This window comes from Diachasmimorpha longicaudata, chromosome 4 (assembly GCF_034640455.1).
Source record: "Diachasmimorpha longicaudata isolate KC_UGA_2023 chromosome 4, iyDiaLong2, whole genome shotgun sequence".
In the NCBI taxonomy this organism is placed as follows: Eukaryota; Metazoa; Arthropoda; class Insecta; order Hymenoptera; family Braconidae; genus Diachasmimorpha; species Diachasmimorpha longicaudata.
This window is the reverse complement of record NC_087228.1, coordinates 1,394,088-1,537,623: the sequence shown is the minus strand read 5'-3', so window position 1 is coordinate 1,537,623 and position 143,536 is coordinate 1,394,088.

Here is a 143,536-nt window from a genome sequence, read left to right as displayed (position 1 = left end):
TGGGCTCGTACCGTTTTTCGCCCATATCTTTGGAAATATCATAGCTAGGACAATTTGGTTGGCGCCATTGGAATCGTGAGACGATTTCCGATTTTTCTAGGGGTCCGGGAATTTTCTAAAATCGATTTTTTTAGTTTTTCGCGTTTTTCTCGGCTCCTCGGCCTCCTAGAGCAAAACGGGCCCGGATTTGGGATCACACCGTTTCTCGTCAGTCAGTCTGATTCTTCTGCCCATGCGCATCAGTCCGATGGCTCTGCGCATGCGCATCAGTCCGATTCTTCTGCTCCTGCGCATCAGTTCCACTCCTCTGCGCCTGCGCATCAGTCCGATTCTTCTGCGCATGCGGATCAGTTCGATTGCTCTCCGCCTGCACATCAGTCCAACTCCTATGGCTCCGAGAGCAAAACGGGCCCGAATTTGGGATCACACCGTTTGTCGCATCTATGTTTGGAAATATCATAGATAGGACAATTTGGCTAGCGCCATTGGATTCGTGAGTCGATTTCCGATTTCTCTACGGCTCCGGGAATTTTCTAAAGTCGATTTTTTTGGTTTTTCGCGTTTTTCTCGGCTCCTGGGCCACCCAGAGCTAAACGGGCCCGGATTTGGGCTCGTAGCGTTTTTCGCCCATATCTTTGGAAATATCATAGCTAGGACAATTTGGCTGGCGCCATGGGATTCGTGAGATGATTTCCGATTTTTCTAGGGGCCCGGGAATTTTCTAAATCCGATTTTTTTGGTTTTTCGCGTTTTTCTCGGCTCCTGGGCCTCCTAGAGCAAAACGGGCCCGGATTCGGACTCATACCGTTTTTCGCCCATTACTTTGGAAATATCATAGCTAGGACAATTTGGCTGGTGCCATTCTATTCGTGAGACGATTTCCGATTTTTCGAGGGGTCCGGGAATTTTCTAAAGTCGATTTTTTCCTTTTACGCGTTTTTCTCGGCTCCTGGGCCACCCAGAGCTAAACGGGCCCGGATTTGGGATCACACCGTTTTTCGTCAGTCAGTCCGATTCTTCTGCCCATGCGCATCAGTCCGATGCCTCTGCGCATGCGCATCAGTCCGATTCTTCTGCTGCTACGCATCAATATCACTGCTCTGCGCCTGCGCATCAGTCCGATTCCTCTGCGCATGCGCATCAGTCTGACTCCCCTACGCCAGCGCATCAGCCCGATGCCTCTGCGCGTGCGCGTCAGTAGGATCCTCCTGCTCCTGCGCATGAGTTCCACTCCTCTGCGCCTGCGCATCAGTCCGATGCTTCTACGCCTGCGCATCAGTACGATTCTTATGCGCATGCGCATCAGTCCGACGCTTCTGCACATGCGCATCAGTCCGACTCCCCTGCGCCTGCGCATCAGTCAGATTCTTCTGCGCATGCGCATCAGTCCGACTCCCCTGCGCCTGCGCATCAGTTCGACTCCCCTGTACCTGCGCATCAGTCCGATTCTTCTGCGCATGCGCATCAGTCCGATTCTTCTGCGCATGCGCATCAGTGCGATTTTCCTGCGACTGCGCATCAGTCCGATTCTTCTGGGCATGCGCGTCAGTCCGACCCTCCTGCTCCTGCACATCAGTCCGATTCCTCTGCGCATGCGCATCAGTCTGACTCCCCTCCGCCAGCGCATCAGTCCGATGCCTCTGCGCATGCGCATCAGTTCGATTGCTCTCCGCCTGCACATCAGTCCAACTCCTATGGCTCCGAGAGCAAAACGGGCCCGAATGTGGGATCACACCGTTTGTCGCCTCTATCTTTGGAAATATCATAGCTAGGACAATTTGGCTGGCGCCATTGGATTCGTGAGACGATTTCCGAGTTCCTAGGGGTCCGGGAATTGTCTAAAGTCGATTTTTTTAGTCTTTCGCGTTTTTCTCGGCTCCTGGGCCTCCTAGAGCTAAACAGGCCCGGATTTGGGCTCGTACCGTTTTTCGCCCATATCTTTGGAAATATCATCGCTAGGACAATTTGGTTGGCGCCATTGGAATCGTGAGACGATTTCCGATTTTTCTAGGGGTCCGGGAATTTTCTAAAATCGATTTTTTTAGTTTTTCGCGTTTTTCTCGGCTCCTCGGCCTCCTAGAGCAAAACGGGCCCGGATTTGGGATCACACCGTTTTTCGTCAGTCAGTCTGATTCTTCTGCCCATGCGCATCAGTCCGATGGCTCTGCGCATGCGCATCAGTCCGATTCTTCTGCTGCTGCGCATCAATACCACTCCTCTGCGCCTGCGCATCAGTCCGATTCCTCTGCGCATGCGCATCAGTCCGATGCCTCTGCGTGTGCGCGTCAGTAGGATCCTCCTGCTCCTGCGCATCAGTTCCACTCCTCTGCGCCTGCGCATCAGTCCGATTCTTCTGCGCATGCGCATCAGTTCGATTGCCCTCCGCATGCACATCAGTCCAACTCCTATGGCTCCGAGAGCAAAACGGGCCCGAATGTGGGATCACACCGTTTGTCGCCTCCATCTTTGGAAATAACATAGCTAGGACAATTTGGCTGGCGCCATTGGATTCGTGAGACGATTTCCGAGTTTCCTACGAGTCCGGGAATTGTCTAAAATCAATTTTTTTAGTTTTTCGCGTTTTTCTCGGCTCCTGGGCCTCCTAGAGCAAAACGGGCCCGGATTCGGAGTCATAGCGTTTTCCGTCGATATCTTTGGAAATATCATAGCTAGGACAATTTGGCTGGTGCCATTCTATACGTGAGACGATTTCCGATTTTTCTAGGGGTCCGGGAATTGTCTTAAGTCGATTTTTTTAGTTTTTCGCGTTTTTCTCGGCTCCTGGGCCTCCTAGAGCAAAACGGGCCCGGATTTGGGCTCATACCGTTTTTCGCCCATATCTTTGGAAATATCATAGCTAGGACAATTTAGCTAGCGCCATTGGATTCGTAAGACGATTTCCGATTTTTCTATGGGTCCGGGAATTTTCTAAAGTCGATTTTTTTGGTTTTTCGCGTTTTTCTCGGCTCCTGGGCCACTCAGAGCTAAACGGGCCCGGATTTGGGCTCGTAGCGTTTTTCGCCCATATATTTGGAAATATCATAGCTAGGACAATTTGGCTGGCGCCATGGGATTCGTGAGACGATTTCCGATTTTTCTAGGGGCCCGGGAATTTTCTAAAGTCGATTTTTTTGGTTTTTCGCGTTTTTCTCGGCTCCTGGGCTTCCTAGAGCAAAACGGGCCCGGATTCGGACTCATACCGTTTTTCGCCCATTACCTTGGAAATATCATAGCTAGGACAATTTGGCTGGTGCCATTCTATTCGTGAGACGATTTCCGATTTTTCTAGGGGTCCGGGAATTTTCTAAAGTCGATTTTTTCCTTTTACGCGTTTTTCTCGGCTCCTGGGCCACCCAGAGCTAAACGGGCCTGGATTTGGGATCACACCGTTTTTCGTCAGTCAGTCCGATTCTTCTGCCCATGCGCATCAGTCCGATGCCTCTGCGCATGCGCATCAGTCCGATTCTTCTGCTGCTACGCATCAATACCACTCCTCTGCGCCTGCGCATCAGTCCGATTCCTCTGCGCATGCGCATCAGTCTGACTCCCCTACGCCAGCGCATCAGTCCGATGCCTCTGCGCGTGCGCGTCAGTAGGATCCTCCTGCTCCTGCGCATGAGTTCCACTCCTCTGCGCCTGCGCATCAGTCCGATGCTTCTGCGCCTGCGCATCAGTCCGATTCTTATGCGCATGCGCATCAGTCCGACGCTTCTGCACATGCGCATCAGTCCGACTCCCCTGCGCCTGCGCATCAGGCAGATTCTTCTGCGCATGCGCATCAGTCCGACTCCCCTGCGCCTGCGCATCAGTTCGACTCCCCTGTACCTGCGCATCAGTCCGATTCTTCTGCGCATGCGCATCAGTCCGATTCTTCTGCGCATGCGCATCAGTGCGATTTTCCTGCGACTGCGCATCAGTCCGATTCTTCTGGGCATGCGCGTCAGTCCGACCCTCCTGCTCCTGCACATCAGTCCGATTCCTCTGCGCATGCGCATCAGTCTGACTCCCCTCCGCCAGCGCATCAGTCCGATGCCTCTGCGCATGCGCATCAGTTCGATTGCTCTCCGCCTGCACATCAGTCCAACTCCTATGGCTCCGAGAGCAAAACGGGCCCGAATGTGGGATCACACCGTTTGTCGCCTCTATCTTTGGAAATATCATAGCTAGGACAATTTGGCTGGCGCCATTGGATTCGTGAGACGATTTCCGAGTTCCTAGGGGTCCAGGAATTGTCTAAAGTCGATTTTTTAGTCTTTCGCGTTTTTCTCGGCTCCTGGGCCTCCTAGAGCTAAACGGGCCCGGATTTGGGCTCGTACCGTTTTTCGCCCATATCTTTGGAAATATCATAGCTAGGACAATTTGGCTGGCGCCATGGGATTCGTGAGACGATTTCCGAGTTTCCTACGGGTCCGGGAATTTTCTAAAATCGATTTTTTTAGTTTTTCGCGTTTTTCTCGGCTCCTCGGCCTCCTATAGCAAAACGGGCCCGGATTCGGACTCATAACGTTTTTCGCCCATATCTTTGGAAATATCATAGATAGGACAATTTGGCTAGCGCCATTGGATTCGTGAGTCGATTTCCGATTTCTCTACGGCTCCGGGAATTTTCTAAAGTCGATTTTTTTGGTTTTTCGCGTTTTTCTCGGCTCCTGGGCCACCCAGAGCTAAAGGGGCCCGGATTTGGGCTCGTAGCGTTTTTCGCCCATATCTTTGGAAATATCATAGCTAGGACAATTTGGCTGGCGCCATTGGATTCGTGAGACGATTTCCGATTTTTCTACGGCTCCGGGAATTTTCTAAAGTTGATTTTTTTTGTTTTTCGCGTTTTTCTCGGCTCCTGGGTCTCCTAGAGCAAAACGGGGCCGGATTTGGACTCATACCGTTTTTCGCCCATATCTTTGGAAATATCATAGCTAGGACAATTTGGCTGGTGCCATTCTATACGTGAGACGATTTCCGATTTTTCTAGGGGTCCGGGAATTGTCTTAAGTCGATTTTTTTAGTTTTTCGCGTTTTTCTCGGCTCCTGGGCCACCCAGAGCTAAACCGGCCCGGATTTGGGATCACACCGTTTTTCGTCAGTCAGTCCGATTCCTCTGCGCATGCGCATCAGTCTGACTCCCCTACGCCAGCGCATCAGTCCGATGCCTCTGCGCGTGCGCGTCAGTAGGATCCTCCTGCTCCTGCGCATGAGTTCCACTCCTCTGCGCCTGCGCATCAGTCCGATGCTTCTGCGCCTGCGCATCAGTCCGATTCTTATGCGCATGCGCATCAGTCCGACGCTTCTGCACATGCGCATCAGTCCGACTCCCCTGCGCCTGCGCATCAGGCAGATTCTTCTGCGCATACGCATCAGTGCGATTTTCCTGCGACTGCGCATCAGTCCGATTCTTCTGGGCATGCGCGTCAGTCCGACCCTCCTGCTCCTGCACATCAGTCCGATTCCTCTGCGCATGCGCATCAGTCTGACTCCCCTCCGCCAGCGCATCAGTCCGATGCCTCTGCGCATGCGCATCAGTTCGATTGCTCTCCGCCTGCACATCAGTCCAACTCCTATGGCTCCGAGAGCAAAACGGGCCCGAATGTGGGATCACACCGTTTGTCGCCTCTATCTTTGGAAATATCATAGCTAGGACAATTTGGCTGGCGCCATTGGATTCGTGAGACGATTTCCGAGTTCCTAGGGGTCCAGGAATTGTCTAAAGTCGATTTTTTAGTCTTTCGCGTTTTTCTCGGCTCCTGGGCCTCCTAGAGCTAAACGGGCCCGGATTTGGGCTCGTACCGTTTTTCGCCCATATCTTTGGAAATATCATAGCTAGGACAATTTGGTTGGCGCCATTGGAATCGTGAGACGATTTCCGATTTTTCTAGGGGTCCGGGAATTTTCTAAAATCGATTTTTTTAGTTTTTCGCGTTTTTCTCGGCTCCTCGGCCTCCTAGAGCAAAACGGGCCCGGATTTGGGATCACACCGTTTTTCGTCAGTCAGTCTGATTCTTCTGCCCATGCGCATCAGTCCGATGGCTCTGCGCATGCGCATCAGTCCGATTCTTCTGCTGCTGCGCATCAATACCACTCCTCTGCGCCTGCGCATCAGTCCGATTCCTCTGCGCATGCGCATCAGTCCGATGCCTCTGCGCGTGCGCGTCAGTAGGATCCTCCTGCTCCTGCGCATCAGTTCCACTCCTCTGCGCCTGCGCATCAGTCCGATTCTTCTGCGCATGCGCATCAGTTCGATTGCTCTCCGCCTGCACATCAGTCCAACTCCTATGGCTCCGAGAGCAAAACGGGCCCGAATGTGGGATCACACCGTTTGTCGCCTCTATCTTTGGAAATATCATTCCTAGGACAATTTGGCTGGCGCCATTGGATTCGTGAGACGATTTCCGAGTTTCCTACGAGTCCGGGAATTGTCTAAAATCAATTTTTTTAGTTTTTCGCATTTTTCTCGGCTCCTGGGCCTCCTAGAGCAAAACGGCCCGGATTCGGAGTCATAGCGTTTTCCGTCGATATCTTTGGAAATATCATAGCTAGGACAATTTGGCTGGTGCCATTCTATACGTGAGACGATTTCCGATTTTTCTAGGGGTCCGGGAATTGTCTTAAGTCGATTTTTTTAGTTTTTCGCGTTTTTCTCGGCTCCTGGGCCTCCTAGAGCAAAACGGGCCCGGATTTGGGCTCATACCGTTTTTCGCCCATATCTTTGGAAATATCATAGCTAGGACAATTTGGCTAGCGCCATTGGATTCGTAAGACGATTTCCGATTTTTCTATGGGTCCGGGAATTTTCTAAAGTCGATTTTTTTATTTTTTTGCGTTTTTCTCGGCTCCTGGGCCTCCTAGAGCAAAACAGGCCCGGATTTGGGATCACACCGTTTTTCGTCAGTCAGTCTGATTCTTCTGCCCATGCGCATCATTCCGATGGCTCTGCGCATGCGCATCAGTCCGATTCTTCTGCTGCTGCGCATCAATACCACTCCTCTGCGCCTGCGCATCAATACCACTCCTCTGCGCCTGCGCATCAGTCCGATTCCTCTGCGCATGCGCATCAGTCCGATGCCTCTGCGCGTGCGCGTCAGTAGGATCCTCCTGCTCCTGCGCATCAGTTCCACTCCTCTGCGCCTGCGCATCAGTCCGATTCTTCTGCGCATGCGGATCAGTTCGATTGCTCTCCGCCTGCACATCAGTCCAAATCCTATGGCTCCGAGAGCAAAACGGGCCCGAATTTGGGATCACACCGTTTGTCGCCTCTATGTTTGGAAATATCAAAGATAGGACAATTTGGCTAGCGCCATTGGATTCGTGAGTCGATTTCCGATTTCTCTACGGCTCCGGGAATTTTCTAAAGTCGATTTTTTTGGTTTTTCGCGTTTTTCTCGGCTCCTGGGCCACCCAGAGCTAAACGGGCCCGGATTTGGGCTCGTAGCGTTTTTCGCCCATATCTTGGGAAATATCATAGCTAGGACAATTTGGCTGGCGCCATGGGATTCGTGAGACGATTTCCGATTTTTCTAGGGGCCCGGGAATTTTCTAAAGTCGATTTTTTTGGTTTTTCGCGTTTTTCTCGGCTCCTGGGCTACCCAGAGCTAAACGGGCCCGGATTTGGGCTCGTACGGTTTTTCGCCCATATCTTTGGAAATATCATAGCTAGGACAATTTGGCTAGCGCCATTGGATTCGTAAGACGATTTCCGATTTTTCTATGGGTCCGGGAATTTTCTAAAGTCGATTTTTTTATTTTTTTGCGTTTTTCTCGGCTCCTGGGCCTCCTAGAGCAAAACAGGCCCGGATTTGGGATCACACCGTTTTTCGTCAGTCAGTCTGATTCTTCTGCCCATGCGCATCATTCCGATGGCTCTGCGCATGCGCATCAGTCCGATTCTTCTGCTGCTGCGCATCAATACCACTCCTCTGCGCCTGCGCATCAATACCACTCCTCTGCGCCTGCGCATCAGTCCGATTCCTCTGCGCATGCGCATCAGTCCGATGCCTCTGCGCGTGCGCGTCAGTAGGATCCTCCTGCTCCTGCGCATCAGTTCCACTCCTCTGCGCCTGCGCATCAGTCCGATTCTTCTGCGCATGCGGATCAGTTCGATTGCTCTCCGCCTGCACATCAGTCCAAATCCTATGGCTCCGAGAGCAAAACGGGCCCGAATTTGGGATCACACCGTTTGTCGCCTCTATGTTTGGAAATATCATAGATAGGACAATTTGGCTAGCGCCATTGGATTCGTGAGTCGATTTCCGATTTCTCTACGGCTCCGGGAATTTTCTAAAGTCGATTTTTTTGGTTTTTCGCGTTTTTCTCGGCTCCTGGGCCACCCAGAGCTAAACGGGCCCGGATTTGGGCTCGTAGCGTTTTTCGCCCATATCTTGGGAAATATCATAGCTAGGACAATTTGGCTGGCGCCATGGGATTCGTGAGACGATTTCCGATTTTTCTAGGGGCCCGGGAATTTTCTAAAGTCGATTTTTTTGGTTTTTCGCGTTTTTCTCGGCTCCTGGGCTACCCAGAGCTAAACGGGCCCGGATTTGGGCTCGTACCGTTTTTCGCCCATATCTTTGGAAATATCATAGCTAGGACAATTTGGCTGGCGCCATTGCATTCGTGAGACGATCTCCGAGTTTCCTACGGGTCCGGGAATTGTCTAAAATCAATTTTTTTAGTTTTTCGCGTTTTTCTCGGCTCCTGGGCCTCCTAGAGCCAAACGGGCCCGGATTCGGACTCATACCGTTTTCCGTCGATATCTTTGGAAATATCATAGCTAGGACAATTTGGCTGGTGCCATTCTATACGTGAGACGATTTCCGATTTTTCTAGGGGTCCGGGAATTGTCTTAAGTCGATTTTTTTAGTTTTTCGCGTTTTTCTCGGCTCCTGGGCCTCCTAGAGCAAAACGGGCCCGGATTTGGACTCATACCGTTATTCGCCCATATCTTTGGAAATATCATAGCTAGGACAATTTGGCTAGCGCCATTGGATTCGTAAGACGATTTCCGATTTTTCTATGGGTCCGGGAATTTTCTAAGGTCGATTTTTTTATTTTTTCGCGTTTTTCTCGGCTCCTGGGCCTCCTAGAGCAAAACGGGCCCGGATTTGGGCTCATACCGTGTTTCGCCCATATCTTGGGAAATATCATAGCTAGGACAATTTGGCTGGCGCTATTGGATTCGTGAGACGATTTCCGATTTCTCTAGGGGTCCGGGAATTTTCTAAAGTCGATTTTTTTAGTTTTTCGCGTTTTTCTCGGCTCCTGGGCCTCCTATAGCAAAACGGGCCCGGATTCGGACTCATACCGTTTTTCGCCCATATCTTTGGAAATATCATAGATAGGACAATTTGGCTAGCGCCATTGGATTCGTGAGTCGATTTCCGATTTCTCTACGGCTCCGGGAATTTTCTAAAGTCGATTTTTTTGGTTTTTCGCGTTTTTCTCGGCTCCTGGGCCACCCAGAGCTAAACGGGCCCGGATTTGGGCTCGTAGCGTTTTTCGCCCATATCTTTGGAAATATCATAGCTAGGACAATTTGGCTGGCGCCATTGGATTCATGAGACGATTTCCGATTTTTCTAGGGGTCCGCGAATTTTCTAAAATCGATTTTTTTAGTTTTTCGCGTTTTTCTCGGCTCCTCGGCCTCCTAGAGCAAAACGGGCCCGATTCGGACTCATACCGTTTTCCGTCGATATCTTTGGAAATATCATAGCTAGGACAATTTGGCTGGTGCCATTCTATACGTGAGACGATTTCCGATTTTTCTAGGGGTCCGGGAATTGTCTTAAGTCGATTTTTTTAGTTTTTCGCGTTTTTCTCGGCTCCTGGGCCTCCTAGAGCAAAACGGGCCCGGATTTGGACTCATACCGTTATTCGCCCATATCTTTGGAAATATCATAGCTAGGACAATTTGGCTAGCGCCATTGGATTCGTAAGACGATTTCCGATTTTTCTATGGGTCCGGGAATTTTCTAAGGTCGATTTTTTTATTTTTTCGCGTTTTTCTCGGCTCCTGGGCCTCCTAGAGCAAAACGGGCCCGGATTTGGGCTCATACCGTGTTTCGCCCATATCTTGGGAAATATCATAGCTAGGACAATTTGGCTGGCGCTATTGGATTCGTGAGACGATTTCCGATTTCTCTAGGGGTCCGGGAATTTTCTAAAGTCGATTTTTTTAGTTTTTCGCGTTTTTCTCGGCTCCTGGGCCTCCTAGAGCCAAACGGGCCCGGATTCGGACTCATACCGTTTTCCGTCGATATCTTTGGAAATATCATAGCTAGGACAATTTGGCTGGTGCCATTCTATACGTGAGACGATTTCCGATTTTTCTAGGGGTCCGGGAATTGTCTTAAGTCGATTTTTTTAGTTTTTCGCGTTTTTCTCGGCTCCTGGGCCTCCTAGAGCAAAACGGGCCCGGATTTGGACTCATACCGTTATTCGCCCATATCTTTGGAAATATCATAGCTAGGACAATTTGGCTAGCGCCATTGGATTCGTAAGACGATTTCCGATTTTTCTATGGGTCCGGGAATTTTCTAAGGTCGATTTTTTTATTTTTTCGCGTTTTTCTCGGCTCCTGGGCCTCCTAGAGCAAAACGGGCCCGGATTTGGGCTCATACCGTGTTTCGCCCATATCTTGGGAAATATCATAGCTAGGACAATTTGGCTGGCGCTATTGGATTCGTGAGACGATTTCCGATTTCTCTAGGGGTCCGGGAATTTTCTAAAGTCGATTTTTTTAGTTTTTCGCGTTTTTCTCGGCTCCTGGGCCTCCTATAGCAAAACGGGCCCGGATTCGGACTCATACCGTTTTTCGCCCATATCTTTGGAAATATCATAGATAGGACAATTTGGCTAGCGCCATTGGATTCGTGAGTCGATTTCCGATTTCTCTACGGCTCCGGGAATTTTCTAAAGTCGATTTTTTTGGTTTTTCGCGTTTTTCTCGGCTCCTGGGCCACCCAGAGCTAAACGGGCCCGGATTTGGGCTCGTAGCGTTTTTCGCCCATATCTTTGGAAATATCATAGCTAGGACAATTTGGCTGGCGCCATTGGATTCATGAGACGATTTCCGATTTTTCTAGGGGTCCGCGAATTTTCTAAAATCGATTTTTTTAGTTTTTCGCGTTTTTCTCGGCTCCTCGGCCTCCTAGAGCAAAACGGGCCCGATTCGGACTCATACCGTTTTCCGTCGATATCTTTGGAAATATCATAGCTAGGACAATTTGGCTGGTGCCATTCTATACGTGAGACGATTTCCGATTTTTCTAGGGGTCCGGGAATTGTCTTAAGTCGATTTTTTTAGTTTTTCGCGTTTTTCTCGGCTCCTGGGCCTCCTAGAGCAAAACGGGCCCGGATTTGGACTCATACCGTTATTCGCCCATATCTTTGGAAATATCATAGCTAGGACAATTTGGCTAGCGCCATTGGATTCGTAAGACGATTTCCGATTTTTCTATGGGTCCGGGAATTTTCTAAGGTCGATTTTTTTATTTTTTCGCGTTTTTCTCGGCTCCTGGGCCTCCTAGAGCAAAACGGGCCCGGATTTGGGCTCATACCGTGTTTCGCCCATATCTTGGGAAATATCATAGCTAGGACAATTTGGCTGGCGCTATTGGATTCGTGAGACGATTTCCGATTTCTCTAGGGGTCCGGGAATTTTCTAAAGTCGATTTTTTTAGTTTTTCGCGTTTTTCTCGGCTCCTGGGCCTCCTATAGCAAAACGGGCCCGGATTCGGACTCATACCGTTTTTCGCCCATATCTTTGGAAATATCATAGATAGGACAATTTGGCTAGCGCCATTGGATTCGTGAGTCGATTTCCGATTTCTCTACGGCTCCGGGAATTTTCTAAAGTCGATTTTTTTGGTTTTTCGCGTTTTTCTCGGCTCCTGGGCCACCCAGAGCTAAACGGGCCCGGATTTGGGCTCGTAGCGTTTTTCGCCCATATCTTTGGAAATATCATAGCTAGGACAATTTGGCTGGCGCCATTGGATTCATGAGACGATTTCCGATTTTTCTAGGGGTCCGCGAATTTTCTAAAATCGATTTTTTTAGTTTTTCGCGTTTTTCTCGGCTCCTCGGCCTCCTAGAGCAAAACGGGCCCGATTCGGACTCATACCGTTTTCCGTCGATATCTTTGGAAATATCATAGCTAGGACAATTTGGCTGGTGCCATTCTATACGTGAGACGATTTCCGATTTTTCTAGGGGTCCGGGAATTGTCTTAAGTCGATTTTTTTAGTTCTTCGCGTTTTTCTCGGCTCCTGGGCCTCCTAGAGCAAAACGGGCCCGGATATGGGCTCATACCGTTTTTCGCCCATATCTTTGGAAATATCATAGCTAGGACAATTTAGCTAGCGCCATTGGATTCGTAAGACGATTTCCGATTTTTCTATGGGTCCGGGAATTTTCTAAAGTCGATTTTTTTATTTTTTCGCGTTCTTCTCGGCTCCTGGGCCTCCTAGAGCAAAACGGGCCCGGATTTGGGCTCATACCGTTTTTCGCCCATATCTTGGGAAATATCATAGCTAGGACAATTTGGCTGGCGCCATTGGATTCGTGAGTCGATTTCCGATTTCTCTACGGCTCCGGGAATTTTCTAAAGTCGATTTTTTTGTTTTTTCGCGTTTTTCTCGGCGCCTGGGCCACCCAGAGCTAAAGGGGCCCGGATTTGGGCTCGTAGCGTTTTTCGCCCATATCTTTGGAAATATCATAGCTAGGACAATTTGGCTGGCGCCATTGGATTCGTGAGACGATTTCCGATTTTTCTAGGGGCCCGGGAATTTTCTAAAATCGATTTTTTTAGTTTTTCGCGTTTTTCTCGGCTCCTCGGCCTCCTATAGCAAAACGGGCCCGGATTCGGACTCATAACGTTTTTCGCCCATATCTTTGGAAATATCATAGATAGGACAATTTGGCTAGCGCCATTGGATTCGTGAGTCGATTTCCGATTTCTCTACGGCTCCGGGAATTTTCTAAAGTCGATTTTTTTGGTTTTTCGCGTTTTTCTCGGCTCCTGGGCCACCCAGAGCTAAAGGGGCCCGGATTTGGGCTCGTAGCGTTTTTCGCCCATATCTTTGGAAATATCATAGCTAGGACAATTTGGCTGGCGCCATTGGATTCGTGAGACGATTTCCGATTTTTCTACGGCTCCGGGAATTTTCTAAAGTTGATTTTTTTTGTTTTTCGCGTTTTTCTCGGCTCCTGGGTCTCCTAGAGCAAAACGGGGCCGGATTTGGACTCATACCGTTTTTCGCCCATATCTTTGGAAATATCATAGCTAGGACAATTTGGCTGGTGCCATTCTATACGTGAGACGATTTCCGATTTTTCTAGGGGTCCGGGAATTGTCTTAAGTCGATTTTTTTAGTTTTTCGCGTTTTTCTCGGCTCCTGGGCCACCCAGAGCTAAACCGGCCCGGATTTGGGATCACACCGTTTTTCGTCAGTCAGTCCGATTCTTCTGCCCATGCGCATCTGTCCGATGCCTCTGCGCATGCGCATCAGTCCGATTCTTCTGCTGCTACGCATCAATACCACTCCTCTGCGCCTGCGCATCAGTCCGATTCCTCTGCGCATGCGCATCAGTCTGACTCCCCTACGCCAGCGCATCAGTCCGATGCCTCTGCGGGTGCGCGTCAGTAGGATCCTCCTGCTCCTGCGCATGAGTTCCACTCCTCTGCGCCTGCGCATCAGTCCGATGCTTCTGCGCCTGCGCATCAGTCCGATTCTTCTGCGCATGCGCATCAGTCCGATTCTTCTGCGCATGCGCATCAGTGCGATTTTCCTGCGACTGCGCATCAGTCCGATTCTTCTGGGCATGCGCGTCAGTCCGACCCTCCTGCTCCTGCACATCAGTCCGATTCCTCTGCGCATGCGCATCAGTCTGACTCCCCTCCGCCAGCGCATCAGTCCGATGCCTCTGCGCATGCGCATCAGTTCGATTGCTCTCCGCCTGCACATCAGTCCAACTCCTATGGCTCCGATAGCAAAACGGGCCCGAATGTGGGATCACACCGTTTGTCGCCTCTATCTTTGGAAATATCATAGCTAGGACAATTTGGCTGGCGCCATTGGATTCGTGAGACGATTTCCGAGTTCCTAGGGGTCCGGGAATTGTCTAAAGTCGATTTTTTTAGTCTTTCGCGTTTTTCTCGGCTCCTGGGCCTCCTAGAGCTAAACGGGCCCGGATTTGGACTCGTACCGTTTTTCGCCCATATCTTTGGAAATATCATAGCTAGGACAATTTGGTTGGCGCCATTGGATTCGTGAGACGATTTCCGATTTTTCTAGGGGTCCGGGAATTTTCTAAAATCGATTTTTTTAGTTTTTCGCGTTTTTCTCGGCTCCTCGGCCTCCTAGAGCAAAACGGGCCCGGATTTGGGATCACACGGTTTCTCGTCAGTCAGTCTGATTCTTCTGCCCATGCGCATCAGTCCGATGGCTCTGCGCATGCGCATCAGTCCGATTCTTCTGCTCCTGCGCATCAGTTCCACTCCTCTGCGCCTGCGCATCAGTCCGATTCTTCTGCGCATGCGGATCAGTTCGATTGCTCTCCGCCTGCACATCAGTCCACCTCCTATGGCTCCGAGAGCAAAACGGGCCCGAATTTGGGATCACACGGTTTGTCGCCTCTATGTTTAGAAATATCATAGATAGGACAATTTGGCTAGCGCCATTGGATTCGTGAGTCGATTTCCGATTTCTCTACGGCTCCGGGAATTTTCTAAAGTCGATTTTTTCCTTTTACGCGTTTTTCTCGGCTCCTGGGCCACCCAGAGCTAAACGGGCCCGGATTTGGGATCACACCGTTTTTCGTCAGTCAGTCCGATTCTTCTGCCCATGCGCATCAGTCCGATGCCTCTGCGCATGCGCATCATTCCGATTCTTCTGCTGCTACGCATCAATATCACTGCTCTGCGCCTGCGCATCAGTCCGATTCCTCTGCGCATGCGCATCAGTCTGACTCCCCTACGCCAGCGCATCAGTCCGATGCCTCTGCGCGTGCGCGTCAGTAGGATCCTCCTGCTCCTGCGCATGAGTTCCACTCCTCTGCGCCTGCGCATCAGTCCGATGCTTCTACGCCTGCGCATCAGTCCGATTCTTATGCGCATGCGCATCAGTCCGACGCTTCTGCACATGCGCATCAGTCCGACTCCCCTGCGCCTGCGCATCAGTCAGATTCTTCTGCGCATGCGCATCAGTCCGACTCCCCTGCGCCTGCGCATCAGTTCGACTCCCCTGTACCTGCGCATCAGTCCGATTCTTCTGCGCATGCGCATCAGTCCGATTCTTCTGCGCATGCGCATCAGTGCGATTTTCCTGCGACTGCGCATCAGTCCGATTCTTCTGGGCATGCGCGTCAGTCCGACCCTCCTGCTCCTGCACATCAGTCCGATTCCTCTGCGCATGCGCATCAGTCTGACTCCCCTCCGCCAGCGCATCAGTCCGATGCCTCTGCGCATGCGCATCAGTTCGATTGCTCTCCGCCTGCACATCAGTCCAACTCCTATGGCTCCGAGAGCAAAACGGGCCCGAATGTGGGATCACACCGTTTGTCGCCTCTATCTTTGGAAATATCATAGCTAGGACAATTTGGCTGGCGCCATTGGATTCGTGAGACGATTTCCGAGTTCCTAGGGGTCCGGGAATTGTCTAAAGTCGATTTTTTTAGTCTTTTGCGTTTTTCTCGGCTCCTGGGCCTCCTAGAGCTAAACAGGCCCGGATTTGGGCTCGTACCGTTTTTCGCCCATATCTTTGGAAATATCATCGCTAGGACAATTTGGTTGGCGCCATTGGAATCGTGAGACGATTTCCGATTTTTCTAGGGGTCCGGGAATTTTCTAAAATCGATTTTTTTAGTTTTTCGCGTTTTTCTCGGCTCCTCGGCCTCCTAGAGCAAAACGGGCCCGGATTTGGGATCACACCGTTTTTCGTCAGTCAGTCTGATTCTTCTGCCCATGCGCATCAGTCCGATGGCTCTGCGCATGCGCATCAGTCCGATTCTTCTGCTGCTGCGCATCAATACCACTCCTCTGCGCCTGCGCATCAGTCCGATTCCTCTGCGCATGCGCATCAGTCCGATGCCTCTGCGTGTGCGCGTCAGTAGGATCCTCCTGCTCCTGCGCATCAGTTCCACTCCTCTGCGCCTGCGCATCAGTCCGATTCTTCTGCGCATGCGCATCAGTTCGATTGCCCTCCGCCTGCACATCAGTCCAACTCCTATGGCTCCGAGAGCAAAACGGGCCCGAATGTGGGATCACACCGTTTGTCGCCTCTATCTTTGGAAATAACATAGCTAGGACAATTTGGCTGGCGCCATTGGATTCGTGAGACGATTTCCGAGTTTCCTACGAGTCCGGGAATTGTCTAAAATCAATTTTTTTAGTTTTTCGCGTTTTTCTCGGCTCCTGGGCCTCCTAGAGCAAAACGGGCCCGGATTCGGAGTCATAGCGTTTTCCGTCGATATCTTTGGAAATATCATAGCTAGGACAATTTGGCTGGTGCCATTCTATACGTGAGACGATTTCCGATTTTTCTAGGGGTCCGGGAATTGTCTTAAGTCGATTTTTTTAGTTTTTCGCGTTTTTCTCGGCTCCTGGGCCTCCTAGAGCAAAACGGGCCCGGATTTGGGCTCATACCGTTTTTCGCCCATATCTTTGGAAATATCATAGCTAGGACAATTTAGCTAGCGCCATTGGATTCGTAAGACGATTTCCGATTTTTCTATGGGTCCGGGAATTTTCTAAAGTCGATTTTTTAATTTTTTCGCGTTTTTCTCGGCTCCTGGGCCTCCTAGAGCAAAACGGGCCCGGATTTGGGCTCGTAGCGTTTTTCGCCCATATCTTTGGAAATATCATAGCTAGGACAATTTGGCTGGCGCCATTGGATTCGTGAGACGATTTCCGATTTTTCTAGGGGCCCGGGAATTTTCTAAAGTCGATTTTTTTGGTTTTTCGCGTTTTTCTCGGCTCCTGGGCTACCCAGAGCTAAACGGGCCCGGATTTGGGCTCGTACCGTTTTTCGCCCATATCTTTGGAAATATCATAGCTAGGACAATTTGGCTGGCGCCATGGGATTCGTGAGACGATTTCCGAGTTTCCTACGGGTCCGGGAATTGTCTAAAATCAATTTTTTTAGTTTTTCGCGTTTTTCTCGGCTCCTGGGCCTCCTAGAGCAAAACGGGCCCGGATTCGGACTCATACCGTTTTCCGTCGATATCTTTGGAAATATCATAGCTAGGACAATTTGGCTGGTGCCATTCTATACGTGAGACGATTTCCGATTTTTCTAGGGGTCCGGGAATTGTCTTAAGTCGATTTTTTTAGTTTTTCGCGTTTTTCTCGGCTCCTGGGTCACCCAGAGCTAAACGGGCCCGGATTTGGGCTCGTAGCGTTTTTCGCCCATATCTTTGGAAATATCATAGATAGGACAATTTGGCTAGCGCCATTGGATTCGTGAGTCGATTTCCGATTTCTCTACGGCTCCGGGAATTTTCTAAAGTCGATTTTTTTGGTTTTTCGCGTTTTTCTCGGACTCCTGGGACACCCAGAGCTAAACGGGCCCGGATTTGGGCTCGTAGCGTTTTTCGCCCATATCTTTGGAAATATCATAGCTAGGACAATTTGGCTGGCGCCATTGGATTCGTGAGACGATTTCCGATTTTTCTAGGGGTCCGGGAATTTTCTAAAATCGATTTTTTTAGTTTTTCGCGTTTTTCTCGGCTCCTCGGCCTCCTAGAGCAAAACGGGCCCGGATTTGGGATCACACCGTTTTTCGTCAGTCAGTCTGATTCTTCTGCCCATGCGCATCAGTCCGATGGCTCTGCGCATGCGCATCAGTCCGATTCTTCTGCTGCTGCGCATCAATACCACTCCTCTGCGCCTGCGCATCAGTCCGATTCCTCTGCGCATGCGCATCAGTCCGATGCCTCTGCGTGTGCGCGTCAGTAGGATCCTCCTGCTCCTGCGCATCAGTTCCACTCCTCTGCGCCTGCGCATCAGTCCGATTCTTCTGCGCATGCGCATCAGTTCGATTGCCCTCCGCCTGCACATCAGTCCAACTCCTATGGCTCCGAGAGCAAAACGGGCCCGAATGTGGGATCACACCGTTTGTCGCCTCTATCTTTGGAAATAACATAGCTAGGACAATTTGGCTGGCGCCATTGGATTCGTGAGACGATTTCCGAGTTTCCTACGAGTCCGGGAATTGTCTAAAATCAATTTTTTTAGTTTTTCGCGTTTTTCTCGGCTCCTGGGCCTCCTAGAGCAAAACGGGCCCGGATTCGGGGTCATAGCGTTTTCCGTCGATATCTTTGGAAATATCATAGCTAGGACAATTTGGCTGGTGCCATTCTATACGTGAGACGATTTCCGATTTTTCTAGGGGTCCGGGAATTGTCTTAAGTCGATTTTTTTAGTTTTTCGCGTTTTTCTCGGCTCCTGGGCCTCCTAGAGCAAAACGGGCCCGGATTTGGGCTCATACCGTTTTTCGCCCATATCTTTGGAAATATCATAGCTAGGACAATTTAGCTAGCGCCATTGGATTCGTAAGACGATTTCCGATTTTTCTATGGGTCCGGGAATTTTCTAAAGTCGATTTTTTTATTTTTTCGCGTTTTTCTCGGCTCCTGGGCCTCCTAGAGCAAAACGGGCCCGGATTTGGGCTCGTAGCGTTTTTCGCCCATATCTTTGGAAATATCATAGCTAGGACAATTTGGCTGGCGCCATTGGATTCGTGAGACGATTTCCGATTTTTCTAGGGGCCCGGGAATTTTCTAAAGTCGATTTTTTTGGTTTTTCGCGTTTTTCTCGGCTCCTGGGCTACCCAGAGCTAAACGGGCCCGGATTTGGGCTCGTACCGTTTTTCGCCCATATCTTTGGAAATATCATAGCTAGGACAATTTGGCTGGCGCCATGGGATTCGTGAGACGATTTCCGAGTTTCCTACGGGTCCGGGAATTGTCTAAAATCAATTTTTTTAGTTTTTCGCGTTTTTCTCGGCTCCTGGGCCTCCTAGAGCAAAACGGGCCCGGATTCGGACTCATACCGTTTTCCGTCGATATCTTTGGAAATATCATAGCTAAGACAATTTGGCTGGTGCCATTCTATACGTGAGACGATTTCCGATTTTTCTAGGGGTCCGGGAATTGTCTTAAGTCGATTTTTTTAGTTTTTCGCGTTTTTCTCGGCTCCTGGGTCACCCAGAGCTAAACGGGCCCGGATTTGGGCTCGTAGCGTTTTTCGCCCATATCTTTGGAAATATCATAGATAGGACAATTTGGCTAGCGCCATTGGATTCGTGAGTCGATTTCCGATTTCTCTACGGCTCCGGGAATTTTCTAAAGTCGATTTTTTTGGTTTTTCGCGTTTTTCTCGGACTCCTGGGACACCCAGAGCTAAACGGGCCCGGATTTGGGCTCGTAGCGTTTTTCGCCCATATCTTTGGAAATATCATAGCTAGGACAATTTGGCTGGCGCCATTGGATTCGTGAGACGATTTCCGATTTTTCTAGGGGTCCGGGAATTTTCTAAAATCGATTTTTTTAGTTTTTCGCGTTTTTCTCGGCTCCTCGGCCTCCTAGAGCAAAACGGGCCCGGATTTGGGATCACACCGTTTTTCGTCAGTCAGTCTGATTCTTCTGCCCATGCGCATCAGTCCGATGGCTCTGCGCATGCGCATCAGTCCGATTCTTCTGCTGCTGCGCATCAATACCACTCCTCTGCGCCTGCGCATCAGTCCGATTCCTCTGCGCATGCGCATCAGTCCGATGCCTCTGCGTGTGCGCGTCAGTCCGATGCCTCTGCGCGTGCGCGTCAGTAGGATCCTCCTGCTCCTGCGCATCAGTTCCACTCCTCTGCGCCTGCGCATCAGTCCGATTCTTCTGCGCATGCGGATCAGTTCGATTGCTCTCCGCCTGCACATCAGTCCAAATCCTATGGCTCCGAGAGCAAAACGGTCCCGAATTTGGGATCACACCGTTTGTCGCCTCTATGTTTGGAAATATCATAGATAGGACAATTTGGCTAGCGCCATTGGATTCGTGAGTCGATTTCCGATTTCTCTACGGCTCCGGGAATTTTCTAAAGTCGATTTTTTTGGTTTTTCGCGTTTTTCTCGGCTCCTGGGCCACCCAGAGCTAAACGGGCCCGGATTTGGGCTCGTAGCGTTTTTCGCCCATATCTTGGGAAATATCATAGCTAGGACAATTTGGCTGGCGCCATGGGATTCGTGAGACGATTTCCGATTTTTCTAGGGGCCCGGGAATTTTCTAAAGTCGATTTTTTTGGTTTTTCGCGTTTTTCTCGGCTCCTGGGCTACCCAGAGCTAAACGGGCCCGGATTTGGGCTCGTACCGTTTTTCGCCCATATCTTTGGAAATATCATAGCTAGGACAATTTGGCTGGCGCCATTGCATTCGTGAGACGATCTCCGAGTTTCCTACGGGTCCGGGAATTGTCTAAAATCAATTTTTTTAGTTTTTCGCGTTTTTCTCGGCTCCTGGGCCTCCTAGAGCCAAACGGGCCCGGATTCGGACTCATACCGTTTTCCGTCGATATCTTTGGAAATATCATAGCTAGGACAATTTGGCTGGTGCCATTCTATACGTGAGACGATTTCCGATTTTTCTAGGGGTCCGGGAATTGTCTTAAGTCGATTTTTTTAGTTTTTCGCGTTTTTCTCGGCTCCTGGGCCTCCTAGAGCAAAACGGGCCCGGATTTGGACTCATACCGTTATTCGCCCATATCTTTGGAAATATCATAGCTAGGACAATTTGGCTAGCGCCATTGGATTCGTAAGACGATTTCCGATTTTTCTATGGGTCCGGGAATTTTCTAAGGTCGATTTTTTTATTTTTTCGCGTTTTTCTCGGCTCCTGGGCCTCCTAGAGCAAAACGGGCCCGGATTTGGGCTCATACCGTGTTTCGCCCATATCTTGGGAAATATCATAGCTAGGACAATTTGGCTGGCGCTATTGGATTCGTGAGACGATTTCCGATTTCTCTAGGGGTCCGGGAATTTTCTAAAGTCGATTTTTTTAGTTTTTCGCGTTTTTCTCGGCTCCTGGGCCTCCTATAGCAAAACGGGCCCGGATTCGGACTCATACCGTTTTTCGCCCATATCTTTGGAAATATCATAGATAGGACAATTTGGCTAGCGCCATTGGATTCGTGAGTCGATTTCCGATTTCTCTACGGCTCCGGGAATTTTCTAAAGTCGATTTTTTTGGTTTTTCGCGTTTTTCTCGGCTCCTGGGCCACCCAGAGCTAAACGGGCCCGGATTTGGGCTCGTAGCGTTTTTCGCCCATATCTTTGGAAATATCATAGCTAGGACAATTTGGCTGGCGCCATTGGATTCATGAGACGATTTCCGATTTTTCTAGGGGTCCGCGAATTTTCTAAAATCGATTTTTTTAGTTTTTCGCGTTTTTCTCGGCTCCTCGGCCTCCTAGAGCAAAACGGGCCCGATTCGGACTCATACCGTTTTCCGTCGATATCTTTGGAAATATCATAGCTAGGACAATTTGGCTGGTGCCATTCTATACGTGAGACGATTTCCGATTTTTCTAGGGGTCCGGGAATTGTCTTAAGTCGATTTTTTTAGTTCTTCGCGTTTTTCTCGGCTCCTGGGCCTCCTAGAGCAAAACGGGCCCGGATATGGGCTCATACCGTTTTTCGCCCATATCTTTGGAAATATCATAGCTAGGACAATTTAGCTAGCGCCATTGGATTCGTAAGACGATTTCCGATTTTTCTAGGGGCCCGGGAATTTTCTAAAATCGATTTTTTTAGTTTTTCGCGTTTTTCTCGGCTCCTCGGCCTCCTATAGCAAAACGGGCCCGGATTCGGACTCATAACGTTTTTCGCCCATATCTTTGGAAATATCATAGATAGGACAATTTGGCTAGCGCCATTGGATTCGTGAGTCGATTTCCGATTTCTCTACGGCTCCGGGAATTTTCTAAAGTCGATTTTTTTGGTTTTTCGCGTTTTTCTCGGCTCCTGGGCCACCCAGAGCTAAAGGGGCCCGGATTTGGGCTCGTAGCGTTTTTCGCCCATATCTTTGGAAATATCATAGCTAGGACAATTTGGCTGGCGCCATTGGATTCGTGAGACGATTTCCGATTTTTCTACGGCTCCGGGAATTTTCTAAAGTTGATTTTTTTTGTTTTTCGCGTTTTTCTCGGCTCCTGGGTCTCCTAGAGCAAAACGGGGCCGGATTTGGACTCATACCGTTTTTCGCCCATATCTTTGGAAATATCATAGCTAGGACAATTTGGCTGGTGCCATTCTATACGTGAGACGATTTCCGATTTTTCTAGGGGTCCGGGAATTGTCTTAAGTCGATTTTTTTAGTTTTTCGCGTTTTTCTCGGCTCCTGGGCCACCCAGAGCTAAACCGGCCCGGATTTGGGATCACACCGTTTTTCGTCAGTCAGTCCGATTCTTCTGCCCATGCGCATCAGTCCGATGCCTCTGCGCATGCGCATCAGTCCGATTCTTCTGCTGCTACGCATCAATACCACTCCTCTGCGCCTGCGCATCAGTCCGATTCCTCTGCGCATGCGCATCAGTCTGACTCCCCTACGCCAGCGCATCAGTCCGATGCCTCTGCGGGTGCGCGTCAGTAGGATCCTCCTGCTCCTGCGCATGAGTTCCACTCCTCTGCGCCTGCGCATCAGTCCGATGCTTCTGCGCCTGCGCATCAGTCCGATTCTTCTGCGCATGCGCATCAGTCCGATTCTTCTGCGCATGCGCATCAGTGCGATTTTCCTGCGACTGCGCATCAGTCCGATTCTTCTGGGCATGCGCGTCAGTCCGACCCTCCTGCTCCCGCACATCAGTCCGATTCCTCTGCGCATGCGCATCAGTCTGACTCCCCTCCGCCAGCGCAGCAGTCCGATGCCTCTGCGCATGCGCATCAGTTCGATTGCTCTCCGCCTGCACATCAGTCCAACTCCTATGGCTCCGATAGCAAAACGGGCCCGAATGTGGGATCACACCGTTTGTCGCCTCTATCTTTGGAAATATCATAGCTAGGACAATTTGGCTGGCGCCATTGGATTCGTGAGACGATTTCCGAGTTCCTAGGGGTCCGGGAATTGTCTAAAGTCGATTTTTTTAGTCTTTCGCGTTTTTCTCGGCTCCTGGGCCTCCTAGAGCTAAACGGGCCCGGATTTGGACTCGTACCGTTTTTCGCCCATATCTTTGGAAATATCATAGCTAGGACAATTTGGTTGGCGCCATTGGATTCGTGAGACGATTTCCGATTTTTCTAGGGGTCCGGGAATTTTCTAAAATCGATTTTTTTAGTTTTTCGCGTTTTTCTCGGCTCCTCGGCCTCCTAGAGCAAAACGGGCCCGGATTTGGGATCACACCGTTTCTCGTCAGTCAGTCTGATTCTTCTGCCCATGCGCATCAGTCCGATGGCTCTGCGCATGCGCATCAGTCCGATTCTTCTGCTCCTGCGCATCAGTTCCACTCCTCTGCGCCTGCGCATCAGTCCGATTCTTCTGCGCATGCGGATCAGTTCGATTGCTCTCCGCCTGCACATCAGTCCACCTCCTATGGCTCCGAGAGCAAAACGGGCCCGAATTTGGGATCACACGGTTTGTCGCCTCTATGTTTAGAAATATCATAGATAGGACAATTTGGCTAGCGCCATTGGATTCGTGAGTCGATTTCCGATTTCTCTACGGCTCCGGGAATTTTCTAAAGTCGATTTTTTCCTTTTACGCGTTTTTCTCGGCTCCTGGGCCACCCAGAGCTAAACGGGCCCGGATTTGGGATCACACCGTTTTTCGTCAGTCAGTCCGATTCTTCTGCCCATGCGCATCAGTCCGATGCCTCTGCGCATGCGCATCATTCCGATTCTTCTGCTGCTACGCATCAATATCACTGCTCTGCGCCTGCGCATCAGTCCGATTCCTCTGCGCATGCGCATCAGTCTGACTCCCCTACGCCAGCGCATCAGTCCGATGCCTCTGCGCGTGCGCGTCAGTAGGATCCTCCTGCTCCTGCGCATGAGTTCCACTCCTCTGCGCCTGCGCATCAGTCCGATGCTTCTACGCCTGCGCATCAGTCCGATTCTTATGCGCATGCGCATCAGTCCGACGCTTCTGCACATGCGCATCAGTCCGACTCCCCTGCGCCTGCGCATCAGTCAGATTCTTCTGCGCATGCGCATCAGTCCGACTCCCCTGCGCCTGCGCATCAGTTCGACTCCCCTGTACCTGCGCATCAGTCCGATTCTTCTGCGCATGCGCATCAGTCCGATTCTTCTGCGCATGCGCATCAGTGCGATTTTCCTGCGACTGCGCATCAGTCCGATTCTTCTGGGCATGCGCGTCAGTCCGACCCTCCTGCTCCTGCACATCAGTCCGATTCCTCTGCGCATGCGCATCAGTCTGACTCCCCTCCGCCAGCGCATCAGTCCGATGCCTCTGCGCATGCGCATCAGTCCGATTCTTATGCGCATGCGCATCAGTCCGACGCTTCTGCACATGCGCATCAGTCCGACTCCCCTGCGCCTGCGCATCAGTCAGATTCTTCTGCGCATGCGCATCAGTCCGACTCCCCTGCGCCTGCGCATCAGTTCGACTCCCCTGTACCTGCGCATCAGTCCGATTCTTCTGCGCATGCGCATCAGTCCGATTCTTCTGCGCATGCGCATCAGTGCGATTTTCCTGCGACTGCGCATCAGTCCGATTCTTCTGGGCATGCGCGTCAGTCCGACCCTCCTGCTCCTGCACATCAGTCCGATTCCTCTGCGCATGCGCATCAGTCTGACTCCCCTCCGCCAGCGCATCAGTCCGATGCCTCTGCGCATGCGCATCAGTTCGATTGCTCTCCGCCTGCACATCAGTCCAACTCCTATGGCTCCGAGAGCAAAACGGGCCCGAATGTGGGATCACACCGTTTGTCGCCTCTATCTTTGGAAATATCATAGCTAGGACAATTTGGCTGGCGCCATTGGATTCGTGAGACGATTTCCGAGTTCCTAGGGGTCCGGGAATTGTCTAAAGTCGATTTTTTTAGTCTTTCGCGTTTTTCTCGGCTCCTGGGCCTCCTAGAGCTAAACAGGCCCGGATTTGGGCTCGTACCGTTTTTCGCCCATATCTTTGGAAATATCATCGCTAGGACAATTTGGTTGGCGCCATTGGAATCGTGAGACGATTTCCGATTTTTCTAGGGGTCCGGGAATTTTCTAAAATCGATTTTTTTAGTTTTTCGCGTTTTTCTCGGCTCCTGGGCCTCCTAGAGCAAAACGGGCCCGGATTTGGGATCACACCGTTTTTCGTCAGTCAGTCTGATTCTTCTGCCCATGCGCATCAGTCCGATGGCTCTGCGCATGCGCATCAGTCCGATTCTTCTGCTGCTGCGCATCAATACCACTCCTCTGCGCCTGCGCATCAGTCCGATTCCTCTGCGCATGCGCATCAGTCCGATGCCTCTGCGTGTGCGCGTCAGTAGGATCCTCCTGCTCCTGCGCATCAGTTCCACTCCTCTGCGCCTGCGCATCAGTCCGATTCTTCTGCGCATGCGCATCAGTTCGATTGCCCTCCGCCTGCACATCAGTCCAACTCCTATGGCTCCGAGAGCAAAACGGGCCCGAATGTGGGATCACACCGTTTGTCGCCTCTATCTTTGGAAATAACATAGCTAGGACAATTTGGCTGGCGCCATTGGATTCGTGAGACGATTTCCGAGTTTCCTACGAGTCCGGGAATTGTCTAAAATCAATTTTTTTAGTTTTTCGCGTTTTTCTCGGCTCCTGGGCCTCCTAGAGCAAAACGGGCCCGGATTCGGAGTCATAGCGTTTTCCGTCGATATCTTTGGAAATATCATAGCTAGGACAATTTGGCTGGTGCCATTCTATACGTGAGACGATTTCCGATTTTTCTAGGGGTCCGGGAATTGTCTTAAGTCGATTTTTTTAGTTTTTCGCGTTTTTCTCGGCTCCTGGGCCTCCTAGAGCAAAACGGGCCCGGATTTGGGCTCATACCGTTTTTCGCCCATATCTTTGGAAATATCATAGCTAGGACAATTTAGCTAGCGCCATTGGATTCGTAAGACGATTTCCGATTTTTCTATGGGTCCGGGAATTTTCTAAAGTCGATTTTTTTATTTTTTCGCGTTTTTCTCGGCTCCTGGGCCTCCTAGAGCAAAACGGGCCCGGATTTGGGCTCGTAGCGTTTTTCGCCCATATCTTTGGAAATATCATAGCTAGGACAATTTGGCTGGCGCCATTGGATTCGTGAGACGATTTCCGATTTTTCTAGGGGCCCGGGAATTTTCTAAAGTCGATTTTTTTGGTTTTTCGCGTTTTTCTCGGCTCCTGGGCTACCCAGAGCTAAACGGGCCCGGATTTGGGCTCGTACCGTTTTTCGCCCATATCTTTGGAAATATCATAGCTAGGACAATTTGGCTGGCGCCATGGGATTCGTGAGACGATTTCCGAGTTTCCTACGGGTCCGGGAATTGTCTAAAATCAATTTTTTTAGTTTTTCGCGTTTTTCTCGGCTCCTGGGCCTCCTAGAGCAAAACGGGCCCGGATTCGGACTCATACCGTTTTCCGTCGATATCTTTGGAAATATCATAGCTAGGACAATTTGGCTGGTGCCATTCTATACGTGAGACGATTTCCGATTTTTCTAGGGGTCCGGGAATTGTCTTAAGTCGATTTTTTTAGTTTTTCGCGTTTTTCTCGGCTCCTGGGTCACCCAGAGCTAAACGGGCCCGGATTTGGGCTCGTAGCGTTTTTCGCCCATATCTTTGGAAATATCATAGATAGGACAATTTGGCTAGCGCCATTGGATTCGTGAGTCGATTTCCGATTTCTCTACGGCTCCGGGAATTTTCTAAAGTCGATTTTTTTGGTTTTTCGCGTTTTTCTCGGACTCCTGGGACACCCAGAGCTAAACGGGCCCGGATTTGGGCTCGTAGCGTTTTTCGCCCATATCTTTGGAAATATCATAGCTAGGACAATTTGGCTGGCGCCATTGGATTCGTGAGACGATTTCCGATTTTTCTAGGGGTCCGGGAATTTTCTAAAATCGATTTTTTTAGTTTTTCGCGTTTTTCTCGGCTCCTCGGCCTCCTAGAGCAAAACGGGCCCGGATTTGGGATCACACCGTTTTTCGTCAGTCAGTCTGATTCTTCTGCCCATGCGCATCAGTCCGATGGCTCTGCGCATGCGCATCAGTCCGATTCTTCTGCTGCTGCGCATCAATACCACTCCTCTGCGCCTGCGCATCAGTCCGATTCCTCTGCGCATGCGCATCAGTCCGATGCCTCTGCGTGTGCGCGTCAGTCCGATGCCTCTGCGCGTGCGCGTCAGTAGGATCCTCCTGCTCCTGCGCATCAGTTCCACTCCTCTGCGCCTGCGCATCAGTCCGATTCTTCTGCGCATGCGGATCAGTTCGATTGCTCTCCGCCTGCACATCAGTCCAAATCCTATGGCTCCGAGAGCAAAACGGGCCCGAATTTGGGATCACACCGTTTGTCGCCTCTATGTTTGGAAATATCATAGATAGGACAATTTGGCTAGCGCCATTGGATTCGTGAGTCGATTTCCGATTTCTCTACGGCTCCGGGAATTTTCTAAAGTCGATGTTTTTGGTTTTTCGCGTTTTTCTCGGCTCCTGGGCCACCCAGAGCTAAACGGGCCCGGATTTGGCAATGGGCATGGCTGGCGCCATGGGATTCGTGAGACGATTTCCGATTTTTCTAGGGGCCCGGGAATTTTCTAAAGTCGATTTTTTTGGTTTTTCGCGTTTTTCTCGGCTCCTGGGCTACCCAGAGCTAAACGGGCCCGGATTTGGGCTCGTACCGTTTTTCGCCCATATCTTTGGAAATATCATAGCTAGGACAATTTGGCTGGCGCCATTGCATTCGTGAGACGATCTCCGAGTTTCCTACGGGTCCGGGAATTGTCTAAAATCAATTTTTTTAGTTTTTCGCGTTTTTCTCGGCTCCTGGGCCTCCTAGAGCCAAACGGGCCCGGATTCGGACTCATACCGTTTTCCGTCGATATCTTTGGAAATATCATAGCTAGGACAATTTGGCTGGTGCCATTCTATACGTGAGACGATTTCCGATTTTTCTAGGGGTCCGGGAATTGTCTTAAGTCGATTTTTTTAGTTTTTCGCGTTTTTCTCGGCTCCTGGGCCTCCTAGAGCAAAACGGGCCCGGATTTGGACTCATACCGTTATTCGCCCATATCTTTGGAAATATCATAGCTAGGACAATTTGGCTAGCGCCATTGGATTCGTAAGACGATTTCCGATTTTTCTATGGGTCCGGGAATTTTCTAAGGTCGATTTTTTTATTTTTTCGCGTTTTTCTCGGCTCCTGGGCCTCCTAGAGCAAAACGGGCCCGGATTTGGGCTCATACCGTGTTTCGCCCATATCTTGGGAAATATCATAGCTAGGACAATTTGGCTGGCGCTATTGGATTCGTGAGACGATTTCCGATTTCTCTAGGGGTCCGGGAATTTTCTAAAGTCGATTTTTTTAGTTTTTCGCGTTTTTCTCGGCTCCTGGGCCTCCTATAGCAAAACGGGCCCGGATTCGGACTCATACCGTTTTTCGCCCATATCTTTGGAAATATCATAGATAGGACAATTTGGCTAGCGCCATTGGATTCGTGAGTCGATTTCCGATTTCTCTACGGCTCCGGGAATTTTCTAAAGTCGATTTTTTTGGTTTTTCGCGTTTTTCTCGGCTCCTGGGCCACCCAGAGCTAAACGGGCCCGGATTTGGGCTCGTAGCGTTTTTCGCCCATATCTTTGGAAATATCATAGCTAGGACAATTTGGCTGGCGCCATTGGATTCATGAGACGATTTCCGATTTTTCTAGGGGTCCGCGAATTTTCTAAAATCGATTTTTTTAGTTTTTCGCGTTTTTCTCGGCTCCTCGGCCTCCTAGAGCAAAACGGGCCCGATTCGGACTCATACCGTTTTCCGTCGATATCTTTGGAAATATCATAGCTAGGACAATTTGGCTGGTGCCATTCTATACGTGAGACGATTTCCGATTTTTCTAGGGGTCCGGGAATTGTCTTAAGTCGATTTTTTTAGTTCTTCGCGTTTTTCTCGGCTCCTGGGCCTCCTAGAGCAAAACGGGCCCGGATATGGGCACATACCGTTTTTCGCCCATATCTTTGGAAATATCATAGCTAGGACAATTTAGCTAGCGCCATTGGATTCGTAAGACGATTTCCGATTTTTCTATGGGTCCGGGAATTTTCTAAAGTCGATTTTTTTATTTTTTCGCGTTCTTCTCGGCTCCTGGGCCTCCTAGAGCAAAACGGGCCCGGATTTGGGCTCATACCGTTTTTCGCCCATATCTTTGGAAATATCATAGATAGGACAATTTGGCTAGCGCCATTGGATTCGTGAGTCGATTTCCGATTTCTCTACGGCTCCGGGAATTTTCTAAAGTCGATTTTTTTGGTTTTTCGCGTTTTTCTCGGACTCCTGGGACACCCAGAGCTAAACGGGCCCGGATTTGGGCTCGTAGCGTTTTTCGCCCATATCTTTGGAAATATCATAGCTAGGACAATTTGGCTGGCGCCATTGGATTCGTGAGACGATTTCCGATTTTTCTAGGGGTCCGGGAATTTTCTAAAATCGATTTTTTTAGTTTTTCGCGTTTTTCTCGGCTCCTCGGCCTCCTAGAGCAAAACGGGCCCGGATTTGGGATCACACCGTTTTTCGTCAGTCAGTCTGATTCTTCTGCCCATGCGCATCAGTCCGATGGCTCTGCGCATGCGCATCAGTCCGATTCTTCTGCTGCTGCGCATCAATACCACTCCTCTGCGCCTGCGCATCAATACCACTCCTCTGCGCCTGCGCATCAGTCCGATTCCTCTGCGCATGCGCATCAGTCCGATGCCTCTGCGTGTGCGCGTCAGTCCGATGCCTCTGCGCGTGCGCGTCAGTAGGATCCTCCTGCTCCTGCGCATCAGTTCCACTCCTCTGCGCCTGCGCATCAGTCCGATTCTTCTGCGCATGCGGATCAGTTCGATTGCTCTCCGCCTGCACATCAGTCCAAATCCTATGGCTCCGAGAGCAAAACGGGCCCGAATTTGGGATCACACCGTTTGTCGCCTCTATGTTTGGAAATATCATAGATAGGACAATTTGGCTAGCGCCATTGGATTCGTGAGTCGATTTCCGATTTCTCTACGGCTCCGGGAATTTTCTAAAGTCGATTTTTTTGGTTTTTCGCGTTTTTCTCGGCTCCTGGGCCACCCAGAGCTAAACGGGCCCGGATTTGGGCTCGTAGCGTTTTTCGCCCATATCTTGGGAAATATCATAGCTAGGACAATTTGGCTGGCGCCATGGGATTCGTGAGACGATTTCCGATTTTTCTAGGGGCCCGGGAATTTTCTAAAGTCGATTTTTTTGGTTTTTCGCGTTTTTCTCGGCTCCTGGGCTACCCAGAGCTAAACGGGCCCGGATTTGGGCTCGTACCGTTTTTCGCCCATATCTTTGGAAATATCATAGCTAGGACAATTTGGCTGGCGCCATTGCATTCGTGAGACGATCTCCGAGTTTCCTACGGGTCCGGGAATTGTCTAAAATCAATTTTTTTAGTTTTTCGCGTTTTTCTCGGCTCCTGGGCCTCCTAGAGCCAAACGGGCCCGGATTCGGACTCATACCGTTTTCCGTCGATATCTTTGGAAATATCATAGCTAGGACAATTTGGCTGGTGCCATTCTATACGTGAGACGATTTCCGATTTTTCTAGGGGTCCGGGAATTGTCTTAAGTCGATTTTTTTAGTTTTTCGCGTTTTTCTCGGCTCCTGGGCCTCCTAGAGCAAAACGGGCCCGGATTTGGACTCATACCGTTATTCGCCCATATCTTTGGAAATATCATAGCTAGGACAATTTGGCTAGCGCCATTGGATTCGTAAGACGATTTCCGATTTTTCTATGGGTCCGGGAATTTTCTAAGGTCGATTTTTTTATTTTTTCGCGTTTTTCTCGGCTCCTGGGCCTCCTAGAGCAAAACGGGCCCGGATTTGGGCTCATACCGTGTTTCGCCCATATCTTGGGAAATATCATAGCTAGGACAATTTGGCTGGCGCTATTGGATTCGTGAGACGATTTCCGATTTCTCTAGGGGTCCGGGAATTTTCTAAAGTCGATTTTTTTAGTTTTTCGCGTTTTTCTCGGCTCCTGGGCCTCCTATAGCAAAACGGGCCCGGATTCGGACTCATACCGTTTTTCGCCCATATCTTTGGAAATATCATAGATAGGACAATTTGGCTAGCGCCATTGGATTCGTGAGTCGATTTCCGATTTCTCTACGGCTCCGGGAATTTTCTAAAGTCGATTTTTTTGGTTTTTCGCGTTTTTCTCGGCTCCTGGGCCACCCAGAGCTAAACGGGCCCGGATTTGGGCTCGTAGCGTTTTTCGCCCATATCTTTGGAAATATCATAGATAGGACAATTTGGCTAGCGCCATTGGATTCGTGAGTCGATTTCCGATTTCTCTACGGCTCCGGGAATTTTCTAAAGTCGATTTTTTTGGTTTTTCGCGTTTTTCTCGGACTCCTGGGACACCCAGAGCTAAACGGGCCCGGATTTGGGCTCGTAGCGTTTTTCGCCCATATCTTTGGAAATATCATAGCTAGGACAATTTGGCTGGCGCCATTGGATTCGTGAGACGATTTCCGATTTTTCTAGGGGTCCGGGAATTTTCTAAAATCGATTTTTTTAGTTTTTCGCGTTTTTCTCGGCTCCTCGGCCTCCTAGAGCAAAACGGGCCCGGATTTGGGATCACACCGTTTTTCGTCAGTCAGTCTGATTCTTCTGCCCATGCGCATCAGTCCGATGGCTCTGCGCATGCGCATCAGTCCGATTCTTCTGCTGCTGCGCATCAATACCACTCCTCTGCGCCTGCGCATCAGTCCGATTCCTCTGCGCATGCGCATCAGTCCGATGCCTCTGCGTGTGCGCGTCAGTCCGATGCCTCTGCGCGTGCGCGTCAGTAGGATCCTCCTGCTCCTGCGCATCAGTTCCACTCCTCTGCGCCTGCGCATCAGTCCGATTCTTCTGCGCATGCGGATCAGTTCGATTGCTCTCCGCCTGCACATCAGTCCAAATCCTATGGCTCCGAGAGCAAAACGGGCCCGAATTTGGGATCACACCGTTTGTCGCCTCTATGTTTGGAAATATCATAGATAGGACAATTTGGCTAGCGCCATTGGATTCGTGAGTCGATTTCCGATTTCTCTACGGCTCCGGGAATTTTCTAAAGTCGATGTTTTTGGTTTTTCGCGTTTTTCTCGGCTCCTGGGCCACCCAGAGCTAAACGGGCCCGGATTTGGCAATGGGCATGGCTGGCGCCATGGGATTCGTGAGACGATTTCCGATTTTTCTAGGGGCCCGGGAATTTTCTAAAGTCGATTTTTTTGGTTTTTCGCGTTTTTCTCGGCTCCTGGGCTACCCAGAGCTAAACGGGCCCGGATTTGGGCTCGTACCGTTTTTCGCCCATATCTTTGGAAATATCATAGCTAGGACAATTTGGCTGGCGCCATTGCATTCGTGAGACGATCTCCGAGTTTCCTACGGGTCCGGGAATTGTCTAAAATCAATTTTTTTAGTTTTTCGCGTTTTTCTCGGCTCCTGGGCCTCCTAGAGCCAAACGGGCCCGGATTCGGACTCATACCGTTTTCCGTCGATATCTTTGGAAATATCATAGCTAGGACAATTTGGCTGGTGCCATTCTATACGTGAGACGATTTCCGATTTTTCTAGGGGTCCGGGAATTGTCTTAAGTCGATTTTTTTAGTTTTTCGCGTTTTTCTCGGCTCCTGGGCCTCCTAGAGCAAAACGGGCCCGGATTTGGACTCATACCGTTATTCGCCCATATCTTTGGAAATATCATAGCTAGGACAATTTGGCTAGCGCCATTGGATTCGTAAGACGATTTCCGATTTTTCTATGGGTCCGGGAATTTTCTAAGGTCGATTTTTTTATTTTTTCGCGTTTTTCTCGGCTCCTGGGCCTCCTAGAGCAAAACGGGCCCGGATTTGGGCTCATACCGTGTTTCGCCCATATCTTGGGAAATATCATAGCTAGGACAATTTGGCTGGCGCTATTGGATTCGTGAGACGATTTCCGATTTCTCTAGGGGTCCGGGAATTTTCTAAAGTCGATTTTTTTAGTTTTTCGCGTTTTTCTCGGCTCCTGGGCCTCCTATAGCAAAACGGGCCCGGATTCGGACTCATACCGTTTTTCGCCCATATCTTTGGAAATATCATAGATAGGACAATTTGGCTAGCGCCATTGGATTCGTGAGTCGATTTCCGATTTCTCTACGGCTCCGGGAATTTTCTAAAGTCGATTTTTTTGGTTTTTCGCGTTTTTCTCGGCTCCTGGGCCACCCAGAGCTAAACGGGCCCGGATTTGGGCTCGTAGCGTTTTTCGCCCATATCTTTGGAAATATCATAGCTAGGACAATTTGGCTGGCGCCATTGGATTCATGAGACGATTTCCGATTTTTCTAGGGGTCCGCGAATTTTCTAAAATCGATTTTTTTAGTTTTTCGCGTTTTTCTCGGCTCCTCGGCCTCCTAGAGCAAAACGGGCCCGATTCGGACTCATACCGTTTTCCGTCGATATCTTTGGAAATATCATAGCTAGGACAATTTGGCTGGTGCCATTCTATACGTGAGACGATTTCCGATTTTTCTAGGGGTCCGGGAATTGTCTTAAGTCGATTTTTTTAGTTCTTCGCGTTTTTCTCGGCTCCTGGGCCTCCTAGAGCAAAACGGGCCCGGATATGGGCACATACCGTTTTTCGCCCATATCTTTGGAAATATCATAGCTAGGACAATTTAGCTAGCGCCATTGGATTCGTAAGACGATTTCCGATTTTTCTATGGGTCCGGGAATTTTCTAAAGTCGATTTTTTTATTTTTTCGCGTTCTTCTCGGCTCCTGGGCCTCCTAGAGCAAAACGGGCCCGGATTTGGGCTCATACCGTTTTTCGCCCATATCTTTGGAAATATCATAGATAGGACAATTTGGCTAGCGCCATTGGATTCGTGAGTCGATTTCCGATTTCTCTACGGCTCCGGGAATTTTCTAAAGTCGATTTTTTTGGTTTTTCGCGTTTTTCTCGGACTCCTGGGACACCCAGAGCTAAACGGGCCCGGATTTGGGCTCGTAGCGTTTTTCGCCCATATCTTTGGAAATATCATAGCTAGGACAATTTGGCTGGCGCCATTGGATTCGTGAGACGATTTCCGATTTTTCTAGGGGTCCGGGAATTTTCTAAAATCGATTTTTTTAGTTTTTCGCGTTTTTCTCGGCTCCTCGGCCTCCTAGAGCAAAACGGGCCCGGATTTGGGATCACACCGTTTTTCGTCAGTCAGTCTGATTCTTCTGCCCATGCGCATCAGTCCGATGGCTCTGCGCATGCGCATCAGTCCGATTCTTCTGCTGCTGCGCATCAATACCACTCCTCTGCGCCTGCGCATCAGTCCGATTCCTCTGCGCATGCGCATCAGTCCGATGCCTCTGCGTGTGCGCGTCAGTCCGATGCCTCTGCGCGTGCGCGTCAGTAGGATCCTCCTGCTCCTGCGCATCAGTTCCACTCCTCTGCGCCTGCGCATCAGTCCGATTCTTCTGCGCATGCGGATCAGTTCGATTGCTCTCCGCCTGCACATCAGTCCAAATCCTATGGCTCCGAGAGCAAAACGGGCCCGAATTTGGGATCACACCGTTTGTCGCCTCTATGTTTGGAAATATCATAGATAGGACAATTTGGCTAGCGCCATTGGATTCGTGAGTCGATTTCCGATTTCTCTACGGCTCCGGGAATTTTCTAAAGTCGATTTTTTTGGTTTTTCGCGTTTTTCTCGGCTCCTGGGCCACCCAGAGCTAAACGGGCCCGGATTTGGGCTCGTAGCGTTTTTCGCCCATATCTTGGGAAATATCATAGCTAGGACAATTTGGCTGGCGCCATGGGATTCGTGAGACGATTTCCGATTTTTCTAGGGGCCCGGGAATTTTCTAAAGTCGATTTTTTTGGTTTTTCGCGTTTTTCTCGGCTCCTGGGCTACCCAGAGCTAAACGGGCCCGGATTTGGGCTCGTACCGTTTTTCGCCCATATCTTTGGAAATATCATAGCTAGGACAATTTGGCTGGCGCCATTGCATTCGTGAGACGATCTCCGAGTTTCCTACGGGTCCGGGAATTGTCTAAAATCAATTTTTTTAGTTTTTCGCGTTTTTCTCGGCTCCTGGGCCTCCTAGAGCCAAACGGGCCCGGATTCGGACTCATACCGTTTTCCGTCGATATCTTTGGAAATATCATAGCTAGGACAATTTGGCTGGTGCCATTCTATACGTGAGACGATTTCCGATTTTTCTAGGGGTCCGGGAATTGTCTTAAGTCGATTTTTTTAGTTTTTCGCGTTTTTCTCGGCTCCTGGGCCTCCTAGAGCAAAACGGGCCCGGATTTGGACTCATACCGTTATTCGCCCATATCTTTGGAAATATCATAGCTAGGACAATTTGGCTAGCGCCATTGGATTCGTAAGACGATTTCCGATTTTTCTATGGGTCCGGGAATTTTCTAAGGTCGATTTTTTTATTTTTTCGCGTTTTTCTCGGCTCCTGGGCCTCCTAGAGCAAAACGGGCCCGGATTTGGGCTCATACCGTGTTTCGCCCATATCTTGGGAAATATCATAGCTAGGACAATTTGGCTGGCGCTATTGGATTCGTGAGACGATTTCCGATTTCTCTAGGGGTCCGGGAATTTTCTAAAGTCGATTTTTTTAGTTTTTCGCGTTTTTCTCGGCTCCTGGGCCTCCTATAGCAAAACGGGCCCGGATTCGGACTCATACCGTTTTTCGCCCATATCTTTGGAAATATCATAGATAGGACAATTTGGCTAGCGCCATTGGATTCGTGAGTCGATTTCCGATTTCTCTACGGCTCCGGGAATTTTCTAAAGTCGATTTTTTTGGTTTTTCGCGTTTTTCTCGGCTCCTGGGCCACCCAGAGCTAAACGGGCCCGGATTTGGGCTCGTAGCGTTTTTCGCCCATATCTTTGGAAATATCATAGCTAGGACAATTTGGCTGGCGCCATTGGATTCATGAGACGATTTCCGATTTTTCTAGGGGTCCGCGAATTTTCTAAAATCGATTTTTTTAGTTTTTCGCGTTTTTCTCGGCTCCTCGGCCTCCTAGAGCAAAACGGGCCCGATTCGGACTCATACCGTTTTCCGTCGATATCTTTGGAAATATCATAGCTAGGACAATTTGGCTGGTGCCATTCTATACGTGAGACGATTTCCGATTTTTCTAGGGGTCCGGGAATTGTCTTAAGTCGATTTTTTTAGTTCTTCGCGTTTTTCTCGGCTCCTGGGCCTCCTAGAGCAAAACGGGCCCGGATATGGGCTCATACCGTTTTTCGCCCATATCTTTGGAAATATCATAGCTAGGACAATTTAGCTAGCGCCATTGGATTCGTAAGACGATTTCCGATTTTTCTATGGGTCCGGGAATTTTCTAAAGTCGATTTTTTTATTTTTTCGCGTTCTTCTCGGCTCCTGGGCCTCCTAGAGCAAAACGGGCCCGGATTTGGGCTCATACCGTTTTTCGCCCATATCTTGGGAAATATCATAGCTAGGACAATTTGGCTGGCGCCATTGGATTCGTGAGTCGATTTCCGATTTCTCTACGGCTCCGGGAATTTTCTAAAGTCGATTTTTTTGTTTTTTCGCGTTTTTCTCGGCGCCTGGGCCACCCAGAGCTAAAGGGGCCCGGATTTGGGCTCGTAGCGGTTTTCGCCCATATCTTTGGAAATATCATAGCTAGGACAATTTGGCTGGCGCCATTGGATTCGTGAGACGATTTCCGATTTTTCTAGGGGCCCGGGAATTTTCTAAAATCGATTTTTTTAGTTTTTCGCGTTTTTCTCGGCTCCTGGGCCTCCTAGAGCCAAACGGGCCCGGATTCGGACTCATACCGTTTTCCGTCGATATCTTTGGAAATATCATAGCTAGGACAATTTGGCTGGTGCCATTCTATACGTGAGACGATTTCCGATTTTTCTAGGGGTCCGGGAATTGTCTTAAGTCGATTTTTTTAGTTTTTCGCGTTTTTCTCGGCTCCTGGGCCTCCTAGAGCAAAACGGGCCCGGATTTGGACTCATACCGTTATTCGCCCATATCTTTGGAAATATCATAGCTAGGACAATTTGGCTAGCGCCATTGGATTCGTAAGACGATTTCCGATTTTTCTATGGGTCCGGGAATTTTCTAAGGTCGATTTTTTTATTTTTTCGCGTTTTTCTCGGCTCCTGGGCCTCCTAGAGCAAAACGGGCCCGGATTTGGGCTCATACCGTGTTTCGCCCATATCTTGGGAAATATCATAGCTAGGACAATTTGGCTGGCGCTATTGGATTCGTGAGACGATTTCCGATTTCTCTAGGGGTCCGGGAATTTTCTAAAGTCGATTTTTTTAGTTTTTCGCGTTTTTCTCGGCTCCTGGGCCTCCTATAGCAAAACGGGCCCGGATTCGGACTCATACCGTTTTTCGCCCATATCTTTGGAAATATCATAGATAGGACAATTTGGCTAGCGCCATTGGATTCGTGAGTCGATTTCCGATTTCTCTACGGCTCCGGGAATTTTCTAAAGTCGATTTTTTTGGTTTTTCGCGTTTTTCTCGGCTCCTGGGCCACCCAGAGCTAAACGGGCCCGGATTTAGGCTCGTAGCGTTTTTCGCCCATATCTTTGGAAATATCATAGCTAGGACAATTTGGCTGGCGCCATTGGATTCATGAGACGATTTCCGATTTTTCTAGGGGTCCGCGAATTTTCTAAAATCGATTTTTTTAGTTTTTCGCGTTTTTCTCGGCTCCTCGGCCTCCTAGAGCAAAACGGGCCCGATTCGGACTCATACCGTTTTCCGTCGATATCTTTGGAAATATCATAGCTAGGACAATTTGGCTGGTGCCATTCTATACGTGAGACGATTTCCGATTTTTCTAGGGGTCCGGGAATTGTCTTAAGTCGATTTTTTTAGTTCTTCGCGTTTTTCTCGGCTCCTGGGCCTCCTAGAGCAAAACGGGCCCGGATATGGGCTCATACCGTTTTTCGCCCATATCTTTGGAAATATCATAGCTAGGACAATTTAGCTAGCGCCATTGGATTCGTAAGACGATTTCCGATTTTTCTATGGGTCCGGGAATTTTCTAAAGTCGATTTTTTTATTTTTTCGCGTTCTTCTCGGCTCCTGGGCCTCCTAGAGCAAAACGGGCCCGGATTTGGGCTCATACCGTTTTTCGCCCATATCTTGGGAAATATCATAGCTAGGACAATTTGGCTGGCGCCATTGGATTCGTGAGTCGATTTCCGATTTCTCTACGGCTCCGGGAATTTTCTAAAGTCGATTTTTTTGTTTTTTCGCGTTTTTCTCGGCGCCTGGGCCACCCAGAGCTAAAGGGGCCCGGATTTGGGCTCGTAGCGGTTTTCGCCCATATCTTTGGAAATATCATAGCTAGGACAATTTGGCTGGCGCCATTGGATTCGTGAGACGATTTCCGATTTTTCTAGGGGCCCGGGAATTTTCTAAAATCGATTTTTTTAGTTTTTCGCGTTTTTCTCGGCTCCTCGGCCTCCTATAGCAAAACGGGCCCGGATTCGGACTCATAACGTTTTTCGCCCATATCTTTGGAAATATCATAGATAGGACAATTTGGCTAGCGCCATTGGATTCGTGAGTCGATTTCCGATTTCTCTACGGCTCCGGGAATTTTCTAAAGTCGATTTTTTTGGTTTTTCGCGTTTTTCTCGGCTCCTGGGCCACCCAGAGCTAAAGGGGCCCGGATTTGGGCTCGTAGCGTTTTTCGCCCATATCTTTGGAAATATCATAGCTAGGACAATTTGGCTGGCGCCATTGGATTCGTGAGACGATTTCCGATTTTTCTACGGCTCCGGGAATTTTCTAAAGTTGATTTTTTTTGTTTTTCGCGTTTTTCTCGGCTCCTGGGTCTCCTAGAGCAAAACGGGGCCGGATTTGGACTCATACCGTTTTTCGCCCATATCTTTGGAAATATCATAGCTAGGACAATTTGGCTGGTGCCATTCTATACGTGAGACGATTTCCGATTTTTCTAGGGGTCCGGGAATTGTCTTAAGTCGATTTTTTTAGTTTTTCGCGTTTTTCTCGGCTCCTGGGCCACCCAGAGCTAAACCGGCCCGGATTTGGGATCACACCGTTTTTCGTCAGTCAGTCCGATTCTTCTGCCCATGCGCTTCAGTCCGATGCCTCTGCGCATGCGCATCAGTCCGATGCCTCTGCGTGTGCGCGTCAGTAGGATCCTCCTGCTCCTGCGCATCAGTTCCACTCCTCTGCGCCTGCGCATCAGTCCGATTCTTCTGCGCATGCGCATCAGTTCGATTGCCCTCCGCCTGCACATCAGTCCAACTCCTATGGCTCCGAGAGCAAAACGGGCCCGAATGTGGGATCACACCGTTTGTCGCCTCTATCTTTGGAAATAACATAGCTAGGACAATTTGGCTGGCGCCATTGGATTCGTGAGACGATTTCCGAGTTTCCTACGAGTCCGGGAATTGTCTAAAATCAATTTTTTTAGTTTTTCGCGTTTTTCTCGGCTCCTGGGCCTCCTAGAGCAAAACGGGCCCGGATTCGGAGTCATAGCGTTTTCCGTCGATATCTTTGGAAATATCATAGCTAGGACAATTTGGCTGGTGTCATTCTATACGTGAGACGATTTCCGATTTTTCTAGGGGTCCGGGAATTGTCTTAAGTCGATTTTTTTAGTTTTTCGCGTTTTTCTCGGCTGCTGGGCCTCCTAGAGCAAAACGGGCCCGGATTTGGGCTCATACCGTTTTTCGCCCATATCTTTGGAAATATCATAGCTAGGACAATTTAGCTAGCGCCATTGGATTCGTAAGACGATTTCCGATTTTTCTATGGGTCCGGGAATTTTCTAAAGTCGATTTTTTTATTTTTTCGCGTTTTTCTCGGCTCCTGGGCCTCCTAGAGCAAAACGGGCCCGGATTTGGGCTCATACCGTTTTTCGCCCATATCTTGGGAAATATCATAGCTAGGACAATTTGGCTGGCGCCATTGGATTCGTGAGTCGATTTCCGATTTCTCTACGGCTCCGGGAATTTTCTAAAGTCGATTTTTTTGTTTTTTCGCGTTTTTCTCGGCGCCTGGGCCACCCAGAGCTAAAGGGGCCCGGATTTGGGCTCGTAGCGTTTTTCGCCCATATCTTTGGAAATATCATAGCTAGGACAATTTGGCTGGCGCCATTGGATTCGTGAGACGATTTCCGATTTTTCTGGGGGCCCGGGAATTTTCTAAAGTCGATTTTTTTGGTTTTTCGCGTTTTTCTCGGCTCCTGGGCTACCCAGAGCTAAACGGGCCCGGATTTGGGCTCGTACCGTTTTTCGCCCATATCTTTGGAAATATCATAGCTAGGACAATTTGGCTGGCGCCATGGGATTCGTGAGACGATTTCCGAGTTTCCTACGGGTCCGGGAATTGTCTAAAATCAATTTTTTTAGTTTTTCGCGTTTTTCTCGGCTCCTGGGCCTCCTAGAGCAAAACGGGCCCGGATTCGGACTCATACCGTTTTCCGTCGATATCTTTGGAAATATCATAGCTAGGACAATTTGGCTGGTGCCATTCTATACGTGAGACGATTTCCGATTTTTCTAGGGGTCCGGGAATTGTCTTAAGTCGATTTTTTTAGTTTTTCGCGTTTTTCTCGGCTCCTGGGTCACCCAGAGCTAAACGGGCCCGGATTTGGGCTCGTAGCGTTTTTCGCCCATATCTTTGGAAATATCATAGATAGGACAATTTGGCTAGCGCCATTGGATTCGTGAGTCGATTTCCGATTTCTCTACGGCTCCGGGAATTTTCTAAAGTCGATTTTTTTGGTTTTTCGCGTTTTTCTCGGCTCCTGGGACACCCAGAGCTAAACGGGCCCGGATTTGGGCTCGTAGCGTTTTTCGCCCATATCTTTGGAAATATCATAGCTAGGACAATTTGGCTGGCGCCATTGGATTCGTGAGACGATTTCCGATTTTTCTAGGGGTCCGGGAATTTTCTAAAATCGATTTTTTTAGTTTTTCGCGTTTTTCTCGGCTCCTCGGCCTCCTAGAGCAAAACGGGCCCGGATTCGGAGTCATAGCGTTTTCCGTCGATATCTTTGGAAATATCATAGCTAGGACAATTTGGCTGGTGCCATTCTATACGTGAGACGATTTCCGATTTTTCTAGGGGTCCGGGAATTGTCTTAAGTCGATTTTTTTAGTTTTTCGCGTTTTTCTCGGCTCCTGGGCCTCCTAGAGCAAAACGGGCCCGGATTTGGGCTCATACCGTTTTTCGCCCATATCTTTGGAAATATCATAGCTAGGACAATTTAGCTAGCGCCATTGGATTCGTAAGACGATTTCCGATTTTTCTATGGGTCCGGGAATTTTCTAAAGTCGATTTTTTTATTTTTTCGCGTTTTTCTCGGCTCCTGGGCCTCCTAGAGCAAAACGGGCCCGGATTTGGGCTCATACCGTTTTTCGCCCATATCTTGGGAAATATCATAGCTAGGACAATTTGGCTGGCGCCATTGGATTCGTGAGTCGATTTCCGATTTCTCTACGGCTCCGGGAATTTTCTGAAGTCGATTTTTTTGTTTTTTCGCGTTTTTCTCGGCGCCTGGGCCACCCAGAGCTAAAGGGGCCCGGATTTGGGCTCGTAGCGTTTTTCGCCCATATCTTTGGAAATATCATAGCTAGGACAATTTGGCTGGCGCCATTGGATTCGTGAGACGATTTCCGATTTTTCTAGGGGCCCGGGAATTTTCTAAAGTCGATTTTTTTGGTTTTTCGCGTTTTTCTCGGCTCCTGGGCTACCCAGAGCTAAACGGGCCCGGATTTGGGCTCGTACCGTTTTTCGCCCATATCTTTGGAAATATCATAGCTAGGACAATTTGGCTGGCGCCATGGGATTCGTGAGACGATTTCCGAGTTTCCTACGGGTCCGGGAATTGTCTAAAATCAATTTTTTTAGTTTTTCGCGTTTTTCTCGGCTCCTGGGCCTCCTAGAGCAAAACGGGCCCGGATTCGGACTCATACCGTTTTCCGTCGATATCTTTGGAAATATCATAGCTAGGACAATTTGGCTGGTGCCATTCTATACGTGAGACGATTTCCGATTTTTCTAGGGGTCCGGGAATTGTCTTAAGTCGATTTTTTTAGTTTTTCGCGTTTTTCTCGGCTCCTGGGTCACCCAGAGCTAAACGGGCCCGGATTTGGGCTCGTAGCGTTTTTCGCCCATATCTTTGGAAATATCATAGATAGGACAATTTGGCTAGCGCCATTGGATTCGTGAGTCGATTTCCGATTTCTCTACGGCTCCGGGAATTTTCTAAAGTCGATTTTTTTGGTTTTTCGCGTTTTTCTCGGCTCCTGGGACACCCGGAGCTAAACGGGCCCGGATTTGGGCTCGTAGCGTTTTTCGCCCATATCTTTGGAAATATCATAGCTAGGACAATTTGGCTGGCGCCATTGGATTCGTGAGACGATTTCCGATTTTTCTAGGGGTCCGGGAATTTCCTAAAATCGATTTTTTTAGTTTTTCGCGTTTTTCTCGGCTCCTCGGCCTCCTAGAGCAAAACGGGCCCGGATTTGGGATCACACCGTTTTTCGTCAGTCAGTCCGATTCTTCTGCCCATGCGCATCAGTCCGATGCCTCTGCGCATGCGCATCAGTCCGATTCTTCTGCTGCTACGCATCAATACCACTCCTCTGCGCCTGCGCATCAGTCCGATTACTCTGCGCATGCGCATCAGTCCGATGCCTCTGCGCGTGCGCGTCAGTAGGATCCTCCTGCTCCTGCGCATCAGTTCCACTCCTCTGCGCCTGCGCATCAGTCCGATTCTTCTGCGCATGCGCATCAGTTCGATTGCTCTCCGCCTGCACATCAGTCCAACTCCTATGGCTCCGAGAGCAAAACGGGCCCGAATGTGGGATCACACCGTTTGTCGCCTCTATCTTTGGAAATATCATAGCTAGGACAATTTGGCTGGCGCCATTGGATTCGTGAGACGATTTCCGAGTTTCCTACGAGTCCGGGAATTGTCTAAAATCAATTTTTTTAGTTTTTCGCATTTTTCTCGGCTCCTGGGCCTCCTAGAGCAAAACGGCCCGGATTCGGAGTCATAGCGTTTTCCGTCGATATCTTTGGAAATATCATAGCTAGGGCAATTTGGCTGGTGCCATTCTATACGTGAGACGATTTCCGATTTTTCTAGGGGTCCGGAAATTGTCTCAAGTCGATTTTTTTAGTTTTTCGCGTTTTTCTCGGCTCCTGGGCCTCCTAGAGCAAAACGGGCCCGGATTTGGGCTCGTAGCGTTTTTCGCCCATATCTTTGGAAATATCATAGCTAGGACAATTTGGCTGGCGCCATGGGATTCGTGAGATGATTTCCAATTTTTCTAGGGGCCCGGGAATTTTCTAAAGTCGATTTTTTTGGTTTTTCGCGTTTTTCTCGGCTCCTGGGCCTCCTAGAGCAAAACGGGCCCGGATTCGGACTCATACCGTTTTTCGCCCATTACTTTGGAAATATCATAGCTAGGACAATTTGGCTGGTGCCATTCTATTCGTGAGACGATTTCCGATTTTTCTAGGGGTCCGGGAATTTTCTAAAGTCGATTTTTTCCTTTTACGCGTTTTTCTCGGCTCCTGGGCCACCCAGAGCTAAACGGGCCCGGATTTGGGATCACACCGTTTTTCGTCAGTCAGTCCGATTCTTCTGCCCATGCGCATCAGTCCGATGCCTCTGCGCATGCGCATCAGTCCGATTCTTCTGCTGCTACGCATCAATATCACTGCTCTGCGCCTGCGCATCAGTCCGATTCCTCTGCGCATGCGCATCAGTCTGACTCCCCTACGCCAGCGCATCAGTCCGATGCCTCTGCGCGTGCGCGTCAGTAGGATCCTCCTGCTCCTGCGCATGAGTTCCACTCCTCTGCGCCTGCGCATCAGTCCGATGCTTCTACGCCTGCGCATCAGTCCGATTCTTATGCGCATGCGCATCAGTCCGACGCTTCTGCACATGCGCATCAGTCCGACTCCCCTGCGCCTGCGCATCAGTCAGATTCTTCTGCGCATGCGCATCAGTCCGACTCCCCTGCGCCTGCGCATCAGTTCGACTCCTATGGCTCCGAGAGCAAAACGGGCCCGAATGTGGGATCACACCGTTTGTCGCCTCTATCTTTCGAAATATCATAGCTAGGACAATTTGGCTGGCGCCATTGGATTCGTGAGACGATTTCCGAGTTCCTAGGGGTCCGGGAATTGTCTAAAGTCGATTTTTTTAGTCTTTCGCGTTTTTCTCGGCTCCTGGGCCTCCTAGAGCTAAACAGGCCCGGATTTGGGCTCGTACCGTTTTTCGCCCATATCTTTGGAAATATCATCGCTAGGACAATTTGGTTGGCGCCATTGGAATCGTGAAACGATTTCCGATTTTTCTAGGGGTCCGGGAATTTTCTAAAATCGATTTTTTTAGTTTTTCGCGTTTTTCTCGGCTCCTCGGCCTCCTAGAGCAAAACGGGCCCGGATTTGGGATCACACCGTTTTTCGTCAGTCAGTCTGATTCTTCTGCCCATGCGCATCATTCCGATGGCTCTGCGCATGCGCATCAGTCCGATTCTTCTGCTGCTGCGCATCAATACCACTCCTCTGCGCCTGCGCATCAATACCACTCCTCTGCGCCTGCGCATCAGTCCGATTCCTCTGCGCATGCGCATCAGTCCGATGCCTCTGCCCGTGCGCGTCAGTAGGATCCTCCTGCTCCTGCGCATCAGTTCCACTCCTCTGCGCCTGCGCATCAGTCCGATTCTTCTGCGCATGCGGATCAGTTCGATTGCTCTCCGCCTGCACATCAGTCCAAATCCTATGGCTCCGAGAGCAAAACGGGCCCGAATTTGGGATCACACCGTTTGTCGCCTCTATGTTTGGAAATATCATAGATAGCACAATTTGGCTAGCGCCATTGGATTCGTGAGTCGATTTCCGATTTCTCTACGGCTCCGGGAATTTTCTAAAGTCGATTTTTTTGGTTTTTCGCGTTTTTCTCGGCTCCTGGGCCACCCAGAGCTAAACGGGCCCGGATTTGGGCTCGTAGCGTTTTTCGCCCATATCTTTGGAAATATCATAGCTAGGACAATTTGGCTGGCGCCATTGCATTCGTGAGACGATCTCCGAGTTTCCTACGGGTCCGGGAATTGTCTAAAATCAATTTTTTTAGTTTTTCGCGTTTTTCTCGGCTCCTGGGCCTCCTAGAGCCAAACGGGCCCGGATTCGGACTCATACCGTTTTCCGTCGATATCTTTGGAAATATCATAGCTAGGACAATTTGGCTGGTGCCATTCTATACGTGAGACGATTTCCGATTTTTCTAGGGGTCCGGGAATCGTCTTAAGTCGATTCTTTTAGTTTTTCGCGTTTTTCTCGGCTCCTGGGCCTCCTAGAGCAAAACGGGCCCGGATTTGGACTCATACCGTTATTCGCCCATATCTTTGGAAATATCATAGCTAGGACAATTTGGCTAGCGCCATTGGATTCGTAAGACGATTTCCGATTTTTCTATGGGTCCGGGAATTTTCTAAGGTCGATTTTTTTATTTTTTCGCGTTTTTCTCGGCTCCTGGGCCTCCTAGAGCAAAACGGGCCCGGATTTGGGCTCATACCGTGTTTCGCCCATATCTTGGGAAATATCATAGCTAGGACAATTTGGCTGGCGCCATTGCATTCGTGAGACGATCTCCGAGTTTCCTACGGGTCCGGGAATTGTCTAAAATCAATTTTTTTAGTTTTTCGCGTTTTTCTCGGCTCCTGGGCTACCCAGAGCTAAACGGGCCCGGATTTGGGCTCGTACCGTTTTTCGCCCATATCTTTGGAAATATCATAGCTAGGACAATTTGGCTGGCGCCATGGGATTCGTGAGACGATTTCCGAGTTTCCTACGGGTCCGGGAATTGTCTAAAATCAATTTTTTTAGTTTTTCGCGTTTTTCTCGGCTCCTGGGCCTCCTAGAGCAAAACGGGCCCGGATTCGGACTCATACCGTTTTCCGTCGATATCTTTGGAAATATCATAGCTAGGACAATTTGGCTGGTGCCATTCTATACGTGAGACGATTTCCGATTTTTCTAGGGGTCCGGGAATTGTCTTAAGTCGATTTTTTTAGTTTTTCGCGTTTTTCTCGGCTCCTGGGTCACCCAGAGCTAAACGGGTCCGGATTTGGGCTCGTAGCGTTTTTCGCCCATATCTTTGGAAATATCATAGATAGGACAATTTGGCTAGCGCCATTGGATTCGTGAGTCGATTTCCGATTTCTCTACGGCTCCGGGAATTTTCTAAAGTCGATTTTTTTGGTTTTTCGCGTTTTTCTCGGCTCCTGGGCCACCCAGAGCTAAACGGGCCCGGATTTGGGCTCGTAGCGTTTTTCGCCCATATCTTTGGAAATATCATAGCTAGGATAATTTGGCTGGCGCCATTGGATTCGTGAGACGATTTCCGATTTTTCTAGGGGTCCGGGAATTTTCTAAAATCGATTTTTTTAGTTTTTCGCGTTTTTCTCGGCTCCTCGGCCTCCTAGTGCAAAACGGGCCCGGATTTGGGATCACACCGTTTTTCGTCAGTCAGTCCGATTCTTCTGCCCATGCGCATCAGTCCGATGCCTCTGCGCATGCGCATCAGTCCGATTCTTCTGCTGCTACGCATCAATACCACTCCTCTGCGCCTGCGCATCAGTCCGATTACTCTGCGCATGCGCATCAGTCCGATGCCTCTGCGCGTACGCGTCAGTAGGATCCTCCTGCTCCTGCGCATCAGTTCCACTCCTCTGCGCCTGCGCATCAGTCCGATTCTTCTGCGCATGCGGATCAGTTCGATTGCTCTCCGCCTGCACATCAGTCCAACTCCTATGGCTCCGAGAGCAAAACGGGCCCGAATTTGGGATCACACCGTTTGTCGCCTCTATGTTTGGAAATATCATAGATAGGACAATTTGGCTAGTGCCATTGGATTCGTGAGTCGATTTCCGATTTCTCTACGGCTCCGGGAATTTTCTAAAGTCGATTTTTTTGGTTTTTCGCGTTTTTCTCGGCTCCTGGGCCACCCAGAGCTAAACGGGCCCGGATTTGGGCTCGTAGCGTTTTTCGCCCATATCTTTGGAAATATCATAGCTAGGACAATTTAGCTGGCGCCATGGGATTCGTGAGATGATTTCCGATTTTTCTAGGGGCCCGGGAATTTTCTAAAGTCGATTTTTTTGGTTTTTCGCGTTTTTCTCGGCTCCTGGGCCTCCTAGAGCAAAACGGGCCCGGATTCGGACTCATACCGTTTTCCGTCGATATCTTTGGAAATATCATAGCTAGGACAATTTGGCTGGTGCCATTCTATACGTGAGACGATTTCCGATTTTTCTAGGGGTCCGGGAATTGTCTTAAGTCGATTTTTTTAGTTTTTCGCGTTTTTCTCGGCTCCTGGGTCACCCAGAGCTAAACGGGTCCGGATTTGGGCTCGTAGCGTTTTTCGCCCATATCTTTGGAAATATCATAGATAGGACAATTTGGCTAGCGCCATTGGATTCGTGAGTCGATTTCCGATTTCTCTACGGCTCCGGGAATTTTCTAAAGTCGATTTTTTTGGTTTTTCGCGTTTTTCTCGGCTCCTGGGCCACCCAGAGCTAAACGGGCCCGGATTTGGGCTCGTAGCGTTTTTCGCCCATATCTTTGGAAATATCATAGCTAGGATAATTTGGCTGGCGCCATTGGATTCGTGAGACGATTTCCGATTTTTCTAGGGGTCCGGGAATTTTCTAAAATCGATTTTTTTAGTTTTTCGCGTTTTTCTCGGCTCCTCGGCCTCCTAGAGCAAAACGGGCCCGGATTTGGGATCACACCGTTTTTCGTCAGTCAGTCCGATTCTTCTGCCCATGCGCATCAGTCCGATGCCTCTGCGCATGCGCATCAGTCCGATTCTTCTGCTGCTACGCATCAATACCACTCCTCTGCGCCTGCGCATCAGTCCGATTACTCTGCGCATGCGCATCAGTCCGATGCCTCTGCGCGTGCGCGTCAGTAGGATCCTCCTGCTCCTGCGCATCAGTTCCACTCCTCTGCGCCTGCGCATCAGTCCGATTCTTCTGCGCATGCGGATCAGTTCGATTGCTCTCCGCCTGCACATCAGTCCAACTCCTATGGCTCCGAGAGCAAAACGGGCCCGAATTTGGGATCACACCGTTTGTCGCCTCTATATTTGGAAATATCATAGATAGGACAATTTGGCTAGTGCCATTGGATTCGTGAGTCGATTTCCGATTTCTCTACGGCTCCGGGAATTTTCTAAAGTCGATTTTTTTGGTTTTTCGCGTTTTTCTCGGCTCCTGGGCCACCCAGAGCTAAACGGGCCCGGATTTGGGCTCGTAGCGTTTTTCGCCCATATCTTTGGAAATATCATAGCTAGGACAATTTAGCTGGCGCCATGGGATTCGTGAGATGATTTCCGATTTTTCTAGGGGCCCGGGAATTTTCTAAAGTCGATTTTTTTGGTTTTTCGCGTTTTTCTCGGCTCCTGGGCCTCCTAGAGCAAAACGGGCCCGGATTCGGACTCATACCGTTTTTCGCCCATTACTTTGGAAATATCATAGCTAGGACAATTTGGCTGGTGCCATTCTATTCGTGAGACGATTTCCGATTTTTCTAGGGGTCCGGGAATTTTCTAAAGTCGATTTTTTCCTTTTACGCGTTTTTCTCGGCTCCTGGGCCACCCAGAGCTAAACGGGCCCGGATTTGGGATCACACCGTTTTTCGTCAGTCAGTCCGATTCTTCTGCCCATGCGCATCAGTCCGATGCCTCTGCGCATGCGCATCAGTCCGATTCTTCTGCTGCTACGCATCAATATCACTGCTCTGCGCCTGCGCATCAGTCCGATTCCTCTGCGCATGCGCATCAGTCTGACTCCCCTACGCCAGCGCATCAGTCCGATGCCTCTGCGCGTGCGCGTCAGTAGGATCCTCCTGCTCCTGCGCATGAGTTCCACTCCTCTGCGCCTGCGCATCAGTCCGATGCTTCTACGCCTGCGCATCAGTCCGATTCTTATGCGCATGCGCATCAGTCCGACGCTTCTGCACATGCGCATCAGTCCGACTCCCCTGCGCCTGCGCATCAGTTCGACTCCCCTGTACCTGCGCATCAGTCCGATTCTTCTGCGCATGCGCATCAGTCCGATTCTTCTGCGCATGCGCATCAGTGCGATTTTCCTGCGACTGCGCATCAGTCCGATTCTTCTGGGCATGCGCGTCAGTCCGACCCTCCTGCTCCTGCACATCAGTCCGATTCCTCTGCGCATGCGCATCAGTCTGACTCCCCTCCGCCAGCGCATCAGTCCGATGCCTCTGCGCATGCGCATCAGTTCGATTGCTCTCCGCCTGCACATCAGTCCAACTCCTATGGCTCCGAGAGCAAAACGGGCCCGAATGTGGGATCACACCGTTTGTCGCCTCTATCTTTGGAAATATCATAGCTAGGACAATTTGGCTGGCGCCATTGGATTCGTGAGACGATTTCCGAGTTCCTAGGGGTCCAGGAATTGTCTAAAGTCGATTTTTTTGGTTTTTCGCGTTTTTCTCGGCTCCTGGGCTACCCAGAGCTAAACGGGCCCGGATTTGGGCTCGTACCGTTTTTCGCCCATATCTTTGGAAATATCATAGCTAGGACAATTTGGTTGGCGCCATTGGAATCGTGAGACGATTTCCGATTTTTCTAGGGGTCCGGGAATTTTCTAAAATCGATTTTTTTAGTTTTTCGCGTTTTTCTCGGCTCCTCGGCCTCCTAGAGCGAAACGGGCCCGGATTTGGGATCACACCGTTTTTCGTCAGTCAGTCTGATTCTTCTGCCCATGCGCATCAGTCCGATGGCTCTGCGCATGCGCATCAGTCCGATTCTTCTGCTGCTGCGCATCAATACCACTCCTCTGCGCCTGCGCATCAGTCCGATTCCTCTGCGCATGCGCATCAGTCCGATTCTTCTGCGCATGCGGATCAGTTCGATTGCTCTCCGCCTGCACATCAGTCCAACTCCTATGGCTCCGAGAACAAAACGGGCCCGAATTTGGGATCACACCGTTTGTCGCCTCTATCTTTGGAAATATCATAGCTAGGACAATTTTGACGGCGCCATTGGATTCGTGAGTCGATTTCCGATTGCTCTACGGCTCCGGGAATTTTCTAAAGTCGATTTTTTCGTTTTTCGCGTTTTTCTCGGCTTCTGGGCCACCCAGAGCTAAACGGGCCCGGATTTGGGCTCGTAGCGTTTTTCGCCCATATCTTTGGAAATATCATAGCTAGGACAATTTGGCTGGCGCCATGGGATTCGTGAGACGATTTCCGATTTCTCTACGGCTCCGGGAATTTTCTAAAGTCGATTTTTTTGGTTTTTCGCGTTTTTCTCGGCTCCTGGGCCACCCAGAGCTATACGGGCCCGGATTTGGGCTCGTAGCGTTTTTCGCCCATATCTTTGGAAATATCATAGCTAGGACAATTTGGCTGGCGCCATTGGATTCGTGAGACGATTTCCGATTTTTCTAGGGGTCCGGGAATTTTCTAAAATCGATTTTTTTAGTTTTTCGCGTTTTTCTCGGCTCCTCGGCCTCCTAGAGCAAAACGGGCCCGGATTTGGGTTCATACCGTTTTTCGCCCATATCTTGCGAAATATCATAGCTAGGACAATTTGGCTGGCGCCATTGGATTCGTGAGACGATTTCCGATTTCTCTAGGGGTCCGGGAATTTTCTAAAGTCGATTTTTTTAGTTTTTCGCGTTTTTCTCTGCTCCTGGGCCTCCTAGAGCAAAACGGGCCCAGATTTGGGCTCATACCGTGCTTCGCCCAAATCTTTGGAAATATCATAGCTAGGACAATTTGGCTGGCGCCATTGGATTCGTGAGACGATTTCCGATTTTTCTAGGGGTCCGGGAATTTTCTAAAATCGATTTTTTTAGTTTTTCGCGGCTCCTGGGCCTCCTAGAGCAAAACGGGCCCGGATTTGGACTCATACCGTTTTTCGCCCATATCTTTCGAAATATCATAGCCAGGACAATTTGGCTGGCGCCATTGGATTCGTGAGACTATTTCCGATTTTGCTAGGGGTCCGGGAATTTTCTAACGTCGATTTTTCCGTTTTTCGCGTTTTTCTCGGCTCCTGGGCCTCCCAGAGCACAACGGGCCCGGATTTGGGATCACACCGTTTTTCGTCAGTCAGTCCGAATCTTCTGCCCATGCGCATCAGTCCGATGGCTCTGCGCATGCGCATCAGTCCGATTCTTCTGCTGCTGCGCATCAATACCACTCCTCTGCGCCTGCGCATCAGTCCGATTCCTCTGCGCATGCGCATCAGTCCGATGCCTCTGCGCGTGCGCGTCAGTAGGAGCCTCCTGCTCCTGCGCATCAGTTCCACTCCTCTGCGCCTGCGCATCATTCCGATGCTTCTGCGCATGCGCATCAGCCCGACTCCCCTGCGCCTGCGCATCAGTCCGATTCTTCTGCGCATGCGCATCAGTCCGAGTCTTCTGCGCATGCGCATCAGTGCGATTTTCCTGCGCCAGCGCATCAGTCAGATTCTTCTGCGCATGCGCATCAGTCCGATTCTTCTGCGCATGCGCATCAGTCCGATTCTTCTGCGCATGCGCATCAGTCTGACTCCCCTCCGCCAGCGCATCAGTCCGACTCCCCTGCGCCTGCGCAGGAGTCCGACTCCCCTGCGCCTGCGCATCAGTCAGATTCTTCTGCTGCTGCGCATCAATACCACTCCTCTGCGCCTGCGCATCAGTCCGATTCCTCTGCGCATGCGCATCAGTCTGACTCCCCTCCGCCAGCGCATCAGTCCGATGTCTCTGCGCGTGCGCGTCAGTCCGACCCTCTTGCTCATGCGCATCAGTTCGATTGCTCTCCGCCTGCACGTCAGTCCAACTCCTATGGCTCCAAGAGCAAAAAAGGCCCGGATTTGGGATCACACCGTTTTCCGTCGATATCTTTGGAAATATCATAGCTAGGACAATTTGGCTGGTGCCATTCTATACGTGAGACGATTTTTCTAGGGGTCCGAGAATTGTCTTAAGTCGATTTTTTTAGTTTTTCGCGTTTTTCTCGGCTCCTGGGCCTCCTAGAGCAAAAAAGGCCCGGATTTGGGATCACACCGTTTTCCGTCGATATCTTAGGAAATATCATAGCCAGGACAATTTGGCTGGTGCCATTCTATTCGTGTGACGATTTCCGATTTTTCTAGGGGTCCGGGCATTGTCTTAAGTCGATTTTTTTAGTTTTTCGCGTTTTTCTCGGCTCCTGGGACACCCAGAGCTAAACGGGCCCGGATTTGGGCTCGTAGCGTTTTTCGCCCATATCTTTGGAAATATCATAGCTAGGACAATTTGGCTGGCGCCATTGGATTCGTGAGACGATTTCCGATTTTTCTAGGGGTCCGGGAATTTTCTAAAATCGATTTTTTTAGTTTTTCGCGTTTTTCTCGGCTCCTCGGCCTCCTAGAGCAAAACGGGCCCGGATTTGGGATCACACCGTTTTTCGTCAGTCAGTCCGATTCTTCTGCCCATGCGCATCAGTCCGATGCCTCTGCGCATGCGCATCAGTCCGATTCTTCTGCTGCTACGCATCAATACCACTCCTCTGCGCCTGCGCATCAGTCCGATTACTCTGCGCATGCGCATCAGTCCGATGCCTCTGCGCGTGCGCGTCAGTAGGATCCTCCTGCTCCTGCGCATCAGTTCCACTCCTCTGCGCCTGCGCATCAGTCCGATTCTTCTGCGCATGCGCATCAGTTCGATTGCTCTCCGCCTGCACATCAGTCCAACTCCTATGGCTCCGAGAGCAAAACGGGCCCGAATGTGGGATCACACCGTTTGTCGCCTCTATCTTTGGAAATATCATAGCTAGGACAATTTGGCTGGCGCCATTGGATTCGTGAGACGATTTCCGAGTTTCCTACGAGTCCGGGAATTGTCTAAAATCAATTTTTTTAGTTTTTCGCATTTTTCTCGGCTCCTGGGCCTCCTAGAGCAAAACGGCCCGGATTCGGAGTCATAGCGTTTTCCGTCGATATCTTTGGAAATATCATAGCTAGGACAATTTGGCTGGTGCCATTCTATACGTGAGACGATTTCCGATTTTTCTAGGGGTCCGGGAATTGTCTCAAGTCGATTTTTTTAGTTTTTCGCGTTTTTCTCGGCTCCTGGGCCTCCTAGAGCAAAACGGGCCCGGATTTGGGCTCGTAGCGTTTTTCGCCCATATCTTTGGAAATATCATAGCTAGGACAATTTGGCTGGTGCCATTCTATTCGTGAGACGATTTCCGATTTTTCTAGGGGTCCGGGAATTTTCTAAAGTCGATTTTTTCCTTTTACGCGTTTTTCTCGGCTCCTGGGCCACCCAGAGCTAAACGGGCCCGGATTTGGGATCACACCGTTTTTCGTCAGTCAGTCCGATTCTTCTGCCCATGCGCATCAGTCCGATGCCTCTGCGCATGCGCATCAGTCCGATTCTTCTGCTGCTACGCATCAATATCACTGCTCTGCGCCTGCGCATCAGTCCGATTCCTCTGCGCATGCGCATCAGTCTGACTCCCCTACGCCAGCGCATCAGTCCGATGCCTCTGCGCGTGCGCGTCAGTAGGATCCTCCTGCTCCTGCGCATGAGTTCCACTCCTCTGCGCCTGCGCATCAGTTCGACTCCTATGGCTCCGAGAGCAAAACGGGCCCGAATGTGGGATCACACCGTTTGTCGCCTCTATCTTTGGAAATATCATAGCTAGGACAATTTGGCTGGCGCCATTGGATTCGTGAGACGATTTCCGAGTTCCTAGGGGTCCGGGAATTGTCTTAAGTCGATTTTTTTAGTTTTTCGCGTTTTTCTCGGCTCCTGGGCCTCCTAGAGCAAAACGGGCCCGGATTTGGGCTCATACCGTTTTTCGCCCATATCTTTGGAAATATCATAGCTAGGACAATTTAGCTAGCGCCATTGGATTCGTAAGACGATTTCCGATTTTTCTATGGGTCCGGGAATTTTCTAAAGTCGATTTTTTTATTTTTTCGCGTTTTTCTCGGCTCCTGGGCCTCCTAGAGCAAAACGGGCCCGGATTTGGGCTCATACCGTTTTTCGCCCATATCTTGGGAAATATCATAGCTAGGACAATTTGGCTGGCGCCATTGGATTCGTGAGTCGATTTCCGATTTCTCTACGGCTCCGGGAATTTTCTAAAGTCGATTTTTTTGTTTTTTCGCGTTTTTCTCGGCGCCTGGGCCACCCAGAGCTAAAGGGGCCCGGATTTGGGCTCGTACCGTTTTTCGCCCATATCTTTGGAAATATCATAGCTAGGACAATTTGGCTGGCGCCATGGGATTCGTGAGACGATTTCCGAGTTTCCTACGGGTCCGGGAATTGTCTAAAATCAATTTTTTTAGTTTTTCGCGTTTTTCTCGGCTCCTGGGCCTCCTAGAGCAAAACGGGCCCGGATTCGGACTCATACCGTTTTCCGTCGATATCTTTGGAAATATCATAGCTAGGACAATTTGGCTGGTGCCATTCTATACGTGAGACGATTTCCGATTTTTCTAGGGGTCCGGGAATTGTCTTAAGTCGATTTTTTTAGTTTTTCGCGTTTTTCTCGGCTCCTGGGTCACCCAGAGCTAAACGGGCCCGGATTTGGGCTCGTAGCGTTTTTCGCCCATATCTTTGGAAATATCATAGATAGGACAATTTGGCTAGTGCCATTGGATTCGTGAGTCGATTTCCGATTTCTCTACGGCTCCGGGAATTTTCTAAAGTCGATTTTTTTGGTTTTTCGCGTTTTTCTCGGCTCCTGGGCCACCCAGAGCTAAACGGGCCCGGATTTGGGCTCGTAGCGTTTTTCGCCCATATCTTTGGAAATATCATAGCTAGGACAATTTAGCTGGCGCCATGGGATTCGTGAGATGATTTCCGATTTTTCTAGGGGCCCGGGAATTTTCTAAAGTCGATTTTTTTGGTTTTTCGCGTTTTTCTCGGCTCCTGGGCCTCCTAGAGCAAAACGGGCCCGGATTCGGACTCATACCGTTTTCCGTCGATATCTTTGGAAATATCATAGCTAGGACAATTTGGCTGGTGCCATTCTATACGTGAGACGATTTCCGATTTTTCTAGGGGTCCGGGAATTGTCTTAAGTCGATTTTTTTAGTTTTTCGCGTTTTTCTCGGCTCCTGGGTCACCCAGAGCTAAACGGGTCCGGATTTGGGCTCGTAGCGTTTTTCGCCCATATCTTTGGAAATATCATAGATAGGACAATTTGGCTAGCGCCATTGGATTCGTGAGTCGATTTCCGATTTCTCTACGGCTCCGGGAATTTTCTAAAGTCGATTTTTTTGGTTTTTCGCGTTTTTCTCGGCTCCTGGGCCACCCAGAGCTAAACGGGCCCGGATTTGGGCTCGTAGCGTTTTTCGCCCATATCTTTGGAAATATCATAGCTAGGATAATTTGGCTGGCGCCATTGGATTCGTGAGACGATTTCCGATTTTTCTAGGGGTCCGGGAATTTTCTAAAATCGATTTTTTTAGTTTTTCGCGTTTTTCTCGGCTCCTCGGCCTCCTAGAGCAAAACGGGCCCGGATTTGGGATCACACCGTTTTTCGTCAGTCAGTCCGATTCTTCTGCCCATGCGCATCAGTCCGATGCCTCTGCGCATGCGCATCAGTCCGATTCTTCTGCTGCTACGCATCAATACCACTCCTCTGCGCCTGCGCATCAGTCCGATTACTCTGCGCATGCGCATCAGTCCGATGCCTCTGCGCGTGCGCGTCAGTAGGATCCTCCTGCTCCTGCGCATCAGTTCCACTCCTCTGCGCCTGCGCATCAGTCCGATTCTTCTGCGCATGCGGATCAGTTCGATTGCTCTCCGCCTGCACATCAGTCCAACTCCTATGGCTCCGAGAGCAAAACGGGCCCGAATTTGGGATCACACCGTTTGTCGCCTCTATATTTGGAAATATCATAGATAGGACAATTTGGCTAGTGCCATTGGATTCGTGAGTCGATTTCCGATTTCTCTACGGCTCCGGGAATTTTCTAAAGTCGATTTTTTTGGTTTTTCGCGTTTTTCTCGGCTCCTGGGCCACCCAGAGCTAAACGGGCCCGGATTTGGGCTCGTAGCGTTTTTCGCCCATATCTTTGGAAATATCATAGCTAGGACAATTTAGCTGGCGCCATGGGATTCGTGAGATGATTTCCGATTTTTCTAGGGGCCCGGGAATTTTCTAAAGTCGATTTTTTTGGTTTTTCGCGTTTTTCTCGGCTCCTGGGCCTCCTAGAGCAAAACGGGCCCGGATTCGGACTCATACCGTTTTTCGCCCATTACTTTGGAAATATCATAGCTAGGACAATTTGGCTGGTGCCATTCTATTCGTGAGACGATTTCCGATTTTTCTAGGGGTCCGGGAATTTTCTAAAGTCGATTTTTTCCTTTTACGCGTTTTTCTCGGCTCCTGGGCCACCCAGAGCTAAACGGGCCCGGATTTGGGATCACACCGTTTTTCGTCAGTCAGTCCGATTCTTCTGCCCATGCGCATCAGTCCGATGCCTCTGCGCATGCGCATCAGTCCGATTCTTCTGCTGCTACGCATCAATATCACTGCTCTGCGCCTGCGCATCAGTCCGATTCCTCTGCGCATGCGCATCAGTCTGACTCCCCTACGCCAGCGCATCAGTCCGATGCCTCTGCGCGTGCGCGTCAGTAGGATCCTCCTGCTCCTGCGCATGAGTTCCACTCCTCTGCGCCTGCGCATCAGTCCGATGCTTCTACGCCTGCGCATCAGTCCGATTCTTATGCGCATGCGCATCAGTCCGACGCTTCTGCACATGCGCATCAGTCCGACTCCCCTGCGCCTGCGCATCAGTTCGACTCCCCTGTACCTGCGCATCAGTCCGATTCTTCTGCGCATGCGCATCAGTCCGATTCTTCTGCGCATGCGCATCAGTGCGATTTTCCTGCGACTGCGCATCAGTCCGATTCTTCTGGGCATGCGCGTCAGTCCGACCCTCCTGCTCCTGCACATCAGTCCGATTCCTCTGCGCATGCGCATCAGTCTGACTCCCCTCCGCCAGCGCATCAGTCCGATGCCTCTGCGCATGCGCATCAGTTCGATTGCTCTCCGCCTGCACATCAGTCCAACTCCTATGGCTCCGAGAGCAAAACGGGCCCGAATGTGGGATCACACCGTTTGTCGCCTCTATCTTTGGAAATATCATAGCTAGGACAATTTGGCTGGCGCCATTGGATTCGTGAGACGATTTCCGAGTTCCTAGGGGTCCAGGAATTGTCTAAAGTCGATTTTTTTGGTTTTTCGCGTTTTTCTCGGCTCCTGGGCTACCCAGAGCTAAACGGGCCCGGATTTGGGCTCGTACCGTTTTTCGCCCATATCTTTGGAAATATCATAGCTAGGACAATTTGGTTGGCGCCATTGGAATCGTGAGACGATTTCCGATTTTTCTAGGGGTCCGGGAATTTTCTAAAATCGATTTTTTTAGTTTTTCGCGTTTTTCTCGGCTCCTCGGCCTCCTAGAGCGAAACGGGCCCGGATTTGGGATCACACCGTTTTTCGTCAGTCAGTCTGATTCTTCTGCCCATGCGCATCAGTCCGATGGCTCTGCGCATGCGCATCAGTCCGATTCTTCTGCTGCTGCGCATCAATACCACTCCTCTGCGCCTGCGCATCAGTCCGATTCCTCTGCGCATGCGCATCAGTCCGATTCTTCTGCGCATGCGGATCAGTTCGATTGCTCTCCGCCTGCACATCAGTCCAACTCCTATGGCTCCGAGAACAAAACGGGCCCGAATTTGGGATCACACCGTTTGTCGCCTCTATCTTTGGAAATATCATAGCTAGGACAATTTTGACGGCGCCATTGGATTCGTGAGTCGATTTCCGATTGCTCTACGGCTCCGGGAATTTTCTAAAGTCGATTTTTTCGTTTTTCGCGTTTTTCTCGGCTTCTGGGCCACCCAGAGCTAAACGGGCCCGGATTTGGGCTCGTAGCGTTTTTCGCCCATATCTTTGGAAATATCATAGCTAGGACAATTTGGCTGGCGCCATGGGATTCGTGAGACGATTTCCGATTTCTCTACGGCTCCGGGAATTTTCTAAAGTCGATTTTTTTGGTTTTTCGCGTTTTTCTCGGCTCCTGGGCCACCCAGAGCTATACGGGCCCGGATTTGGGCTCGTAGCGTTTTTCGCCCATATCTTTGGAAATATCATAGCTAGGACAATTTGGCTGGCGCCATTGGATTCGTGAGACGATTTCCGATTTTTCTAGGGGTCCGGGAATTTTCTAAAATCGATTTTTTTAGTTTTTCGCGTTTTTCTCGGCTCCTCGGCCTCCTAGAGCAAAACGGGCCCGGATTTGGGTTCATACCGTTTTTCGCCCATATCTTGCGAAATATCATAGCTAGGACAATTTGGCTGGCGCCATTGGATTCGTGAGACGATTTCCGATTTCTCTAGGGGTCCGGGAATTTTCTAAAGTCGATTTTTTTAGTTTTTCGCGTTTTTCTCTGCTCCTGGGCCTCCTAGAGCAAAACGGGCCCAGATTTGGGCTCATACCGTGCTTCGCCCAAATCTTTGGAAATATCATAGCTAGGACAATTTGGCTGGCGCCATTGGATTCGTGAGACGATTTCCGATTTTTCTAGGGGTCCGGGAATTTTCTAAAATCGATTTTTTTAGTTTTTCGCGGCTCCTGGGCCTCCTAGAGCAAAACGGGCCCGGATTTGGACTCATACCGTTTTTCGCCCATATCTTTCGAAATATCATAGCCAGGACAATTTGGCTGGCGCCATTGGATTCGTGAGACTATTTCCGATTTTGCTAGGGGTCCGGGAATTTTCTAACGTCGATTTTTCCGTTTTTCGCGTTTTTCTCGGCTCCTGGGCCTCCCAGAGCACAACGGGCCCGGATTTGGGATCACACCGTTTTTCGTCAGTCAGTCCGAATCTTCTGCCCATGCGCATCAGTCCGATGGCTCTGCGCATGCGCATCAGTCCGATTCTTCTGCTGCTGCGCATCAATACCACTCCTCTGCGCCTGCGCATCAGTCCGATTCCTCTGCGCATGCGCATCAGTCCGATGCCTCTGCGCGTGCGCGTCAGTAGGAGCCTCCTGCTCCTGCGCATCAGTTCCACTCCTCTGCGCCTGCGCATCATTCCGATGCTTCTGCGCATGCGCATCAGCCCGACTCCCCTGCGCCTGCGCATCAGTCCGATTCTTCTGCGCATGCGCATCAGTCCGAGTCTTCTGCGCATGCGCATCAGTGCGATTTTCCTGCGCCAGCGCATCAGTCAGATTCTTCTGCGCATGCGCATCAGTCCGATTCTTCTGCGCATGCGCATCAGTCCGATTCTTCTGCGCATGCGCATCAGTCTGACTCCCCTCCGCCAGCGCATCAGTCCGACTCCCCTGCGCCTGCGCAGGAGTCCGACTCCCCTGCGCCTGCGCATCAGTCAGATTCTTCTGCTGCTGCGCATCAATACCACTCCTCTGCGCCTGCGCATCAGTCCGATTCCTCTGCGCATGCGCATCAGTCTGACTCCCCTCCGCCAGCGCATCAGTCCGATGTCTCTGCGCGTGCGCGTCAGTCCGACCCTCTTGCTCATGCGCATCAGTTCGATTGCTCTCCGCCTGCACGTCAGTCCAACTCCTATGGCTCCAAGAGCAAAAAAGGCCCGGATTTGGGATCACACCGTTTTCCGTCGATATCTTTGGAAATATCATAGCTAGGACAATTTGGCTGGTGCCATTCTATACGTGAGACGATTTTTCTAGGGGTCCGAGAATTGTCTTAAGTCGATTTTTTTAGTTTTTCGCGTTTTTCTCGGCTCCTGGGCCTCCTAGAGCAAAAAAGGCCCGGATTTGGGATCACACCGTTTTCCGTCGATATCTTAGGAAATATCATAGCCAGGACAATTTGGCTGGTGCCATTCTATTCGTGTGACGATTTCCGATTTTTCTAGGGGTCCGGGCATTGTCTTAAGTCGATTTTTTTAGTTTTTCGCGTTTTTCTCGGCTCCTGGGACACCCAGAGCTAAACGGGCCCGGATTTGGGCTCGTAGCGTTTTTCGCCCATATCTTTGGAAATATCATAGCTAGGACAATTTGGCTGGCGCCATTGGATTCGTGAGACGATTTCCGATTTTTCTAGGGGTCCGGGAATTTTCTAAAATCGATTTTTTTAGTTTTTCGCGTTTTTCTCGGCTCCTCGGCCTCCTAGAGCAAAACGGGCCCGGATTTGGGATCACACCGTTTTTCGTCAGTCAGTCCGATTCTTCTGCCCATGCGCATCAGTCCGATGCCTCTGCGCATGCGCATCAGTCCGATTCTTCTGCTGCTACGCATCAATACCACTCCTCTGCGCCTGCGCATCAGTCCGATTACTCTGCGCATGCGCATCAGTCCGATGCCTCTGCGCGTGCGCGTCAGTAGGATCCTCCTGCTCCTGCGCATCAGTTCCACTCCTCTGCGCCTGCGCATCAGTCCGATTCTTCTGCGCATGCGCATCAGTTCGATTGCTCTCCGCCTGCACATCAGTCCAACTCCTATGGCTCCGAGAGCAAAACGGGCCCGAATGTGGGATCACACCGTTTGTCGCCTCTATCTTTGGAAATATCATAGCTAGGACAATTTGGCTGGCGCCATTGGATTCGTGAGACGATTTCCGAGTTTCCTACGAGTCCGGGAATTGTCTAAAATCAATTTTTTTAGTTTTTCGCATTTTTCTCGGCTCCTGGGCCTCCTAGAGCAAAACGGCCCGGATTCGGAGTCATAGCGTTTTCCGTCGATATCTTTGGAAATATCATAGCTAGGACAATTTGGCTGGTGCCATTCTATACGTGAGACGATTTCCGATTTTTCTAGGGGTCCGGGAATTGTCTCAAGTCGATTTTTTTAGTTTTTCGCGTTTTTCTCGGCTCCTGGGCCTCCTAGAGCAAAACGGGCCCGGATTTGGGCTCGTAGCGTTTTTCGCCCATATCTTTGGAAATATCATAGCTAGGACAATTTGGCTGGTGCCATTCTATTCGTGAGACGATTTCCGATTTTTCTAGGGGTCCGGGAATTTTCTAAAGTCGATTTTTTCCTTTTACGCGTTTTTCTCGGCTCCTGGGCCACCCAGAGCTAAACGGGCCCGGATTTGGGATCACACCGTTTTTCGTCAGTCAGTCCGATTCTTCTGCCCATGCGCATCAGTCCGATGCCTCTGCGCATGCGCATCAGTCCGATTCTTCTGCTGCTACGCATCAATATCACTGCTCTGCGCCTGCGCATCAGTCCGATTCCTCTGCGCATGCGCATCAGTCTGACTCCCCTACGCCAGCGCATCAGTCCGATGCCTCTGCGCGTGCGCGTCAGTAGGATCCTCCTGCTCCTGCGCATGAGTTCCACTCCTCTGCGCCTGCGCATCAGTTCGACTCCTATGGCTCCGAGAGCAAAACGGGCCCGAATGTGGGATCACACCGTTTGTCGCCTCTATCTTTGGAAATATCATAGCTAGGACAATTTGGCTGGCGCCATTGGATTCGTGAGACGATTTCCGAGTTCCTAGGGGTCCGGGAATTGTCTTAAGTCGATTTTTTTAGTTTTTCGCGTTTTTCTCGGCTCCTGGGCCTCCTAGAGCAAAACGGGCCCGGATTTGGGCTCATACCGTTTTTCGCCCATATCTTTGGAAATATCATAGCTAGGACAATTTAGCTAGCGCCATTGGATTCGTAAGACGATTTCCGATTTTTCTATGGGTCCGGGAATTTTCTAAAGTCGATTTTTTTATTTTTTCGCGTTTTTCTCGGCTCCTGGGCCTCCTAGAGCAAAACGGGCCCGGATTTGGGCTCATACCGTTTTTCGCCCATATCTTGGGAAATATCATAGCTAGGACAATTTGGCTGGCGCCATTGGATTCGTGAGTCGATTTCCGATTTCTCTACGGCTCCGGGAATTTTCTAAAGTCGATTTTTTTGTTTTTTCGCGTTTTTCTCGGCGCCTGGGCCACCCAGAGCTAAAGGGGCCCGGATTTGGGCTCGTACCGTTTTTCGCCCATATCTTTGGAAATATCATAGCTAGGACAATTTGGCTGGCGCCATGGGATTCGTGAGACGATTTCCGAGTTTCCTACGGGTCCGGGAATTGTCTAAAATCAATTTTTTTAGTTTTTCGCGTTTTTCTCGGCTCCTGGGCCTCCTAGAGCAAAACGGGCCCGGATTCGGACTCATACCGTTTTCCGTCGATATCTTTGGAAATATCATAGCTAGGACAATTTGGCTGGTGCCATTCTATACGTGAGACGATTTCCGATTTTTCTAGGGGTCCGGGAATTGTCTTAAGTCGATTTTTTTAGTTTTTCGCGTTTTTCTCGGCTCCTGGGTCACCCAGAGCTAAACGGGCCCGGATTTGGGCTCGTAGCGTTTTTCGCCCATATCTTTGGAAATATCATAGATAGGACAATTTGGCTAGCGCCATTGGATTCGTGAGTCGATTTCCGATTTCTCTACGGCTCCGGGAATTTTCTAAAGTCGATTTTTTTGGTTTTTCGGGTTTTTCTCGGCTCCTGGGACACCCAGAGCTAAACGGGCCCGGATTTGGGCTCGTAGCGTTTTTCGCCCATATCTTTGGAAATATCATAGCTAGGACAATTTGGCTGGCGCCATTGGATTCGTGAGACGATTTCCGATTTTTCTAGGGGTCCGGGAATTTTCTAAAATCGATTTTTTTAGTTTTTTGCGTTTTTCTCGGCTCCTCGGCCTCCTAGAGCAAAACGGGCCCGGATTCGGAGTCATAGCGTTTTCCGTCGATATCTTTGGAAATATCATAGCTAGGACAATTTGGCTGGTGCCATTCTATACGTGAGACGATTTCCGATTTTTCTAGGGGTCCGGGAATTGTCTTAAGTCGATTTTTTTAGTTTTTCGCGTTTTTCTCGGCTCCTGGGCCTCCTAGAGCAAAACGGGCCCGGATTTGGGCTCATACCGTTTTTCGCCCATATCTTTGGAAATATCATAGCTAGGACAATTTAGCTAGCGCCATTGGATTCGTAAGACGATTTCCGATTTTTCTATGGGTCCGGGAATTTTCTAAAGTCGATTTTTTTATTTTTTCGCGTTTTTCTCGGCTCCTGGGCCTCCTAGAGCAAAACGGGCCCGGATTTGGGCTCATACCGTTTTTCGCCCATATCTTGGGAAATATCATAGCTAGGACAATTTGGCTGGCGCCATTGGATTCGTGAGTCGATTTCCGATTTCTCTACGGCTCCGGGAATTTTCTGAACTCGATTTTTTTGTTTTTTCGCGTTTTTCTCGGCGCCTGGGCCACCCAGAGCTAAAGGGGCCCGGATTTGGGCTCGTAGCGTTTTTCGCCCATATCTTTGGAAATATCATAGCTAGGACAATTTGGCTGGCGCCATTGGATTCGTGAGACGATTTCCGATTTTTCTAGGGGCCCGGGAATTTTCTAAAGTCGATTTTTTTGGTTTTTCGCGTTTTTTTCGGCTCCTGGGCTACCCAGAGCTAAACGGGCCCGGATTTGGGCTCGTACAGTTTTTCGCCCATATCTTTGGAAATATCATAGCTAGGACAATTTGGCTGGCGCCATGGGATTCGTGAGACGATTTCCGAGTTTCCTACGGGTCCGGGAATTGTCTAAAATCAATTTTTTTAGTTTTTCGCGTTTTTCTCGGCTCCTGGGCCTCCTAGAGCAAAACGGGCCCGGATTCGGACTCATACCGTTTTCCGTCGATATCTTTGGAAATATCATAGCTAGGACAATTTGGCTGTTGCCATTCTATACGTGAGACGATTTCCGATTTTTCTAGGGGTCCGGGAATTGTCTTAAGTCGATTTTTTTAGTTTTTCGCGTTTTTCTCGGCTCCTGGGTCACCCAGAGCTAAACGGGCCCGGATTTGGGCTCGTAGCGTTTTTCGCCCATATGTTTGGAAATATCATAGATAGGACAATTTGGCTAGCGCCATTGGATTCGTGAGTCGATTTCCGATTTCTCTACGGCTCCGGGAATTTTCTAAAGTCGATTTTTTTGGTTTTTCGCGTTTTTCTCGGCTCCTGGGACACCCAGAGCTAAACGGGCCCGGATTTGGGCTCGTAGCGTTTTTCGCCCATATCTTTGGAAATATCATAGCTAGGACAATTTGGCTGGCGCCATTGGATTCGTGAGACGATTTCCGATTTTTCTAGGGGTCCGGGAATTTTCTAAAATCGATTTTTTTAGTTTTTCGCGTTTTTCTCGGCTCCTCGGCCTCCTAGAGCAAAACGGGCCCGGATTTGGGATCACACCGTTTTTCGTCAGTCAGTCCGATTCTTCTGCCCATGCGCATCAGTCCGATGCCTCTGCGCATGCGCATCAGTCCGATTCTTCTGCTGCTACGCATCAATACCACTCCTCTGCGCCTGCGCATCAGTCCGATTACTCTGCGCATGCGCATCAGTCCGATGCCTCTGCGCGTGCGCGTCAGTAGGATCCTCCTGCTCCTGCGCATCAGTTCCACTCCTCTGCGCCTGCGCATCAGTCCGATTCTTCTGCGCATGCGCATCAGTTCGATTGCTCTCCGCCTGCACATCAGTCCAACTCCTATGGCTCCGAGAGCAAAACGGGCCCGAATGTGGGATCACACCGTTTGTCGCCTCTATCTTTGGAAATATCATAGCTAGGACAATTTGGCTGGCGCCATTGGATTCGTGAGACGATTTCCGAGTTTCCTACGAGTCCGGGAATTGTCTAAAATCAATTTTTTTAGTTTTTCGCATTTTTCTCGGCTCCTGGGCCTCCTAGAGCAAGACGGCCCGGATTCGGAGTCATAGCGTTTTCCGTCGATATCTTTGGAAATATCATAGCTAGGACAATTTGGCTGGTGCCATTCTATACGTGAGACGATTTCCGATTTTTCTAGGGGTCCGGGAATTGTCTCAAGTCGATTTTTTTAGTTTTTCGCGTTTTTCTCGGCTCCTGGGCCTCCTAGAGCAAAACGGGCCCGGATTTGGGCTCGTAGCGTTTTTCGCCCATATCTTTGGAAATATCATAGCTAGGACAATTTGGCTGGCGCCATGGGATTCGTGAGATGATTTCCGATTTTTCTAGGGGCCCGGGAATTTTCTAAAGTCGATTTTTTTGGTTTTTCGCGTTTTTCTCGGCTCCTGGGACTCCTAGAGCAAAACGGGCCCGGATTCGGACTCATACCGTTTTTCGCCCATTACTTTGGAAATATCATAGCTAGGACAATTTGGCTGGTGCCATTCTATTCGTGAGACGATTTCCGATTTTTCTAGGGGTCCGGGAATTTTCTAAAGTCGATTTTTTCCTTTTACGCGTTTTTCTCGGCTCCTGGGCCACCCAGAGCTAAACGGGCCCGGATTTGGGATCACACCGTTTTTCGTCAGTCAGTCCGATTCTTCTGCCCATGCGCATCAGTCCGATGCCTCTGCGCATGCGCATCAGTCCGATTCTTCTGCTGCTACGCATCAATATCACTGCTCTGCGCCTGCGCATCAGTCCGATTCCTCTGCGCATGCGCATCAGTCTGACTCCCCTACGCCAGCGCATCAGTCCGATGCCTCTGCGCGTGCGCGTCAGTAGGATCCTCCTGCTCCTGCGCATGAGTTCCACTCCTCTGCGCCTGCGCATCAGTCCGATGCTTCTACGCCTGCGCATCAGTCCGATTCTTATGCGCATGCGCATCAGTCCGACGCTTCTGCACATGCGCATCAGTCCGACTCCCCTGCGCCTGCGCATCAGTCAGATTCTTCTGCGCATGCGCATCAGTCCGACTCCCCTGCGCCTGCGCATCAGTTCGACTCCTATGGCTCCGAGAGCAAAACGGGCCCGAATGTGGGATCACACCGTTTGTCGCCTCTATCTTTGGAAATATCATAGCTAGGACAATTTGGCTGGCGCCATTGGATTCGTGAGACGATTTCCGAGTTCCTAGGGGTCCGGGAATTGTCTAAAGTCGATTTTTTTAGTCTTTCGCGTTTTTCTCGGCTCCTGGGCCTCCTAGAGCTAAACAGGCCCGGATTTGGGCTCGTACCGTTTTTCGCCCATATCTTTGGAAATATCATCGCTAGGACAATTTGGTTGGCACCATTGGAATCGTGAGACGATTTCCGATTTTTCTAGGGGTCCGGGAATTTTCTAAAATCGATTTTTTTAGTTTTTCGCGTTTTTCTCGGCTCCTCGGCCTCCTAGAGCAAAACGGGCCCGGATTTGGGATCACACCGTTTTTCGTCAGTCAGTCTGATTCTTCTGCCCATGCGCATCAGTCCGATGGCTCTGCGCATGCGCATCAGTCCGATTCTTCTGCTGCTGCGCATCAATACCACTCCTCTGCGCCTGCGCATCAGTCCGATTCCTCTGCGCATGCGCATCAGTCCGATGCCTCTGCGTGTGCGCGTCAGTAGGATCCTCCTGCTCCTGCGCATCAGTTCCACTCCTCTGCGCCTGCGCCTCAGTCCGATTCTTCTGCGCATGCGCATCAGTTCGATTGCCCTCCGCCTGCACATCAGTCCAACTCCTATGGCTCCGAGAGCAAAACGGGCCCGAATGTGGGATCACACCGTTTGTCGCCTCTATCTTTGGAAATAACATAGCTAGGACAATTTGGCTGGCGCCATTGGATTCGTGAGACGATTTCCGAGTTTCCTACGAGTCCGGGAATTGTCTAAAATCAATTTTTTTAGTTTTTCGCGTTTTTCTCGGCTCCTGGGCCTCCTAGAGCAAAACGGGCCCGGATTCGGAGTCATAGCGTTTTCCGTCGATATCTTTGGAAATATCATAGCTAGGACAATTTGGCTGGTGCCATTCTATACGTGAGACGATTTCCGATTTTTCTAGGGGTCCGGGAATTGTCTTAAGTCGATTTTTTTAGTTTTTCGCGTTTTTCTCGGCTCCTGGGCCTCCTAGAGCAAAACGGGCCCGGATTTGGGCTCATACCGTTTTTCGCCCATATCTTTGGAAATATCATAGCTAGGACAATTTAGCTAGCGCCATTGGATTCGTAAGACGATTTCCGATTTTTCTATGGGTCCGGGAATTTTCTAAAGTCGATTTTTTTATTTTTTCGCGTTTTTCTCGGCTCCTGGGCCTCCTAGAGCAAAACGGGCACGGATTTGGGCTCATACCGTTTTTCGCCCATATCTTGGGAAATATCATAGCTAGGACAATTTGGCTGGCGCCATTGGATTCGTGAGTCGATTTCCGATTTCTCTACGGCTCCGGGAATTTTCTAAAGTCGATTTTTTTGTTTTTTCGCGTTTTTCTCGGCGCCTGGGCCACCCAGAGCTAAAGGGGCCCGGATTTGGGCTCGTAGCGTTTTTCGCCCATATCTTTGGAAATATCATAGCTAGGACAATTTGGCTGGTGCCATTCTATACGTGAGACGATTTCCGATTTTTCTAGGGGTCCGGGAATTGTCTTAAGTCGATTTTTTTAGTTTTTCGCGTTTTTCTCGGCTCCTGGGTCACCCAGAGCTAAACGGGCCCGGATTTGGGCTCGTAGCGTTTTTCGCCCATATCTTTGGAAATATCATAGCTAGGACAATTTGGCTGGCGCCATTGGATTCGTAAGACGATTTCCGATTTTTCTATGGGTCCGGGAATTTTCTAAAGTCGATTTTTTTATTTTTTTGCGTTTTTCTCGGCTCCTGGGCCTCCTAGAGCAAAACGGGCCCGGATTTGGGATCACACCGTTTTTCGTCAGTCAGTCTGTTTCTTCTGCCCATGCGCATCATTCCGATGGCTCTGCGCATGCGCATCAGTCCGATTCTTCTGCTGCTGCGCATCAATACCACTCCTCTGCGCCTGCGCATCAATACCACTCCTCTGCGCCTGCGCATCAGTCCGATTCCTCTGCGCATGCGCATCAGTCCGATGCCTCTGCGCGTGCGCGTCAGTAGGATCCTCCTGCTCCTGCGCATCAGTTCCACTCCTCTGCGCCTGCGCATCAGTCCGATTCTTCTGCGCATGCGGATCAGTTCGATTGCTCTCCGCCTGCACATCAGTCCAAATCCTATGGCTCCGAGAGCAAAACGGGCCCGAATTTGGGATCACACCGTTTGTCGCCTCTATGTTTGGAAATATCATAGATAGCACAATTTGGCTAGCGCCATTGGATTCGTGAGTCGATTTCCGATTTCTCTACGGCTCCGGGAATTTTCTAAAGTCGATTTTTTTGGTTTTTCGCGTTTTTCTCGGCTCCTGGGCCACCCAGAGCTAAACGGGCCCGGATTTGGGCTCGTAGCGTTTTTCGCCCATATCTTGGGAAATATCATAGCTAGGACAATTTGGCTGGCGCCATGGGATTCGTGAGACGATTTCCGATTTTTCTAGGGGCCCGGAAATTTTCTAAAGTCGATTTTTTTGGTTTTTCGCGTTTTTCTCGGCTCCTGGGCTACCCAGAGCTAAACGGGCCCGGATTTGGGCTCGTACCGTTTTTCGCCCATATCTTTGGAAATATCATAGCTAGGACAATTTGGCTGGCGCCATTGCATTCGTGAGACGATCTCCGAGTTTCCTACGGGTCCGGGAATTGTCTAAAATCAATTTTTTTAGTTTTTCGCGTTTTTCTCGGCTCCTGGGCCTCCTAGAGCCAAACGGGCCCGGATTCGGACTCATACCGTTTTCCGTCGATATCTTTGGAAATATCATAGCTAGGACAATTTGGCTGGTGCCATTCTATACGTGAGACGATTTCCGATTTTTCTAGGGGTCCGGGAATCGTCTTAAGTCGATTCTTTTAGTTTTTCGCGTTTTTCTCGGCTCCTGGGCCTCCTAGAGCAAAACGGGCCCGGATTTGGACTCATACCGTTATTCGCCCATATCTTTGGAAATATCATAGCTAGGACAATTTGGCTAGCGCCATTGGATTCGTAAGACGATTTCCGATTTTTCTATGGGTCCGGGAATTTTCTAAGGTCGATTTTTTTATTTTTTCGCGTTTTTCTCGGCTCCTGGGCCTCCTAGAGCAAAACGGGCCCGGATTTGGGCTCATACCGTGTTTCGCCCATATCTTGGGAAATATCATAGCTAGGACAATTTGGCTGGCGCCATTGCATTCGTGAGACGATCTCCGAGTTTCCTACGGGTCCGGGAATTGTCTAAAATCAATTTTTTTAGTTTTTCGCGTTTTTCTCGGCTCCTGGGCCTCCTAGAGCTAAACGGGCCCGGATTTGGGCTCGTACCGTTTTTCGCCCATATCTTTGGAAATATCATAGCTAGGACAATTTGGTTGGCGCCATTGGAATCGTGAGACGATTTCCGATTTTTCTAGGGGTCCGGGAATTTTCTAAAATCGATTTTTTTTAGTTTTTCGCGTTTTTCTCGGCTCCTCGGCCTCCTAGAGCAAAACGGGCCCGGATTTGGGATCACACCGTTTTTCGTCAGTCAGTCTGATTCTTCTGCCCATGCGCATCAGTCCGATGGCTCTGCGCATGCGCATCAGTCCGATTCTTCTGCTGCTGCGCATCAATACCACTCCTCTGCGCCTGCGCATCAGTCCGATTCCTCTGCGCATGCGCATCAGTCCGATGCCTCTGCGCGTGCGCGTCAGTAGGATCCTCCTGCTCCTGCGCATCAGTTCCACTCCTCTGCGCCTGCGCATCAGTCCGATTCTTCTGCGCATGCGCATCAGTTCGATTGCCCTCCGCCTGCACATCAGTCCAACTCCTATGACTCCGAGAGCAAAACGGGCCCGCATGTGGGATCACACCGTTTGTCGCCTCTATCTTTGGAAATATCATAGATAGGACAATTTGGCTAGTGCCATTGGATTCGTGAGTCGATTTCCGATTTCTCTACGGCTCCGGGAATTTTCTAAAGTCGATTTTTTTGGTTTTTCGCGTTTTTCTCGGCTCCTGGGCCACCCAGAGCTAAACGGGCCCGGATTTGGGCTCGTAGCGTTTTTCGCCCATATCTTTGGAAATATCATAGCTAGGACAATTTAGCTGGCGCCATGGGATTCGTGAGATGATTTCCGATTTTTCTAGGGGCCCGGGAATTTTCTAAAGTCGATTTTTTTGGTTTTTCGCGTTTTTCTCGGCTCCTGGGCCTCCTAGAGCAAAACGGGCCCGGATTCGGACTCATACCGTTTTTCGCCCATTACTTTGGAAATATCATAGCTAGGACAATTTGGCTGGTGCCATTCTATTCGTGAGACGATTTCCGATTTTTCTAGGGGTCCGGGAATTTTCTAAAGTCGATTTTTTCCTTTTACGCGTTTTTCTCGGCTCCTGGGCCACCCAGAGCTAAACGGGCCCGGATTTGGGATCACACCGTTTTTCGTCAGTCAGTCCGATTCTTCTGCCCATGCGCATCAGTCTGACTCCCCTACGCCAGCGCATCAGTCCGATGCCTCTGCGCGTGCGCGTCAGTAGGATCCTCCTGCTCCTGCGCATGAGTTCCACTCCTCTGCGCCTGCGCATCAGTCCGATGCTTCTACGCCTGCGCATCAGTCCGATTCTTATGCGCATGCGCATCAGTCCGACGCTTCTGCACATGCGCATCAGTCCGACTCCCCTGCGCCTGCGCATCAGTCAGATTCTTCTGCGCATGCGCATCAGTCCGACTCCCCTGCGCCTGCGCATCAGTTCGACTCCCCTGTACCTGCGCATCAGTCCGATTCTTCTGCGCATGCGCATCAGTCCGATTCTTCTGCGCATGCGCATCAGTCCGATTCTTCTGCTGCTACGCATCAATATCACTGCTCTGCGCCTGCGCATCAGTCCGATTCCTCTGCGCATGCGCATCAGTCCGACTCCCCTGCGCCTGCGCATCAGTCAGATTCTTCTGCGCATGCGCATCAGTCCGACTCCCCTGCGCCTGCGCATCAGTTCGACTCCTATGGCTCCGAGAGCAAAACGGGCCCGAATGTGGGATCACACCGTTTGTCGCCTCTATCTTTGGAAATATCATAGCTAGGACAATTTGGCTGGCGCCATTGGATTCGTGAGACGATTTCCGAGTTCCTAGGGGTCCGGGAATTGTCTAAAGTCGATTTTTTTAGTCTTTCGCGTTTTTCTCGACTCCTGGGCCTCCTAGAGCTAAACAGGCCCGGATTTGGGCTCGTACCGTTTTTCGCCCATATCTTTGGAAATATCATCGCTAGGACAATTTGGTTGGCGCCATTGGAATCGTGAGACGATTTCCGATTTTTCTAGGGGTCCGGGAATTTTCTAAAATCGATTTTTTTAGTTTTTCGCGTTTTTCTCGGCTCCTCGGCCTCCTAGAGCAAAACGGGCCCGGATTTGGGATCACACCGTTTTTCGTCAGTCAGTCTGATTCTTCTGCCCATGCGCATCAGTCCGATGGCTCTGCGCATGCGCATCAGTCCGATTCTTCTGCTGCTGCGCATCAATACCACTCCTCTGCGCCTGCGCATCAGTCCGATTCCTCTGCGCATGCGCATCAGTCCGATGCCTCTGCGTGTGCGCGTCAGTAGGATCCTCCTGCTCCTGCGCATCAGTTCCACTCCTCTGCGCCTGCGCATCAGTCCGATTCTTCTGCGCATGCGCATCAGTTCGATTGCCCTCCGCCTGCACATCAGTCCAACTCCTATGGCTCCGAGAGCAAAACGGGCCCGAATGTGGGATCACACCGTTTGTCGCCTCTATCTTTGGAAATAACATAGCTAGGACAATTTGGCTGGCGCCATTGGATTCGTGAGACGATTTCCGAGTTTCCTACGAGTCCGGGAATTGTCTAAAATCAATTTTTTTAGTTTTTCGCGTTTTTCTCGGCTCCTGGGCCTCCTAGAGCAAAACGGGCCCGGATTCGGAGTCATAGCGTTTTCCGTCGATATCTTTGGAAATATCATAGCTAGGACAATTTGGCTGGTGCCATTCTATACGTGAGACGATTTCCGATTTTTCTAGGGGTCCGGGAATTGTCTTAAGTCGATTTTTTTAGTTTTTCGCGTTTTTCTCGGCTCCTGGGCCTCCTAGAGCAAAACGGGCCCGGATTTGGGCTCATACCGTTTTTCGCCCATATCTTTGGAAATATCATAGCTAGGACAATTTAGCTAGCGCCATTGGATTCGTAAGACGATTTCCGATTTTTCTATGGGTCCGGGAATTTTCTAAAGTCGATTTTTTTATTTTTTCGCGTTTTTCTCGGCTCCTGGGCCTCCTAGAGCAAAACGGGCCCGGATTTGGGCTCATACCGTTTTTCGCCCATATCTTGGGAAATATCATAGCTAGGACAATTTGGCTGGCGCCATTGGATTCGTGAGTCGATTTCCGATTTCTCTACGGCTCCGGGAATTTTCTAAAGTCGATTTTTTTGTTTTTTCGCGTTTTTCTCGGCGCCTGGGCCACCCAGAGCTAAAGGGGCCCGGATTTGGGCTCGTACCGTTTTTCGCCCATATCTTTGGAAATATCATAGCTAGGACAATTTGGCTGGCGCCATGGGATTCGTGAGACGATTTCCGAGTTTCCTACGGGTCCGGGAATTGTCTAAAATCAATTTTTTTAGTTTTTCGCGTTTTTCTCGGCTCCTGGGCCTCCTAGAGCAAAACGGGCCCGGATTCGGACTCATACCGTTTTCCGTCGATATCTTTGGAAATATCATAGCTAGGACAATTTGGCTGGTGCCATTCTATACGTGAGACGATTTCCGATTTTTCTAGGGGTCCGGGAATTGTCTTAAGTCGATTTTTTTAGTTTTTCGCGTTTTTCTCGGCTCCTGGGTCACCCAGAGCTAAACGGGCCCGGATTTGGGCTCGTAGCGTTTTTCGCCCATATCTTTGGAAATATCATAGATAGGACAATTTGGCTAGCGCCATTGGATTCGTGAGTCGATTTCCGATTTCTCTACGGCTCCGGGAATTTTCTAAAGTCGATTTTTTTGGTTTTTCGGGTTTTTCTCGGCTCCTGGGACACCCAGAGCTAAACGGGCCCGGATTTGGGCTCGTAGCGTTTTTCGCCCATATCTTTGGAAATATCATAGCTAGGACAATTTGGCTGGCGCCATTGGATTCGTGAGACGATTTCCGATTTTTCTAGGGGTCCGGGAATTTTCTAAAATCGATTTTTTTAGTTTTTTGCGTTTTTCTCGGCTCCTCGGCCTCCTAGAGCAAAACGGGCCCGGATTCGGAGTCATAGCGTTTTCCGTCGATATCTTTGGAAATATCATAGCTAGGACAATTTGGCTGGTGCCATTCTATACGTGAGACGATTTCCGATTTTTCTAGGGGTCCGGGAATTGTCTTAAGTCGATTTTTTTAGTTTTTCGCGTTTTTCTCGGCTCCTGGGCCTCCTAGAGCAAAACGGGCCCGGATTTGGGCTCATACCGTTTTTCGCCCATATCTTTGGAAATATCATAGCTAGGACAATTTAGCTAGCGCCATTGGATTCGTAAGACGATTTCCGATTTTTCTATGGGTCCGGGAATTTTCTAAAGTCGATTTTTTTATTTTTTCGCGTTTTTCTCGGCTCCTGGGCCTCCTAGAGCAAAACGGGCCCGGATTTGGGCTCATACCGTTTTTCGCCCATATCTTGGGAAATATCATAGCTAGGACAATTTGGCTGGCGCCATTGGATTCGTGAGTCGATTTCCGATTTCTCTACGGCTCCGGGAATTTTCTGAAGTCGATTTTTTTGTTTTTTCGCGTTTTTCTCGGCGCCTGGGCCACCCAGAGCTAAAGGGGCCCGGATTTGGGCTCGTAGCGTTTTTCGCCCATATCTTTGGAAATATCATAGCTAGGACAATTTGGCTGGCGCCATTGGATTCGTGAGACGATTTCCGATTTTTCTAGGGGCCCGGGAATTTTCTAAAGTCGATTTTTTTGGTTTTTCGCGTTTTTTTCGGCTCCTGGGCTACCCAGAGCTAAACGGGCCCGGATTTGGGCTCGTACAGTTTTTCGCCCATATCTTTGGAAATATCATAGCTAGGACAATTTGGCTGGCGCCATGGGATTCGTGAGACGATTTCCGAGTTTCCTACGGGTCCGGGAATTGTCTAAAATCAATTTTTTTAGTTTTTCGCGTTTTTCTCGGCTCCTGGGCCTCCTAGAGCAAAACGGGCCCGGATTCGGACTCATACCGTTTTCCGTCGATATCTTTGGAAATATCATAGCTAGGACAATTTGGCTGTTGCCATTCTATACGTGAGACGATTTCCGATTTTTCTAGGGGTCCGGGAATTGTCTTAAGTCGATTTTTTTAGTTTTTCGCGTTTTTCTCGGCTCCTGGGTCACCCAGAGCTAAACGGGCCCGGATTTGGGCTCGTAGCGTTTTTCGCCCATATCTTTGGAAATATCATAGATAGGACAATTTGGCTAGCGCCATTGGATTCGTGAGTCGATTTCCGATTTCTCTACGGCTCCGGGAATTTTCTAAAGTCGGTTTTTTTGGTTTTTCGCGTTTTTCTCGGCTCCTGGGACACCCAGAGCTAAACGGGCCCGGATTTGGGCTCGTAGCGTTTTTCGCCCATATCTTTGGAAATATCATAGCTAGGACAATTTGGCTGGCGCCATTGGATTCGTGAGACGATTTCCGATTTTTCTAGGGGTCCGGGAATTTTCTAAAATCGATTTTTTTAGTTTTTCGCGTTTTTCTCGGCTCCTCGGCCTCCTAGAGCAAAACGGGCCCGGATTTGGGATCACACCGTTTTTCGTCAGTCAGTCCGATTCTTCTGCCCATGCGCATCAGTCCGATGCCTCTGCGCATGCGCATCAGTCCGATTCTTCTGCTGCTACGCATCAATACCACTCCTCTGCGCCTGCGCATCAGTCCGATTACTCTGGGCATGCGCATCAGTCCGATGCCTCTGCGCGTGCGCGTCAGTAGGATCCTCCTGCTCCTGCGCATCAGTTCCACTCCTCTGCGCCTGCGCATCAGTCCGATTCTTCTGCGCATGCGCATCAGTTCGATTGCCCTCCGCCTGCACATCAGTCCAACTCCTATGGCTCCGAGAGCAAAACGGGCCCGAATGTGGGATCACACCGTTTGTCGCCTCTATCTTTGGAAATAACATAGCTAGGACAATTTGGCTGGCGCCATTGGATTCGTGAGACGATTTCCGAGTTTCCTACGAGTCCGGGAATTGTCTAAAATCAATTTTTTTAGTTTTTCGCGTTTTTCTCGGCTCCTGGGCCTCCTAGAGCAAAACGGGCCCGGATTCGGAGTCATAGCGTTTTCCGTCGATATCTTTGGAAATATCATAGCTAGGACAATTTGGCTGGTGCCATTCTATACGTGAGACGATTTCCGATTTTTCTAGGGGTCCGGGAATTGTCTTAAGTCGATTTTTTTAGTTTTTCGCGTTTTTCTCGGCTCCTGGGCCTCCTAGAGCAAAACGGGCCCGGATTTGGGCTCATACCGTTTTTCGCCCATATCTTTGGAAATATCATAGCTAGGACAATTTAGCTAGCGCCATTGGATTCGTAAGACGATTTCCGATTTTTCTATGGGTCCGGGAATTTTCTAAAGTCGATTTTTTTATTTTTTCGCGTTTTTCTCGGCTCCTGGGCCTCCTAGAGCAAAACGGGCCCGGATTTGGGCTCATACCGTTTTTCGCCCATATCTTGGGAAATATCATAGCTAGGACAATTTGGCTGGCGCCATTGGATTCGTGAGTCGATTTCCGATTTCTCTACGGCTCCGGGAATTTTCTAAAGTCGATTTTTTTGTTTTTTCGCGTTTTTCTCGGCGCCTGGGCCACCCAGAGCTAAAGGGGCCCGGATTTGGGCTCGTACCGTTTTTCGCCCATATCTTTGGAAATATCATAGCTAGGACAATTTGGCTGGCGCCATGGGATTCGTGAGACGATTTCCGAGTTTCCTACGGGTCCGGGAATTGTCTAAAATCAATTTTTTTAGTTTTTCGCGTTTTTCTCGGCTCCTGGGCCTCCTAGAGCAAAACGGGCCCGGATTCGGACTCATACCGTTTTCCGTCGATATCTTTGGAAATATCATAGCTAGGACAATTTGGCTGGTGCCATTCTATACGTGAGACGATTTCCGATTTTTCTAGGGGTCCGGGAATTGTCTTAAGTCGATTTTTTTAGTTTTTCGCGTTTTTCTCGGCTCCTGGGTCACCCAGAGCTAAACGGGCCCGGATTTGGGCTCGTAGCGTTTTTCGCCCATATCTTTGGAAATATCATAGATAGGACAATTTGGCTAGCGCCATTGGATTCGTGAGTCGATTTCCGATTTCTCTACGGCTCCGGGAATTTTCTAAAGTCGATTTTTTTGGTTTTTCGGGTTTTTCTCGGCTCCTGGGACACCCAGAGCTAAACGGGCCCGGATTTGGGCTCGTAGCGTTTTTCGCCCATATCTTTGGAAATATCATAGCTAGGACAATTTGGCTGGCGCCATTGGATTCGTGAGACGATTTCCGATTTTTCTAGGGGTCCGGGAATTTTCTAAAATCGATTTTTTTAGTTTTTTGCGTTTTTCTCGGCTCCTCGGCCTCCTAGAGCAAAACGGGCCCGGATTCGGAGTCATAGCGTTTTCCGTCGATATCTTTGGAAATATCATAGCTAGGACAATTTGGCTGGTGCCATTCTATACGTGAGACGATTTCCGATTTTTCTAGGGGTCCGGGAATTGTCTTAAGTCGATTTTTTTAGTTTTTCGCGTTTTTCTCGGCTCCTGGGCCTCCTAGAGCAAAACGGGCCCGGATTTGGGCTCATACCGTTTTTCGCCCATATCTTTGGAAATATCATAGCTAGGACAATTTAGCTAGCGCCATTGGATTCGTAAGACGATTTCCGATTTTTCTATGGGTCCGGGAATTTTCTAAAGTCGATTTTTTTATTTTTTCGCGTTTTTCTCGGCTCCTGGGCCTCCTAGAGCAAAACGGGCCCGGATTTGGGCTCATACCGTTTTTCGCCCATATCTTGGGAAATATCATAGCTAGGACAATTTGGCTGGCGCCATTGGATTCGTGAGTCGATTTCCGATTTCTCTACGGCTCCGGGAATTTTCTGAAGTCGATTTTTTTGTTTTTTCGCGTTTTTCTCGGCGCCTGGGCCACCCAGAGCTAAAGGGGCCCGGATTTGGGCTCGTAGCGTTTTTCGCCCATATCTTTGGAAATATCATAGCTAGGACAATTTGGCTGGCGCCATTGGATTCGTGAGACGATTTCCGATTTTTCTAGGGGCCCGGGAATTTTCTAAAGTCGATTTTTTTGGTTTTTCGCGTTTTTTTCGGCTCCTGGGCTACCCAGAGCTAAACGGGCCCGGATTTGGGCTCGTACAGTTTTTCGCCCATATCTTTGGAAATATCATAGCTAGGACAATTTGGCTGGCGCCATGGGATTCGTGAGACGATTTCCGAGTTTCCTACGGGTCCGGGAATTGTCTAAAATCAATTTTTTTAGTTTTTCGCGTTTTTCTCGGCTCCTGGGCCTCCTAGAGCAAAACGGGCCCGGATTCGGACTCATACCGTTTTCCGTCGATATCTTTGGAAATATCATAGCTAGGACAATTTGGCTGTTGCCATTCTATACGTGAGACGATTTCCGATTTTTCTAGGGGTCCGGGAATTGTCTTAAGTCGATTTTTTTAGTTTTTCGCGTTTTTCTCGGCTCCTGGGTCACCCAGAGCTAAACGGGCCCGGATTTGGGCTCGTAGCGTTTTTCGCCCATATCTTTGGAAATATCATAGATAGGACAATTTGGCTAGCGCCATTGGATTCGTGAGTCGATTTCCGATTTCTCTACGGCTCCGGGAATTTTCTAAAGTCGGTTTTTTTGGTTTTTCGCGTTTTTCTCGGCTCCTGGGACACCCAGAGCTAAACGGGCCCGGATTTGGGCTCGTAGCGTTTTTCGCCCATATCTTTGGAAATATCATAGCTAGGACAATTTGGCTGGCGCCATTGGATTCGTGAGACGATTTCCGATTTTTCTAGGGGTCCGGGAATTTTCTAAAATCGATTTTTTTAGTTTTTCGCGTTTTTCTCGGCTCCTCGGCCTCCTAGAGCAAAACGGGCCCGGATTTGGGATCACACCGTTTTTCGTCAGTCAGTCCGATTCTTCTGCCCATGCGCATCAGTCCGATGCCTCTGCGCATGCGCATCAGTCCGATTCTTCTGCTGCTACGCATCAATACCACTCCTCTGCGCCTGCGCATCAGTCCGATTACTCTGGGCATGCGCATCAGTCCGATGCCTCTGCGCGTGCGCGTCAGTAGGATCCTCCTGCTCCTGCGCATCAGTTCCACTCCTCTGCGCCTGCGCATCAGTCCGATTCTTCTGCGCATGCGCATCAGTTCGATTGCTCTCCGCCTGCACATCAGTCCAACTCCTATGGCTCCGAGAGCAAAACGGGCCCGAATGTGGGATCACACCGTTTGTCGCCTCTATCTTTGGAAATATCATAGCTAGGACAATTTGGCTGGCGCCATTGGATTCGTGAGACGATTTCCGAGTTTCCTACGAGTCCGGGAATTGTCTAAAATCAATTTTTTTAGTTTTTCGCATTTTTCTCGGCTCCTGGGCCTCCTAGAGCAAAACGGCCCGGATTCGGAGTCATAGCGTTTTCCGTCGATATCTTTGGAAATATCATAGCTAGGACAATTTGGCTGGTGCCATTCTATACGTGAGACGATTTCCGATTTTTCTAGGGGTCCGGGAATTGTCTTAAGTCGATTTTTTTAGTTTTTCGCGTTTTTCTCGGCTCCTGGGTCTCCTAGAGCAAAACGGGCCCGGATTTGGGCTCATACCGTTTTTCGCCCATATCTTTGGAAATATCATAGCTAGGACAATTTGGCTAGCGCCATTGGATTCGTAAGACGATTTCCGATTTTTCTATGGGTCCGGGAATTTTCTAAAGTCGATTTTTTTATTTTTTTGCGTTTTTCTCGGCTCCTGGGCCTCCTAGAGCAAAACGGGCCCGGATTTGGGATCACACCGTTTTTCGTCAGTCAGTCTGATTCTTCTGCCCATGCGCATCATTCCGATGGCTCTGCGCATGCGCATCAGTCCGATTCTTCTGCTGCTGCGCATCAATACCACTCCTCTGCGCCTGCGCATCAATACCACTCCTCTGCGCCTGCGCATCAGTCCGATTCCTCTGCGCATGCGCATCAGTCCGATGCCTCTGCGCGTGCGCGTCAGTAGGATCCTCCTGCTCCTGCGCATCAGTTCCACTCCTCTGCGCCTGCGCATCAGTCCGATTCTTCTGCGCATGCGGATCAGTTCGATTGCTCTCCGCCTGCACATCAGTCCAAATCCTATGGCTCCGAGAGCAAAACGGGCCCGAATTTGGGATCACACCGTTTGTCGCCTCTATGTTTGGAAATATCATAGATAGCACAATTTGGCTAGCGCCATTGGATTCGTGAGTCGATTTCCGATTTCTCTACGGCTCCGGGAATTTTCTAAAGTCGATTTTTTTGGTTTTTCGCGTTTTTCTCGGCTCCTGGGCCACCCAGAGCTAAACGGGCCCGGATTTGGGCTCGTAGCGTTTTTCGCCCATATCTTTGGAAATATCATAGCTAGGACAATTTGGCTGGCGCCATTGGATTCGTGAGACGATTTCCGATTTTTCTAGGGGTCCGGGAATTTTCTAAAAACGATTTTTTTAGTTTTTTGCGTTTTTCTCGGCTCCTCGGCCTCCTAGAGCAAAACGGGCCCGGATTTGGGATCACACCGTTTTTCGTCAGTCAGTCTGATTCTTCTGCCCATGCGCATCAGTCCGATGGCTCTGCGCATGCGCATCAGTCCGATTCTTCTGCTGCTGCGCATCAATACCACTCCTCTGCGCCTGCGCATCAGTCCGACTCCTCTGCGCATGCGCATCAGTCCGATGCCTCTGCGCGTGCGCGTCAGTAGGATCCTCCTGCTCCTGCGCATCAGTTCCACTCCTCTGCGCCTGCGCATCAGTCCGATTCTTCTGCGCATGCGGATCAGTTCGATTGCTCTCCGCCTGCACATCAGTCCAACTCCTATGGCTCCGAGAACAAAACGGGCCCGAATTTGGGATCACACCGTTTGTCGCCTCTATCTTTGGAAATATCATAGCTAGGACAATTTTGACGGCGCCATTGGATTCGTGAGTCGATTTCCGATTGCTCTACGGCTCCGGGAATTTTCTAAAGTCGATTTTTTCGTTTTTCGCGTTTTTCTCGGCTTCTGGGCCACCCAGAGCTAAACGGGCCCGGATTTGGGCTCGTAGCGTTTTTCGCCCATATCTTTGGAAATATCATAGCTAGGACAATTTGGCTGGCGCCATGGGATTCGTGAGACGATTTCCGATTTCTCTACGGCTCCGGGAATTTTCTAAAGTCGATTTTTTTGGTTTTTCGCGTTTTTCTCGGCTCCTGGGCCACCCAGAGCTAAACGGGCCCGGATTTGGGCTCGTAGCGTTTTTCGCCCATATCTTTGGAAATATCATAGCTAGGACAATTTGGCTGGCGCCATTGGATTCGTGAGACGATTTCCGATTTTTCTAGGGGTCCGGGAATTTTCTAAAATCGATTTTTTTAGTTTTTCGCGTTTTTCTCGGCTCCTGGGCCTCCTAGAGCAAAACGGGCCCGGATTTGGACTCATACCGTTTTTCGCCCATATCTTTCGAAATATCATAGCCAGGACAATTTGGCTGGCGCCATTGGATTCGTGAGACTATTTCCGATTTTGCTAGGGGTCCGGGAATTTTCTAACGTCGATTTTTCCGTTTTTCGCGTTTTTCTCGGCTCCTGGGCCTCCCAGAGCACAACGGGCCCGGATTTGGGATCGCACCGTTTTTCGTCAGTCAGTCCGAATCTTCTGCCCATGCGCATCAGTCCGATGGCTCTGCGCATGCGCATCAGTGCGATTTTCCTGCGCCTGCGCATCAGTCAGATTCTTCTGCGCATGCGCATCAGTCCGATTTTTCTGCGCATGCGCATCAGTCCGATTCTTCTGCGCATGCGCATCAGTCTGACTCCCCTCCGCCAGCGCATCAGTCCGACTCCCCTGCGCCTGCGCAGGAGTCCGACTCCCCTGCGCCTGCGCATCAGTCAGATTCTTCTGCTGCTGCGCATCAATACCACTCCTCTGCGCCTGCGCATCAGTCCGATTCCTCTGCGCATGCGCATCAGTCTGACTCGCCTACGCCAGCGCATCAGTCCGATGCCTCTGCGCCTCCGCCAGCGCATCAGTCCGATGCCTCTGCGCGTGCGCGTCAGTAGGATCCTCCTGCTCCTGCGCATCAGTTCCACTCCTCTGCGCCTGCGCATCAGTCCGATGCTTCTGCGCCTGCGCATCAGTCCGAGTCTTCTGCGCAGGCGCATCGGTCCAACTCCCCTGCGGCTGCGCATCAGTCCGACTCCCCTGCGCCTGCGCATCAGCCCGACTCCCCTGCGCCTGCGCATCAGTCCGGCTCTTCTGCGCCTACGCGTCAGTCGGATTCTTCTGCGCATGCGCATCAGTTCGATTGCTCTCCGCCTGCACACCAGTCTAACTCCTATGGCTCCGAGAGCAAAAAAGGCCCGGATTTGGGATCACACCGTTTTCCGTCGATATCTTTGGAAATATCATAGCTAGGACAATTTGGCTGGTGCCATACTATACGTGAGACGATTTCCGATTTTTCTAGGGGTCCGGGAATTGTCTTAAGTCGATTTTTTTGGTTTTTCGCGTTTTTCTCGGCTCCTGGGCCTCCTAGAGCCAAACGGGCCCGGATTCGGACTCATACCGTTTTCCGTCGATATCTTTGGAAATATCATAGCTAGGACAATTTGGCTGGTGCCATTCTATACGTGAGACGATTTCCGATTTTTCTAGGGGTCCGGGAATCGTCTTAAGTCGATTCTTTTAGTTTTTCGCGTTTTTCTCGGCTCCTGGGCCTCCTAGAGCAAAACGGGCCCGGATTTGGACTCATACCGTTATTCGCCCATATCTTTGGAAATATCATAGCTAGGACAATTTGGCTAGCGCCATTGGATTCGTAAGACGATTTCCGATTTTTCTATGGGTCCGGGAATTTTCTAAGGTCGATTTTTTTATTTTTTCGCGTTTTTCTCGGCTCCTGGGCCTCCTAGAGCAAAACGGGCCCGGATTTGGGCTCATACCGTGTTTCGCCCATATCTTGGGAAATATCATAGCTAGGACAATTTGGCTGGCGCCATTGCATTCGTGAGACGATCTCCGAGTTTCCTACGGGTCCGGGAATTGTCTAAAATCAATTTTTTTAGTTTTTCGCGTTTTTCTCGGCTCCTGGGCCTCCTAGAGCTAAACGGGCCCGGATTTGGGCTCGTACCGTTTTTCGCCCATATCTTTGGAAATATCATAGCTAGGACAATTTGGTTGGCGCCATTGGAATCGTGAGACGATTTCCGATTTTTCTAGGGGTCCGGGAATTTTCTAAAATCGATTTTTTTTAGTTTTTCGCGTTTTTCTCGGCTCCTCGGCCTCCTAGAGCAAAACGGGCCCGGATTTGGGATCACACCGTTTTTCGTCAGTCAGTCTGATTCTTCTGCCCATGCGCATCAGTCCGATGGCTCTGCGCATGCGCATCAGTCCGATTCTTCTGCTGCTGCGCATCAATACCACTCCTCTGCGCCTGCGCATCAGTCCGATTCCTCTGCGCATGCGCATCAGTCCGATGCCTCTGCGCGTGCGCGTCAGTAGGATCCTCCTGCTCCTGCGCATCAGTTCCACTCCTCTGCGCCTGCGCATCAGTCCGATTCTTCTGCGCATGCGCATCAGTTCGATTGCCCTCCGCCTGCACATCAGTCCAACTCCTATGACTCCGAGAGCAAAACGGGCCCGCATGTGGGATCACACCGTTTGTCGCCTCTATCTTTGGAAATATCATAGCTAGGACAATTTGGCTGGCGCCATTGGATTCGTGAGACGATTTCCGATTTTTCTATGGGTCCGGGAATTTTCTAAAGTCGATTTTTTTATTTTTTCGCGTTTTTCTCGGCTCCTGGGCTTCCTAGAGCAAAACGGGCCCGGATTTGGGCTCATACCGTTTTTCGCCCATATCTTGGGAAATATCATAGCTAGGACAATTTGGCTGGCGCCATTGGATTCGTGAGTCGATTTCCGATTTCTCTACGGATCCGGGAATTTTCTAAAGTCGATTTTTTTGTTTTTTCGCGTTTTTCTCGGCGCCTGGGCCACCCAGAGCTAAAGGGGCCCGGATTTGGGCTCGTAGCGTTTTTCGCCCATATCTTTGGAAATATCATAGCTAGGACAATTTGGCTGGCGCCATTGGATTCGTGAGACGATTTCCGATTTTTCTAGGGGCCCGGGAATTTTCTAAAGTCGATTTTTTTGGTTTTTCGCGTTTTTCTCGGCTCCTGGGCTACCCAGAGCTAAACGGGCCCGGATTTGGGCTCGTACCGTTTTTCGCCCATATCTTTGGAAATATCATAGCTAGGACAATTTGGCTGGCGCCATGGGATTCGTGAGACGATTTCCGAGTTTCCTACGGGTCCGGGAATTGTCTAAAATCAATTTTTTTAGTTTTTCGCGTTTTCCTCGGCTCCTGGGCCTCCTAGAGCAAAACGGGCCCGGATTCGGACTCATACCGTTTTCCGTCGATATCTTTGGAAATATCATAGCTAGGACAATTTGGCTGGTGCCATTCTATACGTGAGACGATTTCCGATTTTTCTAGGGGTCCGGGAATTGTCTTAAGTCGATTTTTTTAGTTTTTCGCGTTTTTCTCGGCTCCTGGGTCACCCAGAGCTAAACGGGCCCGGATTTGGGCTCGTAGCGTTTTTCGCCCATATCTTTGGAAATATCATAGATAGGACAATTTGGCTAGCGCCATTGGATTCGTGAGTCGATTTCCGATTTCTCTACGGCTCCGGGAATTTTCTAAAGTCGATTTTTTTGGTTTTTCGCGTTTTTCTCGGCTCCTGGGCCACCCAGAGCTAAACGGGCCCGGATTTGGGCTCGTAGCGTTTTTCGCCCATATATTTGGAAATATCATAGCTAGGACAATTTGGCTGGCGCCATGGGATTCGTGAGACGATTTCCGATTTTTCTAGGGGCCCGGGAATTTTCTAAAGTCGATTTTTTTGGTTTTTCGCGTTTTTCTCGGCTCCTGGGCCTCCTAGAGCAAAACGGGCCCGGATTCGGACTCATACCGTTTTTCGCCCATTACCTTGGAAATATCATAGCTAGGACAATTTGGCTGGTGCCATTCTATTCGTGAGACGATTTCCGATTTTTCTAGGGGTCCGGGAATTTTCTAAAGTCGATTTTTTCCTTTTACGCGTTTTTCTCGGCTCCTGGGCCACCCAGAGCTAAACGGGCCCGGATTTGGGATCACACCGTTTTTCGTCAGTCAGTCCGATTCTTCTGCCCATGCGCATCAGTCCGATGCCTCTGCGCATGCGCATCAGTCCGATTCTTCTGCTGCTACGCATCAATACCACTCCTCTGCGCCTGCGCATCAGTCCGATGCCTCTGCGCATGCTCATCAGTCTGACTCCCCTACGCCAGCGCATCAGTCCGATGCCTCTGCGCGTGCGCGTCAGTAGGATCCTCCTGCTCCTGCGCATGAGTTCCACTCCTCTGCGCCTGCGCATCAGTCCGATACTTCTGCGCCTGCGCATCAGTCCGATTCTTATGCGCATGCGCATCAGTCCGACGCTTCTGCACATGCGCATCAGTCCGACTCCCCTGCGCCTGCGCATCAGGCAGATTCTTCTGCGCATACGCATCAGTGCGATTTTCCTGCGACTGCGCATCAGTCCGATTCTTCTGGGCATGCGCGTCAGTCCGACCCTCCTGCTCCTGCACATCAGTCCGATTCCTCTGCGCATGCGCATCAGTCTGACTCCCCTCCGCCAGCGCATCAGTCCGATGCCTCTGCGCATGCGCATCAGTTCGATTGCTCTCCGCCTGCACATCAGTCCAACTCCTATGGCTCCGAGAGCAAAACGGGCCCGAATGTGGGATCACACCGTTTGTCGCCTCTATCTTTGGAAATATCATAGCTAGGACAATTTGGCTGGCGCCATTGGATTCGTGAGACGATTTCCGATTTTTCTAGGGGCCCGGGAATTTTCTAAAGTCGATTTTTTTGGTTTTTCGCGTTTTTCTCGGCTCCTGGGCTACCCAGAGCTAAACGGGCCCGGATTTGGGCTCGTACCGTTTTTCGCCCATATCTTTGGAAATATCATAGCTAGGACAATTCGGCTGGCGCCATGGGATTCGTGAGACGATTTCCGAGTTTCCTACGGGTCCGGGAATTGTCTAAAATCAATTTTTTTAGTTTTTCGCGTTTTTCTCGGCTCCTGGGCCTCCTAGAGCAAAACGGGCCCGGATTCGGACTCATACCGTTTTCCGTCGATATCTTTGGAAATATCATAGCTAGGACAATTTGGCTGGTGCCATTCTATACGTGAGACGATTTCCGATTTTTCTAGGGGTCCGGGAATTGTCTTAAGTCGATTTTTTTAGTTTTTCGCGTTTTTCTCGGCTCCTGGGTCACCCAGAGCTGAACGGGCCCGGATTTGGGCTCGTAGCGTTTTTCGCCCATATCTTTGGAAATATCATAGCTAGGACAATTTGGCTAGCGCCATTGGATTCGTGAGTCGATTTCCGATTTCTCTACGGCTCCGGGAATTTTCTAAAGTCGATTTTTTTGGTTTTTCGCGTTTTTCTCGGCTCCTGGGCCACCCAGAGCTAAACGGGCCCGGATTTGGGCTCGTAGCGTTTTTCGCCCATATCTTTGGAAATATCATAGCTAGGACAATTTGGCTGGCGCCATGGGATTCGTGAGACGATTTCCGATTTTTCTAGGGGCCCGGGAATTTTCTAAAAACGATTTTTTTAGTTTTTTGCGTTTTTCTCGGCTCCTCGGCCTCCTAGAGCAAAACGGGCCCGGATTTGGGATCACACCGTTTTTCGTCAGTCAGTCTGATTCTTCTGCCCATGCGCATCAGTCCGATGGCTCTGCGCATGCGCATCAGTCCGATTCTTCTGCTGCAGCGCATCAATACCACTCCTCTGCGCCTGCGCATCAGTCCGACTCCTCTGCGCATGCGCATCAGTCCGATGCCTCTGCGCGTGCGCGTCAGTAGGATCCTCCTGCTCCTGCGCATCAGTTCCACTCCTCTGCGCCTGCGCATCAGTCCGATTCTTCTGCGCATGCGGATCAGTTCGATTGCTCTCCGCCTGCACATCAGTCCAACTCCTATGGCTCCGAGAACAAAACGGGCCCGAATTTGGGATCACACCGTTTGTCGCCTCGATCTTTGGAAATATCATAGCTAGGACAATTTTGACGGCGCCATTGGATTCGTGAGTCGATTTCCGATTGCTCTACGGCTCCGGGAATTTTCTAAAGTCGATTTTTTCGTTTTTCGCGTTTTTCTCGGCTTCTGGGCCACCCAGAGCTAAACGGGCCCGGTTTTGGGCTCGTAGCGTTTTTCGCCCATATCTTTGGAAATATCATAGCTAGGACAATTTGGCTGGCGCCATGGGATTCGTGAGACGATTTCCGATTTCTCTACGGCTCCGGGAATTTTCTAAAGTCGATTTTTTTGGTTTTTCGCGTTTTTCTCGGCTCCTGGGCCACCCAGAGCTAAACGGGCCCGGATTTGGGCTCGTAGCGTTTTTCGCCCATATCTTTGGAAATATCATAGCTAGGACAATTTGGCTGGCGCCATTGGATTCGTGAGACGATTTCCGATTTTTCTAGGGGTCCGGGAATTTTCTAAAATCGATTTTTTTAGTTTTTCGCGTTTTTCTCGGCTCCTCGGCCTCCTAGAGCAAAACGGGCCCGGATTTGGGCTCATACCGTGCTTCGCCCAAATCTTTGGAAATATCATAGCTAGGACAATTTGGCTGGCGCCATTGGATTCGTGAGACGATTTCCGATTTTTCTAGGGGTCCGGGAATTTTCTAAAATCGATTTTTTTAGTTTTTCGCGTTTTTCTCGGCTCCTGGGCCTCCTAGAGCAAAACGGGCCCGGATTTGGACTCATACCGTTTTTCGCCCATATCTTTCGAAATATCATAGCCAGGACAATTTGGCTGGCGCCATTGGATTCGTGAGACTATTTCCGATTTTGCTAGGGGTCCGGGAATTTTCTAACGTCGATTTTTCCGTTTTTCGCGTTTTTCTCGGCTCCTGGGCCTCCCAGAGCACAACGGGCCCGGATTTGGGATCGCACCGTTTTTCGTCAGTCAGTCCGAATCTTCTGCCCATGCGCATCAGTCCGATGGCTCTGCGCATGCGCATCAGTGCGATTTTCCTGCGCCTGCGCATCAGTCAGATTCTTCTGCGCATGCGCATCAGTCCGATTCTTCTGCGCATGCGCATCAGTCCGATTCTTCTGCGCATGCGCATCAGTCTGACTCCCCTCCGCCAGCGCATCAGTCCGACTCCCCTGCGCCTGCGCAGGAGTCCGACTCCCCTGCGCCTGCGCATCAGTCAGATTCTTCTGCTGCTGCGCATCAATACCACTCCTCTGCGCCTGCGCATCAGTCCGATTCCTCTGCGCATGCGCATCAGTCTGACTCGCCTACGCCAGCGCATCAGTCCGATGCCTCTGCGCCTCCGCCAGCGCATCAGTCCGATGCCTCTGCGCGTGCGCGTCAGTAGGATCCTCCTGCTCCTGCGCATCAGTTCCACTCCTCTGCGCCTGCGCATCAGTCCGATGCTTCTGCGCCTGCGCATCAGTCCGAGTCTTCTGCGCAGGCGCATCGGTCCAACTCCCCTGCGGCTGCGCATCAGTCCGACTCCCCTGCGCCTGCGCATCAGCCCGACTCCCCTGCGCCTGCGCATCAGTCCGGCTCTTCGGCGCCTACGCGTCAGTCGGATTCTTCTGCGCATGCGCATCAGTTCGATTGCTCTCCGCCTGCACACCAGTCTAACTCCTATGGCTCCGAGAGCAAAAAAGGCCCGGATTTGGGATCACACCGTTTTCCGTCGATATCTTTGGAAATATCATAGCTAGGACAATTTGGCTGGTGCCATACTATACGTGAGACGATTTCCGATTTTTCTAGGGGTCCGGGAATTGTCTTAAGTCGATTTTTTTGGTTTTTCGCGTTTTTCTCGGCTCCTGGGCCTCCTAGAGCAAAACGGGCCCGGATTTGGACTCATACCGTTTTTCGCCCAAATTTTTGGAAACATCATAGCTAGGACAATTTGGCTACCGCCATTGCATTCGTGAGTCGATTCCCGATTTTTCTACTGCTCCAGGAATTTTCTACAGTCGATTTTTTTGGTTTTTTGCGTTTTTCTCGGCTCCTGGGCCTCCTAGAGCAAAACGGGCCCGGATTTGGACTCATACCGTTTTTCGCCCATATCTTTCGAAATATCATAGCCAGGACAATTTGGCTGGCGCCATTGGATTCGTGAGACGATTTCCGATTTTGCTAGGGGTCCGGGAATTTTCTAACGTCGATTTTTCCGTTTTTCGCGTTTTTCTCGGCTCCTGGGCCTCCCAGAGCACAACGGGCCCGGATTTGGGATCACAACGTTTTTCGTCAGTCAGTCCGAATCTTCTGCCCATGCGCATCAGTCCGATGGCTCTGCGCATGCGCATCAGTCCGATTCTTCTGCTGCTGCGCATCAATACCACTCCTCTGCGCCTGCGCATCAGTCCGATTCCTCTGTGCATGCGCATCAGTCCGATGCCTCTGCGCGTGCGCATCAGTGCGATTTTCCTGCGCCTGCGCATCAGTCAGATTCTTCTGCGCATGCGCATCAGTCCGCCTCCCCTGCGCCTGCGCATCAGTCCGACTCCCCTGCACCTGCGCATCAGTCCGATTCTTCTGCGCATGCGCATCAGTGCGATTTTCCTGCGATTGCGCATCAGTCCGATTCTTCTGCGCATGCGCGTCAGTCCGACCCTCCTGCTCCTGCACATCAGTCCGATTCCTCTGCGCATGCGCATCAGTCTGACTCCCCTCCGCCAGCGCATCAGTCCGATGATTCTGCGCGTGCGCGTCAATCCGACCATCTTGCTCATGCACATCAGTCCGATTGCTCTCCGCCTGCGCATCAGTCCGACTCCCCTGCGCCTGCGCATCAGCCCGACTCCCCTGCGCCTGCGCATCAGTCCGGCTCTTCTGCGCCTACGCGTCAGTCGGATTCTTCTGCGCATGCGCATCAGTTCAATTGCTCTCCGCCTGCACATCAGTCCAACTCCTATGGCTCCGAGAGCAAAAAAGGCCCGGATTTGGGATCACACCGTTTTCCGTCGATATCTTTGGAAATATCATAGCTAGGACAATTTGGCTGGTGCCATTCTATACGTGAGACGATTTCCGATTTTTCTAGGGGTCCGGGAATTGTCTTAAGTCGATTTTTTTAGTTTTTCGCGTTTTTCTCGGCTCCTGGGCCTCCTAGAGCAAAACGGGCCCGGATTTGGGCTCGTAGCGTTTTTCGCCCATATCTTTGGAAATATCATAGCTAGGACAATTTGGCTGGCGCCATTGGATTCGTGAGACGATTTCCGATTTTTCTACGGCTCCGGGAATTTTCTAAAGTCGATTTTTTAGGTTTTTCGCGTTTTTCTCGGCTCCTGGGCCTCCTAGAGCTAAACGGGCCCGGATTTGGGATCACACCGTTTGTCGCCTCTATCTTTGGAAATATCATAGCTAGGACAATTTTGACGGCGCCATTGGATTCGTGAGTCGATTTCCGATTGCTCTACGGCTCCGGGAATTTTCTAAAGTCGATTTTTTCGTTTTTCGCGTTTTTCTCGGCTTCTGGGCCACCCAGAGCTAAACGGGCCCGGATTTGGGCTCGTAGCGTTTTTCGCCCATATCTTTGGAAATATCATAGCTAGGACAATTTGGCTGGCGCTATTGGATTCGTGAGACGATTTCCGATTTCTCTAGGGGTCCGGGAATTTTCTAAAGTCGATTTTTTTAGTTTTTCGCGTTTTTCTCGGCTCCTGGGCCTCCTAGAGCAAAACGGGCCCGGATTCGGACTCATACCGTTTTTCGCCCATATCTTTGGAAATATCATAGATAGGACAATTTGGCTAGCGCCATTGGATTCGTGAGTCGATTTCCGATTTCTCTACGGCTCCGGGAATTTTCTAAAGTCGATTTTTTTGGTTTTTCGCGTTTTTCTCGGCTCCTGGGCCACCCAGAGCTAAACGGGCCCGGATTTGGGCTCGTAGCGTTTTTCGCCCATATCTTTGGAAATATCATAGCTAGGACAATTTGGCTGGCGCCATTGGATTCGTGAGACGATTTCCGATTTTTCTAGGGGTCCGGGAATTTTCTAAAAACGATTTTTTTAGTTTTTTGCGTTTTTCTCGGCTCCTCGGCCTCCTAGAGCAAAACGGGCCCGGATTTGGGATCACACCGTTTTTCGTCAGTCAGTCTGATTCTTCTGCCCATGCGCATCAGTCCGATGGCTCTGCGCATGCGCATCAGTCCGATTCTTCTGCTGCTGCGCATCAATACCACTCCTCTGCGCCTGCGCATCAGTCCGACTCCTCTGCGCATGCGCATCAGTCCGATGCCTCTGCGCGTGCGCGTCAGTAGGATCCTCCTGCTCCTGCGCATCAGTTCCACTCCTCTGCGCCTGCGCATCAGTCCGATTCTTCTGCGCATGCGGATCAGTTCGATTGCTCTCCGCCTGCACATCAGTCCAACTCCTATGGCTCCGAGAACAAAACGGGCCCGAATTTGGGATCACACCGTTTGTCGCCTCTATCTTTGGAAATATCATAGCTAGGACAATTTTGACGGCGCCATTGGATTCGTGAGTCGATTTCCGATTGCTCTACGGCTCCGGGAATTTTCTAAAGTCGATTTTTTCGTTTTTCGCGTTTTTCTCGGCTTCTGGGCCACCCAGAGCTAAACGGGCCCGGATTTGGGCTCGTAGCGTTTTTCGCCCATATCTTTGGAAATATCATAGCTAGGACAATTTGGCTGGCGCCATGGGATTCGTGAGACGATTTCCGATTTCTCTACGGCTCCGGGAATTTTCTAAAGTCGATTTTTTTGGTTTTTCGCGTTTTTCTCGGCTCCTGGGCCACCCAGAGCTAAACGGGCCCGGATTTGGGCTCGTAGCGTTTTTCGCCCATATCTTTGGAAATATCATAGCTAGGACAATTTGGCTGGCGCCATTGGATTCGTGAGACGATTTCCGATTTTTCTAGGGGTCCGGGAATTTTCTAAAATCGATTTTTTTAGTTTTTCGCGTTTTTCTCGGCTCCTGGGCCTCCTAGAGCAAAACGGGCCCGGATTTGGACTCATACCGTTTTTCGCCCATATCTTTCGAAATATCATAGCCAGGACAATTTGGCTGGCGCCATTGGATTCGTGAGACTATTTCCGATTTTGCTAGGGGTCCGGGAATTTTCTAACGTCGATTTTTCCGTTTTTCGCGTTTTTCTCGGCTCCTGGGCCTCCCAGAGCACAACGGGCCCGGATTTGGGATCGCACCGTTTTTCGTCAGTCAGTCCGAATCTTCTGCCCATGCGCATCAGTCCGATGGCTCTGCGCATGCGCATCAGTGCGATTTTCCTGCGCCTGCGCATCAGTCAGATTCTTCTGCGCATGCGCATCAGTCCGATTTTTCTGCGCATGCGCATCAGTCCGATTCTTCTGCGCATGCGCATCAGTCTGACTCCCCTCCGCCAGCGCATCAGTCCGACTCCCCTGCGCCTGCGCAGGAGTCCGACTCCCCTGCGCCTGCGCATCAGTCAGATTCTTCTGCTGCTGCGCATCAATACCACTCCTCTGCGCCTGCGCATCAGTCCGATTCCTCTGCGCATGCGCATCAGTCTGACTCGCCTACGCCAGCGCATCAGTCCGATGCCTCTGCGCCTCCGCCAGCGCATCAGTCCGATGCCTCTGCGCGTGCGCGTCAGTAGGATCCTCCTGCTCCTGCGCATCAGTTCCACTCCTCTGCGCCTGCGCATCAGTCCGATGCTTCTGCGCCTGCGCATCAGTCCGAGTCTTCTGCGCAGGCGCATCGGTCCAACTCCCCTGCGGCTGCGCATCAGTCCGACTCCCCTGCGCCTGCGCATCAGCCCGACTCCCCTGCGCCTGCGCATCAGTCCGGCTCTTCTGCGCCTACGCGTCAGTCGGATTCTTCTGCGCATGCGCATCAGTTCGATTGCTCTCCGCCTGCACACCAGTCTAACTCCTATGGCTCCGAGAGCAAAAAAGGCCCGGATTTGGGATCACACCGTTTTCCGTCGATATCTTTGGAAATATCATAGCTAGGACAATTTGGCTGGTGCCATACTATACGTGAGACGATTTCCGATTTTTCTAGGGGTCCGGGAATTGTCTTAAGTCGATTTTTTTGGTTTTTCGCGTTTTTCTCGGCTCCTGGGCCTCCTAGAGCAAAACGGGCCCGGATTTGGACTCATACCGTTTTTCGCCCAAATTTTCGGAAACATCATAGCTAGGACAATTTGGCTACCGCCATTGCATTCGTGAGTCGATTCCCGATTTTTCTACTGCTCCAGGAATTTTCTACAGTCGATTTTTTTGGTTTTTTGCGTTTTTCTCGGCTCCTGGGCCTCCTAGAGCAAAACGGGCCCGGATTTGGACTCATACCGTTTTTCGCCCATATCTTTCGAAATATCATAGCCAGGACAATTTGGCTGGCGCCATTGGATTCGTGAGACGATTTCCGATTTTGCTAGGGGTCCGGGAATTTTCTAACGTCGATTTTTCCGTTTTTCGCGTTTTTCTCGGCTCCTGGGCCTCCCAGAGCACAACGGGCCCGGATTTGGGATCACACCGTTTTTCGTCAGTCAGTCCGAATCTTCTGCCCATGCGCATCAGTCCGATGGCTCTGCGCATGCGCATCAGTCCGATTCTTCTGCTGCTGCGCATCAATACCACTCCTCTGCGCCTGCGCATCAGTCCGATTCCTCTGTGCATGCGCATCAGTCCGATGCCTCTGCGCGTGCGCATCAGTGCGATTTTCCTGCGCCTGCGCATCAGTCAGATTCTTCTGCGCATGCGCATCAGTCCGCCTCCCCTGCGCCTGCGCATCAGTCCGACTCCCCTGCACCTGCGCATCAGTCCGATTCTTCTGCGCATGCGCATCAGTGCGATTTTCCTGCGATTGCGCATCAGTCCGATTCTTCTGCGCATGCGCGTCAGTCCGACCCTCCTGCTCCTGCACATCAGTCCGATTCCTCTGCGCATGCGCATCAGTCTGACTCCCCTCCGCCAGCGCATCAGTCCGATGATTCTGCGCGTGCGCGTCAATCCGACCATCTTGCTCATGCACATCAGTCCGATTGCTCTCCGCCTGCGCATCAGTCCGACTCCCCTGCGCCTGCGCATCAGCCCGACTCCCCTGCGCCTGCGCATCAGTCCGGCTCTTCTGCGCCTACGCGTCAGTCGGATTCTTCTGCGCATGCGCATCAGTTCAATTGCTCTCCGCCTGCACATCAGTCCAACTCCTATGGCTCCGAGAGCAAAAAAGGCCCGGATTTGGGATCACACCGTTTTCCGTCGATATCTTTGGAAATATCATAGCTAGGACAATTTGGCTGGTGCCATTCTATTCGTGAGACGATTTCCGATTTTTCTAGGGGTCCGGGAATTTTCTAAAGTCGATTTTTTCCTTTTACGCGTTTTTCTCGGCTCCTGGGCCACCCAGAGCTAAACGGGCCCGGATTTGGGATCACACCGTTTTTCGTCAGTCAGTCCGATTCTTCTGCCCATGCGCATCAGTCTGACTCCCCTACGCCAGCGCATCAGTCCGATGCCTCTGCGCGTGCGCGTCAGTAGGATCCTCCTGCTCCTGCGCATGAGTTCCACTCCTCTGCGCCTGCGCATCAGTCCGATGCTTCTACGCCTGCGCATCAGTCCGATTCTTATGCGCATGCGCATCAGTCCGACGCTTCTGCACATGCGCATCAGTCCGACTCCCCTGCGCCTGCGCATCAGTCAGATTCTTCTGCGCATGCGCATCAGTCCGACTCCCCTGCGCCTGCGCATCAGTTCGACTCCCCTGTACCTGCGCATCAGTCCGATTCTTCTGCGCATGCGCATCAGTCCGATTCTTCTGCGCATGCGCATCAGTCCGATTCTTCTGCGCATGCGCATCAGTCTGACTCCCCTCCGCCAGCGCATCAGTCCGATTCCTCTGCGCATGCGCATCAGTCTGACTCCCCTCCGCCAGCGCATCAGTCCGATGCCTCTGCGCATGCGCATCAGTTCGATTGCTCTCCGCCTGCACATCAGTCCAACTCCTATGGCTCCGAGAGCAAAACGGGCCCGAATGTGGGATCACACCGTTTGTCGCCTCTATCTTTGGAAATATCATAGCTAGGACAATTTGGCTGGCGCCATTGGATTCGTGAGACGATTTCCGAGTTCCTAGGGGTCCAGGAATTGTCTAAAGTCGATTTTTTTGGTTTTTCGCGTTTTTCTCGGCTCCTGGGCTACCCAGAGCTAAACGGGCCCGGATTTGGGCTCGTACCGTTTTTCGCCCATATCTTTGGAAATATCATAGCTAGGACACTTTGGCTGGCGCCATTGCATTCGTGAGACGATCTCCGAGTTTCCTACGGGTCCGGGAATTGTCTAAAATCAATTTTTTTAGTTTTTCGCGTTTTTCTCGGCTCCTGGGCCTCCTAGAGCTAAACGGGCCCGGATTTGGGCTCGTACCGTTTTTCGCCCATATCTTTGGAAATATCATAGCTAGGACAATTTGGTTGGCGCCATTGGAATCGTGAGACGATTTCCGATTTTTCTAGGGGTCCGGAAATGTTCTAAAATCGATTTTTTTAGTTTTTCGCGTTTTTCTCGGCTCCTCGGCCTCCTAGAGCAAAACGGGCCCGGATTTGGGATCACACCGTTTTTCGTCAGTCAGTCTGATTCTTCTGCCCATGCGCATCAGTCCGATGGCTCTGCGCATGCGCATCAGTCCGATTCTTATGCTGCTGCGCATCAATACCACTCCTCTGCGCCTGCGCATCAGTCCGATTCCTCTGCGCATGCGCATCAGTCCGATGCCTCTGCGCGTGCGCGTCAGTAGGATCCTCCTGCTCCTGCGCATCAGTTCCACTCCTCTGCGCCTGCGCATCAGTCCGATTCTTCTGCGCATGCGCATCAGTTCGATTGCCCTCCGCCTGCACATCAGTCCAACTCCTATGACTCCGAGAGCAAAACGGGCCCGCATGTGGGATCACACCGTTTGTCGCCTCTATCTTTGGAAATATCATAGCTAGGACAATTTGGCTGGCGCCATTGGATTCGTGAGACGATTTCCGATTTTTCTATGGGTCCGGGAATTTTCTAAAGTCGATTTTTTTATTTTTTCGCGTTTTTCTCGGCTCCTGGGCTTCCTAGAGCAAAACGGGCCCGGATTTGGGCTCATACCGTTTTTCGCCCATATCTTGGGAAATATCATAGCTAGGACAATTTGGCTGGCGCCATTGGATTCGTGAGACGATTTCCGATTTCTCTACGGATCCGGGAATTTTCTAAAGTCGATTTTTTTGTTTTTTCGCGTTTTTCTCGGCGCCTGGGCCACCCAGAGCTAAAGGGGCCCGGATTTGGGCTCGTAGCGTTTTTCGCCCATATCTTTGGAAATATCATAGCTAGGACAATTTGGCTGGCGCCATTGGATTCGTGAGACGATTTCCGATTTTTCTAGGGGCCCGGGAATTTTCTAAAGTCGATTTTTTTGGTTTTTCGCGTTTTTCTCGGCTCCTGGGCTACCCAGAGCTAAACGGGCCCGGATTTGGGCTCGTACCGTTTTTCGCCCATATCTTTGGAAATATCATAGCTAGGACAATTTGGCTGGCGCCATGGGATTCGTGAGACGATTTCCGAGTTTCCTACGGGTCCGGGAATTGTCTAAAATCAATTTTTTTAGTTTTTCGCGTTTTCCTCGGCTCCTGGGCCTCCTAGAGCAAAACGGGCCCGGATTCGGACTCATACCGTTTTCCGTCGATATCTTTGGAAATATCATAGCTAGGACAATTTGGCTGGTGCCATTCTATACGTGAGACGATTTCCGATTTTTCTAGGGGTCCGGGAATTGTCTTAAGTCGATTTTTTTAGTTTTTCGCGTTTTTCTCGGCTCCTGGGTCACCCAGAGCTAAACGGGCCCGGATTTGGGCTCGTAGCGTTTTTCGCCCATATCTTTGGAAATATCATAGATAGGACAATTTGGCTAGCGCCATTGGATTCGTGAGTCGATTTCCGATTTCTCTACGGCTCCGGGAATTTTCTAAAGTCGATTTTTTTGGTTTTTCGCGTTTTTCTCGGCTCCTGGGCCACCCAGAGCTAAACGGGCCCGGATTTGGGCTCGTAGCGTTTTTCGCCCATATATTTGGAAATATCATAGCTAGGACAATTTGGCTGGCGCCATGGGATTCGTGAGACGATTTCCGATTTTTCTAGGGGCCCGGGAATTTTCTAAAGTCGATTTTTTTGGTTTTTCGCGTTTTTCTCGGCTCCTGGGCCTCCTAGAGCAAAACGGGCCCGGATTCGGACTCATACCGTTTTTCGCCCATTACCTTGGAAATATCATAGCTAGGACAATTTGGCTGGTGCCATTCTATTCGTGAGACGATTTCCGATTTTTCTAGGGGTCCGGGAATTTTCTAAAGTCGATTTTTTCCTTTTACGCGTTTTTCTCGGCTCCTGGGCCACCCAGAGCTAAACGGGCCCGGATTTGGGATCACACCGTTTTTCGTCAGTCAGTCCGATTCTTCTGCCCATGCGCATCAGTCCGATGCCTCTGCGCATGCGCATCAGTCCGATTCTTCTGCTGCTACGCATCAATACCACTCCTCTGCGCCTGCGCATCAGTCCGATGCCTCTGCGCATGCTCATCAGTCTGACTCCCCTACGCCAGCGCATCAGTCCGATGCCTCTGCGCGTGCGCGTCAGTAGGATCCTCCTGCTCCTGCGCATGAGTTCCACTCCTCTGCGCCTGCGCATCAGTCCGATACTTCTGCGCCTGCGCATCAGTCCGATTCTTATGCGCATGCGCATCAGTCCGACGCTTCTGCACATGCGCATCAGTCCGACTCCCCTGCGCCTGCGCATCAGGCAGATTCTTCTGCGCATACGCATCAGTGCGATTTTCCTGCGACTGCGCATCAGTCCGATTCTTCTGGGCATGCGCGTCAGTCCGACCCTCCTGCTCCTGCACATCAGTCCGATTCCTCTGCGCATGCGCATCAGTCTGACTCCCCTCCGCCAGCGCATCAGTCCGATGCCTCTGCGCATGCGCATCAGTTCGATTGCTCTCCGCCTGCACATCAGTCCAACTCCTATGGCTCCGAGAGCAAAACGGGCCCGAATGTGGGATCACACCGTTTGTCGCCTCTATCTTTGGAAATATCATAGCTAGGACAATTTGGCTGGCGCCATTGGATTCGTGAGACGATTTCCGATTTTTCTAGGGGCCCGGGAATTTTCTAAAGTCGATTTTTTTGGTTTTTCGCGTTTTTCTCGGCTCCTGGGCTACCCAGAGCTAAACGGGCCCGGATTTGGGCTCGTACCGTTTTTCGCCCATATCTTTGGAAATATCATAGCTAGGACAATTCGGCTGGCGCCATGGGATTCGTGAGACGATTTCCGAGTTTCCTACGGGTCCGGGAATTGTCTAAAATCAATTTTTTTAGTTTTTCGCGTTTTTCTCGGCTCCTGGGCCTCCTAGAGCAAAACGGGCCCGGATTCGGACTCATACCGTTTTCCGTCGATATCTTTGGAAATATCATAGCTAGGACAATTTGGCTGGTGCCATTCTATACGTGAGACGATTTCCGATTTTTCTAGGGGTCCGGGAATTGTCTTAAGTCGATTTTTTTAGTTTTTCGCGTTTTTCTCGGCTCCTGGGTCACCCAGAGCTGAACGGGCCCGGATTTGGGCTCGTAGCGTTTTTCGCCCATATCTTTGGAAATATCATAGCTAGGACAATTTGGCTAGCGCCATTGGATTCGTGAGTCGATTTCCGATTTCTCTACGGCTCCGGGAATTTTCTAAAGTCGATTTTTTTGGTTTTTCGCGTTTTTCTCGGCTCCTGGGCCACCCAGAGCTAAACGGGCCCGGATTTGGGCTCGTAGCGTTTTTCGCCCATATCTTTGGAAATATCATAGCTAGGACAATTTGGCTGGCGCCATGGGATTCGTGAGACGATTTCCGATTTTTCTGGGGGCCCGGGAATTTTCTAAAAACGATTTTTTTAGTTTTTTGCGTTTTTCTCGGCTCCTCGGCCTCCTAGAGCAAAACGGGCCCGGATTTGGGATCACACCGTTTTTCGTCAGTCAGTCTGATTCTTCTGCCCATGCGCATCAGTCCGATGGCTCTGCGCATGCGCATCAGTCCGATTCTTCTGCTGCAGCGCATCAATACCACTCCTCTGCGCCTGCGCATCAGTCCGACTCCTCTGCGCATGCGCATCAGTCCGATGCCTCTGCGCGTGCGCGTCAGTAGGATCCTCCTGCTCCTGCGCATCAGTTCCACTCCTCTGCGCCTGCGCATCAGTCCGATTCTTCTGCGCATGCGGATCAGTTCGATTGCTCTCCGCCTGCACATCAGTCCAACTCCTATGGCTCCGAGAACAAAACGGGCCCGAATTTGGGATCACACCGTTTGTCGCCTCGATCTTTGGAAATATCATAGCTAGGACAATTTTGACGGCGCCATTGGATTCGTGAGTCGATTTCCGATTGCTCTACGGCTCCGGGAATTTTCTAAAGTCGATTTTTTCGATTTTCGCGTTTTTCTCGGCTTCTGGGCCACCCAGAGCTAAACGGGCCCGGTTTTGGGCTCGTAGCGTTTTTCGCCCATATCTTTGGAAATATCATAGCTAGGACAATTTGGCTGGCGCCATGGGATTCGTGAGACGATTTCCGATTTCTCTACGGCTCCGGGAATTTTCTAAAGTCGATTTTTTTGGTTTTTCGCGTTTTTCTCGGCTCCTGGGCCACCCAGAGCTAAACGGGCCCGGATTTGGGCTCGTAGCGTTTTTCGCCCATATCTTTGGAAATATCATAGCTAGGACAATTTGGCTGGCGCCATTGGATTCGTGAGACGATTTCCGATTTTTCTAGGGGTCCGGGAATTTTCTAAAATCGATTTTTTTAGTTTTTCGCGTTTTTCTCGGCTCCTCGGCCTCCTAGAGCAAAACGGGCCCGGATTTGGGTTCATACCGTTTTTCGCCCATATCTTGCGAAATATCATAGCTAGGACAATTTGGCTGGCGCCATTGGATTCGTGAGACGATTTCCGATTTCTCTAGGGGTCCGGGAATTTTCTAAAGTCGATTTTTTTAGTTTTTCGCGTTTTTCTCTGCTCCTGGGCCTCCTAGAGCAAAACGGGCCCGGATTTGGGCTCATACCGTGCTTCGCCCAAATCTTTGGAAATATCATAGCTAGGACAATTTGGCTGGCGCCATTGGATTCGTGAGACGATTTCCGATTTTTCTAGGGGTCCGGGAATTTTCTAAAATCGATTTTTTTAGTTTTTCGCGTTTTTCTCGGCTCCTGGGCCTCCTAGAGCAAAACGGGCCCGGATTTGGACTCATACCGTTTTTCGCCCATATCTTTCGAAATATCATAGCCAGGACAATTTGGCTGGCGCCATTGGATTCGTGAGACTATTTCCGATTTTGCTAGGGGTCCGGGAATTTTCTAACGTCGATTTTTCCGTTTTTCGCGTTTTTCTCGGCTCCTGGGCCTCCCAGAGCACAACGGGCCCGGATTTGGGATCGCACCGTTTTTCGTCAGTCAGTCCGAATCTTCTGCCCATGCGCATCAGTCCGATGGCTCTGCGCATGCGCATCAGTGCGATTTTCCTGCGCCTGCGCATCAGTCAGATTCTTCTGCGCATGCGCATCAGTCCGATTCTTCTGCGCATGCGCATCAGTCCGATTCTTCTGCGCATGCGCATCAGTCTGACTCCCCTCCGCCAGCGCATCGGTCCAACTCCCCTGCGGCTGCGCATCAGTCCGACTCCCCTGCGCCTGCGCATCAGCCCGACTCCCCTGCGCCTGCGCATCAGTCCGGCTCTTCGGCGCCTACGCGTCAGTCGGATTCTTCTGCGCATGCGCATCAGTTCGATTGCTCTCCGCCTGCACACCAGTCTAACTCCTATGGCTCCGAGAGCAAAAAAGGCCCGGATTTGGGATCACACCGTTTTCCGTCGATATCTTTGGAAATATCATAGCTAGGACAATTTGGCTGGTGCCATACTATACGTGAGACGATTTCCGATTTTTCTAGGGGTCCGGGAATTGTCTTAAGTCGATTTTTTTGGTTTTTCGCGTTTTTCTCGGCTCCTGGGCCTCCTAGAGCAAAACGGGCCCGGATTTGGACTCATACCGTTTTTCGCCCAAAATTTTTGGAAACATCATAGCTAGGACAATTTGGCTACCGCCATTGCATTCGTGAGTCGATTCCCGATTTTTCTACTGCTCCAGGAATTTTCTACAGTCGATTTTTTTGGTTTTTTGCGTTTTTCTCGGCTCCTGGGCCTCCTAGAGCAAAACGGGCCCGGATTTGGACTCATACCGTTTTTCGCCCATATCTTTCGAAATATCATAGCCAGGACAATTTGGCTGGCGCCATTGGATTCGTGAGACGATTTCCGATTTTGCTAGGGGTCCGGGAATTTTCTAACGTCGATTTTTCCGTTTTTCGCGTTTTTCTCGGCTCCTGGGCCTCCCAGAGCACAACGGGCCCGGATTTGGGATCACAACGTTTTTCGTCAGTCAGTCCGAATCTTCTGCCCATGCGCATCAGTCCGATGGCTCTGCGCATGCGCATCAGTCCGATTCTTCTGCTGCTGCGCATCAATACCACTCCTCTGCGCCTGCGCATCAGTCCGATTCCTCTGTGCATGCGCATCAGTCCGATGCCTCTGCGCGTGCGCATCAGTGCGATTTTCCTGCGCCTGCGCATCAGTCAGATTCTTCTGCGCATGCGCATCAGTCCGCCTCCCCTGCGCCTGCGCATCAGTCCGACTCCCCTGCACCTGCGCATCAGTCCGATTCTTCTGCGCATGCGCATCAGTGCGATTTTCCTGCGATTGCGCATCAGTCCGATTCTTCTGCGCATGCGCGTCAGTCCGACCCTCCTGCTCCTGCACATCAGTCCGATTCTTCTGCGCATGCGGATCAGTTCGATTGCTCTCCGCCTGCACATCAGTCCAACTCCTATGGCTCCGAGAACAAAACGGGCCCGAATTTGGGATCACACCGTTTGTCGCCTCGATCTTTGGAAATATCATAGCTAGGACAATTTTGACGGCGCCATTGGATTCGTGAGTCGATTTCCGATTGCTCTACGGCTCCGGGAATTTTCTAAAGTCGATTTTTTCGTTTTTCGCGTTTTTCTCGGCTTCTGGGCCACCCAGAGCTAAACGGGCCCGGTTTTGGGCTCGTAGCGTTTTTCGCCCATATCTTTGGAAATATCATAGCTAGGACAATTTGGCTGGCGCCATGGGATTCGTGAGACGATTTCCGATTTCTCTACGGCTCCGGGAATTTTCTAAAGTCGATTTTTTTGGTTTTTCGCGTTTTTCTCGGCTCCTGGGCCACCCAGAGCTAAACGGGCCCGGATTTGGGCTCGTAGCGTTTTTCGCCCATATCTTTGGAAATATCATAGCTAGGACAATTTGGCTGGCGCCATTGGATTCGTGAGACGATTTCCGATTTTTCTAGGGGTCCGGGAATTTTCTAAAATCGATTTTTTTAGTTTTTCGCGTTTTTCTCGGCTCCTCGGCCTCCTAGAGCAAAACGGGCCCGGATTTGGGTTCATACCGTTTTTCGCCCATATCTTGCGAAATATCATAGCTAGGACAATTTGGCTGGCGCCATTGGATTCGTGAGACGATTTCCGATTTCTCTAGGGGTCCGGGAATTTTCTAAAGTCGATTTTTTTAGTTTTTCGCGTTTTTCTCTGCTCCTGGGCCTCCTAGAGCAAAACGGGCCCGGATTTGGGCTCATACCGTGCTTCGCCCAAATCTTTGGAAATATCATAGCTAGGACAATTTGGCTGGCGCCATTGGATTCGTGAGACGATTTCCGATTTTTCTAGGGGTCCGGGAATTTTCTAAAATCGATTTTTTTAGTTTTTCGCGTTTTTCTCGGCTCCTGGGCCTCCTAGAGCAAAACGGGCCCGGATTTGGACTCATACCGTTTTTCGCCCATATCTTTCGAAATATCATAGCCAGGACAATTTGGCTGGCGCCATTGGATTCGTGAGACTATTTCCGATTTTGCTAGGGGTCCGGGAATTTTCTAACGTCGATTTTTCCGTTTTTCGCGTTTTTCTCGGCTCCTGGGCCTCCCAGAGCACAACGGGCCCGGATTTGGGATCGCACCGTTTTTCGTCAGTCAGTCCGAATCTTCTGCCCATGCGCATCAGTCCGATGGCTCTGCGCATGCGCATCAGTGCGATTTTCCTGCGCCTGCGCATCAGTCAGATTCTTCTGCGCATGCGCATCAGTCCGATTCTTCTGCGCATGCGCATCAGTCCGATTCTTCTGCGCATGCGCATCAGTCTGACTCCCCTCCGCCAGCGCATCAGTCCGACTCCCCTGCGCCTGCGCAGGAGTCCGACTCCCCTGCGCCTGCGCATCAGTCAGATTCTTCTGCTGCTGCGCATCAATACCACTCCTCTGCGCCTGCGCATCAGTCCGATTCCTCTGCGCATGCGCATCAGTCTGACTCGCCTACGCCAGCGCATCAGTCCGATGCCTCTGCGCCTCCGCCAGCGCATCAGTCCGATGCCTCTGCGCGTGCGCGTCAGTAGGATCCTCCTGCTCCTGCGCATCAGTTCCACTCCTCTGCGCCTGCGCATCAGTCCGATGCTTCTGCGCCTGCGCATCAGTCCGAGTCTTCTGCGCAGGCGCATCGGTCCAACTCCCCTGCGGCTGCGCATCAGTCCGACTCCCCTGCGCCTGCGCATCAGCCCGACTCCCCTGCGCCTGCGCATCAGTCCGGCTCTTCTGCGCCTACGCGTCAGTCGGATTCTTCTGCGCATGCGCATCAGTTCGATTGCTCTCCGCCTGCACACCAGTCTAACTCCTATGGCTCCGAGAGCAAAAAAGGCCCGGATTTGGGATCACACCGTTTTCCGTCGATATCTTTGGAAATATCATAGCTAGGACAATTTGGCTGGTGCCATACTATACGTGAGACGATTTCCGATTTTTCTAGGGGTCCGGGAATTGTCTTAAGTCGATTTTTTTGGTTTTTCGCGTTTTTCTCGGCTCCTGGGCCTCCTAGAGCCAAACGGGCCCGGATTCGGACTCATACCGTTTTCCGTCGATATCTTTGGAAATATCATAGCTAGGACAATTTGGCTGGTGCCATTCTATACGTGAGACGATTTCCGATTTTTCTAGGGGTCCGGGAATCGTCTTAAGTCGATTCTTTTAGTTTTTCGCGTTTTTCTCGGCTCCTGGGCCTCCTAGAGCAAAACGGGCCCGGATTTGGACTCATACCGTTATTCGCCCATATCTTTGGAAATATCATAGCTAGGACAATTTGGCTAGCGCCATTGGATTCGTAAGACGATTTCCGATTTTTCTATGGGTCCGGGAATTTTCTAAGGTCGATTTTTTTATTTTTTCGCGTTTTTCTCGGCTCCTGGGCCTCCTAGAGCAAAACGGGCCCGGATTTGGGCTCATACCGTGTTTCGCCCATATCTTGGGAAATATCATAGCTAGGACAATTTGGCTGGCGCCATTGCATTCGTGAGACGATCTCCGAGTTTCCTACGGGTCCGGGAATTGTCTAAAATCAATTTTTTTAGTTTTTCGCGTTTTTCTCGGCTCCTGGGCCTCCTAGAGCTAAACGGGCCCGGATTTGGGCTCGTACCGTTTTTCGCCCATATCTTTGGAAATATCATAGCTAGGACAATTTGGTTGGCGCCATTGGAATCGTGAGACGATTTCCGATTTTTCTAGGGGTCCGGGAATTTTCTAAAATCGATTTTTTTTAGTTTTTCGCGTTTTTCTCGGCTCCTCGGCCTCCTAGAGCAAAACGGGCCCGGATTTGGGATCACACCGTTTTTCGTCAGTCAGTCTGATTCTTCTGCCCATGCGCATCAGTCCGATGGCTCTGCGCATGCGCATCAGTCCGATTCTTCTGCTGCTGCGCATCAATACCACTCCTCTGCGCCTGCGCATCAGTCCGATTCCTCTGCGCATGCGCATCAGTCCGATGCCTCTGCGCGTGCGCGTCAGTAGGATCCTCCTGCTCCTGCGCATCAGTTCCACTCCTCTGCGCCTGCGCATCAGTCCGATTCTTCTGCGCATGCGCATCAGTTCGATTGCCCTCCGCCTGCACATCAGTCCAACTCCTATGACTCCGAGAGCAAAACGGGCCCGCATGTGGGATCACACCGTTTGTCGCCTCTATCTTTGGAAATATCATAGCTAGGACAATTTGGCTGGCGCCATTGGATTCGTGAGACGATTTCCGATTTTTCTATGGGTCCGGGAATTTTCTAAAGTCGATTTTTTTATTTTTTCGCGTTTTTCTCGGCTCCTGGGCTTCCTAGAGCAAAACGGGCCCGGATTTGGGCTCATACCGTTTTTCGCCCATATCTTGGGAAATATCATAGCTAGGACAATTTGGCTGGCGCCATTGGATTCGTGAGTCGATTTCCGATTTCTCTACGGATCCGGGAATTTTCTAAAGTCGATTTTTTTGTTTTTTCGCGTTTTTCTCGGCGCCTGGGCCACCCAGAGCTAAAGGGGCCCGGATTTGGGCTCGTAGCGTTTTTCGCCCATATCTTTGGAAATATCATAGCTAGGACAATTTGGCTGGCGCCATTGGATTCGTGAGACGATTTCCGATTTTTCTAGGGGCCCGGGAATTTTCTAAAGTCGATTTTTTTGGTTTTTCGCGTTTTTCTCGGCTCCTGGGCTACCCAGAGCTAAACGGGCCCGGATTTGGGCTCGTACCGTTTTTCGCCCATATCTTTGGAAATATCATAGCTAGGACAATTTGGCTGGCGCCATGGGATTCGTGAGACGATTTCCGAGTTTCCTACGGGTCCGGGAATTGTCTAAAATCAATTTTTTTAGTTTTTCGTGTTTTCCTCGGCTCCTGGGCCTCCTAGAGCAAAACGGGCCCGGATTCGGACTCATACCGTTTTCCGTCGATATCTTTGGAAATATCATAGCTAGGACAATTTGGCTGGTGCCATTCTATACGTGAGACGATTTCCGATTTTTCTAGGGGTCCGGGAATTGTCTTAAGTCGATTTTTTTAGTTTTTCGCGTTTTTCTCGGCTCCTGGGTCACCCAGAGCTAAACGGGCCCGGATTTGGGCTCGTAGCGTTTTTCGCCCATATCTTTGGAAATATCATAGATAGGACAATTTGGCTAGCGCCATTGGATTCGTGAGTCGATTTCCGATTTCTCTACGGCTCCGGGAATTTTCTAAAGTCGATTTTTTTGGTTTTTCGCGTTTTTCTCGGCTCCTGGGCCACCCAGAGCTAAACGGGCCCGGATTTGGGCTCGTAGCGTTTTTCGCCCATATATTTGGAAATATCATAGCTAGGACAATTTGGCTGGCGCCATGGGATTCGTGAGACGATTTCCGATTTTTCTAGGGGCCCGGGAATTTTCTAAAGTCGATTTTTTTGGTTTTTCGCGTTTTTCTCGGCTCCTGGGCCTCCTAGAGCAAAACGGGCCCGGATTCGGACTCATACCGTTTTTCGCCCATTACCTTGGAAATATCATAGCTAGGACAATTTGGCTGGTGCCATTCTATTCGTGAGACGATTTCCGATTTTTCTAGGGGTCCGGGAATTTTCTAAAGTCGATTTTTTCCTTTTACGCGTTTTTCTCGGCTCCTGGGCCACCCAGAGCTAAACGGGCCCGGATTTGGGATCACACCGTTTTTCGTCAGTCAGTCCGATTCTTCTGCCCATGCGCATCAGTCCGATGCCTCTGCGCATGCGCATCAGTCCGATTCTTCTGCTGCTACGCATCAATACCACTCCTCTGCGCCTGCGCATCAGTCCGATGCCTCTGCGCATGCTCATCAGTCTGACTCCCCTACGCCAGCGCATCAGTCCGATGCCTCTGCGCGTGCGCGTCAGTAGGATCCTCCTGCTCCTGCGCATGAGTTCCACTCCTCTGCGCCTGCGCATCAGTCCGATACTTCTGCGCCTGCGCATCAGTCCGATTCTTATGCGCATGCGCATCAGTCCGACGCTTCTGCACATGCGCATCAGTCCGACTCCCCTGCGCCTGCGCATCAGGCAGATTCTTCTGCGCATACGCATCAGTGCGATTTTCCTGCGACTGCGCATCAGTCCGATTCTTCTGGGCATGCGCGTCAGTCCGACCCTCCTGCTCCTGCACATCAGTCCGATTCCTCTGCGCATGCGCATCAGTCTGACTCCCCTCCGCCAGCGCATCAGTCCGATGCCTCTGCGCATGCGCATCAGTTCGATTGCTCTCCGCCTGCACATCAGTCCAACTCCTATGGCTCCGAGAGCAAAACGGGCCCGAATGTGGGATCACACCGTTTGTCGCCTCTATCTTTGGAAATATCATAGCTAGGACAATTTGGCTGGCGCCATTGGATTCGTGAGACGATTTCCGATTTTTCTAGGGGCCCGGGAATTTTCTAAAGTCGATTTTTTTGGTTTTTCGCGTTTTTCTCGGCTCCTGGGCTACCCAGAGCTAAACGGGCCCGGATTTGGGCTCGTACCGTTTTTCGCCCATATCTTTGGAAATATCATAGCTAGGACAATTCGGCTGGCGCCATGGGATTCGTGAGACGATTTCCGAGTTTCCTACGGGTCCGGGAATTGTCTAAAATCAATTTTTTTAGTTTTTCGCGTTTTTCTCGGCTCCTGGGCCTCCTAGAGCAAAACGGGCCCGGATTCGGACTCATACCGTTTTCCGTCGATATCTTTGGAAATATCATAGCTAGGACAATTTGGCTGGTGCCATTCTATACGTGAGACGATTTCCGATTTTTCTAGGGGTCCGGGAATTGTCTTAAGTCGATTTTTTTAGTTTTTCGCGTTTTTCTCGGCTCCTGGGTCACCCAGAGCTGAACGGGCCCGGATTTGGGCTCGTAGCGTTTTTCGCCCATATCTTTGGAAATATCATAGCTAGGACAATTTGGCTAGCGCCATTGGATTCGTGAGTCGATTTCCGATTTCTCTACGGCTCCGGGAATTTTCTAAAGTCGATTTTTTTGGTTTTTCGCGTTTTTCTCGGCTCCTGGGCCACCCAGAGCTAAACGGGCCCGGATTTGGGCTCGTAGCGTTTTTCGCCCATATCTTTGGAAATATCATAGCTAGGACAATTTGGCTGGCGCCATGGGATTCGTGAGACGATTTCCGATTTTTCTAGGGGCCCGGGAATTTTCTAAAAACGATTTTTTTAGTTTTTTGCGTTTTTCTCGGCTCCTCGGCCTCCTAGAGCAAAACGGGCCCGGATTTGGGATCACACCGTTTTTCGTCAGTCAGTCTGATTCTTCTGCCCATGCGCATCAGTCCGATGGCTCTGCGCATGCGCATCAGTCCGATTCTTCTGCTGCAGCGCATCAATACCACTCCTCTGCGCCTGCGCATCAGTCCGACTCCTCTGCGCATGCGCATCAGTCCGATGCCTCTGCGCGTGCGCGTCAGTAGGATCCTCCTGCTCCTGCGCATCAGTTCCACTCCTCTGCGCCTGCGCATCAGTCCGATTCTTCTGCGCATGCGGATCAGTTCGATTGCTCTCCGCCTGCACATCAGTCCAACTCCTATGGCTCCGAGAACAAAACGGGCCCGAATTTGGGATCACACCGTTTGTCGCCTCGATCTTTGGAAATATCATAGCTAGGACAATTTTGACGGCGCCATTGGATTCGTGAGTCGATTTCCGATTGCTCTACGGCTCCGGGAATTTTCTAAAGTCGATTTTTTCGTTTTTCGCGTTTTTCTCGGCTTCTGGGCCACCCAGAGCTAAACGGGCCCGGTTTTGGGCTCGTAGCGTTTTTCGCCCATATCTTTGGAAATATCATAGCTAGGACAATTTGGCTGGCGCCATGGGATTCGTGAGACGATTTCCGATTTCTCTACGGCTCCGGGAATTTTCTAAAGTCGATTTTTTTGGTTTTTCGCGTTTTTCTCGGCTCCTGGGCCACCCAGAGCTAAACGGGCCCGGATTTGGGCTCGTAGCGTTTTTCGCCCATATCTTTGGAAATATCATAGCTAGGACAATTTGGCTGGCGCCATTGGATTCGTGAGACGATTTCCGATTTTTCTAGGGGTCCGGGAATTTTCTAAAATCGATTTTTTTAGTTTTTCGCGTTTTTCTCGGCTCCTCGGCCTCCTAGAGCAAAACGGGCCCGGATTTGGGCTCATACCGTGCTTCGCCCAAATCTTTGGAAATATCATAGCTAGGACAATTTGGCTGGCGCCATTGGATTCGTGAGACGATTTCCGATTTTTCTAGGGGTCCGGGAATTTTCTAAAATCGATTTTTTTAGTTTTTCGCGTTTTTCTCGGCTCCTGGGCCTCCTAGAGCAAAACGGGCCCGGATTTGGACTCATACCGTTTTTCGCCCATATCTTTCGAAATATCATAGCCAGGACAATTTGGCTGGCGCCATTGGATTCGTGAGACTATTTCCGATTTTGCTAGGGGTCCGGGAATTTTCTAACGTCGATTTTTCCGTTTTTCGCGTTTTTCTCGGCTCCTGGGCCTCCCAGAGCACAACGGGCCCGGATTTGGGATCGCACCGTTTTTCGTCAGTCAGTCCGAATCTTCTGCCCATGCGCATCAGTCCGATGGCTCTGCGCATGCGCATCAGTGCGATTTTCCTGCGCCTGCGCATCAGTCAGATTCTTCTGCGCATGCGCATCAGTCCGATTCTTCTGCGCATGCGCATCAGTCCGATTCTTCTGCGCATGCGCATCAGTCTGACTCCCCTCCGCCAGCGCATCAGTCCGACTCCCCTGCGCCTGCGCAGGAGTCCGACTCCCCTGCGCCTGCGCATCAGTCAGATTCTTCTGCTGCTGCGCATCAATACCACTCCTCTGCGCCTGCGCATCAGTCCGATTCCTCTGCGCATGCGCATCAGTCTGACTCGCCTACGCCAGCGCATCAGTCCGATGCCTCTGCGCCTCCGCCAGCGCATCAGTCCGATGCCTCTGCGCGTGCGCGTCAGTAGGATCCTCCTGCTCCTGCGCATCAGTTCCACTCCTCTGCGCCTGCGCATCAGTCCGATGCTTCTGCGCCTGCGCATCAGTCCGAGTCTTCTGCGCAGGCGCATCGGTCCAACTCCCCTGCGGCTGCGCATCAGTCCGACTCCCCTGCGCCTGCGCATCAGCCCGACTCCCCTGCGCCTGCGCATCAGTCCGGCTCTTCGGCGCCTACGCGTCAGTCGGATTCTTCTGCGCATGCGCATCAGTTCGATTGCTCTCCGCCTGCACACCAGTCTAACTCCTATGGCTCCGAGAGCAAAAAAGGCCCGGATTTGGGATCACACCGTTTTCCGTCGATATCTTTGGAAATATCATAGCTAGGACAATTTGGCTGGTGCCATACTATACGTGAGACGATTTCCGATTTTTCTAGGGGTCCGGGAATTGTCTTAAGTCGATTTTTTTGGTTTTTCGCGTTTTTCTCGGCTCCTGGGCCTCCTAGAGCAAAACGGGCCCGGATTTGGACTCATACCGTTTTTCGCCCAAATTTTTGGAAACATCATAGCTAGGACAATTTGGCTACCGCCATTGCATTCGTGAGTCGATTCCCGATTTTTCTACTGCTCCAGGAATTTTCTACAGTCGATTTTTTTGGTTTTTTGCGTTTTTCTCGGCTCCTGGGCCTCCTAGAGCAAAACGGGCCCGGATTTGGACTCATACCGTTTTTCGCCCATATCTTTCGAAATATCATAGCCAGGACAATTTGGCTGGCGCCATTGGATTCGTGAGACGATTTCCGATTTTGCTAGGGGTCCGGGAATTTTCTAACGTCGATTTTTCCGTTTTTCGCGTTTTTCTCGGCTCCTGGGCCTCCCAGAGCACAACGGGCCCGGATTTGGGATCACAACGTTTTTCGTCAGTCAGTCCGAATCTTCTGCCCATGCGCATCAGTCCGATGGCTCTGCGCATGCGCATCAGTCCGATTCTTCTGCTGCTGCGCATCAATACCACTCCTCTGCGCCTGCGCATCAGTCCGATTCCTCTGTGCATGCGCATCAGTCCGATGCCTCTGCGCGTGCGCATCAGTGCGATTTTCCTGCGCCTGCGCATCAGTCAGATTCTTCTGCGCATGCGCATCAGTCCGCCTCCCCTGCGCCTGCGCATCAGTCCGACTCCCCTGCACCTGCGCATCAGTCCGATTCTTCTGCGCATGCGCATCAGTGCGATTTTCCTGCGATTGCGCATCAGTCCGATTCTTCTGCGCATGCGCGTCAGTCCGACCCTCCTGCTCCTGCACATCAGTCCGATTCCTCTGCGCATGCGCATCAGTCTGACTCCCCTCCGCCAGCGCATCAGTCCGATGATTCTGCGCGTGCGCGTCAATCCGACCATCTTGCTCATGCACATCAGTCCGATTGCTCTCCGCCTGCGCATCAGTCCGACTCCCCTGCGCCTGCGCATCAGCCCGACTCCCCTGCGCCTGCGCATCAGTCCGGCTCTTCTGCGCCTACGCGTCAGTCGGATTCTTCTGCGCATGCGCATCAGTTCAATTGCTCTCCGCCTGCACATCAGTCCAACTCCTATGGCTCCGAGAGCAAAAAAGGCCCGGATTTGGGATCACACCGTTTTCCGTCGATATCTTTGGAAATATCATAGCTAGGACAATTTGGCTGGTGCCATTCTATACGTGAGACGATTTCCGATTTTTCTAGGGGTCCGGGAATTGTCTTAAGTCGATTTTTTTAGTTTTTCGCGTTTTTCTCGGCTCCTGGGCCTCCTAGAGCAAAACGGGCCCGGATTTGGGCTCGTAGCGTTTTTCGCCCATATCTTTGGAAATATCATAGCTAGGACAATTTGGCTGGCGCCATTGGATTCGTGAGACGATTTCCGATTTTTCTACGGCTCCGGGAATTTTCTAAAGTCGATTTTTTAGGTTTTTCGCGTTTTTCTCGGCTCCTGGGCCTCCTAGAGCTAAACGGGCCCGGATTTGGGATCACACCGTTTGTCGCCTCTATCTTTGGAAATATCATAGTTAGGACAATTTTGACGGCGCCATTGGATTCGTGAGTCGATTTCCGATTGCTCTACGGCTCCGGGAATTTTCTAAAGTCGATTTTTTCGTTTTTCGCGTTTTTCTCGGCTTCTGGGCCACCCAGAGCTAAACGGGCCCGGATTTGGGCTCGTAGCGTTTTTCGCCCATATCTTTGGAAATATCATAGCTAGGACAATTTGGCTGGCGCTATTGGATTCGTGAGACGATTTCCGATTTCTCTAGGGGTCCGGGAATTTTCTAAAGTCGATTTTTTTAGTTTTTCGCGTTTTTCTCGGCTCCTGGGCCTCCTAGAGCAAAACGGGCCCGGATTCGGACTCATACCGTTTTTCGCCCATATCTTTGGAAATATCATAGATAGGACAATTTGGCTAGCGCCATTGGATTCGTGAGTCGATTTCCGATTTCTCTACGGCTCCGGGAATTTTCTAAAGTCGATTTTTTTGGTTTTTCGCGTTTTTCTCGGCTCCTGGGCCACCCAGAGCTAAACGGGCCCGGATTTGGGCTCGTAGCGTTTTTCGCCCATATCTTTGGAAATATCATAGCTAGGACAATTTGGCTGGCGCCATTGGATTCGTGAGACGATTTCCGATTTTTCTAGGGGTCCGGGAATTTTCTAAAAACGATTTTTTTAGTTTTTTGCGTTTTTCTCGGCTCCTCGGCCTCCTAGAGCAAAACGGGCCCGGATTTGGGATCACACCGTTTTTCGTCAGTCAGTCTGATTCTTCTGCCCATGCGCATCAGTCCGATGGCTCTGCGCATGCGCATCAGTCCGATTCTTCTGCTGCTGCGCATCAATACCACTCCTCTGCGCCTGCGCATCAGTCCGACTCCTCTGCGCATGCGCATCAGTCCGATGCCTCTGCGCGTGCGCGTCAGTAGGATCCTCCTGCTCCTGCGCATCAGTTCCACTCCTCTGCGCCTGCGCATCAGTCCGATTCTTCTGCGCATGCGGATCAGTTCGATTGCTCTCCGCCTGCACATCAGTCCAACTCCTATGGCTCCGAGAACAAAACGGGCCCGAATTTGGGATCACACCGTTTGTCGCCTCTATCTTTGGAAATATCATAGCTAGGACAATTTTGACGGCGCCATTGGATTCGTGAGTCGATTTCCGATTGCTCTACGGCTCCGGGAATTTTCTAAAGTCGATTTTTTCGTTTTTCGCGTTTTTCTCGGCTTCTGGGCCACCCAGAGCTAAACGGGCCCGGATTTGGGCTCGTAGCGTTTTTCGCCCATATCTTTGGAAATATCATAGCTAGGACAATTTGGCTGGCGCCATTGGATTCGTGAGACGATTTCCGATTTTTCTAGGGGTCCGGGAATTTTCTAAAATCGATTTTTTTAGTTTTTCGCGTTTTTCTCGGCTCCTGGGCCTCCTAGAGCAAAACGGGCCCGGATTTGGACTCATACCGTTTTTCGCCCATATCTTTCGAAATATCATAGCCAGGACAATTTGGCTGGCGCCATTGGATTCGTGAGACTATTTCCGATTTTGCTAGGGGTCCGGGAATTTTCTAACGTCGATTTTTCCGTTTTTCGCGTTTTTCTCGGCTCCTGGGCCTCCCAGAGCACAACGGGCCCGGATTTGGGATCGCACCGTTTTTCGTCAGTCAGTCCGAATCTTCTGCCCATGCGCATCAGTCCGATGGCTCTGCGCATGCGCATCAGTGCGATTTTCCTGCGCCTGCGCATCAGTCAGATTCTTCTGCGCATGCGCATCAGTCCGATTTTTCTGCGCATGCGCATCAGTCCGATTCTTCTGCGCATGCGCATCAGTCTGACTCCCCTCCGCCAGCGCATCAGTCCGACTCCCCTGCGCCTGCGCAGGAGTCCGACTCCCCTGCGCCTGCGCATCAGTCAGATTCTTCTGCTGCTGCGCATCAATACCACTCCTCTGCGCCTGCGCATCAGTCCGATTCCTCTGCGCATGCGCATCAGTCTGACTCGCCTACGCCAGCGCATCAGTCCGATGCCTCTGCGCCTCCGCCAGCGCATCAGTCCGATGCCTCTGCGCGTGCGCGTCAGTAGGATCCTCCTGCTCCTGCGCATCAGTTCCACTCCTCTGCGCCTGCGCATCAGTCCGATGCTTCTGCGCCTGCGCATCAGTCCGAGTCTTCTGCGCAGGCGCATCGGTCCAACTCCCCTGCGGCTGCGCATCAGTCCGACTCCCCTGCGCCTGCGCATCAGCCCGACTCCCCTGCGCCTGCGCATCAGTCCGGCTCTTCTGCGCCTACGCGTCAGTCGGATTCTTCTGCGCATGCGCATCAGTTCGATTGCTCTCCGCCTGCACACCAGTCTAACTCCTATGGCTCCGAGAGCAAAAAAGGCCCGGATTTGGGATCACACCGTTTTCCGTCGATATCTTTGGAAATATCATAGCTAGGACAATTTGGCTGGTGCCATACTATACGTGAGACGATTTCCGATTTTTCTAGGGGTCCGGGAATTGTCTTAAGTCGATTTTTTTGGTTTTTCGCGTTTTTCTCGGCTCCTGGGCCTCCTAGAGCAAAACGGGCCCGGATTTGGACTCATACCGTTTTTCGCCCAAATTTTCGGAAACATCATAGCTAGGACAATTTGGCTACCGCCATTGCATTCGTGAGTCGATTCCCGATTTTTCTACTGCTCCAGGAATTTTCTACAGTCGATTTTTTTGGTTTTTTGCGTTTTTCTCGGCTCCTGGGCCTCCTAGAGCAAAACGGGCCCGGATTTGGACTCATACCGTTTTTCGCCCATATCTTTCGAAATATCATAGCCAGGACAATTTGGCTGGCGCCATTGGATTCGTGAGACGATTTCCGATTTTGCTAGGGGTCCGGGAATTTTCTAACGTCGATTTTTCCGTTTTTCGCGTTTTTCTCGGCTCCTGGGCCTCCCAGAGCACAACGGGCCCGGATTTGGGATCACACCGTTTTTCGTCAGTCAGTCCGAATCTTCTGCCCATGCGCATCAGTCCGATGGCTCTGCGCATGCGCATCAGTCCGATTCTTCTGCTGCTGCGCATCAATACCACTCCTCTGCGCCTGCGCATCAGTCCGATTCCTCTGTGCATGCGCATCAGTCCGATGCCTCTGCGCGTGCGCATCAGTGCGATTTTCCTGCGCCTGCGCATCAGTCAGATTCTTCTGCGCATGCGCATCAGTCCGCCTCCCCTGCGCCTGCGCATCAGTCCGACTCCCCTGCACCTGCGCATCAGTCCGATTCTTCTGCGCATGCGCATCAGTGCGATTTTCCTGCGATTGCGCATCAGTCCGATTCTTCTGCGCATGCGCGTCAGTCCGACCCTCCTGCTCCTGCACATCAGTCCGATTCCTCTGCGCATGCGCATCAGTCTGACTCCCCTCCGCCAGCGCATCAGTCCGATGATTCTGCGCGTGCGCGTCAATCCGACCATCTTGCTCATGCACATCAGTCCGATTGCTCTCCGCCTGCGCATCAGTCCGACTCCCCTGCGCCTGCGCATCAGCCCGACTCCCCTGCGCCTGCGCATCAGTCCGGCTCTTCTGCGCCTACGCGTCAGTCGGATTCTTCTGCGCATGCGCATCAGTTCAATTGCTCTCCGCCTGCACATCAGTCCAACTCCTATGGCTCCGAGAGCAAAAAAGGCCCGGATTTGGGATCACACCGTTTTCCGTCGATATCTTTGGAAATATCATAGCTAGGACAATTTGGCTGGTGCCATTCTATTCGTGAGACGATTTCCGATTTTTCTAGGGGTCCGGGAATTTTCTAAAGTCGATTTTTTCCTTTTACGCGTTTTTCTCGGCTCCTGGGCCACCCAGAGCTAAACGGGCCCGGATTTGGGATCACACCGTTTTTCGTCAGTCAGTCCGATTCTTCTGCCCATGCGCATCAGTCTGACTCCCCTACGCCAGCGCATCAGTCCGATGCCTCTGCGCGTGCGCGTCAGTAGGATCCTCCTGCTCCTGCGCATGAGTTCCACTCCTCTGCGCCTGCGCATCAGTCCGATGCTTCTACGCCTGCGCATCAGTCCGATTCTTATGCGCATGCGCATCAGTCCGACGCTTCTGCACATGCGCATCAGTCCGACTCCCCTGCGCCTGCGCATCAGTCAGATTCTTCTGCGCATGCGCATCAGTCCGACTCCCCTGCGCCTGCGCATCAGTTCGACTCCCCTGTACCTGCGCATCAGTCCGATTCTTCTGCGCATGCGCATCAGTCCGATTCTTCTGCGCATGCGCATCAGTCCGATTCTTCTGCGCATGCGCATCAGTGCGATTTTCCTGCGACTGCGCATCAGTCCGATTCTTCTGGGCATGCGCGTCAGTCCGACCCTCCTGCTCCTGCACATCAGTCCGATTCCTCTGCGCATGCGCATCAGTCTGACTCCCCTCCGCCAGCGCATCAGTCCGATGCCTCTGCGCATGCGCATCAGTTCGATTGCTCTCCGCCTGCACATCAGTCCAACTCCTATGGCTCCGAGAGCAAAACGGGCCCGAATGTGGGATCACACCGTTTGTCGCCTCTATCTTTGGAAATATCATAGCTAGGACAATTTGGCTGGCGCCATTGGATTCGTGAGACGATTTCCGAGTTCCTAGGGGTCCAGGAATTGTCTAAAGTCGATTTTTTTGGTTTTTCGCGTTTTTCTCGGCTCCTGGGCTACCCAGAGCTAAACGGGCCCGGATTTGGGCTCGTACCGTTTTTCGCCCATATCTTTGGAAATATCATAGCTAGGACACTTTGGCTGGCGCCATTGCATTCGTGAGACGATCTCCGAGTTTCCTACGGGTCCGGGAATTGTCTAAAATCAATTTTTTTAGTTTTTCGCGTTTTTCTCGGCTCCTGGGCCTCCTAGAGCTAAACGGGCCCGGATTTGGGCTCGTACCGTTTTTCGCCCATATCTTTGGAAATATCATAGCTAGGACAATTTGGTTGGCGCCATTGGAATCGTGAGACGATTTCCGATTTTTCTAGGGGTCCGGAAATGTTCTAAAATCGATTTTTTTAGTTTTTCGCGTTTTTCTCGGCTCCTCGGCCTCCTAGAGCAAAACGGGCCCGGATTTGGGATCACACCGTTTTTCGTCAGTCAGTCTGATTCTTCTGCCCATGCGCATCAGTCCGATGGCTCTGCGCATGCGCATCAGTCCGATTCTTATGCTGCTGCGCATCAATACCACTCCTCTGCGCCTGCGCATCAGTCCGATTCCTCTGCGCATGCGCATCAGTCCGATGCCTCTGCGCGTGCGCGTCAGTAGGATCCTCCTGCTCCTGCGCATCAGTTCCACTCCTCTGCGCCTGCGCATCAGTCCGATTCTTCTGCGCATGCGCATCAGTTCGATTGCCCTCCGCCTGCACATCAGTCCAACTCCTATGACTCCGAGAGCAAAACGGGCCCGCATGTGGGATCACACCGTTTGTCGCCTCTATCTTTGGAAATATCATAGCTAGGACAATTTGGCTGGCGCCATTGGATTCGTGAGACGATTTCCGATTTTTCTATGGGTCCGGGAATTTTCTAAAGTCGATTTTTTTATTTTTTCGCGTTTTTCTCGGCTCCTGGGCTTCCTAGAGCAAAACGGGCCCGGATTTGGGCTCATACCGTTTTTCGCCCATATCTTGGGAAATATCATAGCTAGGACAATTTGGCTGGCGCCATTGGATTCGTGAGACGATTTCCGATTTCTCTACGGATCCGGGAATTTTCTAAAGTCGATTTTTTTGTTTTTTCGCGTTTTTCTCGGCGCCTGGGCCACCCAGAGCTAAAGGGGCCCGGATTTGGGCTCGTAGCGTTTTTCGCCCATATCTTTGGAAATATCATAGCTAGGACAATTTGGCTGGCGCCATTGGATTCGTGAGACGATTTCCGATTTTTCTAGGGGCCCGGGAATTTTCTAAAGTCGATTTTTTTGGTTTTTCGCGTTTTTCTCGGCTCCTGGGCTACCCAGAGCTAAACGGGCCCGGATTTGGGCTCGTACCGTTTTTCGCCCATATCTTTGGAAATATCATAGCTAGGACAATTTGGCTGGCGCCATGGGATTCGTGAGACGATTTCCGAGTTTCCTACGGGTCCGGGAATTGTCTAAAATCAATTTTTTTAGTTTTTCGCGTTTTCCTCGGCTCCTGGGCCTCCTAGAGCAAAACGGGCCCGGATTCGGACTCATACCGTTTTCCGTCGATATCTTTGGAAATATCATAGCTAGGACAATTTGGCTGGTGCCATTCTATACGTGAGACGATTTCCGATTTTTCTAGGGGTCCGGGAATTGTCTTAAGTCGATTTTTTTAGTTTTTCGCGTTTTTCTCGGCTCCTGGGTCACCCAGAGCTAAACGGGCCCGGATTTGGGCTCGTAGCGTTTTTCGCCCATATCTTTGGAAATATCATAGATAGGACAATTTGGCTAGCGCCATTGGATTCGTGAGTCGATTTCCGATTTCTCTACGGCTCCGGGAATTTTCTAAAGTCGATTTTTTTGGTTTTTCGCGTTTTTCTCGGCTCCTGGGCCACCCAGAGCTAAACGGGCCCGGATTTGGGCTCGTAGCGTTTTTCGCCCATATATTTGGAAATATCATAGCTAGGACAATTTGGCTGGCGCCATGGGATTCGTGAGACGATTTCCGATTTTTCTAGGGGCCCGGGAATTTTCTAAAGTCGATTTTTTTGGTTTTTCGCGTTTTTCTCGGCTCCTGGGCCTCCTAGAGCAAAACGGGCCCGGATTCGGACTCATACCGTTTTTCGCCCATTACCTTGGAAATATCATAGCTAGGACAATTTGGCTGGTGCCATTCTATTCGTGAGACGATTTCCGATTTTTCTAGGGGTCCGGGAATTTTCTAAAGTCGATTTTTTCCTTTTACGCGTTTTTCTCGGCTCCTGGGCCACCCAGAGCTAAACGGGCCCGGATTTGGGATCACACCGTTTTTCGTCAGTCAGTCCGATTCTTCTGCCCATGCGCATCAGTCCGATGCCTCTGCGCATGCGCATCAGTCCGATTCTTCTGCTGCTACGCATCAATACCACTCCTCTGCGCCTGCGCATCAGTCCGATGCCTCTGCGCATGCTCATCAGTCTGACTCCCCTACGCCAGCGCATCAGTCCGATGCCTCTGCGCGTGCGCGTCAGTAGGATCCTCCTGCTCCTGCGCATGAGTTCCACTCCTCTGCGCCTGCGCATCAGTCCGATACTTCTGCGCCTGCGCATCAGTCCGATTCTTATGCGCATGCGCATCAGTCCGACGCTTCTGCACATGCGCATCAGTCCGACTCCCCTGCGCCTGCGCATCAGGCAGATTCTTCTGCGCATACGCATCAGTGCGATTTTCCTGCGACTGCGCATCAGTCCGATTCTTCTGGGCATGCGCGTCAGTCCGACCCTCCTGCTCCTGCACATCAGTCCGATTCCTCTGCGCATGCGCATCAGTCTGACTCCCCTCCGCCAGCGCATCAGTCCGATGCCTCTGCGCATGCGCATCAGTTCGATTGCTCTCCGCCTGCACATCAGTCCAACTCCTATGGCTCCGAGAGCAAAACGGGCCCGAATGTGGGATCACACCGTTTGTCGCCTCTATCTTTGGAAATATCATAGCTAGGACAATTTGGCTGGCGCCATTGGATTCGTGAGACGATTTCCGATTTTTCTAGGGGCCCGGGAATTTTCTAAAGTCGATTTTTTTGGTTTTTCGCGTTTTTCTCGGCTCCTGGGCTACCCAGAGCTAAACGGGCCCGGATTTGGGCTCGTACCGTTTTTCGCCCATATCTTTGGAAATATCATAGCTAGGACAATTCGGCTGGCGCCATGGGATTCGTGAGACGATTTCCGAGTTTCCTACGGGTCCGGGAATTGTCTAAAATCAATTTTTTTAGTTTTTCGCGTTTTTCTCGGCTCCTGGGCCTCCTAGAGCAAAACGGGCCCGGATTCGGACTCATACCGTTTTCCGTCGATATCTTTGGAAATATCATAGCTAGGACAATTTGGCTGGTGCCATTCTATACGTGAGACGATTTCCGATTTTTCTAGGGGTCCGGGAATTGTCTTAAGTCGATTTTTTTAGTTTTTCGCGTTTTTCTCGGCTCCTGGGTCACCCAGAGCTGAACGGGCCCGGATTTGGGCTCGTAGCGTTTTTCGCCCATATCTTTGGAAATATCATAGCTAGGACAATTTGGCTAGCGCCATTGGATTCGTGAGTCGATTTCCGATTTCTCTACGGCTCCGGGAATTTTCTAAAGTCGATTTTTTTGGTTTTTCGCGTTTTTCTCGGCTCCTGGGCCACCCAGAGCTAAACGGGCCCGGATTTGGGCTCGTAGCGTTTTTCGCCCATATCTTTGGAAATATCATAGCTAGGACAATTTGGCTGGCGCCATGGGATTCGTGAGACGATTTCCGATTTTTCTGGGGGCCCGGGAATTTTCTAAAAACGATTTTTTTAGTTTTTTGCGTTTTTCTCGGCTCCTCGGCCTCCTAGAGCAAAACGGGCCCGGATTTGGGATCACACCGTTTTTCGTCAGTCAGTCTGATTCTTCTGCCCATGCGCATCAGTCCGATGGCTCTGCGCATGCGCATCAGTCCGATTCTTCTGCTGCAGCGCATCAATACCACTCCTCTGCGCCTGCGCATCAGTCCGACTCCTCTGCGCATGCGCATCAGTCCGATGCCTCTGCGCGTGCGCGTCAGTAGGATCCTCCTGCTCCTGCGCATCAGTTCCACTCCTCTGCGCCTGCGCATCAGTCCGATTCTTCTGCGCATGCGGATCAGTTCGATTGCTCTCCGCCTGCACATCAGTCCAACTCCTATGGCTCCGAGAACAAAACGGGCCCGAATTTGGGATCACACCGTTTGTCGCCTCGATCTTTGGAAATATCATAGCTAGGACAATTTTGACGGCGCCATTGGATTCGTGAGTCGATTTCCGATTGCTCTACGGCTCCGGGAATTTTCTAAAGTCGATTTTTTCGATTTTCGCGTTTTTCTCGGCTTCTGGGCCACCCAGAGCTAAACGGGCCCGGTTTTGGGCTCGTAGCGTTTTTCGCCCATATCTTTGGAAATATCATAGCTAGGACAATTTGGCTGGCGCCATGGGATTCGTGAGACGATTTCCGATTTCTCTACGGCTCCGGGAATTTTCTAAAGTCGATTTTTTTGGTTTTTCGCGTTTTTCTCGGCTCCTGGGCCACCCAGAGCTAAACGGGCCCGGATTTGGGCTCGTAGCGTTTTTCGCCCATATCTTTGGAAATATCATAGCTAGGACAATTTGGCTGGCGCCATTGGATTCGTGAGACGATTTCCGATTTTTCTAGGGGTCCGGGAATTTTCTAAAATCGATTTTTTTAGTTTTTCGCGTTTTTCTCGGCTCCTCGGCCTCCTAGAGCAAAACGGGCCCGGATTTGGGTTCATACCGTTTTTCGCCCATATCTTGCGAAATATCATAGCTAGGACAATTTGGCTGGCGCCATTGGATTCGTGAGACGATTTCCGATTTCTCTAGGGGTCCGGGAATTTTCTAAAGTCGATTTTTTTAGTTTTTCGCGTTTTTCTCTGCTCCTGGGCCTCCTAGAGCAAAACGGGCCCGGATTTGGGCTCATACCGTGCTTCGCCCAAATCTTTGGAAATATCATAGCTAGGACAATTTGGCTGGCGCCATTGGATTCGTGAGACGATTTCCGATTTTTCTAGGGGTCCGGGAATTTTCTAAAATCGATTTTTTTAGTTTTTCGCGTTTTTCTCGGCTCCTGGGCCTCCTAGAGCAAAACGGGCCCGGATTTGGACTCATACCGTTTTTCGCCCATATCTTTCGAAATATCATAGCCAGGACAATTTGGCTGGCGCCATTGGATTCGTGAGACTATTTCCGATTTTGCTAGGGGTCCGGGAATTTTCTAACGTCGATTTTTCCGTTTTTCGCGTTTTTCTCGGCTCCTGGGCCTCCCAGAGCACAACGGGCCCGGATTTGGGATCGCACCGTTTTTCGTCAGTCAGTCCGAATCTTCTGCCCATGCGCATCAGTCCGATGGCTCTGCGCATGCGCATCAGTGCGATTTTCCTGCGCCTGCGCATCAGTCAGATTCTTCTGCGCATGCGCATCAGTCCGATTCTTCTGCGCATGCGCATCAGTCCGATTCTTCTGCGCATGCGCATCAGTCTGACTCCCCTCCGCCAGCGCATCGGTCCAACTCCCCTGCGGCTGCGCATCAGTCCGACTCCCCTGCGCCTGCGCATCAGCCCGACTCCCCTGCGCCTGCGCATCAGTCCGGCTCTTCGGCGCCTACGCGTCAGTCGGATTCTTCTGCGCATGCGCATCAGTTCGATTGCTCTCCGCCTGCACACCAGTCTAACTCCTATGGCTCCGAGAGCAAAAAAGGCCCGGATTTGGGATCACACCGTTTTCCGTCGATATCTTTGGAAATATCATAGCTAGGACAATTTGGCTGGTGCCATACTATACGTGAGACGATTTCCGATTTTTCTAGGGGTCCGGGAATTGTCTTAAGTCGATTTTTTTGGTTTTTCGCGTTTTTCTCGGCTCCTGGGCCTCCTAGAGCAAAACGGGCCCGGATTTGGACTCATACCGTTTTTCGCCCAAAATTTTTGGAAACATCATAGCTAGGACAATTTGGCTACCGCCATTGCATTCGTGAGTCGATTCCCGATTTTTCTACTGCTCCAGGAATTTTCTACAGTCGATTTTTTTGGTTTTTTGCGTTTTTCTCGGCTCCTGGGCCTCCTAGAGCAAAACGGGCCCGGATTTGGACTCATACCGTTTTTCGCCCATATCTTTCGAAATATCATAGCCAGGACAATTTGGCTGGCGCCATTGGATTCGTGAGACGATTTCCGATTTTGCTAGGGGTCCGGGAATTTTCTAACGTCGATTTTTCCGTTTTTCGCGTTTTTCTCGGCTCCTGGGCCTCCCAGAGCACAACGGGCCCGGATTTGGGATCACAACGTTTTTCGTCAGTCAGTCCGAATCTTCTGCCCATGCGCATCAGTCCGATGGCTCTGCGCATGCGCATCAGTCCGATTCTTCTGCTGCTGCGCATCAATACCACTCCTCTGCGCCTGCGCATCAGTCCGATTCCTCTGTGCATGCGCATCAGTCCGATGCCTCTGCGCGTGCGCATCAGTGCGATTTTCCTGCGCCTGCGCATCAGTCAGATTCTTCTGCGCATGCGCATCAGTCCGCCTCCCCTGCGCCTGCGCATCAGTCCGACTCCCCTGCACCTGCGCATCAGTCCGATTCTTCTGCGCATGCGCATCAGTGCGATTTTCCTGCGATTGCGCATCAGTCCGATTCTTCTGCGCATGCGCGTCAGTCCGACCCTCCTGCTCCTGCACATCAGTCCGATTCTTCTGCGCATGCGGATCAGTTCGATTGCTCTCCGCCTGCACATCAGTCCAACTCCTATGGCTCCGAGAACAAAACGGGCCCGAATTTGGGATCACACCGTTTGTCGCCTCGATCTTTGGAAATATCATAGCTAGGACAATTTTGACGGCGCCATTGGATTCGTGAGTCGATTTCCGATTGCTCTACGGCTCCGGGAATTTTCTAAAGTCGATTTTTTCGTTTTTCGCGTTTTTCTCGGCTTCTGGGCCACCCAGAGCTAAACGGGCCCGGTTTTGGGCTCGTAGCGTTTTTCGCCCATATCTTTGGAAATATCATAGCTAGGACAATTTGGCTGGCGCCATGGGATTCGTGAGACGATTTCCGATTTCTCTACGGCTCCGGGAATTTTCTAAAGTCGATTTTTTTGGTTTTTCGCGTTTTTCTCGGCTCCTGGGCCACCCAGAGCTAAACGGGCCCGGATTTGGGCTCGTAGCGTTTTTCGCCCATATCTTTGGAAATATCATAGCTAGGACAATTTGGCTGGCGCCATTGGATTCGTGAGACGATTTCCGATTTTTCTAGGGGTCCGGGAATTTTCTAAAATCGATTTTTTTAGTTTTTCGCGTTTTTCTCGGCTCCTCGGCCTCCTAGAGCAAAACGGGCCCGGATTTGGGTTCATACCGTTTTTCGCCCATATCTTGCGAAATATCATAGCTAGGACAATTTGGCTGGCGCCATTGGATTCGTGAGACGATTTCCGATTTCTCTAGGGGTCCGGGAATTTTCTAAAGTCGATTTTTTTAGTTTTTCGCGTTTTTCTCTGCTCCTGGGCCTCCTAGAGCAAAACGGGCCCGGATTTGGGCTCATACCGTGCTTCGCCCAAATCTTTGGAAATATCATAGCTAGGACAATTTGGCTGGCGCCATTGGATTCGTGAGACGATTTCCGATTTTTCTAGGGGTCCGGGAATTTTCTAAAATCGATTTTTTTAGTTTTTCGCGTTTTTCTCGGCTCCTGGGCCTCCTAGAGCAAAACGGGCCCGGATTTGGACTCATACCGTTTTTCGCCCATATCTTTCGAAATATCATAGCCAGGACAATTTGGCTGGCGCCATTGGATTCGTGAGACTATTTCCGATTTTGCTAGGGGTCCGGGAATTTTCTAACGTCGATTTTTCCGTTTTTCGCGTTTTTCTCGGCTCCTGGGCCTCCCAGAGCACAACGGGCCCGGATTTGGGATCGCACCGTTTTTCGTCAGTCAGTCCGAATCTTCTGCCCATGCGCATCAGTCCGATGGCTCTGCGCATGCGCATCAGTGCGATTTTCCTGCGCCTGCGCATCAGTCAGATTCTTCTGCGCATGCGCATCAGTCCGATTCTTCTGCGCATGCGCATCAGTCCGATTCTTCTGCGCATGCGCATCAGTCTGACTCCCCTCCGCCAGCGCATCAGTCCGACTCCCCTGCGCCTGCGCAGGAGTCCGACTCCCCTGCGCCTGCGCATCAGTCAGATTCTTCTGCTGCTGCGCATCAATACCACTCCTCTGCGCCTGCGCATCAGTCCGATTCCTCTGCGCATGCGCATCAGTCTGACTCGCCTACGCCAGCGCATCAGTCCGATGCCTCTGCGCCTCCGCCAGCGCATCAGTCCGATGCCTCTGCGCGTGCGCGTCAGTAGGATCCTCCTGCTCCTGCGCATCAGTTCCACTCCTCTGCGCCTGCGCATCAGTCCGATGCTTCTGCGCCTGCGCATCAGTCCGAGTCTTCTGCGCAGGCGCATCGGTCCAACTCCCCTGCGGCTGCGCATCAGTCCGACTCCCCTGCGCCTGCGCATCAGCCCGACTCCCCTGCGCCTGCGCATCAGTCCGGCTCTTCGGCGCCTACGCGTCAGTCGGATTCTTCTGCGCATGCGCATCAGTTCGATTGCTCTCCGCCTGCACACCAGTCTAACTCCTATGGCTCCGAGAGCAAAAAAGGCCCGGATTTGGGATCACACCGTTTTCCGTCGATATCTTTGGAAATATCATAGCTAGGACAATTTGGCTGGTGCCATACTATACGTGAGACGATTTCCGATTTTTCTAGGGGTCCGGGAATTGTCTTAAGTCGATTTTTTTGGTTTTTCGCGTTTTTCTCGGCTCCTGGGCCTCCTAGAGCAAAACGGGCCCGGATTTGGACTCATACCGTTTTTCGCCCAAATTTTTGGAAACATCATAGCTAGGACAATTTGGCTACCGCCATTGCATTCGTGAGTCGATTCCCGATTTTTCTACTGCTCCAGGAATTTTCTACAGTCGATTTTTTTGGTTTTTTGCGTTTTTCTCGGCTCCTGGGCCTCCTAGAGCAAAACGGGCCCGGATTTGGACTCATACCGTTTTTCGCCCATATCTTTCGAAATATCATAGCCAGGACAATTTGGCTGGCGCCATTGGATTCGTGAGACGATTTCCGATTTTGCTAGGGGTCCGGGAATTTTCTAACGTCGATTTTTCCGTTTTTCGCGTTTTTCTCGGCTCCTGGGCCTCCCAGAGCACAACGGGCCCGGATTTGGGATCACAACGTTTTTCGTCAGTCAGTCCGAATCTTCTGCCCATGCGCATCAGTCCGATGGCTCTGCGCATGCGCATCAGTCCGATTCTTCTGCTGCTGCGCATCAATACCACTCCTCTGCGCCTGCGCATCAGTCCGATTCCTCTGTGCATGCGCATCAGTCCGATGCCTCTGCGCGTGCGCATCAGTGCGATTTTCCTGCGCCTGCGCATCAGTCAGATTCTTCTGCGCATGCGCATCAGTCCGCCTCCCCTGCGCCTGCGCATCAGTCCGACTCCCCTGCACCTGCGCATCAGTCCGATTCTTCTGCGCATGCGCATCAGTGCGATTTTCCTGCGATTGCGCATCAGTCCGATTCTTCTGCGCATGCGCGTCAGTCCGACCCTCCTGCTCCTGCACATCAGTCCGATTCCTCTGCGCATGCGCATCAGTCTGACTCCCCTCCGCCAGCGCATCAGTCCGATGATTCTGCGCGTGCGCGTCAATCCGACCATCTTGCTCATGCACATCAGTCCGATTGCTCTCCGCCTGCGCATCAGTCCGACTCCCCTGCGCCTGCGCATCAGCCCGACTCCCCTGCGCCTGCGCATCAGTCCGGCTCTTCTGCGCCTACGCGTCAGTCGGATTCTTCTGCGCATGCGCATCAGTTCAATTGCTCTCCGCCTGCACATCAGTCCAACTCCTATGGCTCCGAGAGCAAAAAAGGCCCGGATTTGGGATCACACCGTTTTCCGTCGATATCTTTGGAAATATCATAGCTAGGACAATTTGGCTGGTGCCATTCTATACGTGAGACGATTTCCGATTTTTCTAGGGGTCCGGGAATTGTCTTAAGTCGATTTTTTTAGTTTTTCGCGTTTTTCTCGGCTCCTGGGCCTCCTAGAGCAAAACGGGCCCGGATTTGGGCTCGTAGCGTTTTTCGCCCATATCTTTGGGAATATCATAGCTAGGACAATTTGGCTGGCGCCATTGGATTCGTGAGACGATTTCCGATTTTTCTACGGCTCCGGGAATTTTCTAAAGTCGATTTTTTAGGTTTTTCGCGTTTTTCTCGGCTCCTGGGCCTCCTAGAGCTAAACGGGCCCGGATTTGGGATCACACCGTTTGTCGCCTCTATCTTTGGAAATATCATAGCTAGGACAATTTTGACGGCGCCATTGGATTCGTGAGTCGATTTCCGATTGCTCTACGGCTCCGGGAATTTTCTAAAGTCGATTTTTTCGTTTTTCGCGTTTTTCTCGGCTTCTGGGCCAACCCAGAGCTAAACGGGCCCGGATTTGGGCTCGTAGCGTTTTTCGCCCATATCTTTGGAAATATCATAGCTAGGACAATTTGGCTGGCGCTATTGGATTCGTGAGACGATTTCCGATTTCTCTAGGGGTCCGGGAATTTTCTAAAGTCGATTTTTTTAGTTTTTCGCGTTTTTCTCGGCTCCTGGGCCTCCTAGAGCAAAACGGGCCCGGATTCGGACTCATACCGTTTTTCGCCCATATCTTTGGAAATATCATAGATAGGACAATTTGGCTAGCGCCATTGGATTCGTGAGTCGATTTCCGATTTCTCTACGGCTCCGGGAATTTTCTAAAGTCGATTTTTTTGGTTTTTCGCGTTTTTCTCGGCTCCTGGGCCACCCAGAGCTAAACGGGCCCGGATTTGGGCTCGTAGCGTTTTTCGCCCATATCTTTGGAAATATCATAGCTAGGACAATTTGGCTGGCGCCATTGGATTCGTGAGACGATTTCCGATTTTTCTAGGGGTCCGGGAATTTTCTAAAAACGATTTTTTTAGTTTTTTGCGTTTTTCTCGGCTCCTCGGCCTCCTAGAGCAAAACGGGCCCGGATTTGGGATCACACCGTTTTTCGTCAGTCAGTCTGATTCTTCTGCCCATGCGCATCAGTCCGATGGCTCTGCGCATGCGCATCAGTCCGATTCTTCTGCTGCTGCGCATCAATACCACTCCTCTGCGCCTGCGCATCAGTCCGACTCCTCTGCGCATGCGCATCAGTCCGATGCCTCTGCGCGTGCGCGTCAGTAGGATCCTCCTGCTCCTGCGCATCAGTTCCACTCCTCTGCGCCTGCGCATCAGTCCGATTCTTCTGCGCATGCGGATCAGTTCGATTGCTCTCCGCCTGCACATCAGTCCAACTCCTATGGCTCCGAGAACAAAACGGGCCCGAATTTGGGATCACACCGTTTGTCGCCTCTATCTTTGGAAATATCATAGCTAGGACAATTTTGACGGCGCCATTGGATTCGTGAGTCGATTTCCGATTGCTCTACGGCTCCGGGAATTTTCTAAAGTCGATTTTTTCGTTTTTCGCGTTTTTCTCGGCTTCTGGGCCACCCAGAGCTAAACGGGCCCGGATTTGGGCTCGTAGCGTTTTTCGCCCATATCTTTGGAAATATCATAGCTAGGACAATTTGGCTGGCGCCATGGGATTCGTGAGACGATTTCCGATTTCTCTACGGCTCCGGGAATTTTCTAAAGTCGATTTTTTTGGTTTTTCGCGTTTTTCTCGGCTCCTGGGCCACCCAGAGCTAAACGGGCCCGGATTTGGGCTCGTAGCGTTTTTCGCCCATATCTTTGGAAATATCATAGCTAGGACAATTTGGCTGGCGCCATTGGATTCGTGAGACGATTTCCGATTTTTCTAGGGGTCCGGGAATTTTCTAAAATCGATTTTTTTAGTTTTTCGCGTTTTTCTCGGCTCCTGGGCCTCCTAGAGCAAAACGGGCCCGGATTTGGACTCATACCGTTTTTCGCCCATATCTTTCGAAATATCATAGCCAGGACAATTTGGCTGGCGCCATTGGATTCGTGAGACTATTTCCGATTTTGCTAGGGGTCCGGGAATTTTCTAACGTCGATTTTTCCGTTTTTCGCGTTTTTCTCGGCTCCTGGGCCTCCCAGAGCACAACGGGCCCGGATTTGGGATCGCACCGTTTTTCGTCAGTCAGTCCGAATCTTCTGCCCATGCGCATCAGTCTGACTCCCCTCCGCCAGCGCATCAGTCCGACTCCCCTGCGCCTGCGCAGGAGTCCGACTCCCCTGCGCCTGCGCATCAGTCAGATTCTTCTGCTGCTGCGCATCAATACCACTCCTCTGCGCCTGCGCATCAGTCCGATTCCTCTGCGCATGCGCATCAGTCTGACTCGCCTACGCCAGCGCATCAGTCCGATGCCTCTGCGCCTCCGCCAGCGCATCAGTCCGATGCCTCTGCGCGTGCGCGTCAGTAGGATCCTCCTGCTCCTGCGCATCAGTTCCACTCCTCTGCGCCTGCGCATCAGTCCGATGCTTCTGCGCCTGCGCATCAGTCCGAGTCTTCTGCGCAGGCGCATCGGTCCAACTCCCCTGCGGCTGCGCATCAGTCCGACTCCCCTGCGCCTGCGCATCAGCCCGACTCCCCTGCGCCTGCGCATCAGTCCGGCTCTTCTGCGCCTACGCGTCAGTCGGATTCTTCTGCGCATGCGCATCAGTTCGATTGCTCTCCGCCTGCACACCAGTCTAACTCCTATGGCTCCGACAGCAAAAAAGGCCCGGATTTGGGATCACACCGTTTTCCGTCGATATCTTTGGAAATATCATAGCTAGGACAATTTGGCTGGTGCCATACTATACGTGAGACGATTTCCGATTTTTCTAGGGGTCCGGGAATTGTCTTAAGTCGATTTTTTTGGTTTTTCGCGTTTTTCTCGGCTCCTGGGCCTCCTAGAGCAAAACGGGCCCGGATTTGGACTCATACCGTTTTTCGCCCAAATTTTTGGAAACATCATAGCTAGGACAATTTGGCTACCGCCATTGCATTCGTGAGTCGATTCCCGATTTTTCTACTGCTCCAGGAATTTTCTACAGTCGATTTTTTTGGTTTTTTGCGTTTTTCTCGGCTCCTGGGCCTCCTAGAGCAAAACGGGCCCGGATTTGGACTCATACCGTTTTTCGCCCATATCTTTCGAAATATCATAGCCAGGACAATTTGGCTGGCGCCATTGGATTCGTGAGACGATTTCCGATTTTGCTAGGGGTCCGGGAATTTTCTAACGTCGATTTTTCCGTTTTTCGCGTTTTTCTCGGCTCCTGGGCCTCCCAGAGCACAACGGGCCCGGATTTGGGATCACACCGTTTTTCGTCAGTCAGTCCGAATCTTCTGCCCATGCGCATCAGTCCGATGGCTCTGCGCATGCGCATCAGTCCGATTCTTCTGCTGCTGCGCATCAATACCACTCCTCTGCGCCTGCGCATCAGTCCGATTCCTCTGTGCATGCGCATCAGTCCGATGCCTCTGCGCGTGCGCATCAGTGCGATTTTCCTGCGCCTGCGCATCAGTCAGATTCTTCTGCGCATGCGCATCAGTCCGCCTCCCCTGCGCCTGCGCATCAGTCCGACTCCCCTGCACCTGCGCATCAGTCCGATTCTTCTGCGCATGCGCATCAGTGCGATTTTCCTGCGATTGCGCATCAGTCCGATTCTTCTGCGCATGCGCGTCAGTCCGACCCTCCTGCTCCTGCACATCAGTCCGATTCCTCTGCGCATGCGCATCAGTCTGACTCCCCTCCGCCAGCGCATCAGTCCGATGATTCTGCGCGTGCGCGTCAATCCGACCATCTTGCTCATGCACATCAGTCCGATTGCTCTCCGCCTGCGCATCAGTCCGACTCCCCTGCGCCTGCGCATCAGCCCGACTCCCCTGCGCCTGCGCATCAGTCCGGCTCTTCTGCGCCTACGCGTCAGTCGGATTCTTCTGCGCATGCGCATCAGTTCAATTGCTCTCCGCCTGCACATCAGTCCAACTCCTATGGCTCCGAGAGCAAAAAAGGCCCGGATTTGGGATCACACCGTTTTCCGTCGATATCTTTGGAAATATCATAGCTAGGACAATTTGGCTGGTGCCATTCTATACGTGAGACGATTTCCGATTTTTCTAGGGGTCCGGGAATTGTCTTAAGTCGATTTTTTTAGTTTTTCGCGTTTTTCTCGGCTCCTGGGCCTCCTAGAGCAAAACGGGCCCGGATTTGGGCTCGTAGCGTTTTTCGCCCATATCTTTGGAAATATCATAGCTAGGACAATTTGGCTGGCGCCATTGGATTCGTGAGACGATTTCCGATTTTTCTACGGCTCCGGGAATTTTCTAAAGTCGATTTTTTAGGTTTTTCGCGTTTTTCTCGGCTCCTGGGCCTCCTAGAGCTAAACGGGCCCGGATTTGGGATCACACCGTTTGTCGCCTCTATCTTTGGAAATATCATAGCTAGGACAATTTTGACGGCGCCATTGGATTCGTGAGTCGATTTCCGATTGCTCTACGGCTCCGGGAATTTTCTAAAGTCGATTTTTTCGTTTTTCGCGTTTTTCTCGGCTTCTGGGCCACCCAGAGCTAAACGGGCCCGGATTTGGGCTCGTAGCGTTTTTCGCCCATATCTTTGGAAATATCATAGCTAGGACAATTTGGCTGGCGCCATGGGATTCGTGAGACGATTTCCGATTTCTCTACGGCTCCGGGAATTTTCTAAAGTCGATTTTTTTGGTTTTTCGCGTTTTTCTCGGCTCCTGGGCCACCCAGAGCTAAACGGGCCCGGATTTGGGCTCGTAGCGTTTTTCGCCCATATCTTTGGAAATATCATAGCTAGGACAATTTGGCTGGCGCCATTGGATTCGTGAGACGATTTCCGATTTTTCTAGGGGTCCGGGAATTTTCTAAAATCGATTTTTTTAGTTTTTCGCGTTTTTCTCGGCTCCTCGGCCTCCTAGAGCAAAACGGGCCCGGATTTGGGTTCATACCGTTTTTCGCCCATATCTGGCGAAATATCATAGCTAGGACAATTTGGCTGGCGCCATTGGATTCGTGAGACGATTTCCGATTTCTCTAGGGGTCCGGGAATTTTCTAAAGTCGATTTTTTTAGTTTTTCGCGTTTTTCTCTGCTCCTGGGCCTCCTAGAGCAAAACGGGCCCGGATTTGGGCTCATACCGTGCTTCGCCCAAATCTTTGGAAATATCATAGCTAGGACAATTTGGCTGGCGCCATTGGATTCGTGAGACGATTTCCGATTTTTCTAGGGGTCCGGGAATTTTCTAAAATCGATTTTTTTAGTTTTTCGCGTTTTTCTCGGCTCCTGGGCCTCCTAGAGCAAAACGGGCCCGGATTTGGACTCATACCGTTTTTCGCCCATATCTTTCGAAATATCATAGCCAGGACAATTTGGCTGGCGCCATTGGATTCGTGAGACTATTTCCGATTTTGCTAGGGGTCCGGGAATTTTCTAACGTCGATTTTTCCGTTTTTCGCGTTTTTCTCGGCTCCTGGGCCTCCCAGAGCACAACGGGCCCGGATTTGGGATCGCACCGTTTTTCGTCAGTCAGTCCGAATCTTCTGCCCATGCGCATCAGTCCGATGGCTCTGCGCATGCGCATCAGTTCGATTCTTCTGCTGCTGCGCATCAATACCACTCCTCTGCGCCTGCGCATCAGTCCGATTCCTCTGCGCATGCGCATCAGTGCGATTTTCCTGCGACTGCGCATCAGTCCGATTCTTCTGCCCATGCGCATCAGTCCGATTCTTCTGCCCATGCGCGTCAGTCCGACCCTCCTGCTCCTGCACATCAGTCCGATTCCTCTGCGCATGCGCATCAGTCTGACTCCCCTCCGCCAGCGCATCAGTCCGATGCCTCTGCGCGTGCGCGTCAGTCCGACCCTCTTGCTCATGCACATCAGTCCGATTGCTCTCCGCCTGCGCATCAGTCCGACTCCCCTGCGCCTGCGCATCAGCCCGACTCCCCTGCGCCTGCGCATCAGTCCGGCTTTTCTGCGCCTACGTGTCAGTCGGATTCTTCTGCGCATGCGCACCAGTTCGATTTTCCTGCGAATGCGCATCAGTCCGATTCTTCTGGGCATGCGCGTCAGTCCGACCCTCCTGCTCCTGCACATCAGTCCGATTCCTCTGCGCATGCGCATCAGTCTGACTCCCCTCCGCCAGCGCATCAGTCCGACTCCCCTGCACCTGCGCATCAGTCCGATTCTTCTGCGCATGCGCATCAGTCCGATTCTTCTGCCCATGCGCATCAGTCCGATTCTTCTGCGCATGCGCATCAGTGCGATTTTCCTGCGACTGCGCATCCGTCCGATTCTTCTGGGCATGCGCGTCAGTCCGACCCTCCTGCTCCTGCACATCAGTCCGATTCCTCTGCGCATGCGCATCAGTCTGACTCCCCTCCGCCAGCGCATCAGTCCGACTCCCCTGCGCCTGCGCAGGAGTCCGACTCCCCTGCGCCTGCGCATCAGTCAGATTCTTCTGCGCATTCGCATCAGTCCGACTCCCCTGCGCCTGCGCATCAGTCCGACTCCCCTGCACCTGCGCATCAGTCCGATTCTTCTGCGCATGCGCATCAGTCCGATTCTTCTGCGCATGCGCATCAGTCTGACTCCCCTCCGCCAGCGCATCAGTCCGATGCCTCTGCGCGTGCGCGTCAGTCCGACCCTCCTCCTCCTGCACATCAGTCCGATTCCTCTGCGCATGCGCATCAGTCTGACTCCCCTCCGCCAGCGCATCAGTCCGATGCCTCTGCGCGTGCGCGTCAGTCCGACCCTCTTGCTAATGCGCATCAGTTCGATTGCTCTCCGCCTGCACATCAGTCCAACTCCTATGGCTCCGAGAGCAAAAAAGGCCCGGATTTGGGATCACACCGTTTTCCGTCGATATCTTTGGAAATATCATAGCTAGGACAATTTGGCTGGTGCCATACTATACGTGAGACGATTTCCGATTTTTCTAGGGGTCCGGGAATTGTCTTAAGTCGATTTTTTTGGTTTTTCGCGTTTTTCTCGGCTCCTGGGCCTCCTAGAGCAAAACGGGCCCGGATTTGGACTCATACCGTTTTTCGCCCAAATTTTTGGAAACATCATAGCTAGGACAATTTGGCTACCGCCATTGCATTCGTGAGTCGATTCCCGATTTTTCTACTGCTCCAGGAATTTTCTACAGTCGATTTTTTTGGTTTTTTGCGTTTTTCTCGGCTCCTGGGCCTCCTAGAGCAAAACGGGCCCGGATTTGGACTCATAGCGTTTTTCGCCCATATCTTTCGAAATATCATAGCCAGGACAATTTGGCTGGCGCCATTGGATTCGTGAGACGATTTCCGATTTTGCTAGGGGTCCGGGAATTTTCTAACGTCGATTTTTCCGTTTTTCGCGTTTTTCTCGGCTCCTGGGCCTCCCAGAGCACAACGGGCCCGGATTTGGGATCACAACGTTTTTCGTCAGTCAGTCCGAATCTTCTGCCCATGCGCATCAGTCCGATGGCTCTGCGCATGCGCATCAGTCCGATTCTTCTGCTGCTGCGCATCAATACCACTCCTCTGCGCCTGCGCATCAGTCCGATTCCTCTGTGCATGCGCATCAGTCCGATGCCTCTGCGCGTGCGCATCAGTGCGATTTTCCTGCGCCTGCGCATCAGTCAGATTCTTCTGCGCATGCGCATCAGTCCGCCTCCCCTGCGCCTGCGCATCAGTCCGACTCCCCTGCACCTGCGCATCAGTCCGATTCTTCTGCGCATGCGCATCAGTGCGATTTTCCTGCGATTGCGCATCAGTCCGATTCTTCTGCGCATGCGCGTCAGTCCGACCCTCCTGCTCCTGCACATCAGTCCGATTCCTCTGCGCATGCGCATCAGTCTGACTCCCCTCCGCCAGCGCATCAGTCCGATGATTCTGCGCGTGCGCGTCAATCCGACCATCTTGCTCATGCACATCAGTCCGATTGCTCTCCGCCTGCGCATCAGTCCGACTCCCCTGCGCCTGCGCATCAGCCCGACTCCCCTGCGCCTGCGCATCAGTCCGGCTCTTCTGCGCCTACGCGTCAGTCGGATTCTTCTGCGCATGCGCATCAGTTCAATTGCTCTCCGCCTGCACATCAGTCCAACTCCTATGGCTCCGAGAGCAAAAAAGGCCCGGATTTGGGATCACACCGTTTTCCGTCGATATCTTTGGAAATATCATAGCTAGGACAATTTGGCTGGTGCCATTCTATACGTGAGACGATTTCCGATTTTTCTAGGGGTCCGGGAATTGTCTTAAGTCGATTTTTTTAGTTTTTCGCGTTTTTCTCGGCTCCTGGGCCTCCTAGAGCAAAACGGGCCCGGATTTGGGCTCGTAGCGTTTTTCGCCCATATCTTTGGAAATATCATAGCTAGGACAATTTGGCTGGCGCCATTGGATTCGTGAGACGATTTCCGATTTTTCTACGGCTCCGGGAATTTTCTAAAGTCGATTTTTTAGGTTTTTCGCGTTTTTCTCGGCTCCTGGGCCTCCTAGAGCTAAACGGGCCCGGATTTGGGATCACACCGTTTGTCGCCTCTATCTTTGGAAATATCATAGCTAGGACAATTTTGACGGCGCCATTGGATTCGTGAGTCGATTTCCGATTGCTCTACGGCTCCGGGAATTTTCTAAAGTCGATTTTTTCGTTTTTCGCGTTTTTCTCGGCTTCTGGGCCACCCAGAGCTAAACGGGCCCGGATTTGGGCTCGTAGCGTTTTTCGCCCATATCTTTGGAAATATCATAGCTAGGACAATTTGGCTGGCGCTATTGGATTCGTGAGACGATTTCCGATTTCTCTAGGGGTCCGGGAATTTTCTAAAGTCGATTTTTTTAGTTTTTCGCGTTTTTCTCGGCTCCTGGGCCTCCTAGAGCAAAACGGGCCCGGATTCGGACTCATACCGTTTTTCGCCCATATCTTTGGAAATATCATAGATAGGACAATTTGGCTAGCGCCATTGGATTCGTGAGTCGATTTCCGATTTCTCTACGGCTCCGGGAATTTTCTAAAGTCGATTTTTTTGGTTTTTCGCGTTTTTCTCGGCTCCTGGGCCACCCAGAGCTAAACGGGCCCGGATTTGGGCTCGTAGCGTTTTTCGCCCATATCTTTGGAAATATCATAGCTAGGACAATTTGGCTGGCGCCATTGGATTCGTGAGACGATTTCCGATTTTTCTAGGGGTCCGGGAATTTTCTAAAAACGATTTTTTTAGTTTTTTGCGTTTTTCTCGGCTCCTCGGCCTCCTAGAGCAAAACGGGCCCGGATTTGGGATCACACCGTTTTTCGTCAGTCAGTCTGATTCTTCTGCCCATGCGCATCAGTCCGATGGCTCTGCGCATGCGCATCAGTCCGATTCTTCTGCTGCTGCGCATCAATACCACTCCTCTGCGCCTGCGCATCAGTCCGACTCCTCTGCGCATGCGCATCAGTCCGATGCCTCTGCGCGTGCGCGTCAGTAGGATCCTCCTGCTCCTGCGCATCAGTTCCACTCCTCTGCGCCTGCGCATCAGTCCGATTCTTCTGCGCATGCGGATCAGTTCGATTGCTCTCCGCCTGCACATCAGTCCAACTCCTATGGCTCCGAGAACAAAACGGGCCCGAATTTGGGATCACACCGTTTGTCGCCTCTATCTTTGGAAATATCATAGCTAGGACAATTTTGACGGCGCCATTGGATTCGTGAGTCGATTTCCGATTGCTCTACGGCTCCGGGAATTTTCTAAAGTCGATTTTTTCGTTTTTCGCGTTTTTCTCGGCTTCTGGGCCACCCAGAGCTAAACGGGCCCGGATTTGGGCTCGTAGCGTTTTTCGCCCATATCTTTGGAAATATCATAGCTAGGACAATTTGGCTGGCGCCATGGGATTCGTGAGACGATTTCCGATTTCTCTACGGCTCCGGGAATTTTCTAAAGTCGATTTTTTTGGTTTTTCGCGTTTTTCTCGGCTCCTGGGCCACCCAGAGCTAAACGGGCCCGGATTTGGGCTCGTAGCGTTTTTCGCCCATATCTTTGGAAATATCATAGCTAGGACAATTTGGCTGGCGCCATTGGATTCGTGAGACGATTTCCGATTTTTCTAGGGGTCCGGGAATTTTCTAAAATCGATTTTTTTAGTTTTTCGCGTTTTTCTCGGCTCCTGGGCCTCCTAGAGCAAAACGGGCCCGGATTTGGACTCATACCGTTTTTCGCCCATATCTTTCGAAATATCATAGCCAGGACAATTTGGCTGGCGCCATTGGATTCGTGAGACTATTTCCGATTTTGCTAGGGGTCCGGGAATTTTCTAACGTCGATTTTTCCGTTTTTCGCGTTTTTCTCGGCTCCTGGGCCTCCCAGAGCACAACGGGCCCGGATTTGGGATCGCACCGTTTTTCGTCAGTCAGTCCGAATCTTCTGCCCATGCGCATCAGTCCGATGGCTCTGCGCATGCGCATCAGTGCGATTTTCCTGCGCCTGCGCATCAGTCAGATTCTTCTGCGCATGCGCATCAGTCCGATTTTTCTGCGCATGCGCATCAGTCCGATTCTTCTGCGCATGCGCATCAGTCTGACTCCCCTCCGCCAGCGCATCAGTCCGACTCCCCTGCGCCTGCGCAGGAGTCCGACTCCCCTGCGCCTGCGCATCAGTCAGATTCTTCTGCTGCTGCGCATCAATACCACTCCTCTGCGCCTGCGCATCAGTCCGATTCCTCTGCGCATGCGCATCAGTCTGACTCGCCTACGCCAGCGCATCAGTCCGATGCCTCTGCGCCTCCGCCAGCGCATCAGTCCGATGCCTCTGCGCGTGCGCGTCAGTAGGATCCTCCTGCTCCTGCGCATCAGTTCCACTCCTCTGCGCCTGCGCATCAGTCCGATGGCTCTGCGCATGCGCATCAGTGCGATTTTCCTGCGCCTGCGCATCAGTCAGATTCTTCTGCGCATGCGCATCAGTCCGATGCCTCTGCGCGTGCGCATCAGTGCGATTTTCCTGCGCCTGCGCATCAGTCAGATTCCTCTGCGCATGCGCATCAGTCCGCCTCCCCTGCGCCTGCGCATCAGTCCGACTCCCCTGCACCTGCGCATCAGTCCGATTCTTCTGCGCATGCGCATCAGTGCGATTTTCCTGCGATTGCGCATCAGTCCGATTCTTCTGCGCATGCGCGTCAGTCCGACCCTCCTGCTCCTGCACATCAGTCCGATTCCTCTGCGCATGCGCATCAGTCTGACTCCCCTCCGCCAGCGCATCAGTCCGATGATTCTGCGCGTGCGCGTCAATCCGACCATCTTGCTCATGCACATCAGTCCGATTGCTCTCCGCCTGCGCATCAGTCCGACTCCCCTGCGCCTGCGCATCAGCCCGACTCCCCTGCGCCTGCGCATCAGTCCGGCTCTTCTGCGCCTACGCGTCAGTCGGATTCTTCTGCGCATGCGCATCAGTTCAATTGCTCTCCGCCTGCACATCAGTCCAACTCCTATGGCTCCGAGAGCAAAAAAGGCCCGGATTTGGGATCACACCGTTTTCCGTCGATATCTTTGGAAATATCATAGCTAGGACAATTTGGCTGGCGCCATTGGATTCGTGAGACGATTTCCGATTGCTCTACGGCTCCGGGAATTTTCTAAAGTCGATTTTTTAGGTTTTTCGCGTTTTTCTCGGCTCCTGGGCCTCCTAGAGCTAAACGGGCCCGGATTTGGGATCACACCGTTTGTCGCCTCTATCTTTGGAAATATCATAGCTAGGACAATTTTGACGGCGCCATTGGATTCGTGAGTCGATTTCCGATTGCTCTACGGCTCCGGGAATTTTCTAAAGTCGATTTTTTCGTTTTTCGCGTTTTTCTCGGCTTCTGGGCCACCCAGAGCTAAACGGGCCCGGATTTGGGCTCGTAGCGTTTTTCGCCCATATCTTTGGAAATATCATAGCTAGGACAATTTGGCTGGCGCCATGGGATTCGTGAGACGATTTCCGATTTCTCTACGGCTCCGGGAATTTTCTAAAGTCGATTTTTTTGGTTTTTCGCGTTTTTCTCGGCTCCTGGGCCACCCAGAGCTAAACGGGCCCGGATTTGGGCTCGTAGCGTTTTTCGCCCATATCTTTGGAAATATCATAGCTAGGACAATTTGGCTGGCGCCATTGGATTCGTGAGACGATTTCCGATTTTTCTAGGGGTCCGAGAATTTTCTAAAATCGATTTTTTTAGTTTTTCGCGTTTTTCTCGGCTCCTCGGCCTCCTAGAGCAAAACGGGCCCGGATTTGGGTTCATACCGTTTTTCGCCCATATCTGGCGAAATATCATAGCTAGGACAATTTGGCTGGCGCCATTGGATTCGTGAGACGATTTCCGATTTCTCTAGGGGTCCGGGAATTTTCTAAAGTCGATTTTTTTAGTTTTTCGCGTTTTTCTCTGCTCCTGGGCCTCCTAGAGCAAAACGGGCCCGGATTTGGGCTCATACCGTGCTTCGCCCAAATCTTTGGAAATATCATAGCTAGGACAATTTGGCTGGCGCCATTGGATTCGTGAGACGATTTCCGATTTTTCTAGGGGTCCGGGAATTTTCTAAAATCGATTTTTTTAGTTTTTCGCGTTTTTCTCGGCTCCTGGGCCTCCTAGAGCAAAACGGGCCCGGATTTGGACTCATACCGTTTTTCGCCCATATCTTTCGAAATATCATAGCCAGGACAATTTGGCTGGCGCCATTGGATTCGTGAGACTATTTCCGATTTTGCTAGGGGTCCGGGAATTTTCTAACGTCGATTTTTCCGTTTTTCGCGTTTTTCTCGGCTCCTGGGCCTCCCAGAGCACAACGGGCCCGGATTTGGGATCGCACCGTTTTTCGTCAGTCAGTCCGAATCTTCTGCCCATGCGCATCAGTCCGATGGCTCTGCGCATGCGCATCAGTGCGATTTTCCTGCGCCTGCGCATCAGTCAGATTCTTCTGCGCATGCGCATCAGTCCGATTCTTCTGCGCATGCGCATCAGTCCGATTCTTCTGCGCATGCGCATCAGTCTGACTCCCCTCCGCCAGCGCATCAGTCCGACTCCCCTGCGCCTGCGCAGGAGTCCGACTCCCCTGCGCCTGCGCATCAGTCAGATTCTTCTGCTGCTGCGCATCAATACCACTCCTCTGCGCCTGCGCATCAGTCCGATTCCTCTGCGCATGCGCATCAGTCTGACTCGCCTACGCCAGCGCATCAGTCCGATGCCTCTGCGCCTCCGCCAGCGCATCAGTCCGATGCCTCTGCGCGTGCGCGTCAGTAGGATCCTCCTGCTCCTGCGCATCAGTTCCACTCCTCTGCGCCTACGCATCAGTCCGATGCTTCTGCGCCTGCGCATCAGTCCGAGTCTTCTGCGCAGGCGCATCGGTCCAACTCCCCTGCGGCTGCGCATCAGTCCGACTCCCCTGCGCCTGCGCATCAGCCCGACTCCCCTGCGCCTGCGCATCAGTCCGGCTCTTCTGCGCCTACGCGTCAGTCGGATTCTTCTGCGCCTGCGCATCAGTTCGATTGCTCTCCGCCTGCACACCAGTCTAACTCCTATGGCTCCGAGAGCAAAAAAGGCCCGGATTTGGGATCACACCGTTTTCCGTCGATATCTTTGGAAATATCATAGCTAGGACAATTTGGCTGGTGCCATACTATACGTGAGACGATTTCCGATTTTTCTAGGGGTCCGGGAATTGTCTTAAGTCGATTTTTTTGGTTTTTCGCGTTTTTCTCGGCTCCTGGGCCTCCTAGAGCAAAACGGGCCCGGATTTGGACTCATACCGTTTTTCGCCCAAATTTTTGGAAACATCATAGCTAGGACAATTTGGCTACCGCCATTGCATTCGTGAGTCGATTCCCGATTTTTCTACTGCTCCAGGAATTTTCTACAGTCGATTTTTTTGGTTTTTTGCGTTTTTCTCGGCTCCTGGGCCTCCTAGAGCAAAACGGGCCCGGATTTGGACTCATACCGTTTTTCGCCCATATCTTTCGAAATATCATAGCCAGGACAATTTGGCTGGCGCCATTGGATTCGTGAGCCGATTTCTGATTTTGCTAGGGGTCCGGGAATTTTCTAACGTCGATTTTTCCGTTTTTCGCGTTTTTCTCGGCTCCTGGGCCTCCCAGAGCACAACGGGCCCGGATTTGGGATCACACCGTTTTTCGTCAGTCAGTCCGAATCTTCTGCCCATGCGCATCAGTCCGATGGCTCTGCGCATGCGCATCAGTCCGATTCTTCTGCTGCTGCGCATCAATACCACTCCTCTGCGCCTGCGCATCAGTCCGATTCCTCTGTGCATGCGCATCAGTCCGATGCCTCTGCGCGTGCGCATCAGTGCGATTTTCCTGCGCCTGCGCATCAGTCAGATTCTTCTGCGCATGCGCATCAGTCCGCCTCCCCTGCGCCTGCGCATCAGTCCGACTCCCCTGCACCTGCGCATCAGTCCGATGCCTCTGCGCGTGCGCGTCAGTCCGACCCTCTTGCTCATGCACATCAGTCCGATTGCTCTCCGCCTGCGCATCAGTCCGATTCTTCTGCTGCTGCGCATCAATACCACTCCTCTGTGCCTGCGCATCAGTCCGATTCCTCTGCGCATGCGCATCAGTCCGATGCCTCTGCGCGTGTGCGTCAGTAGGAACCTCCTGCTCCTGCGCATCAGTTCCACTCCTCTGCGCCTGCGCATCATTCCGATGCTTCTGCGCATGCGCATCAGTCCGATTCCTCTGCGCATGCGCATCAGGCCGACTCCCCTGCGCCTGCGCATCAGTCCGATTCCTCTGCGCATGCGCATCAGTCCGATGCCTCTGCGCGTGTGCGTCAGTAGGAACCTCCTGCTCCTGCGCATCAGTTCCACTCCTCTGCGCCTGCGCATCATTCCGATGCTTCTGCGCATGCGCATCAGGCCGACTCCCCTGCGCCTGCGCATCAGTCCGAGTCTTCTGCGCATGCGCATCAGTGCGATTTTCCTGCGCCTGCGCATCAGTCAGATTCTTCTGCGCATGCGCATCAGTCCGATTCTTCTGCGCATGCGCATCAGTCCGATTCTTCTGCGCATGCGCATCAGTCTGACTCCCCTCCGCCAGCGCATCAGTCAGACTCCCCTGCGCCTGCGCAGGAGTCCGACTCCCCTGCGCCTGCGCATCAGTCAGATTCTTCTGCTGCTGCGCATCAATACCACTCCTCTGCGCCTGCGCATCAGTCCGATTCCTCTGCGCATGCGCATCAGTCTGACTCGCCTACGCCAGCGCATCAGTCCGATGCCTCTGCGCCTCCGCCAGCGCATCAGTCCGATGCCTCTGCGCGTGCGCGTCAGTAGGATCCTCCTGCTCCTGCGCATCAGTTCCACTCCTCTGCGCCTGCGCATCAGTCCGATGCTTCTGCGCCTGCGCATCAGTCCGAGTCTTCTGCGCAGGCGCATCGGTCCAACTCCCCTGCGGCTGCGCAGCAGTCCGAATCTTCTGGGCATGTGCCTCAGTCCGACGCTTCTGCACATGCGCATCAGTCCGACTCCCCTGCGCCTGCGCATCAGTCCGAGTCTTCTGCGCATGCGCATCAGTGCGATTTTCCTGCGCCTGCGCATCAGTCAGATTCTTCTGCGCATGCGCATCAGTCCGACTCCCCTGCGCCTGCGCATCAGTCCGACTCCCCTGCACCTGCGCATCAGTCCGATTCTTCTGCGCATGCGCATCAGTGCGATTCTTCTGCGCCTGCGCATCAGTCCGATTCCTCTGCGCATGCGCATCAGTCTGACTCGCCTACGCCAGCGCATCAGTCCGATGCCTCTGCGCCTCCGCCAGCGCATCAGTCCGATGCCTCTGCGCGTGCGCGTCAGTAGGATCCTCCTGCTCCTGCGCATCAGTTCCACTCCTCTGCGCCTGCGCATCAGTCCGATTCTTCTGCGCATGCGCATCAGGCCGACTCCCCTGCGCCTGCGCATCAGTCCGACTCCCCTGCACCTGCGCATCAGTCCGATTCTTCTGCGCATGCGCATCAGTGCGATTCTTCTGCACATGCGCATCAGTCCGATTCTTCTGCGCATGCGCATCAGTCCGATTCCTCTGCGCATGCGCATCAGTGCGATTTTCCTGCGACTGCGCATCAGTCCGATTCTTCTGGGCATGCGCGTCAGTCCGACCCTCCTGCTCCTGCACATCAGTCCGATTCCTCTGCGCATGCGCATCAGTCTGACTCCCCTCCGCCAGCGCATCAGACCGATGCCTCTGCGCGTGCGCGTCAATCCGACCCTCTTGCTCATGCGCATCAGTTCGATTGCTCTCCGCCTGCACATCAGTCCAACTCCTATGGCTCCGAGAGCAAAAAAGGCCCGGATTTGGGATCACACCGTTTTCCGTCGATATCTTAGGAAATATCATAGCTAGGACAATTTGGCTGGTGCCATTCTATTCGTGTGACGATTTCCGATTTTTCTAGGGGTCCGGGAATTGTCTTAAGTCGATTTTTTTAGTTTTTCGCGTTTTTCTCGGCTCCTGGGCCTCCTAGAGCAAACTGGGCCCGGATTTGGACTCATACCGTTATTCGCCCATATCTTTGGAAATATCATAGCTAGGAGTATTTGGCTAGCGCCATTGGATTCGTGAGACGATTTCCGATTTTTCTAGGGGTCCGGGAATTTTCTAAAGTCGATTTTTTTAGTTTTTCGCGTTTTTCAGGTCTCCTGCGGCTCGTAGAGCAAAAACTGCCCGGATTTGGTATCACACCGTTTTTCGTCAGTCAGTCCGATTCTTGTGCCCATGCGCATCAGTCCGATGGCTCTGCGCATGCGCATCAGTTCGATTCTTCTGCTGCTGCGCATCAATACCACTCCTCTGCGCCTGCGCATCAGTCCGATTCCTCTGCGCATGCGCATCAGTGCGATTTTCCTGCGACTGCGCATCAGTCCGATTCTTCTGCCCATGCGCATCAGTCCGATTCTTCTGCCCATGCGCGTCAGTCCGACCCTCCTGCTCCTGCACATCAGTCCGATTCCTCTGCGCATGCGCATCAGTCTGACTCCCCTCCGCCAGCGCATCAGTCCGATGCCTCTGCGCGTGCGCGTCAGTCCGACCCTCTTGCTCATGCACATCAGTCCGATTGCTCTCCGCCTGCGCATCAGTCCGACTCCCCTGCGCCTGCGCATCAGCCCGACTCCCCTGCGCCTGCGCATCAGTCCGGCTTTTCTGCGCCTACGTGTCAGTCGGATTCTTCTGCGCATGCGCACCAGTTCGATTTTCCTGCGAATGCGCATCAGTCCGATTCTTCTGGGCATGCGCGTCAGTCCGACCCTCCTGCTCCTGCACATCAGTCCGATTCCTCTGCGCATGCGCATCAGTCTGACTCCCCTCCGCCAGCGCATCAGTCCGACTCCCCTGCACCTGCGCATCAGTCCGATTCTTCTGCGCATGCGCATCAGTCCGATTCTTCTGCCCATGCGCATCAGTCCGATTCTTCTGCGCATGCGCATCAGTGCGATTTTCCTGCGACTGCGCATCCGTCCGATTCTTCTGGGCATGCGCGTCAGTCCGACCCTCCTGCTCCTGCACATCAGTCCGATTCCTCTGCGCATGCGCATCAGTCTGACTCCCCTCCGCCAGCGCATCAGTCCGACTCCCCTGCGCCTGCGCAGGAGTCCGACTCCCCTGCGCCTGCGCATCAGTCAGATTCTTCTGCGCATTCGCATCAGTCCGACTCCCCTGCGCCTGCGCATCAGTCCGACTCCCCTGCACCTGCGCATCAGTCCGATTCTTCTGCGCATGCGCATCAGTCCGATTCTTCTGCGCATGCGCATCAGTCTGACTCCCC